Source organism: Miscanthus floridulus, chromosome 3, assembly GCF_019320115.1.
Source record: "Miscanthus floridulus cultivar M001 chromosome 3, ASM1932011v1, whole genome shotgun sequence".
NCBI classification, from domain to species: Eukaryota; Viridiplantae; Streptophyta; class Magnoliopsida; order Poales; family Poaceae; genus Miscanthus; species Miscanthus floridulus.
Window position 1 is genome coordinate 82,141,252 of NC_089582.1, and position 144,179 is coordinate 82,285,430.

Genomic DNA, 144,179 nt, shown 5'->3' on the forward strand with positions numbered 1-144,179 from the left:
TAATTTGGTCCAAATTGCTTCTTACTTATCTTATCTCTTTCTCATCATTCCTTATTTGATTAAAAAGGTTTTGTGTGGTGGAGTAGTAATCTTACTATGCCCTATATAAAAACAAATGTTGTTTATGTGCTTTATAAGCTTTGATGATTTTGTTCGTAAGAACGATTCATGCATCATGATTAATTCACTAGTTACTTCCTTCACCTCTGAGTCTAGAGTTGAGTAGTGAGTCTAGTTTGAGTAATGTAATCCATCCTAGCTGCTCTTTAGACTTTGATCAAGAGGTCTTACTTAGATTAAATTGGCTTCCTACAGTATGGCTCGTACCAAGATGACGCCCCGTAAGTCCACTGGACCCAAAGGAGTTCCTCATCACCAACTTGCCCCTAGGAATAACGGTGCTAGCAGTAGTAGCTCTAGGTCTGATCCCTAGGTAGAGATACAGAGGCTTTCGGCTGAGTTAGCACAGGCTACGAGAGATAGAACTTTGGATGCTATCCAGGTAGGAGAACTATAGGATCAATTGAGGCATCTCACCACCGCGCATAGGAACTATGAGAGTATGTTAGTTCATATGGTGGATGGGAGAAATGAAGCCTGGCATAGAGAAAATGTAGCTAGAGCTAGAACTCATGAGCTAGAATTCTATATAGAAGATTTAGAAGAACATAATACTTATCTGCATGAGGAAGTTCATAGGCTAAGCAATCTACTAGATCTAAATCATGAACCCCAAGCTGATGCCATGGACCCCGGTGTCATCCTTGCCAATGATGACGAATCAGAAGAGGAAGAAGAAGAAGAAGATCCTAAAGAATTAGTAATAATCGATGAAAGTGATAATGAAGGCGGTAATATTTTTGGAATGGATACCGAGCCTGAAGTTTGAAGTAATCGAGGAAAGGAGTAGAGTTGTATAATAGTAGTTCTAGTTAAAATGCATTGTACATGGGGTTTGTATATTCTAGGAACTTCACAAGATGAGAACGGTATTCTAGATCTGCCACCAGTTCCAACAAATTTGGCTGATGCTATAGCCGCACTTGTCAATGTGATGGTCAAAAATTCTCGTTTGCTTCATGAGATAGCTCAGAGTAATCAGAATCAGATGCAAGGAAACCATGGTTGCCATCATAACAGGCAGGAAGCTACATATATTGATTTTACAGACATAAGACCACCGGTGTTCACCAAGGCAAATGAACCATTGGAGGCTGACGATTGGCTTCGAACCATGGAGTAGAAATTTGATCTTATTACATACATGGAGTTTTAGAAACCAGTCTTTGCTGCCTAGCAACATAGAGGTGCAGCCGATGCTTGGTATGCAAATCTTATGGCCATGCAACCTGTAGGTGTTCCGTTAACTTGGACAGAGTTTCGTACTGCTTTCAGAGCCCATTATATCCCGGAGGGAGTGATGGCTATGAAGCTAGATGAATTCCTTGCCTTGAGGCAAGGGGATCAAACAGTTATGCAGTATGTGAGAAGATTCAATCACTTGTCACAATATGCACCTGAACATGTCAATACTGATGCCAAGAAGAAGAGGTGGTTTATGAGAGGTCTGAATACCAAATTGCAGACTATGATGACAACTTGTACCAATGTCACTTATCATGAGGTAGTAAATATTGCAATTGCTTCAGAGGCAAAGTATCGGCAGCATAAGGAGCTCAAGAAGAAAAAGAGTATGCCGTCTAGATCTTTTGGGGGAAATCAAAAGAGGCAGAGGGTGATTTATCATCCAATAAATCATAATCGTCCTCCTTATCATCCGCCATAGTCCCAAGCCGGGCAACAATCAAATGTTCATCCTGCTATAACCTACCCAAATTCTCAACAGACCAATGCTCCTGGTGGCAATGCTCCAATGTCCTAGGGTCACAATTATCCATGTTACAATTGTGGAAGGACCGGTCATTTCTCCAGGGAATGTCCATATCCCAGGCAAGCTAATCAAAATTATTAGAAGGCCCCTGCCAATCAACAACAGGGTCAGGCACCAAATAAGAACCCCAATCAGAATGCTCAGAAGGGCAAAGATGAGAGGAAGACAGGACGGGTGTTCTATATTCAAGCTAGGGAAATTCCAGAAGGGGAGCCAATGATGATGGGTATGTTTCATGTTGCCAATCACCCTGTAGTTATACTTTTTTATTCAGGTGCATCTCATTCATTCATTAATAGAAAATTTGTGGTAAAGCATGAAATTTCAATTGGGGCAACAACGAAAATTTTCTTTATACAGTCGCCCGGGGGACGTCTGTGTACTAAGGAAATGGTATACCAGGTACCCGTAAACCTGGATGGGCATATTTTTTCCACTACCATGATTATCCTTAAGGATCAGGATATAGGTGTAATCTTGGGAATGAATTGGATGTATCAGCATAAGGCTGTTATAGATGCTTTGAATAGAACTATAAGGGTGAGTTTGCCAAATAGTAATTCTCAACTACTCATCCAACTTCCAACCTTAAGAAGATCCATGGGCAAGGTTTGTGCAACTGCTGTCAAAGAGATTAGAGATATCCCGGTAGTGTGTGAAGTTTTGGATGTGTTTCCTAAAGATTTACCCGGTCTATCACCTGATAGGGATGTCCAGTTTAACATAGAATTGCAACCTAGAATAGCTCCGATTTCTTAGAGAGCTTATAGGATTCCACCTAAGGAATTGGCCGAGTTGAAGACTCAGTTACAAGAATTGATTGAGAAGGGGTTTATCCAACCTAGTTTATCACCTTGGGGGTGTCCAGCAATTTTTGTGAAAAAGAAAGATGAGACACTGAGGTTATGTGTCGACTATCGTCCGTTGAATGAAGTAACCATCAAGAATAAGTATCCTTTACCTTGGATAGATTTGCTTTTTGATCAATTGGCTGGAGACAAAGTTTTCTCCAAGATAGATTTGAGGTCAGGATATCACCAAATCAAGATAAAGCCTGAAGATATTCCCAAAACGGCATTTACCACAAGATATGGATTATATGAATACTTAGTAATGTCTTTTGGTTTGACAAATGCTCCAGCTCATTTCATGTATCTGATGAATTCAGTATTTATGCCTGAGCTAGACAAGTTTGTAGTGGTGTTTATTGATGACATTCTAGTATATTCCAAGAATAAGGAAGAACATGCGGAACATCTCAGAATTGTTCTGACCCACTTGAGAGAACATCAACTATATGCTAAGTTTAGCAAGTGTGATTTTTGGCTTAAGGAAGTACAATTTCTTGGACATGTCTTGTCAGCTGAAGGCGTCGTAGTTGATCCAAGCAAAGTGAAGGATGTGCTTGATTGGAAACCGCCAACCACAGTTCATCAAGTTCGGAGTTTTCTAGGATTAGTGGGGTATTACCGTCGGTTTATTCTAAATTTCTATAAAGTGTCAAAGTCCATAACTGAATTGTTGAAGAACCAAGTCAAGTTTGTCTGGTCATCTGATTGTGAAGAGGCTTTCCAGACTTTGAAGAGACTGTTAACTACTACACCAGTGTTAGCCCAACCTAATATCGAGAAGTCGTTTGATGTTTATTGTGATGCTTCAGGTATTGGTATTGGATGTGTGTTGATGCAAGAAGGCCGAGTCATTGCCTATGCATCTAGGCAACTTAAGCAACATGAAGAACACTATCCGACTCATGATCTGGAGTTAGCAGCTATGGTCCATGCTATGAAGATTTGGTGGCATTACCTGCTTGGTAATATGTGCCATATTTATACAGACCACAAGAGCTTAAAGTATATCTTTACTCAGTTAGAGTTAAACATGCAACAAAGAAGATGGTTAGAATTGATTAAAGATTATGACTTGGAAGTACATTATCACCCCGGTAAAGCAAATGTGGTTGCAGATGCCCTCAGTCACAAAAGTTATTGCAATTGTCTGGCAGTGAGAACAATGGGTTTGACTTTATGTCAACAAATGGAGAAGTTGAATATAGAAGTAATTCAACAAGGTAGTTTAACCAACATAATTGTTGAAGCCACTATTCGAGATCAAGTTATTGTTGCTCAGAAAGAAAACAAGGGTATAGCCCATATCAAAGAAAGGGTCAGGAATGGAAAAGCAGAATGCTTCAGCATAGATGATGAAGGTGTGTTATGGTTCAAGGATCACCTGGCGGTACCAAAGGTTCCTGAGTTGCAGTAGTCAATTCTGGAAGAGGCACATGCTACTAGGTTATCTATCCATCCGGGAAGTAACAAGATGTACCATGACTTGAAACAAAGATTTTGGTGGACTAAAATGAAAATAGAGATTGCTAGATACATAGCAAAGTGTGATACTTGTCAAAAGGTGAAAGCTATACATTTGAGGTCTGCTAGTGAATTACAACCATTACCTATTCCATCTTGGAAGTGGGAGGACATAAGTATGGACTTTATTGTTGGTCTACCCAAGACATCAAAGGGATTTGACTCAATATGGGTTATTGTAGATCGACTAACCAAGTCAGCACATTTTCTTCTAGTTCAGAATACATATCCCACTATATGTTATACCAAGATGTATTTAGAGCGAATTGTGAGTCTCCATGGAGTACCCAAGACTATTATGTCCGATAGGGGTACACAGTTTGTCTCTAGCTTTTGGAAACAATTGCATTCTTCATTGGGTAGCAAACTACTATATAGTACAGCTTATCATCCGTGGACTGATGGATAGACTGAAAGAGTCAATCAGGTACTTGAAGATATGTTAAGGTGTTGTGTCCTTAACTATTCCAATAAGTGGGATGAATGCTTACCTTTGGTCGAGTTCTCATACAACAATAGTTATCAGGAAAGCATTAGAATGGCTCCATTTGAAGCGCTCTATGGTCGTAGATGCAGAACATCACTGAGTTGGTCTGAGCCTAGAGAAAGAAGGTTCTTTGGGGTTGACCTTGTGAAAGAAATAGAAGACAAGGTTAAGCAAATACAAAGTAATTTGAAGATAGCTCAATCCCGACAAAAGAGTTATGCGATAGACGACGTAGACCATTGGTGTTTAACAAAGGAGATTTTGTATATCTGAAAGTATCACCAATGAAGGGAGTTACCCATTTTGGTGTTAAAGGCAAGTTGGTACCTCGATATATTGGACCATTTCAAATTTTGGAGAGGTATGGAAAAGTGGCATATCGCTTGAAATTACCAGAACATCTCACAGCTGTACATGATGTGTTCCATGTTTCTCAATTGAAAAAGTGTCTCCGAGTGCCTAAGTAGAATGTTGAGGTTGAAGGAGTGGAACTTGAACCAGATTTGACTTATTCTGAATATCCTATCCGAGTTTTGGATCAGAAAGATCATGTTACTCGAAGAAGGACAATCAAGTTCTACAAGATACAATGGAATCAACATTCAGAAGAAGAAGCTACTTGGGAATCAAAAGATTACTTGCTAGAAAAATTTCTAGAGTTTCTTGCGTCAATATAGAATAGAGTAATGTTAGTTGAGCTAGGTTGTTAAGAATCATGCTTGTAAAGGAACCTCATCTATTTTATGGACAAGTTTTGGATGTTTTTGGACTGACACATTTCTTTTTCCATTACTTACCCTATGGCATCGAATCTCGGGGCAAGATTTCTTTTAGGGGGAAGGATTGTAACACCCCGGGTGTTTAAATATTAAAAACAGGACATGTCATCACATGCATTGTAAGGCATTTGGTCATATTGCAAACTTTGATATGCATCCACTAAAACAAGTTTACATTTATGTGGTATGTGTTGAATTGTATTGTTTGAATCAAGTTAAAATTTTGGTTTGGATTTGAATTTTCAAGAAAACCCTGATTTTCAGTATTTAAATCCTACCCTGAAAACCCATTTCAAAAATCAAAGCACATTTTGGGGTTGAGCCTTAAAGCAAAAGTGTAGAGCTTGACAAGTTATACAAAGTTTGTTCTTGGAGTTTTCAAAGTTGTTATGAAAAATTTGAAGTAATTTGAAAAGGCGTAATTCCTTAAATGTCCCCTATTTGAATTCAAAAGTTCATTTCAAAATGTAGACTGAATTAGGGGTTGGTTATAAAAGCAAAGTTGTAGAACTTGGAATTTTGAACAACTTTTATTTTTGGGGATTTTTAAGTTGTTATAGAAATTTGGGAGTAATTTGAATTTGAAAATGAATGGCAATTCTGTAATTACTGTGAACAGTGTTCACCGCCTAAGCTACATGGCCGGCGATCTTCGGCGTTCCAGGCGCATCATGGCCGTCTTTGGCATCGCGCTGGTGTGGTGAAGGCTTCCGTGTGGCTTCTCCTTGCTTCTAAGCCGCGCTATTTAGCCTAAGCCATCGTCGTTCATCTCCTTTCTTCTTCCTCTGCTTTTGCCGTCGCCACCGCCCAATTCCGTTGAGCTTGTGCCATCATCTTAGTGCTTGCCAGTCATAGCCATAGCCCATCACGGCTCCACTTGCTCCTTGCGCATCCAACCGACCTACTTTTGCTACTTGATTTCGCTGGGAAACTGCTGTGCGCGCTCTTCTTCCTCGTGGCCGGCAGCGTCGCCGTCGCGTTCGCCTCACCGTGGCCAGTGCTCCATGGTGTGTATCCGTCCTTGATTTGTAGCCCTTCTACTTCACCGTGTTACCATGGTCCTCTGTGACCTTTTGATTGAACCATTCCTCCGTTGCAGTCACCAGGAGTCGAGCTTGCCATCGCCGCCGTTGTTGTCACCGTCGTCTGACGCCACCCTTGCTGCTCATCGTCTACTGCATGTTCTAACACGTTTGTGGTGAGCTTCTGTTGCTTCTCGAGTAGTTTTAGAGAACTCTAGCAAGCTCTAGTTGCTTGAACGCTGCTGTGTCCAGCTTGGCAGAGCCGCCATGGCTAGTGTAGTGCTTAGTTCTGGCTGTGTTTGGTCTCAGTTGTGCCACCAATCGTTGCGCCTTGTTGTAGTGATCACCGTGGTGCCTTTGCCTTTGTCGTTGGTCTCATCGGTGGCAAGGAATCACCAGTCAGCGCGCGTGTCACCGAAGTCAAAGTCGGAGGTTGAAGATGACAGGCGGGACCCGATGTCAGTGACTCAGCGTTCAAATGGAATTTTTTTCTATTTTCTGAAATGAATGAATAGTGTATGCTTTTGTTATTTTTGTGTAGAATTATTTAGAGCTCCAAAAATTATGAAAATTTTTGTGTGACCTCTCTGTGATGTATTTTATTTAAAAAAATATGAACTATTGTTTTTCACTACTTTTTGAATGTGATAAAAATTACTCAATTAATTAATAAATGAGTTTCCATGATTTTTCTAGGCTTATTTATGTATCCAAAAATTATGAAAATTGTTTTGCAACTTAGTTATCATGTGATGAACATTTACAAAAATTTTGAGGTCAATTAGAACAAGTTGATTTATTTCATAATTCTTAATTAATTAATTAATTCATAAAAGCAAATAGTAACCTTTAGTGATTTAGGTTTTGTTTAAATTTTTGATTGAGTGATGTCCTTGGGTCATTAGTTGATAATGATCCTTGGCAATTGAATTAGGTGTTATGAAAAGGTTTAGTTAGTTTGACATGTAACTGTACCGTGAAGGAAAGTTGTATTCCAGTTGTTAACTTTTGCATTCATCATCGAGCATTATGTTTCGTATTCCGCATCATGTTAAACATGGCATTGTTACTACATGTAGTGAACGAAGGTGAATACGTGGTAGTTAATCAAGTTGCGAAGGAGGTTAATCCGTCTATTGAGGTCGGATCGAATACTTATGGAACATCGCAGGAACCGGACTTTTCCATCAACGAAGGCAAGCCCCGGATGCATACAACCCTACCTTGTGTTTTACAAATTAATTTTGCTTTTGCTTTTCTATACTGCATTAAGTGATCAGGAGTTAAGTAAAAGTCTAATTGGTGCATTACCAACATTATTTTTCCGTATCTACCTTGTTACCAGTTTTATGTCATAAATGTCTAGTTATGCTTAGCCATGCTTAGACAGATCAAAGTCAAGTGATTACCTGTCACCTGTAGGTTTTAAATGGATCTTTTGTTACTTATGTTATCATGTGATATGAGCACGTGGAGTAATAAATATAGACCGGGCGGATTCGGTGTGTGAGAGCCACAAGACATGGAGGTCTTATGAGCGGCTTCTTTCCGCCTATGTCTATTAAGGTCCATCTATTGTTGAACTATGTGCGGTGAGACTTTGTAGTACTAACCGCATACTCTGGTAAGCCTTAACTTGGCTATTCTGTTACGAGAATGGCTACTCGCGCACTAGAAGTGGAGAGATGGCAGGAATAGTGTGTACCCATGTGGCCATGGGCTAGAATGGTGGAGTATTATATTCTCGGGTGGCGCAGACCTGTTCTTGTTTTAGAAGATCCGAGAGTAGGTTGATATATGTAAGTGGGGGACCTACATATGTCGTGTGGTCTCGAATCCCCAGCTGGGTTAATAATCGGTTCGAATCATCATTGCTCCTCAGTTATGGAGACTCACTTCTCTGTTCATCATCGTAGTTTAATAACTGAAATTTGAGAAGGTGTTGGATATGAAGTTTCATGATCTCAATACGGATCGTGTCATCTTTGTATATGATTTTATGAAGTTTTAAATATCGAATTAAAGAATTTTGTTAAAGAGCTTTTACGCAAAATAACTTTGATTATTGCTAGAGCTATACCTTGAATCCCTAAGCCTGCATTCCTGAGTTTATCAGTTCTTATTTTGGTTAAGTCTTGTTGAGTACTTTTGTACTCAGGGTTCGTTGACCCTTGTTGCAGGTGAGCCTCATGAGCAGATCTGTTTTGGATCGTGCTGCATGACTATTGTTCGATCTGACGATGAGAAGTAAATGTGTGGCCCTTGGGCAAGGCAGTTCTATTGTGTGTTTTGTATTATGTTATAATGCCACTCCACTACTACGTTTTGTATTAACTATCAAACTTAGTTTGTAAGGTTTGAAACCACTGGTTTGTAAACTAAGTTATTGTAAGACTTCCGTTGTTTTTACTCTGATGTATATATTTGAATAAATGTTGTAATACTGTAATGACTCTATAATGTGATCCTGCTCGGAAATCGTGGATGATTCAGGGTTCTCCAAGGACACCCGACAGACTTCTTAAGTTACTAGGAACATAGGCATAGTTGTTAAAGGTCGTTGGACAGTGACAAGTGCATATAGGTCCTATAATTTAGGAGGTTCTACCGCAATTTCAAATCCAAACTCTTAGCACATATGTAGGGGAGCTAATACTACCAATTTGGGTTGATGAAACTTGTCCATAACCTTTACACATGGTAATATGCTTGGACAAGCAACATGAATCCAAAAAGATTTCATAGAATATCTTTGTAAATAAGTTGTCATCAATTACCAAAAAGGGGGAGATTGAAAGCCCTAGTTTGGTTTTGGATAATTGATAAAACCTATGCACTAACCTTTGTCATGAGTTGTGATATGAGCTAGGTTGGTGCAATCCAAGTATAGAGCATGGTGGCACTCAATTGAAGGTGATGATCACATGAAATAATGAGATGGCCACATGTGATGATGATCAAGTGCTCAACTTGGAAAAGAAGAAAGAGAAAAACAAAACCCTATGGTGATCAAGGCATAGGTATAAATAGGGGTTTTGTTTCGGTAATCAAGACACTATAGAGAGTGTGATCACATTTAGGGTAGACGGTCGTACTATTAAGAGGGGTTCTTAACTAGACAAATTGGTCATCTAGTGCCACTAGGTGTTGGACTTCATGCATTGCATTTAGGCCTAGTGCACATCAGAGAGCAAGCAAAAATATTTATCAAAAATGTTTTGAGAAATGCTAACTTAGCTCTAACATGTTTTGAGAAAACACTTTGAGAGTTAGCAATGCTTGCAAAGAAGTGTTAGACTGCTTGTGGTTTGAATTAAGAATAAAAAATGTGGCTAATGGAGGTGTTTGCCTTGGGTTGGTCACCGCCCTGGGTGCGACAGTGCACCGCCCTGGCCTGTCCGGTGACCGGCTAACCGTGGCCGAGAGCAGGAGCTTCAGGGTGGTCACCGCCCCTACTGGTGTACACCGCCACTAGCATGGTGGTGCACCACCGTAGGGCATCTAGTGCCACTGTCACTTTTTGGTAGAGAGCAGAGGCAACGAAGGGGGGCAGCACTATGGTCACTGCCACGGTGATGACGGTGCACTGCGCTATTTTTCAGAGAGGGCCGGTTTTAGGAACTTGGCTGGAATGGTCACCGCCACCCCTAGGGTGGTGCCACCGCCATGCCATGTCCAGTGACAAACAGCTAGTTTTGTAGCCATTGAGAAGTGACCGTTGGGGCACTGCCACCCCAAGGGCGGTGTGCCACCGCCGTGTCCGGTGCCCCCGCGTAGACAGCTCCAAGGGGTATAACGGCTCTATTTGCTTGTGTGGCTATAAATAGAGGGTGTGGTCGGCCTTGGCCACTCTCTTGGCACCTATTACACTTGTGCACACCCTTTGAAAGTTGAGCAACACACTCCACTCACTTGTTCACTTGATTTCATCATCTTGAGTGAGATTGGAGAGCCTCTAATGCATTGCATTGAGTTGCATCATCTTGTGGCACTAGTTGGGTGATCTAGGCTAGTTGTGAGCTTGTTACTCTTGGTGTTTGCTGATACCTAGATGGCCTAGTGATTGGAGGATCATTGAGCAGAGTTGGTGATTATCTCCGGCCTCGATCGGTTGCTTGTGAGGGGTCTTATGCCTTCCCCGACGGAGCACCAAAAGCAACTTGAGTAAATTGCTCATGTCATTGAGCTACCATACTTGTGGGTAGGTTCTTGCAGTGTCCAATTGTGTGGATGAGGTTCGTGCAACACCTCTTAGCCGTCGAACCACCAAGTGTTGGTCGACATAACGGGAACTAGTGTGTCGACAAGCACGTGAACCTCAGGAGAAAAATCTTATGTCTCTTATGTGATTGGATTTCTCCTAGTGATTGGATTGTCTACATCTTGTGATTGGTTCATTCCTTGACACAGCGGTATAATAACCTTACTCACTCCATTACCTTCCCGCAAACTAGTTGTAGCAGGCTCTTTAGTGTAGCTAGATTTGAGAGCTTGCATTGTAGCTTAAGTTCATCTAGTGGAGCTCTTTAGTGTAGCCATGTTGAGAGCTCTTAGTGAGTACCAACTTAGCCTTGTTGTGTGCCTAGTGATCATAGAAACTAGAATTGTTGGGATAGGTGGCTTGCAACCCTTGTAGAGCTAGAGCAAAATTGCATTACGCCATTTGTTGTACTAATCAATTGCTCTAGTGCCTTGTAGATATTTTAAATAGGCTATTCACCCCCCTCTAGCCATATTAGGACCATTCAACCGGTGAGATCCATGGAGCACGAGCGAGATCCTTTGGAGGTGGCGCGACGGTGTTGTAGGGGTGTCGGTGGTGCTCCCTCACCTGAGCAAGATGGCCTCCCCACCCCCCATGGCACCCTCTCTCACCCAGGCGACCATGCTTCCCCCACCCTGGCGGCCATGGTGCTCCCCATGCTAGGCTCTCTCTCTCCCCCCCTATGTTGCATATGTTTGTTTCAAGTGTTTCATGCGTTTCAAATGTATGTTGCCTTTGGTTCATATGGATGTTGCAAAAGTAGATCCGGGGATGTTGCACAAGTTGCATATATTGCAATTGTTTCAGAGGCATGTTGTAAGCGTATGTTTCTAGTGTTTTAGAGGTATGTTTCATCTGTATTTCCTGGACGCATGTTGCAAGTGTGTTTATTTGGATATTGCATATGTTTCACACATACGTTGCATGTGCTTTATTTGGATGTTTGTGTATGGTTGTAATGGTTTTCAAGTGTTTTTTAGGTGTTTTAGAAGCATGTTTCAAGTGTTTGAACTGCCTTTAGATGTATGTTACAACTATTGTATTTGGATATTTCAAAAGTAGATCAGATGCTACATCTTTCCTCCTCACCTTCTATTGCATCGTCTCTCCTAGCGCCGGCATAGGCCCCGTGTGGAGCGCAAAACGCAGTGTAGCGCATGGGCGTCTAGATAAGAGTTGTTTTGTCTAACACTTCAACGACGAATCTCACTAGTGTGGGTGGCGAACACTTTGGCATTCATGATGTATCACCAGGCGAATTACCATGGCTGAGCCTAGGTCCCATGCATGAAAACACCAGGTAGAGGAAGGAACGGCATGCGACATAGGTGAAGGTGTGGGGGGCGATGGGGGAGAACGAATAAAAAGTCACAACACATGGAGGTGAGTGAAAGGTCCTTGTTTGGTTTTGGTAATTGAGTGACAACTTAGGTGGACTAATTGTGTTTATGTGAGATACACAGGTGATTAGTCCACAGGTACATGTGTATGAGCAACATATGCCATGAAGGTGAAAATGGCTTGGAGATGTTACAAAGCTCACACATGTGATGATGAAGGAGCTTAAATGCACATGAGACATGACATTGAGTCATGTGATCAAGGTGGAGAAGATCAAGACAAGACTTGGCTTGATGGACCAGTTGCAAGCGTGAAGGGCAAGTCGAAGGCTTTGGAGTGATGGACCGCGTGGCGGTGAAGCTTGAGCAAGACTTGGCGCCGATGGACAATGGCAACGGTGAAGAGCAAGTAGAGTCAAGATCGATGAACCAATATGATCATGTGATGATATGAAGTGGATCATATCATTGTTGATCATGTTGGTGCATGTGTTGCATCGACATTGAAGGAGATGGAATGGAATGCGCAAGGCAAAGGTATAACCTAGGGCATTTCATTTCATCGGTCATAGGTGTGTAGAGAAGTTTATGACCGGGTTTAGGATAGATGGCCATACTATCAAGAGGGGCAAACTTGTTTGCATATCGGTCATCTAGTGCCACTCGAGTGATCTAACTTTGCATTGTCGCTAGGATCGAGTGGCGTGGCAAGTTGAGTGGCTAACATCCTTTGGGAAATGATTGTGAAAATGCTAACACACATACACATGGTGGTGTACACTTGATGGTGTTGGCACATTTACAAAGGCGATGGTGTTTGCAGGGATGAGATGGGTTTGGGTCCCTCTCTCCCTCCCGCCGAGCTTGCGAGGCGAGATTCGGCGCTTTCGGGAAAATAGAATGTCTATTTTCTATTGCGCCGAATGCAAATTCTTGGTGGTTAGCTCATTGGAGCAAGGGTGAAGAAGTTAGAAGTGAAAACGAGTTGGTCGCGAAGATGCCAACGTCGGTCAACTGACCGGACGCTGGATCTGAATGCACCAGACGCTGGAAGGCTGCGTCCGGTTAGGCTGACGTACGGTGACGCAGTAGCTGGAGAGTGACCGGACGCTGGCTGCGTCCGATCGCGTTCGACCGGACGCGTCCGGTCATGCTCGGGAGCTTACTGGAAACGACCGGACGCTGAGGGTCCAGCGTCCGGTCAGTTGAGTGCTGCTGCGTCCGGTCAGGTCAAGTGACCATTGGAACCGGGACACGTGGTCGTCTGTGGGCGATCGGACGCTGAGGTCCAGCGTCCGGTCAACACGACCGGAGCGTCCGGTCAGCCCGACCGTTGCCCAGTGAAGGGGTAACGGCTAGTTTAGCCTTTGGGGCTATAAATAGAAGTGGCCTTCGGCCATGGCTGGTGTGGAGCACCTCAAGGGACTTAGTGTCCATGCTTGTGAGTGCTTGGGAGCCCTCCATCACACATATACTTGATAGTGATCATTCGATTGTGTGAGTGAGCGATTCTAGTGCGATTGCATTGTGAGGTTGCATCGAGTGGCACTAGGTGATCGAGTTGCAAGCCGGTGGTGCTTGTTACTCTTGGAGGTTGCCACCTCCTAGACGGCTTGGTGGTGGTCTCCGTGGAAGCCCGCAAGAAGCTTGTGCGGCGCTCCGGAGAAGTGCTTGTGAGGGGCATTGTGCTCGCCCCGCGGGAGCCGCGAAGAGCAACTCTAGTAAAGCGTGTCATTGAGCTACCCTCACTCAAGGGGTAGGTTCTTGCGGTGCCCGACGTGCGGGCTTAGCGGGTGATGCTAATTAGCCGCCGAACCACCAAGTGAGCGGTCGACACAACGGGGACTAGCGTGTTGGCAAACACGTGAACCTCGGGAGAAAAATCATCGTGTCAACCTTGTTCTTCCCGTTGGTTTGCATCCCTATTACACAAGCTTGCAATTACTTTTATACATATTAAGCTTGTGTAGTTGCTCTTGTAATTAGATAGCTTGTGTAGCTTGCTAATTACCTTCTTGCTTGTGTAGCATAGAAGTAGCTCTCTTGCGTGGCTAATTTGGTTTTAGTAACCTTGTTAGTCACATTGCTTAGTTTGTGTAGCTAAGTATTTGCGCTCTCTAATTAGGCATTGGTTGCCTTGTTATTGAGCATTGCTAGTGAGCATCATTAGCTTTGTGCTTTTGCTTACTAGCATGTGTAGGAGCTCCCTTGTTGCTTAAAGTACTAGTGGCATAGGTTTGCGTGACCTTGCTCCTAGAATTGTTTAGGAGAGCTCTAGCTAGCCCGGCACCTTAGTTGCATAATTAGTATCTTTGCAAGGTGCTAGTGAACATATATAGAGGGGTATAGTCTTGGCTAGACCGATTGTTTTAATTCCGCATTTATATCGGTTAGCCGACGCGATTAAGTTTTAGAAAAGACTATTCACCCCCTCCCCTCTAGTCGCCATCTCGACCCTTCAGTGAGGACGGGGTCAGAGCAAGAGAGAGATGCCATGGAAAAAACATGGGAGGTGTCTTGTAACACCCTCGGTGTTACACTATACAATCTTTGCTAAAACACTACATGAGCATCATATTTATGTGTAAATGTATGTAATATAGGGTGTAAAGCAATGTACGTAACTTGAAACGTTCATCAAAAATGTGAAACGAATGTTATATTTCATGTCGTGTTATATCACTTAGGGTTCTAAACTAATTTTTATTGAGCAAGAATACTATAGAACGCATATGCGGGACTTTAATAGGGTTTGTAGTACAAGCTTCATAGGTGATGGTGAAATACTTGCGGTCGAGAACGGAATTCACTAGCTACCGTATCGAATAGCTTAGAAATCGAATTCGGCACGAAACCAATCAAGACTTAGTCAAATTTCTTAAGTCGGAAGACGCTGTGATGAAGCTAAGTTCGGCAATTTTTGTAGGAGGATCGGGTTAAGCAGTGGTATGGTCTTAGGGCTTGTTTTAGTAGCCTAACATGCCATCTCGAGTATAGAATTGGTGGTTTAGCAGTTGGATCATCGAGTTGGATTTTGGGGTGCTTTAAAAAGCGTGCGTGGCATGTTTTGGGCTGAGTCCTTTACGTGGTCGCAATAACCGTGCCTGACAATCAGCGTCACTGTGCTGGCCATTGACGCGCATGCATGCACGCACGCGTGCCACCATGCTGGCTGGGACTATCGCTGGTGCCGCGCTACTGGTCACTACCACCCGCTGCCACGCCCAAGCACGCACTCACGCGCACTTGGGATGCTAGGGCCAGCGGGGTCTAGCTACTCTGCTCCACCACTGCCATCTTCCTTGCTGGGTCAGCCGCATGTGCTCTCACCGCTAGTGTCGCTCGTCGTCGTGCCGTCATTTCACCTTTATGATGTCTAAGCCACACGCGCGGGTCTCGCTACCGCCATCGCGTCTGCCTGGCCGCTCTACCATCTCATGCTTGCCTGTGTGGGTCCATGCATGCTTGGCCGCACTTGGCCTACTACGACCAGCACATGGTCCTGCCCGCACCATCGCCTTGCCACACATGGAGTTGCTTCCCCCGCTGCCGCTACTGTGCACGCCCGCTACGCCGTCATGTGGCCTGGCCACCATCATTTTGTGAGTCAATGCACTACGGTCGCTCATCGTCGTGCCAGCCTCGTACGCGTATGTGGAGCCATCATCCATCACAATGTTGTCTTCTCCCACTTAGTGACTGCGCCATGCCATGCTCCTATCGCAGTCGCCTTGATGGTGCCGCGCCGACCGGCTGAGCCACACCAAGGCCAACCTGCATAGCTTGGCCCAACCGTGTAATTGTGTACGCCTAGAGCATGATTTGGAGCCTAGCTTCGTGCCAAGCCTGCCACTGCTGCTACCGTATGATGTTGGGCTTCAATTTGAGTTTTCCCCCCACCGCCGGCCACCATAAGACCGAGCTGAGTCATCCATCTAATTGGCCTTGCATAGTCCACCTTCGTCCAATTAACCATGCACCCAACTAGCTCTGGTAGTTAGCTCGTGATTGGAGTCAAACCGACGAGCTTCCATCCTCTAGTGAGGTAATGCGGGGCATTTTCCTCATGGTGGTCCACCATGGCCGTCGAGGCGGGTGCTCGGCCAGGGCATTGCTCTGTGCTCCGTTGTCTCAATTGTGTAGTGCTTTCGCCTCTCCTTGACTTGGTTGCCTCACCCATGTAGCAGTTTTGTCGACGGAGTAGTAGGTCGTTGGGGATGTCGTCGTCGCGCTTGCTGTGAACTAGAGCACTCCCGTGCACATGGTCAACCACCTTGCTAAGCCTCACGACCGCATCTAGTCTATCCTACACATCTCTGGTGAGGCCCTCTTGCTCCTAGGGTAGGTGGTTGAACCGGTTGGGGTCTAGGTCGCTGGGACGCGTTCGCTACCGCCGGTGAACTGGGTTTGATGCCGTTCCCATGGCCAGCGCATCTAGGTGTAGTAGCGGTTCAAGTAGGGCTTCTATCTTGTTGCTTGTAGTTTATAGATGGATAAAGGGTACCGGTAGAGGTGTTGGGCTAGGTGATTTCATCGACGCCGGTGTGGCCACGGCCAGACCCCGCCACGACGCATGGCCACATCTACGTGCTACACCATTTTTGGTGTTTGATACCTCGATCGGTTGTGCTTCGCTTGTAGAGTGCTAAGGAGGTGATGGTTGAGGTCGGAGAGGTTCGTGCTCACCAGTGTTTGGCCAGAGATGCCGTGGCCTTATTTAGTTCTAGGTGGGGACCTTGAAAAATGGGAATTCAAGTAAGAGTAGGGTGCTAGATGCAAAGGCCATGACTCAGTTAAATAGTGTTGAGTTAGCTTCGCGAATAGGATAGAGAACGAGGGCTCTTTAGCAAAAGAGCTAGCTTGCGCGCGGGTTCCACCATGGGCCACACTGGTGGCTCACGTTTGTGCGCTGTGTGAGCAAGGGCTGAGCCGTGAGTAGTGGGCCGCGCGGTGAATTTTAGTTTCCTTTTTCCAGTGAATTAACAAATGTTTATTCAATTTAGTTTTGAGCTGATCTTGATAAAATTATAGTAAATTTTGTAGGTGTCCAAAAATAATAAAAAAATTGTTAGGTTCACAAAAATGCTATCTATCTATTGGTATAGTTAGTTCATAGTTAGCTATGATAATGATAGATTCATAAATTCAATTTAGAAAGCTTAGTATTATTTAGCTTAATATTTGTAGGAATTTTTGTGGCAAATCGGTGATAGCTTTAGCCATGAAATTTTTACAGTAGGCTCATTAGATTATTATGTATTCACTGTAATTTTTGTAGCCCTAGAGTAGGTTGATAAATAGAGTAGCTAGTATTCCTTGTTTTATCATATATAGAATAAATCGGTATTAAGAGTAAGAATGCCTTTAGTTGCTAGGGTAGTACATGCCTTGTTTCATACTTGTTAGTGGTAACAATAGGTAGTGTAACACCTTAGTCGGTAGAACTAGCTTAGTAGCTTAATAGATGTATTAGTATTTTAAGAGTTGTTGTTGCTGTATTACTAAGTGTTGCATCATCTTTTCATGCATGTAGATCACAAGTTGGTAGAGTTCGTGCCTGTGGATGAACAGGACTGCGAGGAGATTATTGAGGAGTACGAGGAGGAGGTTCTCGTACAGGAGGGAGCCCCGGAGCCGTTCGTTGCTAACTTTGTTGACCCACCGCCTACCCAAGGCAAGCCCCAATGCATAACCCATATTTTTTAATGATTACTGAATATATATATGATGTGCATTTACGTTATAGGTATTTTATGAAAACTACATGCATAGATATACTTATCTATGAGTCCTACTAGTATAGGTCGAGTAGCTGCTATGCTCAGGGTATCAGTAGCGTGAGTAACCTGCCGTTACTCACAATAGGTGAAAATTATGATCACTCATGATAAAATAGTGGAAAGGAAAATGAAGACCGGGCAGGGATATGGTTTGGGTATTGGTGGGTGTAAGAGGTTATGTCCTACAGCCAACAGGGCATAGCTAGGTTATACTTTTTCCCTGTCTATGTCGGTTAAGGATCGGTGGTTGCATTGGTCTCTAGGCAAGTCACAGATTTATTATCCCGAGCACTTACTTGGGTATGGGCGTAGAGAAGACTTGTTGCTCTCTTGTCATAGGTTCTGGCACTTTTTGGACCGACTGATTGGAGGCGGGGATGGTGGAGGTCCTTGCACCGCACTAAGTCTGGGACTTAGGAGCGGGGGCTTAGAGTCCAAGTTTGGACAAGGACATGGACCCCATGACAGGAGGGTGATGGGTTGGTCCTGCTTGTGCCTGGGGTACAAGCGGGGCATGTGTTTTTTGGGTACACAACTAGGAGCATTGATTCGTGAATCGCCGAGCAATCTGGTATGGCTTGTCTACGGTCCAGCACCGTAGTAAGAACTGAAAGATGAAAAGTGGTGAAATAGAACTGATTGCTCAACCCTTGCTTGAAAGTAGAACAGGTGCTTACATAGAATGGCTAGATAAAGAATTAATCATGACTGCTAATAATAACATAAATAAGGCTTCACTATTAGCATTGCTTTCTACAAAAAGAAACACAGCAAACCATAAAGGTTATCATATCCCTTGAAGTCGGAAAATTATTCCTACTAGTCGGATAAGTCTTACGAGTATATTGTGTACTCAGGGTTTATTTACCCTAGTTGTAGGTTCAACTTGAGGAGTACCCATTGTGTGAAGGATTCTTCTGCTGGGCACAGATGGATCCTTGTTTATTATCGATAGATGTTTATTATCATTCCGCTGTTTAATATTCCACACTCTGAATTTGGCAATGTAATAATGAATTTCTAAGAACTCTACATGTATGAAATGGATTAAGTATTGTAACTCGTTCTCATTATTGAATCCTTGGGGGGAAAATGTGGACTATTCGGGCTCTCCCTTAGGGTGTGCCCGACGGAACCCGCCCGCTGTAGCTTGCTTTCGGGGTACTTAGTGTTTGGTGGAAGACGAGCGCCTCCGTAAGTGCGTTATTTCGAACGGTTCTGACATATGTCTTTTCATCAGCTTATATAGTTTCATGTTGAATATAAGTGCTTCCAATAAAGGCCTACAAGAAGTTGGGTGTTTGGGAAGGGTGTTTTACTTACAAAAACAAGAGCTAATAGGTAGTAGTACACTAGTGCAAAACTGGGTCTTTTATGTTCCATGGACCCATGTTAGATCCATGTATAATAGTATTGCATGTAGTGTTTCTTATTAAACTCTAGTTTCTATAGTAGTGAAATAGGATATTTAGAATTGAGTCCGTCTAGATAATAATTGAGTGTTTGGAGAGCATCCGTCACTCAATTTTTTGTTCCCTAGTTCTAAAGTGGAGGGCCTAGATCGAGTCTCCATCTTATATATTCTTCTCCTTTCGTCTTCCTCTACCCGTAGTCCCGCACAGCGCCACTCACCTTCGTCTTCTTGCCCAGCTCTAGCGGCTTCCTACTCTCCCGCTGTCACATCCACCGTCCTCCACCATTGCCTGACCCTAAAATCCATCAAATATGTGCCTCGTCCCCATCGTCTTTGTCATCTCTGGCCAAGCTCCACCGCATCCCGCTTGGCTGGCGCCCTGCCGCCTCTGACTGTCGCCACACTAACCTAGTGGATGTCACGGGGCTATCTCTGCCACGCCCCTGCCCTTGTCCTGCCCAATCGCCTTTCCACACTGCTCGCCCGGCAGCGCATTATTGCCCCGTGCCCGCCACCATCGCCAGAGTGACCTTCTCCACCAGCAATCCCTCTAAGACCATCTGATTCGAGTAAGCACCCAAACCTCCAAATCCTAACCTTGCTAGAGTTGGAGAAGAAAACCATGTGGCATCGTTGGATTGGGTAAATAAAATCGAATGAGAGGAAGCAATGGATGAACTATTCGAGTTTAGCTTATTTTAAGAATTATAAACTAATAATATCTATTTATGAAATTGCAACTTACTTTCCATTTCACAAACAAAAAGTTACCTTCAATGTTCGATTTAGAAGATGAAAATTGTCTAGATAATTATCGAGTTTTACGGCATGTTCGCTCGTTGGTTTCTGAGCTGATAAGACCGGCTGGTGCTGGTTTATTGTGAGAGAAAAACATTGTTGATTGGCTAATAAGCCCTGGCTGAAACCAACAAGCGAACAGACTGTTAGACTGGGCCAACATCGGGCTCTTTCTAGCCCTTGTAGAGATTGGATCCGGCCCAAAATTGTAACCAATTGACCGAACACCCAAGTACTATCAATACGAGCAACTTGTCTCCCTTAATAATAGTTTCTTTGTCCCGGAAAGGTGATGACGTCTGGATCTAGACATGAACATGTGCAAGATAACATTTTGCAAGCATGCGACACAGCAGAAGAGCAGAAAAGAAAAAACCTAAACAATTGGAGAGGAGGCACCCATCGGTCTCTTTTCAGGTTGAGGTTTCACATGTGTCGCCGTCCACTAACTTTTTATATTTTCTGCAAGCACAAAGATCTGATTAATTAATTATTATGTCAGCCCAATTGCCAATTTGGCCGCACCAAACAGACAGGAGAGGGATGAGTGAGAGTGAGAGGAGTGAGAAGCGCAAGTACAAAAAGGCAAAAGGGCGATGAAATTTCCATGCTCCAATGATTGTGCGGTCACCAACAACTCCGGATTTCATTCTACTCCAATCAAGCGAGATTAAGAAACGATTTTATAAAAGGTGGGTTGCTATCTGTCTCTGAGACGATGATGGCTCTACTGACTAACCAGATACAGTATTTATTAAGTCAGGTGTAATTTTCCATCGACGGTGTCAGAAAAGGACATTGCTCTGCACTAACAAATATCATTACGGCAATAATGTAACGCGAGCTTTGCAGCTTCAGCAGCCACCAGAGCTGCTAACACAATTCAAGAGAGAGAGAGAGAGAGAGAGCAGGGCTGAAGAAGCTGAGAGAGGAATCGCTGCCAGTGGAAAGCTGCAGAAGCAAGAACCAGCAAGAAAGGGGAGAGAGAAAGCCGAAGGACTTTTCCTCGGATTGGATCCTTCGCTTTTGGGGGAAGGAGAAGGCCCCTCTCTGTCCTCTCTCAGTCCTTGCGGAGGGCGGCGACAGCAGCAGCAGGAGGAGGAGGAGGAAGAGATGTTCCCGCCTGGCCTGATCCACCACCGCCCTGACGCCTCAGCTCCCGGCGATGGGGCGCCGCGCTCCGGCCCCGGCGGGCCGAGCCTTGTACTGACGGCGGACCCCAAGCCCAGGCTGCGGTGGACGGCCGACCTCCACGAGCGTTTCGTCGACGCCGTGGCCCAGCTCGGCGGACCCGAGAGTGAGCTACTCCCCTCCCTTCCTCTCTAATCTCGCTCCTTTGGCGGTCCTGGTTTTGGCATTGGAGTGAAGAGCAATGCGTGGTTTTTGCATCCATTGGTTGTCCTCCTTGGTCTTCAATAGGCGAGATTTCGTGGCGCGCGCGAGGTTCGGGAGCGGGGAATGCACAGGATTGGGGATGCTTGCGCTGAAATTATTGGAAAGTTCTGATCATTAGTGTAGAAATCCTGGAATTTAGGTTCGAGCTAAGCGCAAGTCGTTTGGACAAGTGCACTGTGCATTTGCGGTCAGATCTAGCGTGCCCGAGGCAAGATGGTATTGCGGGCGTGCATGAATGAAATTTACCTGCTTTCTTGCTGTGGACCATGTTGACATATATGGCATGGATTTCTGCTGCATGTAGAAAAGATGGGTCCTTTTGTTGATCACGTTCGGTCTTTGTATTATGATGGCCTGTATTGATGAAGTTTGATTGTTGAGGACAATGCTATGAGGTTGGTTAGTGTGGATTTTTTTAACGTAATGCTGGTCGCTGGAAGTTGATCCGTTGGGCCTAGCAAAAAGTTGGTAATGTTTTCTCTGAGGTACTTATTAGCATACGCAAGCTTGGCTCTTGCATATTTGTAGCTCTATACGTTTTTTTCTTGTTCAAATTTCAGGCTCCAAGCATTTTTATTTTTGTTGATTTGTTTCTGGCATCATTGGCCAGTAAATCTAGCTATAGATGGTAAACATTCAAAGCTAAGGTAGCATATGTTTCTTTGTATGATTTTGTAGTTCCACCATGATTTTTTATGTGAACTCAGGCAGAGTAGTCACCACTGTCACCAAATCCATTTGGATATCGCATTGTCACTCTAATTAGTAGTATGCCATTAGTTACTTGTTATCACTAAACTAGGAGAGTACTATTTTAAATTCTAGTTCCATTTGTTTTGATATTATTTTTAATGAATAAATAATTATGCAGAAGCAACACCCAAAACTATCTTGAGGACAATGGGTGTTAAGGGTCTTACTCTTTTCCACTTAAAGAGCCATCTTCAGGTACTTTGGCGTGTGCTTGCATGTTCCTCAAAACTCTTAAAAAAATTGGTTCTAAAAGTTTCCCATGTGACCAGAAATACAGATTAGGGAAACAATCCGGTAAAGAGGGGTCAGAGCAATCAAAAGATGGTAAGTAAGTTATATTAATCAATGTACTGATCTTTTTATTTTCTTCAATTAATATTCAATTCTTTGTGTCAAAGTTCAATTAATATTCAATTCTTTGTATGCATGTTTATTATTATTCTGATTAATTAATGGTCTTTCTATGTTAGCTTCATCATTTTTTTCATAATTATGAATTGATATATCATTTGTGTGAGTACATATTGTATGTAGTCTTTTTATGGCAGATGAAAACCGATGGTAAGTGTTCGAGAAAAAAACCCGACAGTAATAAGTTTGTAAAGGAAAATGGTATTTTTTCCTACTTATAAAATAGGCATCTATTATGAATCAACAGCCTCTGAACTTAAGATGCAGAATGAGTCTAATGAGGAAGACTACAAGAGGGTAAGAGTAGTTTGTTCTTATGGTTAATGGGGATACCAGGGCAGAATGGAACTGCTGAAATTGCTGCAGGGGCGGATTTAGGCCTAGGGCCACTGGGGCTGTGGCCCTAGGCTTAGCCCAAAAAGTTCAGGTATGACTTTAAAAATCCTGTGGCCTAATCCCGCACTGCTATGGGCCGGCCCTAGTCATCCACCCATGGCAGGCCTAGGCAGCCACAAACCTCCTTGGCCCCCCTCCTGATCCATCAAATCCATTGGATGTAGTGCCGCCTGTGTGTCTATCGCCTCTCCCATCGCATCTCCAGCTCCCTGCCTCTGCCCCTCATTCCAGACCGCCAAACCCTAGCTTGGTAGCTCCTACAATCCCCCAAACACGACTCCATAGTCCAGTTGCATGCGGCCAAATTGATTCATGGCCGACGACAGGCCCGTGTGGCCGGTGTTGGGGCGCTGCTTGTATGCAGGCAGACGGGTCAGAGGAGCACGAGGCCAGTGGTTATGCGTGCATTATCAGTATGAAGGCACTGAAAGTAGCAGTACTGGCCAACAATGGTCGCCACATAGATGCTTGCAAATTGCAATGAACATAGGTTCTCTATATTTCCAATTGCAGTTTTTTTGCAAGTATAGAAATTGAATTCTCATGTCTCGTTTAAAAAAAGTTGCCTCAATTACTACAAACTAGTGCAAGTTGACTTGTTTCATTCTTGAATCATGATTGTAACTTTTTCATTAATTTTTTAAAAAAATCACGGATTACCTCAAACTAGAACATGACCTGGTATGAATGGTCTAGGAGCTTAGATGGTGGTGTAGACATGGCGATTCACCAGCTCCGCCGCTGAATTGCTGCATCATGGGAGTTAGAAGAGAGAGGTGTTCAGGTGGTCCTTCCCTAGTAAAATGTCATGATCTCATGGCACGGACATTGTTAGTTGACAAGGATGTATTGATACTATATTTTGTAAACCGATTTAGTTATATGCGTTCAAAATGCCCTATCAAACAAAAACTGAACTTGCCTCATATACACCTCCCAGGAGGTTACACACATGTGCTACTAATAATGATACAATGTTGATGCATATTGTCATTCTTTGCCAAGGCCTCGAAGATTTTGTTCTCATTTGTGATTTCAAATCATTTTCCCCAGTGCAAATCAAGTTTAAGGCGTGGATTTAGCACTTGACGGCTTGACCTCAGTTAAGTGAATGCAGGTGCCAGGCATCACCGTTTTCGTGCGATAGAGTAACAAACCATGCAGCGCTTGCATGTGTAGCTGGAGGGGCTGATGATGTGCTAGCAAACCTTGAGACCCAAGGGGTAGTACAGGGCTACAGGCATAGTAAAACTGACTACAGATGTAGCAGATTTTAGTTAGATCTGGATTATTTGTGACTCATGAATATGATAAATTTAGCCCTTTCATAATCCATCCACTTCGAATAATGTTCGCCCTTCTGTGTTTTAATATTCGAATTTTTTTTAAGGAGCACCTGACCACCTTTCACTAGAAGAATCTGTATAGGAAGAAGCATGTTACCGTTAGTCAGTGAATATTTTTTCTTTCTCAAATATGCAGAACTGCATACCATTGCATTAAGAAGAAGAATTTAAATATTTACAATAACCCCAGACACCAAACAAACTTCAGGTTGCATACTCCGCAGAGACAAAAGATAAACCTGACTAAAGCTAGCTAAATGACCTTAAATGGCAGCAACCTCAAGTTGCACCGAACCCCAGCTCCTGCTAAACACAAAAGGTGTCCTTCCTCAGTTATCTGTCTGAGGATTGACTGCATGTCTGCATGCTTATTTGCTCACAAATTTTCACATGTATTGTAGCAGAAAACTGTGGATTACTATTATGGATTTGAATGTTTTGAGATCTTCCATGTGGGCACATCCCTTCTAATTTAAGAGGCCTTGGCTATAAATTGGGGGGGAAAAGGAGAGCAGCTCATGTTAACTCTTTATAAATTCAGTCTACAGTCATGCTTCTGATAGGATCACCACACTGCCGACATGCATAATCGTATCCAGATGGAGATGGAGGCCTCCAATTGCATCCGCATATATGCAATAATGATTTTAAAAAAAGGAACAAATTTAAAACCATATGTTTGTTTTTTTGGCACTACAGTGTTTGTTTATATTATTACTAAATTAAACGGTGTTGTCTTTTTTCTTGAAAACGCAGGAGAGCTGCACTTCATTATATTAAGAAGAAAATGGGACAAGAATCCAGTTACAACACACACCACAAACACCACCCTTAATTAAACGGTGTTGTCATTGCGTACCACCTTTCCTCTGCAGTTATCGTGTCTTTGCCAGATCTTTAGCATGGCCTGTCTTTAGGGATTTTTCTTTTTAAAAGAGCAGTATTAATCTCATAAGGTCTAATTGTATGATACTGCATGGTTTAGTACTATCAATCATCAGTAACGAAATAAAATAGAGGAATATCTAGTGAAAACCCGTGTATGTATGTGACTTGTATATAACTTCTTACCATATGGCATATGCTCAAAGCTCAAGTTATCCATTTTTCTTAGTCTAAAGTTTGAAAGCAGTGAAAGAGTTCTTTTGGTTCTTGTACTAATTTCTGACCTCTGTTTTGCACTTACCTTTCCCCAAACTGCAGCATCCTATCTTCTAGATGCTCAAAGTGGAATGAGTGTGTCCCCTAGAGTTCCTGCCCAGGAGATGAAAGAGTATGGTTCATCAAATATTCCTTGTCCAGCATATTAGTTTATTCTTCTTCGTTTTCGGCAGATTGAATACTCTTAGACTATTTACTGTGGTTATGCTATTCGAAAGAGTTAATGTCAAGATTACTTGCTGCAGAAGCCAAGAAGTTAAAGAAGCACTGAGAGCGCAGATGGAAGTGCAACGAAGACTGCATGAACAAGTGGAGGTAATTCTGATTATTTGTTCTATTATGCTCTTAAATTAGTTTCCTGGATTGTGGAAAGCAAGAAAATGCCAACTCTTGTATTTTCTGCAATAGTTTTGCTTTTGACACACTCATTGAGTTGAGAAGTGAAGCTTGGACTAGAATTTGTTAATATATCCTTTATATGTGAATGATGCAGAATCCTTAGGTTTCACTTATCCATATATTCACTTAACTAGTGAACTGCATTTGGATTCTAGTTGAAAGGACAGTCTCATTAATGGAATATGAGTCAATTCTTCCGAAGGAATTATGAATCCACCAGCAAAATTTTCCATAATCTGTGTGTTCTTGCTTGAAAGTAGTATTATTAAAGGGTGCTTTCAGGTTTGCAAAAAGTGCGATGATTAAATGTTTTCTTAATAAAAGTAAAAACAAAATCTCAGGAAACAAATGATTAGTTTAGGGGCTGAGCTTAACTGAAACATTGTGGACAACAGGACCTTCAGGATATCTGCTCTCTAATGGAGCATATCTGAACCCGATGCGGGATGCATCTATTTGTAACAGTCACGACAGTTTGTGCTTGTGAAGAAATTTGCAGTGTCAACTTGAACAGCTGCATACAAGGCCTGCTCATTACAATCCTTGGCTGCTTTTACTATTACCAGGTCCAAAAGCGTGTGCAGATCAGAATGGAAGCGCTTCAGAAGTACATCGACAGTATCCTAGCGAGTGCATGCAAGATGGTCACTGAACAGTTCGCTTCAAGTGGCTTCAGTATCTCCGACCCTGATCTCCCGGAGATATCCCCTGGAGGGATCATGTGTGGCCCCACGGACACATTGAGCTCCTCAGTGTTCAACCAGCTTTCTGTTAGTTCCATCGACTCGCACAGTCCAGGAGGCAAACCTTCTCCATCAGGCATGGAAGGTCCGCCATTGCTCCTCCAGAAGTCGCCTGAGCTCAAGCGGAGGTCCTCTTGAACTGTGACAGCAAATTCTGAGGGTGGTAATGGCTGTCTTTGGTAGTGATGTCCAATATGGTGGTGACAAGGAAATGGTGGTCCAGTCTTGTGGTAGCTGACTTTCTCCAGGTAGCAGGATGTGCTGTGTTTGTCATGGGGTTATGATTCCAGCATCCTTAGCGCACTTGAAATATTGACTCGTGTCCTACTGTCGTTTGTGTTAATCCATGTATGCACAATGATTCATGTTGGGACATGTTAACAGCTGATGTTTAAAGCTTCGTATTTGTCTCAGTTGTCCATGCAGGCTTCCCAACACTTCCTGCAATTTAACTTATTTAGCTCTGAAAGATTCATACTGAGTCTGTAATCCACAAATTGCTAGTTGCAACATAGAAAACTGCTTGCGCATCCTTTCTTTCTTAACGAACTTAGTTATTGAAACTTTGAACTGTATTTTCTTTTCTTCTTTTGAAAGATCGAACTACTTATTCAGCACAAGATACAGGTTCTCCGCATTAAGCTTAAAATAATGAAATTTCGAATTTTTCCATGTTGAATATTTTCAGAGAAACTGTCACAATAGCTTTCAGAGTAACCTTGAGAATGCTTATGCCAGATCACTGGTACATAACAGCGACGTATGAAACAGAACTCCAGCAGCTAGTTTTCATGCCTCTAATAATTTGAAGTTGTTAGTGAAGTCTTCAACTCTGCATTTGCACAATTTTCCTAAGTTGTCGAAAATCCCTGGCCCACTGTCGGATAAATTTTCATCCAAAATTTTGATGATTGATTAATCAACATTCAATTTGCTCCAAATTTCATTTCCCAGCATAAATTTGCAGGATCATACCACACCACCATTGAACTAAAAAACGGTAGGATCAGTTCGTTTTCGTTCACAAGTAGTACAGTACATGTCACTTTTGTGGGATGTCACTGTTAGTCGTTGAATTCTCACTCTTGGTAGTAGCAGAATTCTTACTCTCATCGAGAGAGGATGACACTAGGAGTTGGAATAATTTTCTGGTTTATTTCTCAATGTCATACCAACCCGAGGGGTTGGGGATACATATTTATAGGCTGCTAGCCAGCCAAGCATATGCCAAGATGCTAGTCTAAGATGTTGTCCTAGATGCTAAGATGTTGTCCTCTAGATGCTAGTCTAAGATGTTGTCCTCTAGTCTAAGATGTTGTCCTATGCTGTCCTAAAAACACAAAGACCATAACAGCCCCATAAAGACCACAGCAGCCAGACTTATCCATCATTCTCTCCCTAAGTCTTGTGGGTCGTCTTGTGGGAAAGTTGAACCATCCCGGTCTTGGAGCAGAGCTCAAGGAACTTGATCCTCCCAAGGGGCTTGGTGAGCAGGTCCGCAAGCTGGTCCTTTGTGTTGATGTAGCTCGCCTTGATGCTCCCTTCCTCAAGACAGCCTCGGATGAAGTGGTACCTCACCCGGATGTGCTTGCTGCGTTCATGGAAGACGGGGTTCTTTGCCAGGGCTAGAGCGGACTTGCTGTCCACCCTAAGCTCCACCGCTCTAGTGTCTCTGCCGAGGAGATCACCAAGCAGTCGAGCGAGCCAGAGCGCCTAAGTCGAAGCGGTGGAGGCCGCTATGTACTCGGCCTCGCAGCTGGACAGGGCCACCACCTGCTGCTTGACCGACCGCCAGCTAACGAGGCACTTGCCGAGGAAGAAGAGGATCCCGCTCGTGCTCTTGCTGGTGTCGATGTCGCTGGCGTGGTCGCTGTCACTGTACCCGACGAAGTGTGCCGCCCCAGAGCACCTAGGGTAGTAGAGGCTGTGGTCGAGAGTCCCCGCAACGTAGCGGATGATCCTCTTCACAGCCTGCTGGTGCTCTGTTGTCGGTCGCTGCATGAACCGACTAACGTAGCCGACGGAGAATGCCAGGTCCGACCGTGTGTGGGCAAGGTAGCGAAGGCTCCCCATAAGACGCTGGTACTGCGTAGCGTCCACCTCCTCCGTCGTGCTGTCGCGGCTCAACTTCAGCCTCTCCTCCATCGGAGTGAGGGCTGGGTTGCAGTCAGTGAGCCCAGCTAGCTCAACGACGCGCTTGGCGTAGGTGGTCTGTCGAAGCATGATCCCAGAGTCATCCTAGTGCACCTCGATTCCCGGGTAGAATGAGAGAGGCCCCAGGTCACTCATCTGGAAGGTGGCCTTCATCTCTTCCTTGAATGCCGCCACCTCCGCATCCTTAGTGCCGGTGATCACCAAGTCATCGACGTAGACACCCATCAGCAGAGCATTACCTCCACTGCCCCGTCGGTAGATGGATGCCTCGTGCGGGCTTTACTCGAAGCCCATCCCCTTTAGCGTGGAATCCAACTTGGCATTCCACGCCCTCGGTGCCTGCCGCAAGCCATAGAGGGCCTTGCGTAGACGGAGCACCTTGCCCTCCTTGTCGGGGATCGCAAATCCCGGCGGCTGGTGCACGTAGACCTCCTCCTTCAAGTCGCCGTTAAGGAACGCCGACTTGACGTCCATGTGATGAACACGCCAGCCCTCCTAGGCAGCTAGTGCAAGAAGGAGTCGCACGGACTCCATCCATGCCATGGGAGCAAAGGCGTCGTCGAAGTCGACCCTCTCCTGCTGCACGAAACCTTGTGCCACCAAGCGAGCCTTGTGCTTGACGAAGGCACCGGCTTCATCCCTCTTCAGCTTGTACACCCACTTAAGGGTGATCGCGCGGTGACCACGAGAAAGGTCAGCAAGCTCCTAGGTGAGGTTCTTCTCAACCGCATCCATCTCCAACTGCATCGCGGCGCGCCATGCCGTGTGTCTCTCGGCCTCTGCGAACGATCGAGGCTCGCCGTCGTCACATGCAAGGTGCAACTATGCCTCTAGGTCCTCCAGGTCATGAGGCACCAGTCCCGGCACCAACTGGTCACTGAGAAGGTTCTCCATCGTATGGTACCACAATAGCTCGCCGTCGTGGTACGCATTGATGCGCTCCTCGTCGTGAGAGAGCGGAGTAGCGAGCTCAACCGGGCTATGCTCGACACGAGCTGGTGTTGGAGTAGACGTGCCTGGAGAGGTGCCTGTCGGTGCTGGAGCGCGTGGCGTTGCCGGCTATGGTGAAGCCGACGAAGAACTCATCGCAGTCGAGGTCTTGGCTGGAGAGCATGGTGCTCTCGGAGTAGCAGGCGCCGGGGTCGGTGGAGGCTCGGGGACTAGGGTAGACGCGCTCGCTGAAGAAGAGCCGCCTACTCCCCCAGCTCCCTCAAAGTGGACGTACTCGACAGTGAAGTCGTCGTACGTCGAAGCCAAGCCGTCGTCCACCACCTTGTCCCACGCCCATCCTCGTCCTTCGTCGAACACAACGTCGTGCACCATGCACACACGCTGTGTCTTCAGGTCGAGGATGCGGTAGGCCTTCGAGCCCTCCGCGTAGCCGATGAACACTTCCGGAGTACTCCTATCGTCGAACTTGCTGATGTGGCCAAGCTCCTTGGCGAACGCGAGGCAGCCGAAGACCCACAAGTGAGAGACCGCCGGCTTACGCCCATGCCAAGCCTCGTACGGCGTCCTGCCGTCGAGCGCCTTGGTAGGCGAGCGGTTGAGGATGTAGACGGCCGTCACCGCCGCCTCTCCCCAAAAGACAGCCGGCATTCCCCTTTGCTTGAGGAGGGCTCGAGCCATCCCCACAACCGTCTAGTTGTGCCGCTCGACGACGCCGTTCTGCTGCAGGCTGTACGGCACGGAGTAGTGGCGCTGAATGCCCTCGTCAGCGCAGTACGACGTGAATTTAGCCATCGTGAATTCGCCGCTGTTGTCGGTGCGCAGCACGTGCAGCTTACGGCCATACTCCGCCTCCGCAGCAGCCTACGCGAGCCTGATGGCGTCCGCAGCCTCTCCCTTGCTGCCGAGGACCATCACCCACATGTAGCGGGAGAGGTCGTCGACGAGCAGTAGGAAGTAGCGTCGTCCTCCCGGTGTGGCCGATGTCACTGGGCCACACAAGTCCCCGTGCACAAGCTCGAGCCTCTCCTTGGCTCGAAAGCTAGCCCGCTGTGGAAAGGGGAGACGCCTCTACTTCGTCAATACGCAGACATCGCAGAGCTGCTCCACATAGTCAAGGCACGGTAGGCCTCGCACCATTTCCATGGCACTGAGCCGCTTTAGGGCCTCAAAGTGAAGGTGCCCGAAACGCTCGTGCCATTGCCACGCCTCGTCGTCCTGACGAGCAGCGAGACAGAGGGGTTGTGCCACCTGCACGTTAAGGATGTAGAGTCAATTTGCGCTTCTGGATACCTTGGCAAGAAGGCGACGACGACGATCCCAAATCCTCATGACTCCGTCCTCAACCACCACGCGCGAATCGTTCTCATCCAGCTGTCCCAAGCTAATGATGGAGTTCCTCAACGCGGGGATGTAGTAGACTCCGGTGAGCAGCCTGTGCTCACTAGACACGGTGGTGAAGATGACAGAGCCGACGCCCTTGATCTCCACGCTAGAGGCATCCCCAAACTTGACGAAGCCTCGGACGCTAGAGTCAAGCTCAGTGAAGAACTCCCGTCGACCGGTCATGTGATGGGTGGCGCCGGTGTCGAGGCACCACCCGTCAGTCTTGTCGTTGCCGGAGCTGTCGTCGAGGAGGGTGTGTGTTTTGGCTCATCGAGGTGGAGGAGAGCCGCTGCGGCCGGTGCCGCTGGAGGTAGCTCAATGCTTGCATGTGCCATGAACAGAGCCGGCTCCTCCTTCTCTGCCTGTGTGACGTGGGCCTGGCCGTGTCGTGGCTGTCGGCAGTCCTTAGCCCAATGGCCGAGCTGGCCGCAGTTGCGGCAGGCGTCGTCTTGTGCCGGTGGCGCTGCCCTGGGCGCCTCCACAGGCATCACCCTCGGCACGTCCTCGTGCCCTGGCCTAGGCGTCTCTGCGCGCCTTGCATGGCTTGCCACGCTTGCGGCCACCTGTCGTGGAAGAAGGCTCCCCCTTCTTCCGATCACCTTGGCTAGCAAGCCACTGCTCCCGAGTGAGAAGGAGCTTTCCGCCAGTGGTGATGGGCCCTGAAAGAGACTGTGGCTCATCGCTATCGACGACCTTGAGGCGACATATCGCCTCCTCGATCGACATCGTGGAGAGATCCAGCAGGGACTCGATCGAGCGAACCATCTGCTTGTACTTCTCGGGGACGCAGCGAAAGAGCTTTTCGACAGCTCTCTCCTCGCTGTAGGTGTCATCGTCGAACTGCACCATCTTCTGCAACAGAGTGTTGAGACGGAGAGCAAAGTCATCAACGTCCTCACCTGGCTTGAAGGCCAGGTTCTCCCACTCCTTGCGAAGTGCCTGCAGTGTGGATTTGCGGACGCGGTCGCTGCCGATGCGTGCCGCAGCGATGGCGTCCCAAGCCTCCTTGGCAGTCTGCTTGTTGGTAAGCAAGAACTGCATCTCGGGCGGGACTACAACGATGAGTGCATCCAGCGCCCGTCGATCTAGGTCGTAGTCGACGTCGCTGTATAGGACTGCCTCCCACATGTGCCGCACCTGGAGCTTTACCCTCATCACTACAGCCCACTCGACGTAGTTGGTTTTGGTGAGGGTAGGCCACCCACCGCCGGGACCGATGTCCCTGACAACAGCCTGGAGCCCGTGGTAACCACGGTACCGATCCGGGGAGGGAGAGCCACGCTGCCTGTGAAGGCCGCGCTCTCCATTGACCCGTCGGTACCGATTCAGGGAGATAGAGCCACGCTGTCTGTAAAGGCCGCGCTCTCCATCGACCCGTCCGCCACAGTTGCCGTGCGTGCCTCCTCTAGGAGCGCCGCCGCCGTGCGCGCCTCCTCTAGGAGCGTCAGCGTGTCCGTGCCTGTCTGGGCTACCGCCACGCTCGTGGCGTGCGCGGCTGCCCACTGCGCCGCCCGCGCTCGCGCTGTCTCCCTCTCTAGCAGCTCGAGGTCCGCGTCGGCGGTGTCGTCAACAGAAATAGAGCTGCCGATGCTGCCGCGCAGAGCCTCGACCTCCGCTGCCACCGCACGCGCTGCTTTTCGCCGTCGCCGCTGCTTCCGCCTCTGCTCTGGCTGCTGCCAGCTCCGCCGCTGTCAGCCTCGACGCCCTTGCCGCCGCCGCAGTGGTCTCTGCTGCCGCTCGCTCGCGTTCCTCTGTTGTGGCAAGTTCGACCTCCTGCCGACGACACGTGCTCGAGGCGACCGAGCGCTGAGACTGCCCTGCGGACATGACGCACTACCAGGGGGCTGCTGCGTGGGGAGAGGGCTGCTTCAGACGAGCTGGCTGGGGCTGTTGTGTGGCTGGGAGAGGAGATGAGCAGGTGATGCTTAGGCTATAGGATAATACGGCTCCGATACCAGTTGTTAGTCGCTGAATTCTTACTCTTGGTAGTAGCAGAATTCTTACTCTCATCGAGAGAGGATGACACTAGGAGTTGGGATAATTTTCTGGTTTATTTCTCAATGCCATACCAACCCGAGGGGTTGGGGATACATATTTATAGGCTGCTAGCCAGCCAAGCATTTGTCAAGATGCTAGTCTAAGATGTTGTCCTAGATGCTAAGATACTGTCCTCTAGATGCTAGTCTAAGATGCTGTCCTAGATGCTGTCCTCTAGTCTAAGATGTTGTCCTATGTTGTCCTAAAAACACAAAGACCACAACAGCCCCACAAAGACCACAACAGCCAGACTTATCTATCAGTCACTGTCGTAATCTTAACATTAACCCCAATTTGCCATGGCCAATTAACCATCTCCGACACACAAGGGTTCCAAGGGGAAAAGAACATGGCTCACATCAGTGACTTGTCCAAAGGACTGAAAACGAATATTTGCAGCATCGTCCTGAAGATGCCCCCGATACAAGAATCCAAAACCAGAGCAAAATGCAAAGTTCGCTGATCGGTTTCTAGGCTAATAAACTTGGCTGATGCTGGTTTATTACAAGAGGAAAACACTATTGGCTACCTGAAACCAATAAATAAACAAGCTGAATAAGCCTGGGGTTAGTGTCGACAACGATCGGCTCGGTTCCAACTATAGTACACTGTATTAAGAATAATTTACTATCTCAAGATGAAATCAAGGCCTGGCACTGACAGCAGATGTGATAGTTTCCAACAAGGATGGTAATTCTGAGAAAAAGGCCTGTGCTGTGTGCTTAGACGCACATGTAATGATGTAACAAACTGAGCTGCAGACACAGCCTTGCCTTGTAGTACTAGCAAGTTTAGCAACAGGCTTGGACCGTTACGCATTTGGGCAAATAAGCATTCGCCAGCTGGACATGTCACACACAGCTAGCTTTGTTAGTCCTACGTGGCGTGCAGGCCGAGCGGCGGTGTCCACACCGAAACTGAGAGCTGTACTTCTCGTCGCCTGGGCATTACGCTGCAGCTGATGCCATATGGTTTGGTTAATGACGTCTAGGTTCATGGAGGCCTCTACTAATAACAAGAGTCCAGGTTCGTAGACGGCTAATGATTTTGCTTTGTGGGAGTCGATAGCTGTAATGTACTACTAGTACTAGTGTTTCTTTACATTATCAATCATTTGCATTGTATACATCATATATTTGTTGTATTAGGCTACTAGCATACAAGCGTGTCCAGAATTTATAAATCTTGACCACATTCGCTTCGCTGAAAAACAAGTCGAAACACTGTTCCGACTGATTTGTTGTGAAAAAAAACTATTCCAGCTGAAAAAATAAGTTAAAAAAGACGGATTATAAGATAAGCGAACATGACCTTTGTATTACTATATTTTCATTGGTTCCTCCTATCATGTTCAAAGTAGACAACTAGTAGGATGTATCTGGATGACTACCAAGCATGGTCAAATCTCTTACCAAATTTTGCTAAAAGTGAGGTGGACAAATTGTTGGATACACCTAACACCTTAGACAAACTTTGGCCAAGTTTTGTGTCATAGTGCGGCGAACAAATTCGTTGCCATATCTTAGGGAAAATTTGGCAAGGTTTTGAGTCTATAACATATGATTTTGCAGTCTGAAAATATATGATGTAGTGAAAGTGAGGAATCAATCAAACTGCCATAGAAAATCTAGTAAAGTATGGTAACGACGAATCAAACAATTTAAGTTTAGACTTTTATAAATGATACTCTCTCAATTCCAAATTATAAGTCGCTTTGACTTTTTGGGTATATTCATTTTACTATGCATCTAGATATAATAATATGTCTATATACATAGCAAGATAGATAAACCAAAAAAGTTAAAGCGTCTTGTAATTTAGAACGGAGAAAGTGGGTGGGAATAGGTCTAGCGGTTTTTCCCCTATTGTACAAATATGTAATGTGGTACAATGCTATGCCACATGCCCATATCTACAAGGAGATAATGCTTTTTGGTAACTAAATTTTTACCAAACAAATTTAGCATCCATGCAAAGACAGCCACGCTAACTTTTGACTCCCGTAAAAAAGCACCAGCATAAAACACATGGTATCAGCTACCAAAGTTATCCTCTCCACCTCTGAACGAATGGATCTAATAAAGCCTCATTGTTGATAATACTGTTGTTTTTATTCGCTCACAAACTCAAATAAAAGTTGTTCTATTTCACCGTTCTTGTGGTCCGAATTCCACAACCTTATTTCAAGTGTGGATTTTTTTTTTCCTTTTTTGCCAGGAACGATGATATTTCCTCTTGTGTGTGCTATAAACATCAAAACAAAAGTGGCGCGGAAAAAGCACCCGTTTCCATTGGAAAACATCTCCCGCGTTCAAACGGAAATCGAAACTTCGTCAAAATTATAATACTAGTAAGAATAATCTTTTTGGCCCAACCCTAAAGTAGGCTTTGGGTGTGTGAATGTTGATCTAATCTATGTACAAACCGTGTCATCATACTGACGACGTCTTCCTTCCTTGCTTAGACTGTCTCCAATAAGAAATTTATATGGGTATCCAAATCTAAAATAGGTAGTAAGAGACATAAAATCAGTCTCTAACAGAGTATCTATATATAAGATATATTTTGGGTTGTCTGAGAGACAGAACTCAAATATGGACATCCTCTCTTCTGAAAATTTATTTGTAAAAATAATTCTCTTTTAGATCTTGTTATTGGAGAAGATATTGAATAAATATTAAATCTTTTATTTGTAGTGCTATTTAAAGAACGAATGAATCTTGTATTTTGGTTGCTTGTATTTTGGTTGCTGTGGCCGGAGATAACCTTGTAAACCAAACCGATGGCCATGGGGATATATTGGCCAACAAACTCATTTCCCGTTTCCACTTGTTCCTCCTGTGTCGCCTTCCCTTCTTTCCTCCACCGGCCTCCTCCCCCAACTCCATACCCCATTACCGTCAGCGCCTTAACGTCAGCGGCGGGCGGCGCCACCGCCGGCGACGGGGCCCGCGTCGAGCCAGGCCTCCCCCCTCAAGGCCCGTCCTCCCTCGTCGGGAGGCGTCGCCGTTGCCCCGTCCTCTGGGCTGGCGCGGCGTGGAGGGGACGGACAACTGGAGATCCGCCCGTCTCTGCTTGGATTGCGTCCTTCTCTCGCCGGTAAGCCACCCACCCTGCCTCGCTCATACAGTATTCCACGGATTCCCTTGCTTCTTGTGCCAGGTCGCGCTCGTTGGTTTTATTAGTTCCCGACCAAATCCAAATCTTTATCTCTCTCTCTCTGTCTCGATTCCGTTAGCTTTCATACGCTTTCTACATGGTCACTGGTAATCTAGTCTATCCTAGCATCCAAGCACGGCCCGACTAGCCTAGTTCCCCATTCTCCCTTGCTCAGCACACACAAGAGCGATTGGTCGATCTCATTTCACGCCACACCATAGGACTTGGCATCAGCCCCAAAATTGAGGTTGAAGTTTGATTCCCAATTTAATTATGTCTTTCTTTCTTAAAAAAATTGGGGACTTCAGCTGAAGGAATCATTTAGTGCCCCTCTTTTTTTAAATAACAATTTCAGGCCCCTCTTTAGTACTAGCGTACCTGTATAACTGTAAATGGAGAATAGGAGCAATTGACCTTCACTGCTGCTAGAGTGTCTGACTAATCTACTGTTAGATATCGGCTGCACCTGCGTTCTTGTGTTTTTTTTTCCGTTTTAGGGCGGGATTAGTCTCCTCTCAATTACTTTGCTCCACGTGAAAGTTGTATCTCCGTTACTCCTACTTCTGATTGCCATGTCTTAATGAGGAGCATATGCCATGCATGATACATCTCTTGAACCTTTCATCTCTCTCACAAGATGGATACAAAAGCAATACTTTTGTGCCATCTCCTCTATGTTTTCTTTACTTGTGCTGTTGTGCATAACTTTATAGCACTCAGAAAGAATCGTTTTTTGTCACCATAAATGAAAATGACCCTTTTCTTTAAATATTATCTAACATTTGGCTCTTCATGTCTCTCTGTTTCTTCTCCCTGCAGAGGGTATGAGCAATGTACTCACCAAAACCAGAATCTAGTTTTGGCCCAAATCCCAACTCAGGCACGCACCAGCAGCAAATGGAATTACCTGGAGCCAACATGGGTCCTAGTAATGGAGCAAATAACAATACCAACATGGCTGCGAGGCAACGCTTACGCTGGACAAATGAACTGCATGAAAGATTTGTTGAGGCTGTTACTCAACTTGGTGGTCCTGATAGTATGTGCTCATACTACTGCTCTTCTGCATCCAGTTCTTTAATTTGATTTTACTGAACATTTAAGCAGGATTTTATTCTTGTATAATTATACTTCTCTCTCTCTCTCTCTCTCTCTCTCTCTCTCTAGATGTCATGAAATCATATTCTATCAATCAAACTTTCCTTTTTAATACTCCCTCCGTTTTTTTACATGTCGTATTAGGTAGGTTTGTCCTAAGTCAAACATTTGTATCTTTCACCATTGATTTCAAAAGAATTTATGTTAGGTTCATGACATAAGATTTATGTTTTTAGATTCCCTATGAGAAATACTTTCATAATATATAATTCATATGTTGTGAAACTATAAGGATTTTTTTGAAATATATGGTCAAAGATAATAATGTTTGACTTAGGACAGCTAATGTGACATGTAAAAAAGAACAGAGTATTATTGAAAATATGATTGCTCTGTGGGGGAATAAGATGTACGCGACTCTGGACTTAAATACAAATGTGGATGAGTTGCAAAAGCTACCAATCTAAGATGCCTTAGCCTGGGGATTTATGAGTTGCCCACTGAGAACCCAGTTTGAAGTTAGCTACAAGAACTAGCATCTGAGTCCTCCTATTGCTTGGTGTTGAATTTGTTATATTTTTCATAGGGATGCAATCTGCTTGAAGTTTTGGTTCATCAATTTCAAATATTCTTTTTGGGCCCAATTCTTGTCAAACTCTTAGTCATAAAGGCTATTTTTCAAGAATGGAATTAGTTGACCTATCCATAAAGAAGCAAAATTTGCAACTTAGTTTGGTAGGAATTTTGATGCCAAAGAAAACCTACTTGTTTTTATGTGTGTTATTGTTCTACTTATCTGGGTGTTGGGTAAAAAGATCACGCAAGCATCAAAGTTCGAACACAAGTCAAAGTTGTATTCATTTCGTGATCGTACTGTACATGTCAGAGGGGGTATTTATAGAGGTCCCAATCTTCGTATTTTATACACAAATGACCATTTTACCCCCAATTCAAATCATTACGACCCTTTTCAACTACAAGGGTGAAGTGGTCTTTTTCTCCATCTAAGCCTTCATTCTTCAACTTTTGTTCATCAATCTTCTTAATGCCTTCGTCTTTTGGACTCAGTCGACTTTGCTCCGTCATCTTCTGTCTTCAATTGTTAAGCGAAGTCAAACTCTTGCCTTCGCTCAGTCTTGTTTCAGTCTTCTCTTCTCTTTCGGCGAAAACGAAGTTTTCCTCAGCGAAGACGAACTCTTCTCAGCGAAGTCGAATTTTCATCTTCGCTTTGTTTCTTTCCCTGCAGGCAAACTTTGTTATGTAAATTGCATTTTTTAACTCCGAAGTTTCAAGGCCTGAGTTTTCTTGGCGAAGTCAAAACCCCAACACTGGGCTTATGGCCCTTTGAATTTTACTTGTACTATGTGGACATGTAATTTTCTGCTTCTGCTAACACTTAGTTGATCAAATAAAACAGGAGCAACTCCAAAAGGAGTTCTAAGAATTATGGGTGTACAAGGATTAACAATATACCATGTAAAAAGTCACTTGCAGGTATATTTTTTCAGTGTGAGACTTGCCTTTTAACAGTTGTTATTTGTCACTTTCATTGTTTACTTCTTTAACTCCTCTGTTCATGTTTCAGAAATACAGGCTAGCAAAGTATATTCCTGATGCTTCAACTGATGGTAGGTGTCTAAATTCATCACCATATGTGTGATACTACAGTATTGTTTTAGTTCTTCCTAATTTGTATCTCATGTAGGGAACAAGGCCGATAACAAAGACCCAGGGGATTTGCTTGCTGGACTTGAGGGATCCTCGTATGAACACAATTCTAATTCCTTTTAATTTTACTGAAGGACAATTCAAAATCTAGTTACTTATTCCCTTATGAGTCATTTTTAGTGGAATTTTACTGGCCTTGTGGCATGTCATAAGATGGAAGTATGATAATCTATGCTAGATTTTACAATTTACTAAGAAAAATACATGTACTATAATGAATGCACTTGACTTTATGTGATTAGTTACTGTTATAATAATAATGCTGAAGCTGTAAAGTTAGGTGTGAACTTATTGAAATTGTAGTCGCTCCTATTTTAGAGTGATTTCTGCAAAAATGAAATTGACTACTTTATTGCATCCAGATGTTACTTTCACCGCTTCACAAAAAAATGTTGATTCCATCTGCTCATTAGTTTTGACCTTTAATATCGTAAGGTGCATAACTGTTAGACAGGAAATACAGAAAGGTCAAAATAACTTCAAAACTGAACAATAACATTTTTTATTTCTAATGAAAATAGATTTTCCATTTTAGTCCCTTTTATTTCTTTTATACTAGACTAGATATCTTTTTTACGTAAGGACCTTCCATCATATAAGTTTTTGTTCACAGTGGATTGCCGATATCTGAAGCCCTCAAGCTGCAGATGGAGGTCCAAAAGCGGCTGCACGAACAGTTAGAAGTAAGTTTTTCCTGGATGTTCTACCCTTTAGCTTTTGTTGTCTTCATAATGTAGATCTGAGACACATACAAGGATACAGATATTTCTTCTAAAGGAATTTATTTATTGAACATATTTGTGGTACCATAGGGGTAGGCGGTAGGCCCTTAGTTGCATACTGCAACTGAGCCTCTCTTGTTACTAAGGGTGTGTTTGGTTGCTAAATGGGGCTTGCGTCGTATATCCGGATGAGTGGATGCACGCTAAGTGGAACCGTATTTCAGAAAAAAGATGGTGTTTGGTCAGGTTGCATGAGCGGATGCAAAAAAAACTAGGAAGCTGTTTGGTTACCTATATGAGCGGACGCAACTTGTATGACCCGTTGAGACTGACGCGTAGACCCCGCACCTCATCCCTGCATCCATCGGGCTTGGCTGGCCATTAAGCTCGATTTGGGCTGCTCCCCAGAGCCAGGATCCCACCGTATATTGCATGAGTGGAGCAGAGTTGGAACAGTGGAAACAAGAATCCAAACAGCTTTCTCTTGAAGCTTATACGGCTGAGCGCATGTAGGGATGGTGGGAGCTGGGTAACCAAACACACCCTAAATGTTTGTACTAGAAATTTGTTTGTAGCTATCCTCTTCCACAGTATCTAAGATAGGCAAATCCTGCACTAAATGAATTGTGCATCCAATGTTGTTGTTTTCTCATACATTCTTTGTTTATTTATAGCTGATCTTGTTTTTGTGCTGCAAAAATAGTAAAATCGTTTTCATCATCTTATTTGCTAGTGAACAAAATCAATTTGTTCTTGATATTTGTGACCTCAATGGTTCTATTCTATTATTAGTAGCTGCAAGTCTGCAATACACATACTGTTCACATTTTAATTTATAATCTTATTCGTGTTACCAAATTTGCAAAGTTTATTGGTTGAACAATTAGATACTTAGATATTAGATCAATGGACTTAGAATGCTGAGATGGTCTGATTTCACATTTTTTTAGGTACAAAGGCAGCTGCAGTTGCGAATTGAGGCTCAGGGAAAGTACCTCCAGAAGATCATCGAAGAGCAGCAGCGCTTAACAGGTGTGAAATCTGAAACTCCAGCTGGAGGTGCTTCTGTCACAGTATCAAGTGATCAATTCCCAGATTCCGAGCGGACTGAGCCCTCGACCCCTGCACCGACATCCGAGTCTCCAACTCAAGTAGGCGCTTCCAATAGGGACACTGGAGATCGAACTGAAGCAACCAAGAGCACCTGTCATGGTGATTCTCTTTCCCGCCATGAGCCACTAACCCCTGATTCCAACTGCCAGAATGGCTCTCCTGCCGCTAGTCCAAACCATGAAAGGGCAGCAAAGAGGCAGCGAGGCAGTGGCACTGAATTCTTAGATTCCGAGGCTGAGTTTTCCCTTCCGCGCCACATCTTTGAGTCAAGCTCGGGCTCAGAGTTCCAACAATACTCAATGTCCTACTCAGGACAGTAGCTTGTGATGCTCACATAATCGCTGCATCGTTGCTAGCTTGTTCAGCGCGATGGATAGGCTGATATTTCAAGGAGTGTGTTGTTGGTAGACAAAGCTGTAGGTGTTCAGTGATTGTTTACATGGTATACGTGACAGCTATTTACGTTCCTAGGTTTGTAACATGTATGTCCGTCTGCAGTTCAGTTGAGATGCTTGAAGGCTAAGGTTCTGTTGTGTGTGACCTGTAGACACGAGGCTGTCAGCTTGTATTCTCTTGGTAATCTGTGTCAGCAGCGCGTTAGCATTCAGTCAGTTAATTGAACAGTGCTGTTATCTGTAACGTCTGAGTTTGGTCAGAAACTTCAGTTAATTGTGGAAGCGGAACCCAATCACTCCAAGCACGCCAAGAGGCATCGCGACGAGCTCGCCGCCAGGATGGTTTACCTGGTGGCGGCGCTCCAGGCTGAGCAGCAGCAGTAGCCGGAATACTTCGTCTCATTGCTGAAATCTGGTGGCGGCGCTCCAGGCTGAGCAGCAGCAGTAGCCGGAATTTCAAAACCTATTTTCAATTTTGCACATGTGACTACAGCTTTGTACTATGTTGACTGAAATCTGGTCACATTTGAAAAAGTTTATGTCCACAGTGGCCTCGTTCGCGTGACTTTAAACCCGCCTTGATTCGCTTCTTTTTTCATCCGGAAGTGTTTTCTTCTTACAAATTCTTTCAGATTCATCCAGATTTCTCCATATTCCTCCAGAATTCCTCCAAACGAATGTGGCTAATATTGTCCCATACTATCTTCTTATCATGGAAAACTGATCAGCTAATGAGCTGCGCATCTTTTCCGGCTAAGCTACCACCTTTCTGGATGGATTTTGTTCTCACTTTTCCGAAACCATACGAAACAAAAGTTGGACATTACTGATCTCATTGGTTCTTTGGATATTGAAGAGAAGGCGAGAGCAAAAGACTTTGTGACAAAATGTTTGAGAAGTTCTGACGCCCATGTGTCACAAAAGAAAAATCCTCAAAATATCTACAATGCAGACAAGAAGAAAAACAAGCAATAGCTCAAACAAAGAATATGACTTCTTTAAGAAGGGCAACTACATGCTACATTTGTAGTAAGTCTAGTGATCATGTATATATAGGTGGAAGATTAAGATTATGTATACACGTTAAGCATGTTTATGTTAAGGCTGTGTTTAGTTCGCGAAATTTGGGAATTTGGCTACTGTAGGCTCAAAACGTTCGTCTCGCGATTTCTAACCAAACTGTGTAATTAGTTTTTTTTTCGTTTACATTTAATGTTCCATGCACGTATCGCAAGATTCGATGTGACGACTACTGTAACACTTTTTGGGAAACTTTTTGAGAATTAAACACAGCATAAGTTAGTTTCAACAACCTCATGTGCCAGTGGAACCGGGCATCAAATGTCCCTTTTGCTTTCCTAAAAGTAAAGTAGAAGACAATGGCGCACTCGCTAAAGTTTGTTGTGCTCATCAAGCTTCTCAGATTCTATCCGGCACGGTATTGATAGTGTTTTGTGCCATTGCCCATTGCTCACATCACATCTCTCTGTTAAGCAGTGGTTTTGAGCATCTCTCTCGCCAGCTTCAAGTTTGCATTGCCTTCATCGTTGCTGCTGCCTGTTGAGTTGAAGAACCTTTGCTTCATCTGGTTGGTAACCTGCGCATCCATCCATCCTCTCCGAGCTGATGATGTCTTACAGTCTCGTCTTTCAAAGTTGAAACTAACACAAAGACCTAATCTTTACCTTCGATCTGTTTCAGTGTTGGATCTCGTGCCTACGCTGTTGCCTGGGCGTCCATGGAGCTGGGCGTGGAGGCAGCACGATGGATGATCGACAAGGTGTTGGGCCCTCTCTCGGGCGGGGTGCTGGAGGCGTGGGCGGCCAGCGCCTAGCTGGGTCGCAACATCGAGGCTCTCAGGATGGAGCTGTTGTATGCGGAGGGCATGCTCAAGTTGCTCAACAATGACCGAGGCCATGGCCTAGGGATGAAGAATCCGGCGCTGTCCGAGCTGCTACAGAAGCTACGAGCCTTGGCGTGCAGGGCCGACGACGCGCTCGATGAGGTCAACTACTTCCGCATCCAGGACGAGCTCGAAGGAACCTACCACGCGGCTGAGGAGCATGAGGGAGGTTGCCTTCGCAACCACGCCCTTAATTCTCGCCACGCCGCCAGAGCCATTGCAAAGATGCTTGGCTTCTCCAAGTGCTCCGCCTGCTTTGCTGATGCTACCCACGACGAGCCATGTGAAGATACAACAAGCGCAAGAGTCCTCCCGTGTGGTGGACATTGGCCATGTCCATGTGGAAGTGGAACCCATCAACTGGTTAACAACTGCTGCATGAGTAGGATCACCTCTGCTGTCCTTAGCACCATTCATACTGTTGGTAAACAAATTCCACTTCCATGCTACTCGTCAGTTTCATCTGCACAAAGTGCTGCAAACTCCAATGCTACATCCACTGGGCGTCGATTGCTCTCTTGTGCCCAAACCAATAAGACACGACAAAGAGAGCGCGTCTCACAAACACCGAAGCTGAAGTTTGATAGGGTTGAGATGTCTCGAAAGATGAAGGATATTATAGAGCAGTTAAAGCCTCTATGCGCCACGGTATCCACAATTCTTAATCTAGAATTTCTGGCAGCCAACCTAAACAATAATGGGCAGTACATGGCTACGGGTCGGCCCATAACCACCTCAGAGTCTATAGAGCCTGAACTTTATGGTAGGAAGGACGTCACATGTACGCTTATCAATGACATTACCAAGGGAAAATACCGTCATATGGACGACCTAGCGGTACTCCCAATTGTTGCTCCAGGAGGCATAGGGAAGACGACTTTCACACGACACATATATAAGAAAAACTACATGATCATTTTGAGGTAAAATTGTGGGTTTGTGTATCCGTCAACTTCAATGTGTCAAGATTGCTACAAGAGATTGCAGATAAAATCAAAAAGGAAGGAAATGCTAGTCCAGAAAACCGGATTGAAGAAGGATTAAAATATAAAAGGTTTTTGCTTGTCTTGGATGATATGAGGAGTTGTAGTAATGAGGATGAGTGGAATAGGTTCCTAGTACCCTTTAAGAAAGGACAAACAAAAGACAGTGTTATTCTAGTCACAACTCGGTTTCCTGCAGTAGCACAAACGGTTGGAACAACAAATAATTTGATAGACATGAAAGGTATAGACGAGGAAGAATTTGAGAAGTTATTCTCTACATATGTGTTTGGCAACAAGAAACCACCAGAGGTTCATATTGAACTATTTGGTATTGGACATGAGATAATTGAAAAACTAAAGGGCTCACCTCTTGCTGCAAAAACTGTTGGAAGATTGCTGAGAAACCACCTTGATTCGGGTCATTGGACTAGAGTTTTAGAAAGTAGAGAATGGGAATCACAGAGTGGAGATCATGACATCATGCCACTTCATGCAACAATGTTTTACCTATTGTTCATTGTTTCCAGAAGATTACAAAAATTCAGTGAAGAAGAGATAATTCACTTTTGGATTGGACTAGATGTTTTGGATTCACGAGGTGAAAATAAAAAGATTGAAGATATAGGACTAAGTTATTTGACAGAGTTGATTAATCATGGATTTTTTAAAAAGGAAGAAGATGATAATGGGCACACTTATTATGTTATTCATGATCTAATGCGTGAATTAGGGCTAAAGGTTTCAGCAAATGAATGCCTTAGTGTATATAGTTCAAATATGAGATACATACAAATCCTTCCATCGGTCCGCCACTTGTCCATCAACATATATAGATGATTCAAGTGTCAACGACAGGAAGGCTTTTGATATTTGTAAAGAAGATTTTAGTGTACTAGGAGAAAGAATAAAAGTTGAGAACCTGCACTCGTTGATGCTATTTGGAAAAAACCAAGGTAGCTTTGCGAAGACTTTCCATGGTTTGTTCAGTAAGGCAAAAGCCCTTCGTGTTATTTTGATATCTGGAGACTGCTTCTATAGCTTCCAAGAGTTATTGCACAACTTTTCGGAATGTATCCATGTTCGGTATCTTCGGGTGAATGACAATCGATTGTATCCAGAAAGGAGTAAACTGGTAGCCTCCAACAATATTTCAAGATTTTATCACATGAGGGTCCTAGATCTGCGAGGATGCAAAGATTGCAACAATTTGCCAAGATATATAACTAACCTTGTAAAACTGCGCCATTTTCTTGTTGAGGACGGTAAAGTGCACTCAGGGATTTCGGAGGTGGGGAAACTGAAGTCATTACACGAGCTAAAAAGATTTGAGGTTGGAAAAAAAGTCAGGGTTTTGAAATGAACCAAATAGGACATCTGCTAGAGCTTTGCGGATCATTGAGGATTGATAATCTTGAAAATGTTGAAGGAAGGGAAGGAGCAGATGAAGCAAAGTTAATGCATAAGAGAATCCTGAATGAGTTAGAATTAAACTGGAGTTCAAAACGGTCTAACATGGGTCCTGCACGTGAAGAACAAGTTCTTGAAGGTCTCAAGCCACCTTGCAATCTTAAGAAACTAAGCATTAGACGGCATGGAGGTTGTACTTTTCCTTCTTGGCTAGGTCTGAACCTGTCGGATCAAAATCTGGAATCTCTTGGTCTAGATGGCGTGGACTGGGAAACATTTCCACCTATAGGTGATGAGTTGCAGCTAGTTAATAAGGGCGCTAAATTTTTTTTGAGTAATAGCCCTAGCCAACACTTCATGAATTTGAAAAGAATAGAGCTTGCTAATTTAAAAAGGCTGGAAAGATGGGTTGCTGTTGTTGGTAGCAGTGGTCAATTGTTATTCCATTTGGAAGTACTTATCATTAAACATTGCCCTGAACTCGTTGAGTTGGCATTTTCAGACAGCCAACAAGATGGAAAAGCATGGCCTCCAAATCTACAAGAGCTCGTGATCCAAGCTTGCCGAAAGATGTTGTCCTTGCCACCTGTTCCTTGGAGAAGCACTCCGTGCTCTGTTGAGATATCAGAAGTTGGTTTAGGCTTTGAGTTGAGACACGGAAAGCTTTTTTTTTGGATCTACATCATTAGTCTTGGAAATTGTCATTCTGGATAGTAGTGCGTCGTTCTGGAGAAGCTTGGACTTTGATAACCTAACCGAAGTAAAGGAATGCAGGATGGAGGCACGCCGTCCACCGCTTGATGTTGATGGCCTCCTGAGCTACCAGTTTGCAGTTGAGAGTATGATGAAGCCTCGTGCTACTAGTGGGAAGGAATTAACACAAGTTCTCTCTTACATGCCCAAGCTCTCAGTTTTGACAGTTAGTGAATGTGACAAGATAACAGGGTTAGGTGTGTTGGGGCAGGAAGAGGCGACGGCGACAGCATCTTCCTCTAGTAGGAGTAGAGAAGAAGGGGAGGAAATAGAAGCAACTGCAGCACTAGTAGAGGAGGGTTTGCTGCTCTTGCCTCCCCAACTACATGAGCTGTGGATTTACTCCTGCCCAGAGCTAAGCCTCCCCAGCTACTCGGTGCTCCAGACTCTGCTCTGCTCTCTATCTCCGTTCCTTGACGATTTTTGAGTGCCCCAAGTTTCTCAGCTGCTATGTAGATAAAGCCTCGTCGTCCTCTTCTAGTTTCCCCTTCCCATCCTCACTGCAACAACTGACCTCCGGCTTGATGGTGTGGATCTAAGAGGCGTGAGCTTGGGGCCACAAGGCTGCCTCCCGGAATTAACCGTCATAAGAACCACCAATTTCTTCTCCATTGGTCCCGACTCAATCCTTTCCTCCAGACTGCTGTCGTCGCTCAAGACAGATGAAGTCGCAGGAGCCCTTGCTGCACCCATCTGCAGGCTGCTCTCTTCCTCCCTCACCAAGTTACAATTTTATCGGAACAAGGAGATGGAGCGCTTCACGGTGGAGCAGGACGAGGCCCTGCAGCTCCTAACCTCCCTACAACACCTCCAATTCGATAGTTGCTGGAAGCTGCAGAGCCTCCCGGTGGGGCTACATAGATGGACAAGCCTCAAGACATTAGAGATCGAGTTCTGTCAATCCATCCGCGTGCCGCACAAGGACGGCCTCCCTGATTCCCTGCAACAATTAGACCCTGTTTGCTTTCTACTGACGCTACTAAAATTTCTGTTACATCGAATGTTTAGACATATGTATAGAGTATTAAATATAGACTAATTACGAAACTAATTATCCAACTTGCGACTAATTTGCGAGACGATTTTTTTAAGTCTAATTAGTCCATGATTTGACAACGTGGTGTTACAGTAAACATATACTAATGACAGATTAATTAGGCTTAAAAAATTCATCTCGCAAATTAGCCTTTATCTATGTAATTGGTTTTATAATTAATCTATATTTAATACTCTTTATTAATATCTAAACATTCGATGTGACGTGAATTTTAGGAGTTCTAAACCCGGGCTCCCAACTTCACTGAAGCTATTAGAAGTCAGCGATGGCAGCGAGGACCTAACAAGGCAGTGCCGCAACCTGATAGGAACCATTCCGATAGTCAAGCTTGACTAATCAAGGTAACATCAACTTTCCTGTTTCGATTCCTGCGTACTACTAAGTTCACTTGCTCTAATTTTCCTAACCTCTTAACAGTCCTAGTCATTCTCCTGCTGTTTGTTTCAACAAAGTCACTGCTTCAACTAATCCACTTGTGTTTACCTACTCTGCAGGTCTTTTGTTCTAAATGTACATTCTTCTAACCTCATAGAATTCGCTCTCTATCGCTTCGTACTCCTGTTGTTGTCAAGCACCAACATCTTCTCTCTGCAAGTGCCTTCCATGACATAAACTGGTTAGTATATACACTGTTTAGGAGTTTAATCCTAGATGTTTACCAGCTCCGCCCCTTGTTCTGGTTATCTGTGCTACCTTTCCCTTTTCTGATATTTTAAATTCAAGTTAAAATTATTTTCTTCTAACTGTTTGTTACTGCTACTTACAGGTTTGGGTCTCCATTACAATGATCGTGCCATGACTGAAAGTGCATATAATGTTATCAACTGCATTTCTCCTCCACCTTCTCACTGGTCCAAGTAGAGCATGCTGTAAGGATCAGAACTGATATGAGCTACATAGTGTCAACCTTATCATGTTTTTGTAAGTACAAAATTACTTGCTGTCTTTATAATGTGTTTCATAGACTTATCACCTTTCTTATGAGTGTCATAGCTGTATGAGCTAGCAAAGTGGCGGTTGCTTGATCATGTGTGACTTACCATTGTTTTCTTCTAACTGTTTGTCACTGCTACTTACAGGTTTGGGTTTCCATTACAATGATCATGCCATGACTGAATGTGCATACTTTACTTTATGTTATCAACTGCATTTCTCCTCCACCTTGTAACTGGTCCAAGCAGAGCATGCTGTATTCCTGATACTAGTAAAGGATCGGAGCTGATATGAGCATCATAGTGTCAACCTTATCACGTTTTTGTAAGTGTGAATTTGCTTGTTGTCTTTATAATGTGTCTCATAGATTTATCACCTTTTTTAACGAGTTCTAGCTGTATGAGCTGGGCAGCTAGCAGAGTAGCAGTTGCTTGATAATGTGTAACTAACTGACAATAAGCCAACTACCAATGCTTAACAAACATTTTTCACATTAGACATGGTATTAGTCAAATTGATGCTCATGTTTTTTCCATCCACGTTTGATGATCTAGACCAACAATAGATATGATTTTAAATCAGATTCATGCTCTATTTATTTCCCCAATGGACATCCTATCTGCATAGTACATGATTCTGTGGAACACAGTGTTGACAAAATAAAAATAATTATATATCGTGCAACTTTAGCCAGCAGTACTAATAATGTCCCCGTTTTCCTTTCTCCGATTGGCGCCATGACCCTTCTTTGAATTGTACATTCTTGTAGCCTTGTAGGAATCTCTCTATATCATGGACGATTTTGTGTTGTCTGGCACAAGCATCTCAACAAGTATCTCCGACATTGAAAATAAAACTGGTTAGTAATTTTCAGCTCTAATCATGCATTCTCCTGTCATTTAGAATTTAAATTCACATTCTGCCCTTTCTTTCGGTTACTGTGCTCTTTTCTCTTGTAAATCTTTGAGTAGTTCAATCTAGTACTAGAGTTGATGCAAGTATTGATAGTTAGGAATTTTGTCACAATACTCAGTTGAATGAGTAGCAGTTCCATAGCGTTTCTTAACTTGTAAAACCTGCAGAAACAAGATGCATTATCAGTACTTTCTGCTTGGGTGCTTACATTCCTGATTTACTTATTCTGCAGACACTCTAGTGATTCCAAGGTGGCTGTATTGACTGGATGTAAATGTAAATTTCTTGATTTCAATAAAATATTCCCTTAAAAAATGAGTTTGGAATATCTTCTCAACTCGTAGAGCTTTCTTGAACTACTTTCTTGTTTCCTCGAGGTATTGCTGCAGAACATAATTTGCACCCTTACATTTTCAACTCAGAAACTACTTTATAATTCTGAACTCTGATGTTGCATTTTTTGGCCCAACGTAGGATGGATATATTCTGCTCATATGTCAACATGTTGGACTAATGGGGCATAATTTAGCATATATCGGTATGTATTCCTAGGTACTTGGACTCATTCTTGATTTGATTACAGAGTGAGGGGCTAATGTTGAATATTTTCAACTGGGATTTGTTCTCTAGGCAAGCATAGGATTCTCAGAATTAACATAACAATTTTTTTTGAAGACTTCACCGGAGGGCCCCTGAATAATTTTCCATTGATACCGGGCAAGCCGGGGGATGGAGGGTGCCAAGCACCTAATACATGAATGACCCTCGAAGGTCAGAGAAGTAAATGAGAGGGAGAGAGAAGGATTACAACACTTAACACAACAACAACAAGAACAAAAAACATGATTCAGCTACCAACTTAGCCTACCAGCCAAAGCGAGCGCACGCACCACTTCCTAATTTGTGCCACCACCAATGACAGACTTCCAACAGACGACAGCTAGGAAGCTGTAGAGCGTTGCGTCGGAGCCAACATGCGGCAGCCGTGAGAGCATCGCCTAAAAGCGTATCTGGGCTCCAACCGACGCCCACCAACGCCATTTTGGTGAAGGAAGCCTCAAAGGGGGAGGACCGCCAGGAGGAGAACAAGGAGATCCAGAGAAGATCAAGGTCCCCATAACCTAGCATATGATGAGGTGGAGCACTCAAGTGATCTAGAGAACGACAGAGCGAGCCGTTGATGGTGAGCACCTGACAACAAGTAATGTTTGCAGAAGCCAAGGGGATGGAGGGTAGCCAGACCAATAACAAGATGGAGGAGAGCAATCGGGGAAAGCACAAGGCCACGCCAGGCATGGACGAAAGCAGGTGTGCTTGCATCGATGCCTTCAAGAAGGGAGTGACGTCCACAGACGCCACCATGGACGATGGAGCACCAGGCTCGTAAGGGCTTTCGCCCCGAGACCTGCCCAGCAGATGCAGAGAGCTTGGATTGGTTTTCGCGATAGCAGGGGCTGGAATCTACAATGACGCCTCTAGGGAGGGAAACGACGCTTGCTGCGCCATCGTCGCTGGTCTGGAGCAAAGCCAGAGAGGGTTTTCACCCAGATTCCATATAGCTATGTAAGCCTACCCAGAGCGCAGCGCTGCAAACTGCAATTGGCGAGGACGAGAAGTAGCCGGAGGGGACCAACGATGCCGGAGCATTTGGACGAGCCACGGGCCAGTCACCATTGTTACCGCTACTGCCGCCACTGGCAGCAGCCGGCGGGAGCGGGAGGTACAGCAGCAGGGCTGCCGCATCCGCTCCTCAAGGCTGCAGCAGAGCTTCTGGAGTTCGTCGACCGTGAGACCCCGCACCGTCCCACCGCGTCGTCGCCGTCTGCGAGCACGACGGGCTTCAGGTCCCACCGCGCAGGCCAGCACGCACAGGGACGAGGACGTCTGGCTGCTATGGGCAGGCACAGGCCGAGTCCGCCAAGCCACCGGCCGCAACTCTAGACGCGAGTACAGGCCCGCCAAAGCGGTAGACCCGGCGACCCGCACCTGAGCACGCCGCGCCCGTACAGGCCCCTAGCCATGGGCTGCCGCGTGGGCCGCCCCTTTCACTGCCGCACGGGCCTCCTCACCCACGCCTAAGCACGCCGTGGCCGCCCGCTTGCGCCGCGCCGTAGCTCGCGCCTCCACAAGCCACCTCGCTCGACCGCGCCGTAGCTCGCACCGCCGCCACGCGCAGGGGCTTGCGTCGCCATCGCACCGGAGAACGTGCGTCGCCCACACACCGGACCTCGCGGCACCACCGCACCACCACACGCTCACGCGCGCACCGCCGCCGCCGTCCCCGTCCCCGGAGGTATCCCCGCCAGAGCCGGATCAGGGCGGTTCACCAGAACCGGACGCGAAGGACGTAGATCCGGTGCTGCACCGGCCATCTTGCCGCCATTAGACATCCTTGTGCCGGAGTTTCAAAAGTCGCCAAGAGGAAGAGGATGGAGGAGATGGAGGGGCTACGGATCCATAGCGGGAGATGCCGGATCCAGGCCTAGGGAGCTCGGATTCAGAGGAGCTAGCTCGCCGCCGGCAATCCATGCGTCGGAAAAAATGGAGTTTTAGTTACAAGGTGGAGGGGAGGAGAGGAAGAGGGAGCAGAGAGCAGCTGCGGTGGAGCCTTTTTGGGCGCCGCAGCAGGCCATCGCAACCGCTAGCCGGAGAGCGGCGGCGACGGCCGGGGAACTAGTGTGGCAGGGAGCGCTCTAGCGGCGGTGGCGGGATCGCCCCCCCCCCCCCCCCGAGTCGCCCCTGTACGGACGACGCAGGTTGTTTTTCGACATTGCTCGAATTAGACTATTAGTAATGCAAGGGAGAAAATTGAATATTTGACACCCAATCTGGGCGCCTATGAACATTTGACATTCAATTCGCGTGTCGTTGGAAATTTAACACTCTGGCTGCGAATTCGTTGAAAACAGGTGTTTTCTCCTCCTTTTCTCTATTTAACATTTTTTTCTTTTTTCTTTTGCTTTCCAAGGCAACGTACCTTGGCCTTATCCATCCATTTCTTCTAAGAAACGAACGCATCTCTCTCTCCCGTACTCATTTTTCTTTGGCTCTGATTGTCACGCCGCCACCGCTGGGTGCCGAAAGAGGCACTGCCGCTAGCTAGGCGCGCACGGGGCCAGGCTGGGCGTGGGGCCGGTCGCCGGTGCTGGACGAGCCAGCCATGCGTGCGCGCGGACGGTCGCCGGTGCTAGCCAAAGCCCGTCGTCTTCGGCTCCGCCGCTGATGGAGGCCGTCGGTGCAGGCCAGAGGCGCCGCAATGGTCGAGCAACAGCAGGCCAAGGTACTTTGGTCATTCAGCGTTGCCTTGGTGAAAGTGCATTTGCCCCCTATGTGGGTTTTGGTGTATTGATGACATCCAAATTAGGGACTAATGTGATCTTAATGAGATATGTTGCAGCTATTAGTCCCATGAAAGATTTAAAGAGTTGATAAAGATGAAATGGTATCCCTCAATTCTTGAAGTTGTAAAGGCGGACGAATTCAAAATGATCTCCAAAGGTTTTAATTTTGTTTTTGAGTTTAGAATCTGCCGCACTATAAAGAGGGATGCAAGTTTAGTTGGTCTGAGGAAGATAGAGTGCTCAAGCATTTAAATAAAATCAAAAGGAGTCACTCTAGCACTTCACGAGCACATAGAATAATTTTCTGTGACTTTCGGTGTCGGAAGTCCCGACCTAAGCCAGGAGTCCCGGCACCTATGCTTCTGACTGCTCGCTGTCTGTGCACGTCGGAAGTCCCGACGCTCGTCGGGAGTTCCGACCATCGGAAGTCCCGACGTTCGCTGGGAGTTCTGACACTGACCTGACCCAAGCCGGGAGTCCCAGCCTCAGCAGTGCTGGCTGTTTGATTAACTGTGCATGTCGGAAGTCCCGACGATCGTCGGGAGTTCCGACCGTCGGAAGTCCCGACGTTTGCCGGGAGTTCCGACACTGACTTTCACCCGTGGACTTCTGACCCATTGGGAACAGTATTTTATGCTAACGTCGGAAGTCCCAGGAGATCTGAACGGTTGGATTTTCACTTAGAGTATAAATACTCCTCTCTTCACTTCTAACCGTTACGGACTCATTTCATAGTCGACTCACTTCGTGCTGAACAGCTCCCAAGCAGCCAAAGCACCCCTCTCCTTCCCCCTTTGCTCCAATCTTCGATTCCCTTAGTTTTTGAGTAAAAGGAGAGTGGATTAAGTGAGAGCATCACTTTGGAAAGCTTGAGCACTTGATTTCTTCATCAAGCCGGTTGTGTTTGCATCTATTACTCTTGGGGCTTTGCCCCTAGCCGGCTAGGCATTGCCCAAGAGCTTCCATCTTATGGAAGAGCCTTGGGAAGTTTGTATCACCCTTCGATTTCTTAGTGGAAAGCTCAAGTGACCTTTGTGGTCGCTTTGAGAGAGGCAAGGAGGTGGAAAAGACTCCGACCTTAGTGGTCACCTCAACAACAAGGACGTAGGAGCTCCTTTGTGGGGTTGCCAAACCTCGAGATAAATCCTTGTGTCCCGCGTGCTTATTGTTGTTGTGATTGCTTGAGATTACTTGTATGTGTTTGTCTCTTTGTCTCCAAAATCTCCATTTTAGGGTTTGGACTCGATCTACGGTTTGGAGGCTTTACGGCGTCAAGGGAGTGATCCAACATCTTCACCAAACCACTAGGAAGTGAGGTTGTAAGTTTATTTATTCGCAAAGTTAAATTTGGCACTGCTTTTGTAGTTCACGTAGGCGTCGGAATTGCTGATGTTTGCGCCGGAACTTCTGACAACGTCAGGAGTTCCAACCCAAACGTCGGGACTTTCGACAGTGGCTGACAGATTTGAACTTAGCATTTGTAGTAAATTTTTAGATACGCCTATTCACCCCCCCTCTAGGCATTGTTAGATCCTTTCAATTGGTATCAGAGCAAGGTCTTCTCTTTGCGTTTCACCACGTGAGAAGAAACAATGTCGGAGACCGACAAGATGCAAGCCGTTGCCGTCGAAATGGCCAAGAAAATAGCTGAAGAGTTGATGAGTACTCAAGTCAAGCTATTTCAAGATGAAATGAAAAAGATGCAAGATGAGATGAGCAAGTTGAAGGAAGAATTGAGCAAGAAGGTTGATGATGCAATAAGTGGCAAGAATGATATTAGTGACAAGAATGAAGTAAACAAAGATGCCGCTAGTGATATTGGAGCCGGTGAGCATGCTCATGGAAAAGGAGTATATTCACACATGAGTTTTGACTATGGACAAATAATGAAGGGTTCAACACTACATACTCCGTCCGTCAATATTGGCAAGCCACCTCACTTTGATGGAACAAGATACACCGATTGGTCTTACAAGATGAAGATGCATCTAATAGCCGCAAGACTATGGGAAGTTGTGGATGTTGGTGTGATGATTCCTATCGATGAAGATAGAGAGATAACTCCGGAAGAAGTGCACAACCTCCATCAAAATGCACAAGCTGTAGCATTGCTTGTGTCAAGCCTAGCTCCGGATGAGTTTAGAAAAGTGAATGGAATGGAAAGTGCAAAGCAAATTTGGGATACTTTGAAAGTATCATTTGAAGGAGATAAAAGTGTAAGAAAAGGCAACATAGAGTTACTTCATAGTGAATTGGAAAGATTTGTATTCTTGCAAAATGAAACAACACAATCCATGTTTGATAGGCTCATGGCATTGGTCAACCGCATAAGAGCTCTTGGTAGCAACGAATGGGATGACAACAAAGTTGCTAGAAAGATGTTGAGAACCTATAGAGCCAAGAACAACATGCTAGCGTCCGTGATCATGGAAAGGCCCGGTTATGATGAGATGACACCTCAAGAAGTTCTTTCAAAGCTCAAGCATCATGAGTGTCTAGATGAAGATGCAATCAATGCTCACAATCAAAATCCTAATGCAATGGGATTCAACAAGAGTGCCGCCCTTAAAGCAACTCAACAACATGAAGGTCAAGTTTCAAGTCAAGAAAAGAAGAAGAAAGTGAAGGATGATTCCTCAAGTGGAGAAGAAGATTCTGATACGGAGGTTGCATTTGTGATTAGAAATCTTAGAAAGTTTATGAAGAAGAAAAGCAACCGTAAGACCTATGGTGATGGTAAGAGAAGGTTCAAAAAGAGATTTTGCTATGGATGTGGTCAAGTTGGTCACTTCATAGCTGATTGTCCTAATGAGAAAAAGAAGCACAAGCATGACAAGGATGAAGATAAGAAGAACAAAGGCAAGAAGAGAGGTGAAGCTCATCTTGGGAAAGAATGGGAGTCAAGTGATAGTAACTCAAGTGATGATGAGAAGAAGAAGAAGGGAGCCGCAAACATCACCATCCACCACTCTTCTTCACCAACCATGATCTTCCCCGACTCAACTTCACCACCAAAGCTCTTCTCCAACCTACCTTCATCACCGAGGCTCTTCTCCAACCTCATCGACAATGACTACTATACCCCAACTTGTCTCATGGCAAAAGGGGAGAAGGTACATACTACACCCGTTTCCTCTAGTGATGAGTATGATAGTTGTGATGATAACATAGAAGAAATTAAAGCAAACATGATAAAGAAATTTGGTAAAAAGACCTTCACTAAAATAAAAATGCTAATAAAGAAACTAGAAAAGAGGAATAGATGCTTAGAGTTGCAAGGAGATATAATTACTCAAGAGAGAGAGAAAAACCTTACACTTGAAGCATCTATCGCCGAGGAAAAGATGAAGGTTGAGAAATTAACCATTGAATTGTCTTTAGCTAATGACTCAATTGGGAAATTGACTAAGGAACATTCCTCGGTTAACGATTAAATAGCTAGCCTTAAGAATGAAAAGAGTATAGCTCAAGAAAGCCTCACAAGCTTGAAAGAAAAATATCAAAATCTTGAGCTAAACTATAGTACTCTTTGGGCTAGCACTTCAACTTCTCCTAAGGCAACCGAAGTCTCTAATGTCTCCACTAGTGATGGTTGTAAAAGATGCTATAAAATTGATGTAAATGCATATGCAACTAACCTTGTTGAGTTAGAGAAGAAAAACAAGGAGATTCATAGGTTGGAGATGATATTGAAGAATGGGTGTAAGTGTCAAGAGCAATCTAACAAGACTATATACAAGTCATCAAGGCACCCATCAATCAAGGAAGGCATTGGCTACAATAGGTATGATGGAAAGGCAAATGGAAGGAATATAATAAATGGTGTGCCTTGTGTGAAGTTCAACAAGGGCGTTGCTCTTGATGAGCTTATATGCAAGGCAAACAACAAGGTATACATTCCAAAGATCCAACCTACAAATATCAAGACAATCAAGACAAAGCAATCCGATGTCCTCAAGCCACAAGCACCACTTCCATGGTGCTATGCTAGTGACTACATGTGTTGTTGGGGCAAGGATGGCAAGATTGTGGTTAAGTATGTTGGTGCCCAAAAGAGAAAGGAAATTATGAGGAGTGTTTGGGTGCCCAAGTTTTATGTGACTAACCCTCTAGGACCCAAATCTCTTTGGGTACCTAAAACAAAAGCTTAATTTGTTTTTTTGTAGGAATATTCCTCCGATGGAACAAGTTGGGTGTTGGATAGTGGATGCACCAATCATATGACCGGAGAGAAGGACATGTTCACATTATTCCAACCAAGTCATGATCAAAGTGGAAATATTGTGTTTGGTGACAATGGAAAAGGTGAAGTACTCGGTTTGGGTAAAATTGTAATATCAAATGATAATTCCATTTCCAATGTCTTACTTGTGAATTCGTTGAGATACAATTTGTTATCTGTTTTACAACTTTGTGAGATGAGTTACAATTGTCTCTTTACGGATAAGGGTGTGGAAGTCTATAGAAGGGAGGATTCCTGTAATACCCTAAAATTTTGCACTTTTGAAAATACAGTTAAAATAATAGTTATCGGTTTTTGTGCTCATGAAATATAGGAAAAGTAATATTTTTTTAATTAAAATTCATCATAGGAGTAGCAACATGCGGGATTGTGCATTCATGCTGGTTGCATTTGGTGTTTATGAGTGCAAATGGTTTTGAAATATGATAGAGCGATGTTTCTTTCTCTCCTTTCCGACCTTTTCTGGAATTAAATTCCTTTTTCCTTGGGCTTAATATTTTTCCTTGATCTTTGCAACAATCTTTTCGTGAGCTCTAAAAACTTTATTTGGGTTCATTATGTTCAAAAGTGTCTTCGAGAATTTTCCTAGAATTTTTGGAGCCATCGGAGTATTTTTCGTGGGCTAAAAATCAATTTTGGACTTTTCTGGAATTATTTTAATCCCGGAATTAATTAAATCCGAAAATAATAAAATATCTCGTTTTTCCACCGACCTCAAAACCCTACACTATATATATGCCGGCGTAGCCCTCGATGCCAGGATTCTAGAAGTACAGCCCGTTTTTCGAGCCGCCACTCGTAGCCCCGCAGATCGGACGCCGAAGTTCTCCACAGCTAGGTTTCCGGCGAACCTTCGGCGAGCTTTTCCGGCCACCTCGGACGTCTCCGGCAAAAACCATCACCACCACGAGGTAGATCTCATCGTTCTCTACGCCGTCTTGTCATCCTTTTCGCAAATCCGTGCCCGTTCGTCGTTTCCCTAACCTCTCTTTTTCTTCTCCGGCAAGGAACCACCATGGCTGACGGAGGTTCTTCGTTTTTCGTTGATCCGCGTTGCAGCACCGTCTCCGGAACTTAGCCGCACCCCTGTGCTACCTGCCATCCGCCTAGACCGGCTGCGCTCACCCCAGCCCGGTCACCTCCTCGCGGCCCCTCTCCGAGCAGGCCACCGACGCCGTGCTGGTGCCGCTCGGGCTTGCCGTGTAGGCAACCGCGGCACCCGCGGGCCACCACCGCGGGAAGGAGCCACGGCGCCGCCGTCCAGCAGGCCCCGTGGCCGAGGTCCCTGCCCTACTGCCAGCCATCCTCGACTTCCCCTCCGCGAGCAACAGCAGCACCTTCCATGGTCATTGAATGTCTGTGTACATACAAACAGACAGGAAGAAGATGAGAGAGCAAGGTAGATGATGCAATAATTACAGTTTTGCCACCCAACATGTTTAGCCGCAGTTTAATCGTCTTAACTCCGTTTCGAGCGATTCTAGTTGCGTTAGCTTTGTAATTTTGTGCTCTACGCAGTAGCAGTAAAGTTTGTCATGTCAGTTAATTATGAATTTATTAATCTAATACTAATTACATTAATAATTAGTTAGTGGTTTTCCAATTAAAAACAATCAGTTTAATTTCGTTCTTGTTCTTTTACGATCGTGCTGATCATGAGGTACACATTAGTAGGAAAATTTATCATGTTTCACATCTTTGAATTTTATAAGTAAATATTAATTTGATTTGTGCTTATGCAATTGAGTTTCTAATTAAAAGTAACATAGGCATATACTTCGGTCATTTATAAATTATTGTAAATCTAATTAATGTTACCCTTAATCTCTCTTGATTTATAAGTGATTTAGTTTAATCCTGAAACATAAGTGCTTTCGTTTAGTTATTATATGTTCTTTATCTTTTCGTGTTAAATGTTTAAATGACTTAAAGCATATGTATAATCCTTCATAATTATAAAATATGACTTATGCCAGCATTAATGTCTTTTTAATTATGACTTGCTTAGATCAATTATGAGACATAATATAAATGCTCTATTAGTTGCTCTCACATGTTTTATATTTCTAAAGTAAAGTTTAAATACTTTATATAATATGAGATATGTTGATTAATAAAAGATGATTAATTAGTGACATAAACATGTATGTCTTTAAATTGTAATTTGCCAAGTTTAAATGTGACATATATACTTTGAATATATATAGTCTCATTTGTTATTATATTTCAATTTAATTTGCATAAATGATATCAAGATATTTATAATTAAGATATGATTAATTTATCTTAGTTTTCTAAATCTAATAACTCAAGTATAAAATGACTTAACTCAATTTTAGATATTCCCCTGAGATATCTTATACACGTTTTATGATCATTAAAATAGATAAAGCATATAGTTTTCTTTCCAATGCAAATCCTTTGATAGATGTTTCTGTTTTACCGTAGCTCCGATTAGTGTGTCTTTCGCGTGTGTGTGATCGTAGCAATGCGTAGATTAGATTTCGAATCTTTTTCATTGATTGGTGTATTGTTCTAATCTAGTATGTTCGCTATGCATGCTTGTTCGGATGCTTGTGTGGTGCTTTTCGGTCTTGTCCAGTCGATGAGTTTTGCGTTGGTAATCTATAAGAAGTTGGAGATCAAGAAGAAGAAGAAAAAAAACGTTGAAGATTAAAGCTTACCGAAGGATCGGTGTTTAAGGCAAGTATAGCTTGGGTTTTCTTTCTGTGACCATGATCTTGGGCTTGTTTAATGAAATGTGATATAAACATAAATGATGAATATTATCCTTTGGCAAAAGCTAGGACTTATAGTACAGCTGTGAGGGCTATATGACTCTGGCTCTAGTTGCTTGAGAAACCCTTTTCTAGCTGGTTAGAGGTCTGCGAGTTGGGTATAGGACAGCCTCTATCCTGTTGAGCCTAGCTTTGGAAGCGGCCTTTTTACTTTATTTTTGGAAGGGGGGTTCCTATATCTGATGACCCTGCGGCCCTGGCCGGTTAGACGAGCTCTTGGGTGGCTTTATATGGTTTCCGATGTTTTGGACCTTGCAAACCCATACATTTGGAAATAATGACTCACAGTGAAAGTGTACAACCTCTGCAGAGTGTAAAACTGTTATAATAGCCGTGCCCACGGATACGGGCGGCCCGGAAAACTGAGGGAATTGTTGTATGTTCATTTAAATTATTTATGTGCAATTCATTATTCAATTACACTTGATCATGTGGTTATGGAATACACTACCTTGTTGCTATATTTGCGGAGTTCGACATGGACTCACTCTTGCAATTTCCCCTACACCTCAGGCTTGATATCAGTTTGCTAGAGTCTGAAGGAGTTAGGCTTGTGATCAACCAGTCAGTTGGATCCAGTGGAGTGAAGTCTACACCCAGAGATTGGAGTTGCCTACTCAATGATTGTTTCTAAGGTTAATTCTTTTTACTAAGTACGCTATGTATTTAAGCGTTGTTATTTGATATCGCCCCTCAATTGTAGCTATATGTGAGATTTGATTCTAAAAACTCACATATGGTGTGCATCAGGTTTTGTCCTTAAAACTGGGTGTTACAAGTGGTATCAGAGCAATGCTGACTATAGGACGTAAGCCTAGTAGAAGCTGGTCGTTCTAAGGTTTACAAGTTACAGCAAAAATCCTTATTCTATAAACCTTGATATTTTTCCCTACTACATTCTTACCCTTGATATTCGTCCCCTCCTTGATGCTTCTTTAAAAGTTTTTTTGTTCCCATCTACTCCTTGCTTTGATATGCTTTTAGAATCTTGTCTTACCACCTTCTCGCGCAATTTGAAGTTAAGCTATAGGATCTTTACCCATAATATTAAGAAGACGATAGCATCGCAAGTTTAAGTCAATGATTGAATTGTGCACCCTAATTGCTTGTTGGCTTATCATTATGATTATGTTTTGTTTTGAATCTTTGTAATGAGTGCAATGATTTTGTGGGATTTTCCACAAATTCATTTAGTTTATAGGCATAAGACATAAGGATTAATGAATAGATAGTTGGGTTTTGGTTTTCTCCTGTTTTCCTATCCTATCTTTCTGGAGCAACCTATCATCTTTGGTTTATATCTCTGTTTTCGGGCAATCAAAAATCATGGTAAACTTTTAGAGAATACTAGACTTCAACATGTTTCTCTGACCTCAAGAATCACCCTGATAGCTATTATGGTTATGAAGTTATGAAAATCTAAGAGGATGTATCTATGCTGTCAGAAATCTAGAGCAGTCTGTGGTCTTCTGGTCAGAACACAATTTTGGCTCATGCAAAGTCTATGAAATATTTCTGGGAACAACTAGACTTATGTACCTTTCATGTGCCTCTGGAATCACCCCCATAGCTAATATATTTTGGGAGATATAAACATCACAAGCCGAAGTTTCTGTGCAGTCTGTAATCTGGGACAGTTTCTGTTGTGTGCTGTTTTTGACCAAATTAACTGCCGAATCTGGAAAAGTGTTCTAAAATAAAGTTGTGGAAGATTTCATAAGGTTTCCAACGGTATAAAGTACAACTTTATTGGATTTACATAACAAAAGTTATACCAGTTTTACTACGCTGCTGTTTTTAAGCTCGCGAGGAACTGCAGGTTCTGGTTTTTGCCAATGCACATGAGTCACTTCAGGATAATAGGACGACATGATGATAACTATCTCATTTAGAAGAAGATGCAAGCTATTCTTTGGTGCCCCTAGTTGATGTGTTCTTAAGGGGGATAGCCAAGGCATAAAGGAATCACAAGATGGAGGTCTCATATAATCTAGAGCTTCACTTGGAAGTATCGGTTATTCCTACGGTTGAGGAATCACTATCAGACACAAGGATCTTTGTTCAAGATTGTTAACAGGTTGGATCATCTACAAGGAGCTCAAATATTTTGTCAAGATTGGTCTTCGCTTCAAGCTATCATCACTTGGGAGTTCAATCTTCAACTCAGGACAAGTTGGCACTGATGGCATACGAAAATATGATGATTGGACTCCTCTACAGTTGGTTCTTTGGCAACTTAAGTGAGTTTAGTTTGGATGGAGTTCTCTTTTTGGTTGTGGGATGTCTCTAATGATAGAATTATACGGATAATCGCTCAAGAGAGATGTGTTGAGCTGGAACCCACTTAAGTATGCAAGAGGGATTCAGAGTTCCTCGGAATGGTAAGATTCTATCACACGTTCATTAGAGGTATTATAGTGTTGAACACAAGAGTTTCTTTTATAAAGTGGTTGGCAAGGATATGGATGTGCTCTATGTAAGAAAAGCAGTGAATTATGCATCAAGTCAACTATGGAGGCTTGAGATGGACTATTTGACATATGAGATCTGGAGTTATCCATTATGGAGCATAGTGGTATTATTTGCTTGGACATGAAGAGTGATATCTACGTGAACCATAAGAATCTAAGGGACATTTTCAGTAAGTTGGTTTGAGATTGTGACATCAGTGTTGGGTTCAATTAACTAAATGTTTTTGGTTTAGAAGTATGTGTTATCTTTAGAAGAAATAAAAGTCATTGCCAATGCCGTTAGCAAATTGGAAGAGCTATGCTAAGAAGATTGAACGACACCATGGATTAAGTTTTGTGTTTAAGAGTCACAACTCAACCTGAGCATATATATAGTTAATAGTGTTTTGAAGTTGGAATCTATTTTGGACCAAGAGAGAGTAATACATGAGGATCAATTGGAATATGGATGTATGAAGAAGTCGATTTGATATCTTGGACTAAAAAAAAATCTAGCAAGACATGTTGAGAAGTATTGTGTTACATTTTGGAATTAGTGAGGACAAGAGTTTGTCACCCAATGGATTCCAAAGTGGTCTTTGTGAGAAGCATATGGAGTGTCAGTGTGAAGAATAAGCTAGCACCCAGCTGCAACAGTTCATTGAGGTTGTTAAAAAGGAAAAGAGAAGAGGCCTAACAATTGGAAGAGTACCAGAGAGTTGGTTGGTGGATACTTGAGAGTTAATTAGAGGGCCTATCAACATCTTGGGGATCAACGAGTGTGCTATTTGGAGTAAAAGTTAACAGGTGTGCAAAGTCAAGAGGAATCTTTGTCAAGATGGTGGAACTACTCGAGAAAGTGGAGAAGATCCAATGATAGTGTGCATTCCAGTGTCTTGATCATCATCTTCCGAATCTCGAGGATGAGATTCATTTTAAGGGGGTAGAATTGTAATACCCTAAAATTTTGCACTTTTGAAAATACAGTTAAAATAATAGTTATCGGTTTTTGTGCTCATGAAATATAGGAAAAGTAATATTTTTTTTAATTAAAATTCATCATAGGAGTAGCAACATGCGGGATTGTGCATTCATGCTGGTTGCATTTGGTGTTGATGAGTGCAAATGGTTTTGAAATATGATAGAGCGATGTTTCTTTCTCTCCTTTCCGACCTTTTCTGGAATTAAATTCCTTTTTCCTTGGGCTTAATATTTTTCCTTGATCTTTGCAACAATCTTTTCATGAGCTCTAAAAACTTTATTTGGGTTCATTATGTTCAAAAGTGTCTTCGAGAATTTTCCTAGAATTTTTGGAGCCATCGGAGTATTTTTCGTGGGCTAAAAATCAATTCTGGACTTTTCTGGAATTATTTTAATCCCGGAATTAATTAAATCCGAAAATAATAAAATATCTCGTTTTTCCACCGACCTCAAAACCCTACACTATATATATGCCGGCGTAGCCCTCGATGCCAGGATTCTAGAAGTATAGCCCGTTTTTCGAGCCGCCACTCATAGCCCCGCAGATCGGACGCCGAAGTTCTCCACAGCTAGGTTTCCGGCGAACCTTCGGCGAGCTTTTCCGGCCACCTCGGACGTCTCTGGCGAAAACCGTCACCACCACAAGGTAGATCTCGTCGTTCTCTACGCCGTCTTGTCATCCTTTTCGCAAATCCGTGCCTATTCGTCGTTTCCCTAACCTCTCTTTTTCTTCTCCGGCAAGGAACCACCATGGCTGACGGAGGTTCTTCGTTTTTCGTTGATCCGCGTTGCAGCACCGTCTCTGGAACTTAGCCGCACCCCTACGCTACCTGCCATCCGCCTGGACCGGCTGCACTCACCCCAGCCCGGTCACCTCCTCGCGGCCCCTCTCCGAGCAGGCCACCGGCGCCGTGCTGGTGCCGCTCGGGCTTGCCGTGCAGGCAACCGCGGCACCCGCGGGCCACCACCGCGGGAAGGAGCCACGGCGCCGCCGTCCAGCAGGCCCCGTGGCCGAGGTCCCTGCCCTACTGCCGGCCGTCCTCGACTTCCCCTCCGCGAGCAACAGCAGCACCTTCCATGGTCATTGAATGTCTGTCTACGTACAAACAGACAGGAAGAAGATGAGAGAGCAAGGTAGATGATGCAATAATTACAGTTTTGCCACCCAACGTGTTTAGCCGCAGTTTAATCGTCTTAACTCCGTTTCGAGCGATTCTAGTTGCGTTAGCTTTGTAATTTTGTGCTCTACGCAGTAGCAGTAAAGTTTGTCATGTCAGTTAATTATGAATTTATTAATCTAATACTAATTACATTAATAATTAGTTAGTGGGTTTCCAATTAAAAACAATCAGTTTAATTTCGTTCTTGTTCTTTTACGATCGTGCTGATCATGAGGTACACATTAGTAGGAAAATTTATCATGTTTCACATCTTTGAATTTTATAAGTAAATATTAATTTGATTTGTGCTTATGCAATTGAGTTTCTAATTAAAAGTAACATAGGCATATACTTCGGTCATTTATAAATTATTGTAAATCTAATTAATGTTACCCTTAATCTCTCTTGATTTATAAGTGATTTAGTTTAATCCTGAAACATAAGTGCTTTCGTTTAGTTATTATATGTTCTTTATCTTTTCGTGTTAAATGTTTAAATGACTTAAAGCATATGTATAATCCTTCATAATTATAAAATATGACTTATGCCAGCATTAATGTCTTTTTAATTATGACTTGCTTAGATCAATTATGAGACATAATATAAATGCTCTATTAGTTGCTCTCACATGTTTTATATTTCTAAAGTAAAGTTTAAATACTTTATATAATATGAGATATGTTGATTAATAAAAGATGATTAATTAGTGACATAAACATGTATGTCTTTAAATTGTAATTTGCCAAGTTTAAATGTGACATATATACTTTGAATATATATACTCTCATTTGTTATTATATTTCAATTTAATTTGCATAAATGATATCAAGATATTTATAATTAAGATATGATTAATTTATCTTAGTTTTCTAAATCTAATAACTCAAGTATAAAATGACTTAACTCAATTTTAGATATTCCCCTGAGATATCTTATACACGTTTTATGATCATTAAAATAGATAAAGCATATAGTTTTCTTTCCAATGCAAATCCTTTGATAGATGTTTCTGTTTTACCGTAGCTCCGATTAGTGTGTCTTTCGCGTGTGTGTGATCGTAGCAATGCGTAGATTAGATTTCGAATCTTTTTCATTGATTGGTGTATTGTTCTAATCTAGTATGTTCGCTATGCATGCTTGTTCGGATGCTTGTGTGGTGCTTTTCGGTCTTGTCCAGTCGATGAGTTTTGCGTTGGTAATCTATAAGAAGTTGGAGATCAAGAAGAAGAAGAAAAAAAACGTTGAAGATTAAAGCTTACCGAAGGATCGGTGTTTAAGGCAAGTATAGCTTGGGTTTTCTTTCTGTGACCATGATCTTGGGCTTGTTTAATGAAATGTGATATAAACATAAATGATGAATATTATCCTTTGGCAAAAGCTGGGACTTATAGTACAGCTGTGAGGGCTATATGACTCTGGCTCTAGTTGCTTGAGAAACCCTTTTCTAGCTGGTTAGAGGTCTGCGAGTTAGGTATAGGACAGCCTCTATCCTGTTGAGCCTAGCTTTGGAAGCGGCCTTTTTACTTTATTTTTGGAAGGGGGGTTCCTATATCTGATGACCCTGCGGCCCTGGCCGGTTAGACGAGCTCTTGGGTGGCTTTATATGGTTTCCGATGTTTTGGACCTTGCAAACCCATACATTTGGAAATAATGACTCACAGTGAAAGTGTACAACCTCTGTAGAGTGTAAAACTGTTATAATAGCCGTGCCCACGGATACGGGCGGCCCGGAAAACTGAGGGAATTGTTGTATGTTCATTTAAATTGTTTATGTGCAATTCATTATTCAATTACACTTGATCATGTGGTTATGGAATACACTACCTTGTTGCTATATTTGCGGAGTTCGACATGGACTCACTCTTGCAATTTCCCCTACACCTCAGGCTTGATATCAGTTTGCTAGAGTCTGAAGGAGTTAGGCTTGTGATCAACCAGTCAGTTGGATCTAGTGGAGTGAAGTCTATACCCGGAGATTGGAGTTGCCTACTCAATGATTGTTTCTAAGGTTAATTCTTTTTACTAAGTACGCTATGTATTTAAGCGTTGTTATTTGATATCGCCCCTCAATTGTAGCTATATGTGAGATTTGATTCTAAAAACTCACATATGGTGTGCATCAGGTTTTGTCCTTAAAACCGGGTGTTACAATTCCTCTATTGCATTTACGGGTCATTTAAAGGGGAAACTCTATCTAGTTGATTTCACATCAAATAGAGTAAATCCCAAGACTTGTTTAATGGCAAAATCTAGCATGGGTTGGTTATGGCATCGCCGACTTGCCCATGTTGGGATGAGGAACTTGGCCAAACTTCAAAAAGGCGAACACATCCTTGGACTAACAAATGTTTCTTTTGAGAAAGATAGGATTTGTAGCGCATGCCAAGCGGGAAAACAAGTTGGAGCTAAACATCCCGCCAAGAATGTTGTGACAACCGAAAGGCCATTGGAGTTGCTTCACATGGACATATTTGGACCCGTCGCTTATATAAGCATTGGTGGTTACAAATATGGTTTTGTAATTGTTGATGATTATTCGTGTTTCACTTGGGTATTCTTTTTGCGTGAAAAGAGTGAAGTCCAAGGAATCTTCAAGAAGTTTGCAAAAAGAGGCCAAAATGAGTTTGATGTCAAAATCAAAAGAGTTAGAAGTGACAATGGGACGGAGTTCAAGAACACCAACATTGAAGAGTTTCTTGATGAAGAAGGAATCAAGCATGAGTTTTCGGTTCCATACACTCCACAACAAAATGGTGTTGTGGAGAGGAAGAACCAAACGCTCATAGAAGCCGCAAGAGCAATGTTGGATGAGTACAAGACTCCAACCAACTATTGGGCATAAGCGGTCAACACAGCATGTCATGCCATCAACCGCTTATATCTTCACAAGATAAGAGAAAAGACCACCTACGAACTTCTAACCGGTAAAAAGCCTAAGGTGCACTACTTTAGAGTTTTTGGATCCAAGTGTTTCATACTTAACAAGAAATCCAAAAGTTCTAAGTTTGCACCAAAGGTTGATGAAGGTTTCATGCTTGGTTATGGTACTAACGAACATGGATATTATGTTTTCAATAAAACCACCGGTTTGATTGAAATTGCGGTAGACGTGACTTTTGATGAAACCGACGGCTCTCAAAAAGAGCAAGTCAATGTTGAGAATGTAGGTAATGAGGAAGCCCCACATGAAGCAATCAAGAAGCTTGCTATTGGTGAAGTAAAGCCCGTTGAAGACGAAGATGAAGACCATGTTGTGCATGATGATCTTGATCCAACCATTCATCATGTTTCATCAAATGAACATGGTGAAGCTTCCGCAACAAGAGATAGTCAAGATGGGAGATCACATGAAGCACAAGGTCATTCTCATGAAGATGGTGTCAACAATGAGCGAGCTCAACCACAACTCAACAATGGAGAAAGTAGTGAGGTCAACCCTCCACAAGCTCATGATTGTGATCTTCCAATCGATCATGACCATGATGATGATGATGATGATGGCCCTATCCAAAGATCAACTCAAGTGCCGCATCCTAGAGTGCATCAATCCATTCAACGGGATCATCCCGTTGATAACATATTGGGGAGCATTCGACGAGGGGTAACTACACATTCCCATTTAGTAAGTTTTTGTGAATATTACTCGTTTGTTTCTCCTTTGGAACCTCATAGGGTGGAAGAGGCACTTGATGATCCGGATTGGATGATAGCCATGCAAGAGGAGTTGAATAACTTCACTCAGAATGAAGTCTGGTCCTTGGTGGAAAGACCCAAGCAAAATGTGATTGGAACCAAGTGGGTCTTCCACAACAAGCAAGATGAGCATGGCGTGGTAACAAGGAACAAGGCAAGGTTGGTGGCTCAAGGATTCACTCAAATTGAAGGCTTGGATTTTGGGGAGACCTAAGCACCAGTGGCTAGGCTAGAATCAATTCGTATTCTACTTGCCTATGCCGCCCATCATGATTTCAAGTTATATCAAATGGACGTGAAGAGTGCATTTCTCAATGGCCCCCTATCCGAGTTGGTGTATGTAGAGCAACCACCAGGCTTTGAAGACCCCAAGTATCCAAACCACGTCTACAAGCTCGACAAGGCGCTCTATGGGCTCAAACAAGCCCTTAGAGCTTGGTATGATTGTTTAAAGGATTTCCTACTCAAACAAGGTTTTGAGATAGGAAAGGCCGATGCTACTTTGTTTACTCGCAAAGTCAATAATGATATCTTTGTTTGCCAAATATATGTCGATGACATAATATTTGGTAGTACTAATGTGGCTTTTTGTGAGGAATTTAGTAGGATTATGACAAATAGGTTCGAGATGTCCATGATGGGAGAGTTGAAGTTCTTTCTTGGATTTTAAATCAAGCAACTCAAGGATGGCACGTTCATAAGTCAAACCAAGTACACAAATGACATGTTGAACAAGTTTAACTTGGACAAGGCCAAGCCCATCAAGACACCCATGCCAACCAATGGACATCTTGATCTTGATCAAGGAGGAAAGGATGTCGATCAAAAGGTATATCACTCCATGATTGGATCACTCCTTTATCTTTGTGCATCTAGACCCGATATTATGCTTAGCGTGTGCATGTGTGTAAGATTTCAAGCTAATCCGAAAGAATGTCATTTGATGGCCGTTAAGAGAATTTTTCGGTATTTAGTGCACACTCCTAATCTTGGCTTGTCGTATCCTAAGGGCTCCACTTTTGAGTTACTTGGCTATTCCGATTCGGATTATGCCAGTTGCAAAGTAACCCGAAAGAGTACTACCGGAACTTGCCAATTTATTGGTCGTTCCTTGGTGTCTTGGAGCTCTAAGAAGCAAAATTCTGTTGCTTTGTCCACTGCCGAAGCTGAGTATGTGGCGGCCGGCGCTTGTTGTGCCCAACTACTTTGGATGAAGCAAACACTAAAGGACTTTGGATGTGAGTTAACCAAGATTCCACTTTTGTGTGACAATGAGAGTGCCATTAAGTTGGCAAACAACCCCGTAAACCACTCTCGAACAAAGCACATAGACATCCGGCATCATTTTTTGAGAGACCACGAAGCCAAAGGAGATATCGCCATTCATCATGTGAGCACCGACAAACAATTAGCCGATATCTTCACAAAGCCCCTAGATGAGTCAAGATTTTGTGCTTTGAGGAGTGAACTAAATATCATTGATTCTCGTAACGTGGCTTGATCCCTTGCACACACATTTTGTTTGATCTAGTTAGGAGAAAAGAATTGTGAAAACATTGTGTGTCACTTTCAAAATCTATTTTGTAATTTTCATGAGTGACTATTGTTTTGTATTGGATGAATGAAATCTAGTCACCTGTGAAAATCTTAGTGTCCATCATATTTTTGCCCCACATGGCAGAGCGAGTGCAGGTTAAGGTGTTTTTCTATTTCCCTGCGTCGGAAGTCCCAACATTCGTCGGAAGTCCCGACGGCCGGGAGTCCCGGCTCGCGCCGGAAGTCCCGACGCAGATCTGACTATGCCGATTTGTTACCCGACTCCCTTTTAACCGGCCCCGTCCTATTTGTTTTACTGTGGTTTCTCTTCCTCTACCAACGCCAACGCCGCCTTGGCTCCTCCTCGTGCCGCCCCATCGCGCCCTCCCCTCCCACCGCCGCCCTACCTCGTCCTCCGGCCTCCTTCTTTCTTCCACCGCCACCGAAGGTCTTGCCGGTAGTGCCGACTGCCCTCCCTCCCTCCCTCCCTGCTTCCACCGCCCGTGCCCTCATTTTCTTCGGATTGGGGTGTTCTTGTCGTTGGTGTGGAGGAGATTCCATTGGTGGAGGAGATTGTGCCCGTGGATTTGTTCATCGATGACTGCGATTTGGTTCTCTACATCTCTTCCGTTCTCGTTTCAAGGTACTACCATGGTGTTCTAACCCTAAATCCAATGTACCTTTTGTTTTGCCTCTATTCTTTCTTCCTCTCTACTCCTATATCTCCCTTGTTTGGATGTGTGTCGTGATTTGAAGCCCCATGAATGGGATGGTCACCGTGTGCGCCGGAAGTCCCGGTGACCGTCGGGAGTTCCGACCATCGGAAGTCCCGACGTACACCGGAACTCTCGGCTGTCGGAAGTCCCGACTTTGGCCGGGACTACCGACCCTATGGTGACCACTCCATTCCTGTTTCTTCACTTCTTGATGTTCGTTCACCTCTCCTTGTATTGTTTCTTAGTTCCATTTTGTGTTCTACGCAGTCATGGAAGGTGGTAGTAGTCCCTCGTGCCATCGGGAAAAGCGTTCCAAGAAGACTCAAGATCGTGCCGCTATTCCCAAGCCTCCTGGCCGCACCAAGGCGTCTTACTCGCGTGGTGCTGGTGGTTCCCGTGGCCGTGGCCATGGTGACCAGGGGTCATCGGCTGCCGCTCCTCCTCCTGCCCCTCCTGCTCCTGTTTGGGCTGAGCTGATGGTTGATGAAGAAGAAGAAGCGTTGGACCGTGTCGGACGCACCCTTGCTGTTCCACCACCTCGCACCCCGTCTCGTGGTCCATCGGGGACTTGTTAGCTCGTTCCATTCACCGAGGTGTCGCCGATCATGAGGGAGCCCTCCATGGCTCCGAATCCGGCTGGTGGATGGACTCCTCCCCTTCCAGTGGATTATCAGCACCGAGTCAAGGACATCCGGTACAACAGAGGAAGGAACCTATATGTAGAGGATGAGAAAGATCTCCGCCTTGAGTATCGTTTCTGGCACCCCTTCCATTATGATTTCTATGATTCCATTCTTTATCGGAAGTTTTTGAAGAAGGAGCCACCGGTCCTTCAGATGAAGTGCATTGATGCATATTCTCTTAGCAAGTACAAGGAACCCGAGCTGGAGCAGATGGTTCGGGATATAAAATCAGTGGGGCTGTACTACCTGCTACAGTTCGGAAGAATTGGAACAACGAGCTGATTTGTCAGTTTTATGCTTCTTATCATCATGAGAGAGACCAGACCGGTGCTGTGGACATTATTCACTGGACCACTGAAGGCAAGCACTATAAGGTGGACTTCATCAATTTCTCTCGCCTTCTAGGTTTGGGTCACAACGACCGGAATGCCAATGAGTTGACTGAGTATGAGGATCTTGCTTTGGAGGAATATCAACACATGTATCTTGAGGGCCACAGAGCTGATGGACAGACCACATTTCTAAAGCCATATTATTATGTTCTGAACAACATCCTGAGACAGATATTGTATCCAAAGGTAGGTGACTCCACCTTCCTTCGTGATGATTCACAAAAGGTGCTTCAGAGATTTGGAGATGAGTTTGAGAAGTTCTCCATCAGTCGATACATTTGGAACAAGATCCATGATGCTACTGAGGATCTGGTAAAGCATCTTCCCTATGCTCCGTACATCATGCATATCATAGAGCAAGTATCTAGCATCCGTTTTCCCTATGACTCTCAGCATAAGCTCCTCAAGATATCCAACAAGACCTCTACCGTTGCCGCTAGAGAACTCAAAGAACAAGCTAAGGCAGCCCAAGCTAGAGGGAAAGGTCCTTCCGGTTCTCGCTCTCGCCATGGTGCTGCCACCACTGCTGCTGCTGCTGCTCGCTCATCCAGCGATGAGCCCCTATCTTCGTCCTCCTCCGGAAAGAAGCCCAACAAGTTCAAGTTTCTAATGACCTACATGTTTGGACAGTGTTGTGCTAGTGCTCAGTGTGAGAACGACATGCAAGAGAGGCTATATCGGTTGGAACAGCAAGCAGGCATTGTATCTTCCCCTCCGCCACCATTTGTGCCTCCTCGTGATCCATTGGCTTTATATGATGAGGCTTGTGCGGCGTACGAAGATGATGCTTCTTCTCGCCCGCATGGCAAGGGGAAAGCAACTGAAGAGGATGAGGAATATCAAGAGGAAGAAGATGATGAAGACGACGACGATCGTGAGGAAGGTGACCAAGGAGAAGATGATGACTCCAATGATGAGTAGTTGATTTATCATGTGGCCTACCCCTTTTGGCACTTGTTGACAAAGGGGGAGTGTTAGGCTTTGATTTATTATAATAAGTTAGTTGGTCTCTATGTTTTGGAACTTTAAAACCTTTAGCGTGTATGAACTATGTCGTGTGGTGGCAACCGTGTGATGGACAACTATCTATTTATATGTGTGTAATGGATGATTGTAGGATAAGTAATGTTTTAATCTATCTTATTTGCTTGTGCTTATCTCTACTTGTCATGATGAATGTTTTTTATATGGCCATGTAGTGCTTCAAGTTTCTACTTTGAAATCTTGGCCATCATATTTACTTGTTGTGTGAAATAACATGTCATATTGCATCTCTTTTCACGTCTATATACTTGTTCACACACACTTGTTGCACCCCACGGATTACAAAATTGAGGGGGAGCTTTTGTCTTGGTGTATGCAAAGCATGTATACATGATTCCAATTGAAATTCAAATTCATGCATACATCAAGGGGGAGCTCTCCATAAATTTTGGGGTTCAAAAAGCTTTAGATTCTTTCATTCCTATAAAAGCCTAAGTTGGTTGTCATCAATTACCAAAAAGGGGGAGATTGAAAGTGCATTTGCCCCCTATGTGGGTTTTGGTGTATTGATGACATCCAAATTAGGGACTAATGTGATCTTAATGAGATATGTTGCAGCTATTAGTCCCATGAAAGATTCAAAGAGTTGATAAAGATGAAATGGTATCCCTCAATTCTTGAAGTTGTAAAGGCGGACGAATTCAAAACGATCTCCAAAGGTTTTAATTTTGTTTTTGAGTTTAGGATCTGCTGCACTATAAAGAGGGATGCAAGTTTAGTTGGTCTGAGGAAGATAGAGTGCTCAAGCATTTAAATAAAATCAAAAGGAGTCACTCTAGCACTTCACGAGCACATAGAATAATTTTCTGTGACTTTCGGTGTCGGAAGTCCCGACGTAAGTCAGAACTCCCGACAGTCAGAAGTCCCGACCTAAGCCAGGAGTCCCGGCACCTGTGCTTCTGACTGCTCACTATCTGTGCACGTCGGAAGTCCCAACGCTCGTTGGGAGTTCCGACACTGACCTGACCCAAGCTGGGAGTCCCGGCCTCAGCAGTGCTGGCTGTTTGATTAACTATGCACGTCGGAAGTCCCGACGATCGTCGGGAGTTCCGACCATCGGAAGTCCCGACGTTTGTCGGGAGTTCCGACACTGACTTTCACCCGTGGACTTCTGACCCATTAGGAACAGTATTTTATGCTAACGTCAGAAGTCCCGGGATCTGCGTCGGGACTCCCGACGTAGATCTAAACGGTTGGATTTTCACTTGGAGTATAAATACTCCTCTCTTCACTTCTAACCATTACGGACTCATTTCACAGTCGACTCACTTCGTGCTGAACAGCTCCCAAGCAACCAAAGCACCCCTCTCCATCCCCCTTTGCTCCGATCTTCGATTCCCTTAGTTTTTGAGTAAAAGGAGAGTGGATTAACTGAGAGCATCACTTTGGAAAGCTTGAGCACTTGATTTCTTCGTCAAGCCGGTTGTGTTTGCATCTATTACTCTTGGTGCTTTGCCCCTAGCTGGCTAGGCGTTGCCCAAGAGCTTCCATCTTGTGGAAGAGCCTTGGGAAGTTTGTATCACCCTTCGATTTCTTAGTGGAAAGCTCAAGTGACCTTTGTGGTCGCTTTGAGAGAGGCAAGGAGGTGGAAAAGACTCTGACCTTAGTGGTCACCTCAACAACGAGGACGTAGGAGCTCCTTTGTGGGGTTGCCGAACCTCGGGAGAAATCCTTGTGTCCCGCGTGCTTGTTGTTGTTGTGATTGCTTGAGATTACTTGTATGTGTTTGTCTCTTTGTCTCCAAAATCTCCATTTTAGGGTTTGGACTCGATCTACAGTTTGGAGGCTTTACGGCGTCAAGGGAGTGACCCAACATCTTCACCAAACCACTAGGAAGTGAGGTTGTAAGTTTATTTATCCGCAAAGTTAAATTTGGCACTGCTTTTGTAGTTCACGTAGGCGTCGGAACTACTGACATTTGCGCCGGAACTTCTGACAACGTCAGGAGTTCCGACCCAAACGTCGGGACTTCCGACAGTGGCTGACAGATTTGAACTTAGCATTTGCAGTAAATTTTTAGATACGCCTATTCACCCCCCTCTAGGCATTGTTAGATCCTTTCACTTGGAAAGCAAAAGAAAAAAGAAAAAAATGTTAAATGGAGAAAAGAGGAGAAAACACCTGTTTTCAACGAATTCGCAGCCAGAGTGTCAAATTTTCAACGACACGCGAATTGGATGTCAAATGTTCACAGGCGTCCAGATTGGGTGTCAAATATTCAATTTTCTCAATGCAAGGTCATTGCCCTTTTCTGTTTCAAGCTTGCAATATCTGATCAGAATTAGCCAAATACCAAAAAGTCATGCTTGCTAATGATTTATATGCTTTCAACTGCTTGTTTTTTACTGTATAAGCTCTATGGATACTGTTAGAACTAAAGCACGGGGTTTGAGCTAGATTTTGGTTTCATTAGCCTTACCACAAGCATGGCAGGTTGGAGATACATATATGGTAGCATATTTGATCCTTAAGAAAGGATTACAACATATTCTAAAGCAAGATAAGAAGATAAGGTGCTGACATATGCACCAACTACTCTTAAGATAAGCATTCTAGATAGATAACAACAAGACTTATGCTTTCATTATCCCCTTAAGTCTTGTGTGGAGCCTTCTTGGGAATTTGAATCATCCCAATCCTGGCACGAAGCTCCTGTAACTTGACCCGCCCATGGAAGACGGGGTTCTTCGCCAAGGCCAAGGCAGACTTGCTGTCCACCCTAAGCTCCACTGCTTCTGCATCTCTGCCTAGGAGATTGCCCAGCAGCCGAGCCAACTAGAGAGCCTAAGTCGAAGCGGTAGTGGCAGTGATGTACTTTGCCTCGCAACTGGATAGAGCCACCAGCTGTTGCTTGACCGACTATAGCTGATAAGACACTTGGCGAGGAAGAACAGCATTCCGCTGGTGCTCTTGCTTGTGTCGATGTCACTGACGAGGTCGCTGTCACTATTGAAGGTTCCTGTGTGGTTTTAGTAATTGAGTGACAACCTAGGTGGACTAATTGTGTTTATATAAGATACACATGTGATTAGTCCATAGGTACATGTGTGTGAGCAACATGTGCCATGAAGGTGAAAATGGCTCGGAGATGTTGCAAAGCTCACACATGTGATGATGAAGGAGTTCATTGCACATGAGACATGACATTGAGTCATGTGATCAAGGTGAAGAAGATCAATACATGACTTGGCTTGATGGACCGGTTGCAAGCGTGAAGGGCAAGTTGAAGGCTTTGGAGCGATGGACCATGTGACGGTAAAGCTTGAGCAAGACTTGGCGCCGATGGACGAAAGCAACGGTAAAAAGCAAGTGAAGTCAAGATCGATGAACCAACAAGGTCATGTGATGATATGAAGTGGATCATATCATTTGGTGATTGGTTGGTGCATGTGTTGCATCAACAATGGAGGAGATGGAATGGAATGCATAAGGCAAAGGTATAACCTAGGCATTTCATTTCACCGGTCATAGGTATATAGAGAAGTTGATGACCGGGTTTATGATAGATGGTCGTACTATCAAGAGGGGCAAACTTGTTTGCATATTGGTCATCCAGTGCCACTCGAGTGATCTAACTTTGCATCATCGCTAGGATCGAGTGGCGTGTCAAGTTGAGTGGCTAATCATTTGAAAAATAATTGTAAAAAAGCTAACACACTACACATGGTGATGTACACTTGGTGTTATTGGCACATTTGCAAAGAAGAAGAAGTTGGAGTTGATGTGGATCAACTCGGTGAAGAAACGGAGGTGAAAAGAGGTCATTGTGAGTTACCGGACGCTGCCCTTGGTAGGACCGGCGCGTCTAGTCAGTAGTAGTAGAGAACGCACAGGCGTCGGTCTTTGATCGAACACTGGCGTTGAAAGTGACCGGACGCGTAGGGCCTGCGTCCGGTCGCATGTGACGTACAGTGACGTAGGCGGCGCTGGAGTTGGTGCGTGGGCGCAGAATTGATCGGACGCTGGCGTGCGTCTGGTCGTACTTCACCGGACGCGTCTGGTCGTGAAATAGAGGCTCGAGGAGCTCTCTGAAAATGACTGGACTCAGGCGATGGCGCATCTAGTCTTGACACTATGCTGCATCCGGTCGTCATGTGACCGTTGGCGCGCGAAGTTACCGTTGAAATCAGATGGCTCTAGGTTAACGCAAAGCGACACGTGGACAACATAGCGTGACCGGACAATGGCATGGTGCGTCCGATCAATACGACCGGTGCATCCGGTCATCCCGAGTTTTACCTAGTGAAGGGGTAACGACTAGTTTAGCCCATGGGGCTATAAATAGATGGTGGTCTCAGCCATGGCTGGGGTTGAGCACCTTGGGGACTTTGATTCCATGCTTGAGAGTGCTTGGGAGCCCTCTAACTCACTCTAGCTTGATAGTGTTCATCCGATTGAGTGAGTGAGCGATTCTAGTGCGATTGCATCATGAGGTTGCATCGAGTGGCACTAGATGGTCGTCTTGCTAGGCAGTGGTGCTTGTTACTCTTGGAGGTTGTCACCTTCTAGACGGCTTGGTGGTGGTCTCCGTCAAAGCCCACAGGAAGCTTGTGCAGTGCTCCGGAGAAGAGCTTTGTGAGGGGCATTGTGCTCGTCCTACGGGAGCCGCGAAGAGCAACTCTAGTAGAGCGTGTCACTGAGCTACCATCACTTTTGGGGTAGGTTCTTGTGGTGCCCGACGTGCGGGCTTGATGGGTAATGCCAATTAGCCACCGAAGCACCTAGTGAGTGTCGACACAATGAGGACTAGCGTGTTGGCAAGCATGTGAACCTTGGGAAAAAAATCATCGTGTTATCCTTGTATTCCCGTTGGTTTGCATCCTCGTTACACAAGCTTGTAATTACTTTCATATACATTATGCTTGTGTAGTTACTTTTGTAATTAGTTAACTTGTGTAGCTCACTAGTTACCCTTTTGCTTGTGTAGCATAGAAGTAGCTCCTTTGAGTGGCTAATTTGGTTTGTGTAACTTTATTAGTCACATTGGGCGGTCCTTGTGCTTGATCACTACCTCGGCCTCATCCTTCTTGAGCCTAAAGACCCACTTAAAGGTGATGGCGCGGTGGCTGGCAGGAAGATCCACCAACTCCCACGTCCGGTTCCACTCGACCGTGTCCATCTCTTGCTGCATCACGGCATGCCATGCTGCGTCTCCCTCCACCTCAGCGATGGAGTGGGGCTCGCCGTCCTTGTGCACTAGGTGCAGCTCCGCCTCGAAGTCGTGCATCGCCAGTCTAGGGACGAGCTGATTGCCAAAGATGTTGTCCAAGGTGCGGTTGCGTAGAGGCTCATCGTCATGATAGGCATCGATGTGGTCCTCATTGTTGGATAGCTGAGTAGCGAACTCCAGCGTGCGCTGCTCATCACGGACCGAAGCTGCTGGTGCCAATCTCGAAGCTGTGGGCGCTAGTGTAGGAGAGTGGGGAGCCAATGTAGGAGAGCGCGGCATAGCCGGTGGTGCAGGTGGTGGACTCACTGGTGGTGGAGGCGATGGAGGACTCACCGGAGCTGATGGCGAGCCGAGTGTTGAGGTAGACGAGCTCGGTGAAGATGAGCTGCTAGCTCCCCCCGCTCCCTCGAAGTGGATGTAGTCAATGACAAAGTCTTTAAGAGTCGAAGTCGAGCTATCATACACCGCCTTGTCCTAGGTCTAGCCTCGTCCTTCGTCGAACACGACATCATGGGAGATGCGGATGCATGTGTCGTAGGGTTGAGGATGCGGTAGGCCTTGGTGCCCTTCGCATAGCCGATGAAGACCCCCGGCATGCTTCGGTCGTCGAGCTTGATGACATGGTTGGGCTCCTTGGCGAATGCAAAACAGCCGAAGACGCGGAGGTGGCTCACCACTGGCTTGCACCCATGCCAGGCCTCATATGGTGTCTTGCCATTGAGGTCCTTGGTGGGTGAGCGGTTGATGAGATGGACGTCGGTCATCACCGCCTCCCCCAGTAGATTGCCGACATCCCTCTCTGCTTGAGGAGGGCATGGGCGGTGGCCACCACCGTCTGGTTGCGGCGCTCGACGATGCCATTCTGCTGCGAGTTGTATGGGCGGAGAAGTGGCGCTGGATCCCCTCGTCTGTGCAGTATGCCGCGAACTTAGCCGCCTTGAACTCGCCACCATAGTCCGTGCACAGCACCCGAAGCTTGCGATCGCAATCCTTCTCCGCAGCAGCATGATGGCGCTTGATGGCGTCTGCCGTTGCTGCCTTGGTGTCGAGCAGGACCGCCCACATTTAGTGGTGAAAGGATCAAGATGCCCAAGAGGGGGTGAATTGGGCTAATTCGAAATTTCTTTGCAATAATTAAGTCCTACGGTTAGCCCAATTAACCCTTTGTGCCTAGAAAGTGTTTCTATTGATCTACCGCACAAAAGTTTAGCAATCAATGTTCCAATCCTACTCTAGCATGGCAATTCTATGAATGTAAATGACAAAAATTGAATTGCTCAAAGTAAATACACAAAGTAAAGAGAGGAGGAACATAGCAATGTTTTGCCAAGGTATCGAAGAGTCGCCACTCTCCACTAGTCCTCGTTGGAGCACCCACGCAAGGGTGTAGCTCCCGCTTGATCCGCACAAGGATCAAGTGCTCTCTACGGGTTGATTCTTTGACACTCCGTCGCGGTGAATCACCAACAACCGCTCACAACTTGAGTTGGGTTATCCTCAAGCTCCGCTCGACGATCATCAAGCTCTCAATCACCACCAAGCCGTCTAGATGATGGCGATCACCAAGAGTAACAAGCACGAACTCTCACTTGACCACGACAAGCCTAATGAGAAGGGTGGATGCACACTTTGCTACTCTTGCTTTTACTAATGAGGGCTCTATTTGGGATTCTCAAATCTCAATCACCTCACTAGGACCTTGCTCTTCTTGGCACTCTCAAAGGTGTTTCTCAGCTGTTGGAATGAGCAAAAGTACCCCTCATACGAATGGAGGAAGTATTTATAACATTGGTTGAAAAATGAACCGTTATGTGCCTCTGCGGGGTGACCGAACGCTCCGGTCAGTTCTCTCTAAACTCCAGTGTTTAAGTTGTGACCGGACGCTGGACAGCGTCCAGTCATGATTTTCCCTCTCTGGAACCTTATTGGAGTCGATCGGACGCTGGCACCCAGTGTCCGGTCACCCACATCTCAGCGTCCGGTCGTGTTCAGACGATTTCACCTTGATCAAATGAACTGATCGGACTCTATGCTAGCATCTAGTCACATCAGAACCAGCGTCCGGTCAATATTTGACCCTCCATTCACTTCCAACTCTCGATCATACGTGAATGAAGTTTGCTTCAATGGATCTAAGGGCTTTTTAGGAGCTACCTAATGCTAGATTTAGAAAGTGTGCACCACACCTAACTCACTAGACTCACCTAGGTCAAGTTACCCGTCCATACCCTCCTTAATAGTACGGCCAAAGGAAAAACAAAGTCCTAAACTACTCTAAGTGTCTCCTCAACACCAAACGACACTTAGAACTAGTTCATCATTTGAAAACCAAAACGATTTCCATTGTAGGGGCATGACCACCATGATAGCCCAATCGATCTCCATTACCGTGACCTAACTTAATTACCTCTGTAAAACACACGTTAGTCACAGTAATCATGTATTGTCATTAATCACCGAAACCTAACTAGGGGCCTAGATGCTTTCAATCTCCCCCTTTTTGATGATTGATGACAATACCACCTCGAGTATGTGAAAGAGATGAGGTTTTTAACATGCTTTATTCTTATAAGCTTTTGACAATAAGAACAAAAAGAGTTAGGCAAGCTTATATGTCCTAAGCCAACAAAATGTACTCCAAAGATATGAAATAAGCATGAGTACAAGTAATAAAGCTCATTTGCATCGGAGTAAAACATGGAAGCAAAACAAATGATCATAACACAAGTGATATGCCATATAAAATATTTAAAGTAGAGAGCACACATGTCAAATATCATGATCACGTAGATATCACTATCACATAAATATAGTTTGATGCATGAAAGTAAACACACAAATGCATAATAGTGTTTCACACATAAAAACCAAATATAATAGATAAACTAAGCTCCCCCTAGATAAGTTGCTCTCCCTAAGTCAAACATACTCGATCCCTCTCCCCTTTGGCATCAAACACCAAAACCTAAGGGTCGGTCGGCGGGGCTGCAGCGGACGAGTTGGGCGCTGAGGTGCGAGGAGCGAGCTGGAATTGTGTGCCATCATCATCTGATCCTGAGCTCTAAGCAGTCTGACCCTCTGTAGCTGGAAGCAATGCTGAAGCGGTCTAGGTCGGATCTATAACTGGCGCTGCCTGCTTTGATGATGCAACTGAGAAAGGGAGCATCTCTATAGTCTCGGTAATATGTGCAACTGTGGAAGGACCTAGGACATGTAGCTCTAGCGATGTAGGCTGCCCTGTCAACTCACTGAATGAAGCATCAAGACTCCTAGAAACTAGGGTGAGCACTGACAAACTCTAAGGCAGAGTAAAGCCCATATGAAGAGGAGTGAACTGCGGGACTGGCACTGGCGAAGCAAACCACTAGGACACCTGCTCTATAGGTGAAGGAAACTATGGCGCTGGCGGTCCCTAACTCTGAAGCCTACTGGGCTATACAACTAGAGTCATAGAAGTGGTGGCAAGCTGACCAAGCTAGGGTGAAAGCTGTGGCGGTGGAGCCCTAATAGCTATCACTACATGCTGCATAAACCCAAGTAGCTGCTGCTGCATGAGAAACTACTGCTGATACATGGCCTACTGCTGCTGCTACTGGATCAGCTGCTACTGTCGCTGGAACTCATCCTGTCGAGTCTAAAACTGTGTAAATATAGCAGTGGTCTCCTGAGCCTAGCGAGCCTAATCCTGCCTTATCCGCTCAAATATGGCAAGTTGAGCGGGGTCTGTTTGCGGTGCAAGTGGAGCTAAACTAGAGCTACCGGCCTCATGGTCATGTCGTTGTGAAAGCATCTGAGGGATATCGCGGTAGTCATCATCTGAGCTGTCACTAAGGTCGCTCTCGACCATCCCCTCCTACTGAGCATCAAGTTGTTTCTCCTGGTGGGCTGCAGTCTCTGACACCTCTGGACGACGGCGTGGCTGGCTAGGTGTCCTCACTGCACTATAGCGGATCATCTGAGTCATGTTGTATGCAGGGAACCCTGTAGTAGCACCACCAGCATCTCAGGTGGCCTCACAGTAACTGCCCTATGGATTAAGAATGTAATCCAGTAAGCATACGGCAGCTGTCTGTGACCCCTGAGCCCCTCTGTAACAGTATCCTCCATCTCTGATAGAAGGAGATCCCAAATGTCAAACATAGTCTACTGCATCAGAGAGTTCAGTAGCCATAACTGTATGTGTATCAAGCCCTCGTGATACCCCATCCTCGAAAGCAGAGTCCTCCTTATAATAGCATCAAGCACTCTAGCAGTAGGAGTGAGATCACTGGGTGTCCTGCTCGACCCCTCACCAAAAGGCTCTATGAAGTAATAGCGGGCCAAATCTGTAGGAGGCACCATACCACCATAAGGGCATCTAGGAGGTGCTGTCTATCCATAGCAAACCTCATGTAGCCAATGGGTTGCTCCTAAAGCCTGAGTATCTCTCTGACCCTAGAGCTCATCGGCCTGTAATCTCTACCTCTAAAAGCAAAGTGAATGAATCTGTGCTGCAGGTCAATCCAAAGTGTCGCATAGAACGACAGACCCAAGATAGAACATATAAGTCTGTCCGTCCAAGTAAATCTGTCAGCCCTAGTAGGTAAGATAGGTAAGGGCGAATATGCTCTCTAGCTGCTGCTACAATGGACTTAATGTTGCACACCCTCTGAGATCTGAATATAGCCCCACTGTTAAGATATGCATTATAAAAATCTTCCTATAGTGGTGTGTAGAAACCCTCTGAAGCTCGGTTATCTCTCCTCGGCGGGAACCACTGCTCAAAGTCCACAAATCTGAGCTGCTACACCTGCTTTGCTGTGGCGGCCCTCAAATCCAAGTGAGTCACTAGAGGCGGACCCTGTGGTCTAGGCGATGGACGAGAACCCCTCCGCTGTGTCTCTAACCTCGGTGTGACTGGAGCACGGGTACGACCAAAGCGGCGAAGCTGTGGCTAAGGTGCCTGCTCTGTCTCCTCGGCCTGCTCTCCCTCCTGAGTCTGCTCTACTGACTGTGGCTGCTGCTGTGACTCTCCATGAGGCTGACTCTCATCAATAGTCACACGCCGTTCTCCAACCATGACAGTCCTAGCTGGACCACCATGACGGCGCTCAACCTGCTCAAGTGCAGCCCTTGTAGATGGAGAAAGCTGATCTGCAATAACAACACTACTCTGAGTACCTCCTCTCTCTATGCGCTCTGTGGCCTCTGCAACTACGACTGTTCTCGCTATATCTGCATCAGGGTACTTGCGCTTTCTCGTTGCTAGCTTCTTCGTCGCCTTGCCTTTTGTATCTGCAGACTGGCGAGGTGGGGGCCTCGAATCCTCATCGTTGAGACCTCCTCCAACATTCTTGACACGAGCCATCTGATGGATCTAAAAAGAATAACTGCCACTGACAAAGATCAACTGCCAACTGTCACTTTCGAGGCTTGGCCTTGATCCATACTCGCGAGCCTGGCCCCGAGTTAACTGACAACTGCCAATGGGACCACAACGGCATCGACTCGCTGCACGATAGAATAGATAGGATATATAAATAAATACAATATATCTAGAGATACGAAACCCTAAGAAAGCAAGCAATAGATACAAAATTGGAAACGAGGGCTTGCTACCTTACGAACCGATGAATCGACGAGAAGAGGAATGAATCGGGGAACCACCGGATTGGCAATGCGAGGCAAGGGTTTGACGAGACAATGTTGCGCTGGATTGGGCATGGATCAGCGGCTAGGGTTCCGACAGGGCTCTAGATGCGACGCTGAAGCAGGGCAGGGGCACGACAGCGCTAGGGCATGGCGTGGGCGGCGGCGCTGGAGCACGGCGCGGGCGTGGACGGCGGGGGTAGGGCGCGGCGGCGTGGGGCTATGCAGCACGGCGGCGCGGGGAGTGGCACGGGCACAGCGAAGTTGGTGCGATGCGGGGCTAGGTCAAGGCGGCGCTGCGGTTATATGAGGTGGCCCACCGTGACATATAAGGAAACGAGGAAGAAGTCCTGAAACCGCATGTTGCCTATTGACCGAACGCTCCGGTGGCAGCGACCGGACGCTGCCACCCAGCGTCCGGTCGATTCCAAAGAGGTCCAAAACCCCTAGAATCACGACCGGACGCATCCGATCACAACTGACCGGACGCAGTCAGAGTCTGGTCCATCCTATCTCCATCGCCTTCGCTCAACCGGATGCAGGAACATCATCTGACCGAATGCTAAACAATAGAGTCCGGTCACTCCATCGCAGCAGGTTCACCTCCTGTGAACTGACCGAACGCTGGACTTCAGAGTCCGGTGCAACGTCCGGTCACTCTTTTTCCAGCAAATCTTCAAAGTCCTTCGTGCTGCCTGTTCCCAATCAAGTCCCAACTTTAATAAGATCCAAATAAACACCAATTGGGACTAATGTGAGTGACATCTCTCAAACCCTCAAAATTTTTAAAATATTTTATCTTAGGCTATAATTTTTTAAGAAAATAGGCAATAAGAGGGCAATTGAAGATAAACGACAAAGCAATATTTATGCATATGCAATGCAATACTTGAAAGTAAATCTAGTTGCTTGTCAAGTTTGATCCAAGGTTAAGCTTCTTCACACGCTTTACGACAGTTATCTTAACCATGTTAGACAAGCCCTAAGTGCATTACCATAAAGTAAACATGTTGTATATTACAATGCAATGCAAGGGACAACACAAGCTCATTTTTTAGTGAAGTTACTAAAATCAAGAACATTGAGCTCATTCCGCAATTGATAAAAAGTCACATCATCTAACGGTTTAGTGATGATATCCACCAATTAATCCTCGGTCCTTACACCTTCTAATGAAATATCATTATTTGCAACATGATCTCTAAGAAAGTGATGGCGCATATCTATGTGCTTAGTGCGAGAGTGTTGAACTAGATTATTTGCAAGTTTTACCGCGCTTTCATTGTCGCAAAGTGGTACGTTTTCTAGAACTACACCATAGTCTAGCAAAGTTTATTTCATGTAAAGAATTTATGCACAACAAGCACCCGTGGCAATGTATTCCGCATCGACGGTGGATAAAGCCACACTATTTTGTTTCTTGGAGGACCAAGACACAAGTGATCTACCAAGCAAATGGCATCCTCCGGATGTGCTTTTTCTATCAATTTTGCAACTAGCATAATCCAAATCGGAATATCCAACTAATTCAAATATAGCTCATTTGGGATATCAACGGCCAATGCTTGGTGTGTGCTTAAGATACCTAAGGATTCTTTTAACCGCAATCAAATGAGTTTCCTTAGGATTAGCTTAAAATCTAGCATACATACACACACTAAATATGATGTCGGACTTAGATGCGGTTAAATATAACAAGCTACCAATCATAAAGCGGTAGAGAGTTTGATCAACCATGTTACCTCCCTCATCTAGGTCGAGATATCCATTAGTTGGCATTGGTGTCTTGATTGACTTACATTCATCTATCTTGAATCTCTTGAGAAGATCATTTGTATATTTCTCTTGAGAGATGAAAATCCCTTCTCTTATTTGTTTGACTTGAAAACGAAGAAAGAATATAAGCTCTTCAATCATTGACATCTCAAACTCTTTCGACATCAAATCACCAAACTCTTTACAAGAATCTTCATGTGATGATCCAAAGATGATATCATCAACATATACTTAACAAATAAAGATATATTCATCAAGCTTCTTGGTGAATAGTGTGGTGTCGACCTTCCTAATGGTGAAGCCCTTCTCAATGAGGAAGTCCCGAAGACGCTCATAACAAGCTCTAGGGGCTTGCTTGAGCCCATTTAACATCTTGGACAACCTATAAATATGATTAGGATATCTAGGGTCTTTAAACCCGAGAGGTTGATCAACATAAACTAGTTCATTAATAAAGCTATTTAAAAATGCACTTTTCATATTCATTTAATATAGTTTCATTTTATGATGTGATGCATATACAAGGAGGATATGAATGGCTTCTAATCTTACAAACAGTGCAAAGGTCTCTTCAAAATCCAAACCTTCAACTTGAGAGAACCCCTTTGCAACTAGTCTTGTCTCGTTCCTCACAACAATGCCTTGATCATCTTGCTTGTTGTGGAACACTCATTTTGTTCCAATGACTCTTGCACCTTATGGTCGCTCTTCAAGAGTCCAAACTTCATTTTGGGTGAAGTTGTTCAACTCTTAATGCATGACATTTATCCAATCCGGATCTTGAAGAGTTTTTTCTACCTTATTAGGCTCAAAGCAAGAGACAAAAGAGTAATGTTCAATAAATGAAACAAACTTTGAGATTGAGTCATTACTCTCTTTGATGGACTCCCTATGATGAGATCTTGTGGATGAACTTGTAGTAGAGGTAAATTTCTTCTATCAACCATTTGAGGGGGAGGTTGCGGAGCATCAATATATTGTGCTTGTACCACTATTTGCTCATGGGAGATAAGAGTATCTTCATTTTCTACCATCCCATCTTTTTCACCATCTTGTGGCACACTTGATGAAGAATGAGGATTGATCACTTGTACATCATCTTCATCATCATTAGGCTTAATGTCTTCAACCGAAATGTTCTTCGTAACCTCCCTCAATGGTTCATCACCTACATCATCAAGATTCTCATGTGTTCCTTGGGGGCCATTAGATTCATCAAATTCCACATCATATGTTTCTTCAAACAAGCCGGTGGCATGATTAAATACTCTATATGCTTTGGACTTTAATGAGTAACCAACAAGAAAACTAATATCACAACGTCTTTGGAACTTTCCTAGGTATTGCCGCTTCTTATAGATGTAGCATTTGCAAACAAACACCCTAAAGAATGAGACGTCCAGCTAAGAAACTTTTGAAAGAATAGGCGGTTGGATGCATAGTATGTGGTGTTGATAGCTTCCGCCCATAGAGCTTCGAGAGTGTTGTACTCATCAAGCATTGTTCTTGCAAGAGTGATCAATGTCCGGTTCTTCCTCTCAACTACACCATTTTGTTGAGGAGTATATGTTGCGGAGACCTCATGCTTGATCTCAACTTCATCACAATAGGCTTCTATGTTTGTGTTGTCAAATTCTTTGCCACTGTCACTTCTAATCTTCTTGAGCTTCACTTCAAATTCATTTTGTGCTCTCTTGGCAAACTTCTTGAAGCATGATACAACTTCGGATTTGTCATGAAGAAAGAATACTCATGTGTATCTTGAATAGTCATCAACAATCATAAGACAATAAAGATTTCCTCTCAAATTCTTGTATGTTGTTGGTCCAAATAAGTCCATGTGAAGGAGTTCTAACACTCTTGTGGTTGACATGAAAGCTTTTGTTAGATGAGTATTTGCAACTTGCTTGCTGGTTTGACATGCACTACAAAGCTTGTCCTTCTCAAACTTCACATCTTTCAACCCTCTCACCAAATCATTCTTCATTAGCTTCTTGAGTGAGCTCATCCCAACATGACCAAGTCTTCTATGCCATAGTCACCCAAGTGTTGTTTTGGTGAATAGACAAGTCTTTAAATTATCATCTTCGGAGGTGAAGTCCACTAAATATAGGTTGTTGTATCTAAATCCTTTGAATGTCACTTTATCATCATTCTTCTTAGATACAACAACTTTCTTCTCGGTAAACAAGCAATGGAAGCCAAGATCACATAATTGTCCAACGGATAGCAAGTTGAAGTTCAATGAAGCAACATATAGCACATTTTAGATAGAATGATCATTTGATATTACCACTTTGCCCAATCCTTTAACCTTGCCCTTTGAATTATCTTTAAATGTGATTCTTTCTTGTCCATCTACTTCTTCATCTAGTGAGGTGAACATACGAGGATCACCGATCATATGTTGTGTGCAACCACTATCAATAACCCAATGACTTCCCCTAGTCTTGTAGTTCACCTACACACAATAGATCAAGCTTTAGGAACCCAAACTTGTTGAGGGTCCTTCACCTTTTCAACAAGTGACTTTGCTACCCAAATTTTCTTAGACCTATTCTTGTTGGGAGGTCCTAAGAATATGACTTTCATCTTCCCACTAGAATCCTTTCTAAGCATGTAATGAGCATTGAAGGCAAAAGGTCTAGCATGCTTGGGCAAGGGTTGTGGTGGTGGAGTTTGGCACTCATGAGCAAAGTGACCTTCTTGTCCACACTCAAAACATCCCTTTGGCTTTGACTTTGACTTGTGTTGTTGTTGAGCTAGAGCCTTCTTCTCTTGGTTTGCCAAGTACCCAATGTCACTTCTATCCATCTTCATAACGGTGTTCATTAGTAGCTCACTTTGAAGATGCTTGTCTCTTGTGAACTTGCTTAATCCAATCTTGAGATGCTCTTTCTCCAATTTAAGCTTCTTGTTCTCTTTCTTGAGTACATCATTATTTTTCTCTTCCTTGAGCTTCTTGTTCTCTTCTTTTAACTTATCATTCTCAAAAATCAAATCACCATCATGATCAAGAGTTTTTAATACTATGGTGTTGGTGGATTTGAGCTCTTCAAGATCTTTCTTTAGCTTTTCATTGTCATTCTTGAGCTTGACAAAATCATCATAATCTTCAGTCTCAACCACTTGCTTGCCCTTACTATTAGAACTTTGCTCAATGCTCTCAATGATCAAATCATCACATGATGTGGCTATATCAATCTTAACATCATTGTTAGTAGCATCATGTGGCTCATTGGATAAATATTCTTGAGCAATGATAAGATTATCATGATTAATCTTAAAAGTATTATATTCTTCTTTTAGCATGTTGTGGCTAGTGATGAGCTCATTGTGTATCCCCTCAAGTTTATCATGTTTTTCTTTAAGCTCTTTCTTAGAAGATTTGAACTCCTTGAGTTTGGATGATATAACATCATTTGCTTCTCTAAGCTCAACACTAGCCTTTTCGGCTACATCACATTTAGCTAAAAGAGAATCATTCTTAGCTTCTAGTTTTTCATTCTTAACTCTACTCTTTCTAATGATCTTCTTGTATTGATTTAGCAATTTAACAAGATCATCATAAGAAGGCGATTCAAATTCATCATCATCATTGCTAGTACGTTCATCACCACTACTATCATCATTTGATACCTTGCGATCATCCTTGGCCATAAGGCATAGGTGTGTAGAGGATGATGGCGGTGGTGGTGGTGAAGATGATGAAGAGTCAATAATAATGACAGTCACCTTCTCGTTGTCACTATCATCATCGGATGAGCCACTAGATGAATCAATGTCTATGAGCCAATCACCGACGATGTATGCATTTCTACTTTTCTTCTTCTTGTGAAAATCCTTTTTCTTGCCATCTCTCTTCTTGTATGGTTTGTTTTTCTTCTTTTCATCTTCTTCTTCATTGCTTGAGTCATCTTTCTTGCCCTTGTACTTGTTCTTAAACTTGTCTTTCTTGGGCTTGGTGCATTGGTGTGCTAGATGACCAAGTTCTCCACAATTGTAGCAATTCATCTCAGAGTTTGGCTTCCTTCTAGAGCTAGTGAAGAACTTCTTTTTGCCATCAAACTTAATGCCACTCTTGTTGAGCTTCTTTAGCATCTTGGCGGTTCTTCTCACCATGAGAGCAAGACTTGCATCATCAATTTCATCATCACTTGAGCTCTCATACTCAAGCCTTGCTTTGTCCTTCTCTTGACTAGCTTTGAATGCTAAGTCTTTTTCTTTCTTCTTAGTAGAGGATGAGCCATCTTGTGGTGTGATGTGCATGTACATCTCATGAGCATTGATCTTTCCTAAGATTTGTATTGGTGTAGTGGTGGAAAGATCACCTTGATGAAGTGCGGTCACAATATATCTATATTTATCAATATGGAGAACACTCAAGATTTTTCTTACAACATCGGATGGTTGCATTTGAGTGAGTCCAAACCCATTGACTTTCTCTACAAGAACATTCAAACGTGCGTACATCTCATTAGCACATTCTTTAGGAAGCATCGCAAAAGAGTTAAGCTTTTTCATGACAAGATGATAGTGTTCCTCACGCTCACTCTTTGTTCCCTCATGGAGCACACAAACGTCCAACCATAGTGCATGGGCGTCCTTGTGGTTCCTCACCCGGTTAAACACATCTTTACAAAGGCCTCTAAAGATGGTGTTTCGAGTCTTTGCATTCTATTTCTCATAATTTACCTCATCGCCTTGTAGGTGTGTAGCATCCCGAGGTTTTGAGAAGCCTTGTGAGGCGGCTCTAAGTATTCCAACATCTAGAGCTTCTAAATACGTCTCCATGCGGATTTTCCAATATGAAAAATCATCCCCCTTAAAGATTGGAGGAGGTCCATCCCAATAAGACATCTTTCTCTAGACGGTTAAGCATAATTCGTGAGAATGAGGCTCTGATACCAATTGAAAGGATCAAGATGCCTAAGAGGGGGGATGAATTGGGTTAATTCGAAATTTCTTTGTAATAATTAAGTCCTACGGTTAGCTCAATTAACCCCTTATGCCTAGAAAGTATTTCTATTTATTTACTACACAAAAGTTTAGCAACCAATGTTCTAATCCTACTCTAGCATGGCAATTCTATGAATGTAAATGACAAGAATTGAATTGCTCAAAGTAAATGCACAAAGTAAAGAGAGAAGGAGGAACACGACGATGTTTTGTCGAGGTATCGGAGAGTCGCCACTCCCCACTAGTCCTTGTTGGAGCACCCGCGCAAGGGTGTAGCTCCCCCTTGATCCACGCAAGGATCAAGTGCTCTCTATGGGTTGATTCTTTGACACTCCGTCGTGGTGAATCACCCACAACCGCTCACAACTTGAGTTGGGTCATCCACAAGCTCTGCCGGATGATCACCAAGCTCCCAATCAGCACCAAGCCGTCTAGGTGATGGCGATCACCAAGAGTAACAAGCACAAATTCTCACTTGACCACGATAAGCCCAATGAGAAGGGTGGATGCACACTTTGCTACTCTTGCTTTCACTAATGAGGGCTCTCTTTGGGTTTCTCAAATCTTAATCACCTTACTAGGACATTGCTCTTCTTGGCACTCTCAAAGATGTTTCTTAGCTGTTGGAATGAGCAAAAGTACCCCCTCATACTAATGGAGGAAGTATTTATAACCTTGGTTGAAAAACGAACCGTTATATGCCTCTACGGGGTGACCGGACGCTCTGATCTGTTCTCCCCGAACTCTAGTGTTTAAGTTGTGATCGGACGCTGGACAGCGTCCGATCAGCACTGACCGGACGCGTCCGATCATGATTTTCCCTCTCTGGAACTTTACTGGAGTCGACCAGACGCTGGCACCCAGCGTCCGGTCACCCACATCTCAGCGTCCGGTCGCGTCCAGACGATTTCACCTTGATCAAATGAACTGATCGGACTCTGCACCAGCGTCCGGTCACACCAGAATGAGCGTCTAGTTAGTATTTGATTCTCCATTCACTTTCAACTCACGATCATATGTGAATGAAGTTTGCTCCAATGGATCTAAGGGCTTTTTAGGAGCTACCTAGTGCTAGATTTAGCAAGTGTGCACCACACCTAACTCATTAGACTCACCTAGGTCAAGCTATCTGTTCATACCCCCCTTAATAGTATGGCCAAAGGAAAAACAAAGTCTTAAACTACTCTAAGTGTCTCCTCAATACCAAACGACACTTAGAACTAGTCCATCCTTAACCTTGTCATCCATCCTTTGAAAACCGAAACGATTTCCATCGTAGGGGCATGACCACCATGATAGCCCAATCGATCTCCATTACCGTGACCTAACTTAATTGCCTCTGCAAAACACACGTTAGTCACAGTAATCACGTATTGTTATTAATCACCGAAACCCAACTAGGAGCCTAGATGCTTTCAAGTGGGACACGTCGTCGACAAGGAGGAAGAATTGTCGGCCTCTAGGTGTAGCCAGTGTCAAGGGGCCATAGAGGTTGCCATGCACAAGCTTTAGCTTCTCCTTGGTGCGAAAGCTCGCCTGGCGGGGGAAAGGGAGCCGCTGCTGCTTGGTGAGGACGCAAGTGTCGCAGAACTGCTCCACATGCTCGACTCGCGGCATGCCCTGCACCATCTCCTTGTTGCCGAGCTACTTCAGGGCCTCGAACTTGAGGTGCCCAAAGTGCTCGTGCCATTGCCAGGCATCATCGTTGCGACGAGCTGCAAGACAGAGGGGTTGCGCCACCTACACGTGAAGGACATAGAGGCGGTTGCTCCCCCTAGAAGGCGGCGATGGCGATCCTAGATGCGTAGGACCCTGTGCTCGATCTCCACAGGTGAGCCGTTCTCATCCAGCTGTCCCAAGCAGATGATGGAGTTCGTCAGCGTGGGGATGTAGTAGACGCCGGTGCTCGTCGGTCTTGGCGGTGAAGACGACGGAGCCGACGCCCTTGATCTCCATAGCGGAGGCATCCCCGAACTTGAGGAGCCTCGCACGCTGGAGTCCAAGTCGGAGAAGTACTCCCGCCGCCCGGTCGTGTGGTGGGTGGCGTCGGTGTCGAGGTACCAATCGTCGATCTTGTCGCCACCGGACTCGTTGCCGAGGAAGACGTGGGCCTATGGCTCGTCGAGGTGGAGGAGCACGGTGGTGGCCAGCGCGGGAGCGGAGTGCAGCCCGATGCTCTCGTGTACGAGGAACACAGCCGGCTCATCACCCTCCTGCGCTTGCATGACGTGTGACTGACCGCCACGCTTCGCCTGGCGGTAGTCCTTGGCCCAGTGGCCGGTCCTGCCGCAGTTCTTGCACGTGTCGTCGTGGGTAGCCTTGCGTTTGCCATCAACGCCATCAGGAGCACGACCACGTGCCTTGTCTTGCTTGCACGGTCGACGCTTGCAGCTGCTCGACGAACCCGAGGCCTCCCCCTTCTTCCGCTCCCGCTGGCGGGTGAGCCATTGCTCCTCGATGAAGAGAAGCTTGCCACCGATGGTGACCGACTCTGAGGGAGGTAGCTGCTCGCGGACTCACGGTTGTCGATGGCCTTAAGGCGACCCATGACCTCGATCGATAGCTCGGAGAAGTCTAGTAGCATCTCGATCACTATACGCGACCTGCGAGTACTTCTTGGGGACGACGCGGAGGAACTTCTCGATGGCTCTGTCCTCATCGATGTCATCGTCGTTGTACCGCGCCAACTGCTGCATCTAGGTGGTACCATACCGCGTCCCACATGTGTCGTGCCTGCATCTTCATTTTCATCAGCATGGAGCACTCGGCTTAGTTGGTCTTGGTGAGCATGGGCCATCCGTCGCCGGCGTCCTTGAAGATGGTCTGGACGACGGGAGGGGAGTTACACCGGTCACGGCGACCACGGCGCTGGTCCGAGGAAGGGAAGACGCGCCGCCTGCGAGGGCTCCACGTGCCAGCTTTTCATCCACACTGCTCCTGGTCGAAGTCTTGCTCCACTTCCAGCCGCGCTGCCTGCTCCCGCAGTAACTGCGCCTCCAGTGCACGGTCGACTCACGGCTCCCACCAGTGGTCGCGTCCACCGAGCCCGTCCAGGTGGCCCGTGTCTCGTCCGCCTGCGTCCGCTCGTGCTGCCCATGCACCAGCGTCCGCGTCGGCCCGCACGCCTGCGTTTCGTGGCTTCCGTGCTGTCCGCGCGTGTCGAAGCCACGCCGGTCCGCGCCCCGTAGCTCGTGGCCGTCCGCCTCGCCGCGCAGGGCAGCAGCAGCGTATGCCGTTGCTCAGGTAGCCGCCACCACCTGGGCAGCCATCGCAGCAGCCGCGAGCTGCTCCACCCGAGCAGCTGCCGCTCTCTGCCTCCTCTAGTGTGGCGATGCGGCCTGCAAGCGCACGCGCCTCTGCGTCGCGCTCGCGGTCTGCCTCCGCATCCGCTAGCCGCTGCGCGCGCTCCCGTGCTGCTGCCGCCCGCTCACGCTCTGCCTCCGCACGCCGCTCGCGCGCAGCCGCCTACCGGCGTCGCCCTGCAGAGGTTGAGCTCTCGACGGAGGAGTGGGAAGAGTGGGAGCGGGAGTGGCTGGCCATGGCCGGATTATGATGGGTAGGGGTAGGGTAGAACCCGGATGAACTTAGGCTCTAGATAACATTTGTTAGAACCAAAGCACAGATTTGGGGCTAGATTTTGATTTCATTAGCCTTACCACAAACATGGTAGGTTGGGGATACATATAGGGTAGCATACTTGGTCCTTAAGAAAGGATTACAACATATTCTAAGTAGATGCTAAAGCAAGATAAGAAGATAAGGCGCTGACATATGCACCAACTAGTCCTAAGATAAGCATCCTAGATAGATAACAATAAGACTTATGCTTTCAGAGACAACCACCCAAGTGGGGGAGCCAGGATTTCATGGCTGGGTATTCCAAGCACAAAAAATTTCCGATGCTTATGCAATAGTAATAATGGACAAAACTAGTATAAAATTGATTCTAGTGCACAGCTCAAGTAGTATATATATAATTTTCTTAAAATATATGCTAGGTAAATTATTTATTTACCCTGGTAACAAGACACCAGGCAAACTAATCCTGGTGTCACCCCTGGTAATAATCAAAGTATAAATTCTTTATCTACGTTACAAGAAAAACAATGCAACATTTCTTAAAAAAAAGAACACAATGCAACAACAACAAAAAAAGAAAACAAAACCTTCAATTCTTACTCTGAAGAATCAAGAATGGATCTGGGGTCTTTTGTGTTCGTCGTGCTGTTGCTTCAAGCCGCAGATGAGAGAGGTGCCGAGGGGGAGGGTCGGACACTTGGACGCCGGAGCCGAGGGGAGCCTGCAAAGACCATTGACCGCCGCCGCCGCCGCCAGAGTAGTGCTGGGCGCAAGGCGCTGCCGCGTTCCCGACTGCCAGAGGGCCAATGGGCGAGGGGCCGACCGGGCGAGGGCTGAAGGGCCGAGGGGGAGAGCCGACCTGCCGTGCCGCCGCCCGCCGGTGCAGCCGCCGCCCTTCCGATCGATGCGAGTGACGGACAAGAGCAAGAGACAGAAGAGACAGGGACAGGAGTACGGTCGATGGGTTTCTGTCTTTCTGAGTTCATAGGCTGCTGCTATTAGTTGTTCTACTGGGCTTATGGGCTACATATTTGTAACATTCAACAAACTAACATGCTATATCATTATACATGTATACATATATTTATGTTTATCACAAAAATCATGGGTATTCCATGGAATACAGGGGCATACCCCTGGCGCCGCCCGTGCGACCCATGACGGCCCCTCATTCCCTGTCCCCCACTAGCTGCAGATGAACTTTTGTATTGTTCTGATTAATTTGAGAATATAATGGTCATGTTCGGCTTATCCCATATTCGGCTTCTTTTTTCAGCCGGAAGAATGTTTTTGTCTCACAACAATTCAGCCGGAACAGTGTTTTTCAGCAAGTTTCAGACCAGCGAACGGGGTCAATTCATGCAGTTAATATGATTTTTTTTGGTTCCTTTAGTTTTGCGGGTCATCTCATCGGAAGGCACGTGTTGGCACAGGACACAGAACCTATATAATTTTATTCCTCTGTTCCAAGTCTTCAACTGTTCGTGGGTGGCTGGATTCCTTCTTATCCTAGATGAATTGGCAGCATTCTCTGTACATAAATTGGTTAGTGTATAGATTGTTTATTTAGGAGTTTAATCCTAGTTATTTGTTTATCAGCTCTGCTCCTTGTTCTGTTTATTTTTGTGCTACTTTTACCTTTTTCTGATATTTAAAATAGAAGTTACCATTCTTTTCTTCTAACTGTTTGTCACTGCTACTTACAGGTTTGGGTTTCCATTAAAATGATCACACCATGACTGAATGTGCATAGTTTACTTTATCTTCTTAACTGCATTTCTCCTCAACCTTGTAACTGGTCCAAGTAGAGCATGCTATATTCCTGGTACTAACTGGTAAACAATCACAGCTGATATGAGCATCATGGTGTCAACCTTATCATGTTTCTGTAAGTGCGAAACTGCTTGTTGTCTTTATAATGTGTCTCATAGACTCATCGCCTTTTTTATGAGTATCTTAGCTGCATGAGCTAGCAGAATAGCAGTTGCTTCATTATGTATAGCTAAGTATATGTCAACCACCAATGCTTAAAAAACATTTCTGACATTAGATATGGTATTAATCAAACTCATTCTCACCTTTTTTCTCTCGACGCTTGATGATCTAGACCAACAATAGATATGATTGTAAATAAGATTCATTGTCTATTTATTTACCCAATGAATATCCTATCTGCACTGTACATGATTTTGTGGAAACACTGTTTACAAAGTAAAAATAATTATATATATCGTGATACTTTAGCCGACAGTACTAATAATATTCCTGTTTCTCTTTATCGGCATAGCTCTTCTGCGAATTGTACATTCTTGTAGCCTTGTAGGAATCTCTCTATATCGTGGATTTTGTGTTGTCTGGGACAAGCATCTCAATATGTGTCTCCGACATTGTAAATAAAATTGGTTAGTACATTTTATCTCTACCATGCATTCACCTGTCATTGAGAATTTAAATTCACATTCTTCCCCTTGATATTCGGTTACTATGTGCTTTTCTCTTGTTAATCTTTGAGTAGTTCAATCTAGTACTAGAGTTGATGCAACTATTGATAGGCAGAAATTTTGTCACAGTGCCCTGTTGAGTGAGTAGCAGTTTCATAGCGCTTCTTCACTTGTAAACCTGCAGAAACAAGCTGCATTCTCAGCACTTTCTGCTTCGATACTTACATTCCTAATTTACTTGTTCTTCAGATACCATAGTGATCCCAAGGTGGCTGCATCGACTGGATGTAAATGTCATTGTCTTGTTCAAGAAAATATACCCTAAAATGAGTTTAGAATATCTTCTCAGCTCGTAGAGCTTTCTTGAATTACTTGCCTGTTGCCTTGAGGTATTGCTGCAGAATATAATTTGCATCCATACATTTTCAATTCAGAAACTACTTATAGTTCTGATGTTTGATGTTGCATTTTTGGCTCAACATAGGATGGATATGTTCTTCGTTGATGGTAAAGTATATTCTGCTCTTCTGTCAACTTGGTTGACTAATGGAGCACAATGTAGCATATATTGGTATGTATTCCACAGTACTCGAACTCATTCATGTTTTGATTAGACAGAGATAGGAGCTAACGTTGAATAGTTTTGAACTAGGATTTGTTCTCTAGGTAAGCTCCGTGGGATTCTCGTAATTAACATAACAGAACATTGCTCGAATTAGACTGCTCTTTTCAGTATCAAGCTTCCTATGTCTGATCAGAATTAGACAAAAGGATACCAAAAAGTCATGCTTGCTGATGATTTATATCATTTCAACTGCCGAACTGTACATTTGCAAATGTCTATTTGTTTTAGATTATATGTAGGGTTATGGAGACAACCACACATGATGGTTTCTCATCCCCTGTCCCCCAGTAGCTGCAGATGAACTTTCGTATTCATTCTGATTAATTTGAAGCAGCTAATATGATATATTTTTTTTATGTTCCTTAAGTTTTGCGGGTCATCTCAACGGAAGATGTGTGGGCTCATAGAACCTATATAATTTTATTCCTCTGTTCCAAGTCTTCAACTGTTCCTGGGTGGCTGGATTCTTTCTTAGACTGTCTCCAACAAGTAACTCATATGGGCACCCAAACCCAAAATGGGTAGCAAGAGATCAAAAATCAGCCTCCAACAGAGTACCTATACGGGAGACCTATTTTGGGTTGCCTGAGAGGCACAACCCAAATATGGGCATCCTCTCTCCTGAAAACCCATTTGCAGAAAGGATTCTCTTTTGGGTCTTATTGTTGGAGAAGATGCCGAATATGTATTGAACCTTTTGCCTGTAGCGCTACCCAAAGGACGAATGAGTCTTGTATTTTGGGTGTTGTCGTTGGAGATAGCCTTCGAAGCTGACAGCCCACAGCAGCTTTTCCACAGCTTTCAGTTTTTCTACAGCTTTCAGTTTTTCTACAGCTCACAGCCCACAGCAGCTTTTCCACAGCTCACAGCCCACAGCAGCTTTTTCCCACAGCCACAGCTCAACCAAACAGGGCCTAAGTCACCCTCAAAGCTGAAAGCATGCTCAAATGCGTATGAATGTCCCTTGCGCTCCAATCTCCAGACAATTTTGTCAGAGCAATCAAAGAAACTGACAACTGTTTGCTATATGAGGAGAGCAGATTATGTTCCTTGTAATGTATTTCTGGGAAATTATGCGAAATGTTTCAGAATGTATGTTTGCAACCTTTTTTATCTATGCAAGATATCGTTTGTGTTCTAGTATGATGAGTTGCTGACCTCGGTCAAAGGAAAACTGAATGATCAAAGGTAAAGAATTTGTCATTCACAGTCACCACCTTTAGTGATAACAATTAACAAGAGACATCTTTGCCAAATGGCATGCGTCACCTTGCAAGCACTGTGTATATATTTCCTTGAATTCTGCAGAGTTTCTGTTTTATTGGTATATTCTGCAGAACAGTTTCGTCTAATGCCGTATTAACAAATTCCACTTGCACTGAACTAGTATAAGAGAGGCCTGTACATGGGCTGGTTTATGCGGTTTTTGCGTAAAAACCGACCCAGAACAAAATGATGCTGGTACGACGGTTTCGAACCCACGGTCTGGACTCTGGAGTTGGAAGTCGTTGCGCTGTTCATGGGCGCCGTCCGCCGGCGAGCCTCCGATGCTGCGGTTGAACTCAACCACGCTCCCCTCACCATCCGTTGAGTAATTTGGAACGGAGGGACTACCGAATAGCATTATATTTTCCTTGTACAAATTATATAGGAAAATAGTTTTTTGTCATACGTCATCGTTGCACGAGATCTTGTGTTTGCATATTATCATCAAATGCATATCTCAACCTAATAATAATCTATATCTATATCTATAACTATATCTATATCTAATAATAAAGAAGCAAAATTTTCGCTGTTTTTTTGTACCCATTTTCTTTTTGGTATGGCCTTCTTCAACTAACTCCGTAAATGTGAAAACTATTTTTGTTTGTCTCTCTACGACTCTCTTATTTTATATATATATATATATATATATATATATATATATATATATATATATATATATATATATATATAATAACATACGTAACCGTACGAATCAAAATCCTAATCCAACATGAGTTCTTAAGGTAACATAGATAGTTGAAATCCTAATCCAAATATGATTGATTGTTGCTCGAAATATTGCCGGCCAAGCGCTCTCACACGTCCGTGTTTTTTTTTTCTCTGAGAGTCCTTATGTTGTTGCTCGTATAATATTATTGCCAAATACGATTTTAATTTTGTTTGACCGTGTGTCTCCGACCAGGACTCGTGCCATGGCGGGATTGTTCTTCATCACTGATTCTTTCCATATATTAATATATCTCCTTTTTTTAGATTTGTCTTCTTCATTGTAATTGTATGCCTCATTCGCTTCGTTGAAAAAACAAATCGAAACACTGTTTCGGTTGATTTGTTGTGAGAGAAAAAAAACTGTTACGACTGAAAAAACAAGCTGAAAAGTACGGATTATAAGACAAACAAACAGGGCCTATGACGACAGTACAACTTCAAACGGCACCGGGTAGCTAGCGATTTCGCGTCGTGTATCTAGCTCACGAAAGGCAGGTTCTACGAGCCTTGCCGGTGTTCGGTGGACGTGTTTCAGTCGATCAACAAAAGGGCCGGAGGATGGTGTACAACGTCTGGTGCCCCGTGAACTCCGACGTTGTGCTAGCACGTGACCTGCGGCAGCCGTCAGTGTCGGCGTCCGAGAATCTCCGTGATCTGCTCATCCGAAAGGCGAACGAGGGCATCAGCGTCACCATGCCAGACGCCCATCTTGGCAAGGACTCCCGCCACGGAAAGCCAGGTCATGTGATGGCGGAGCGATGACTGAAGAGCGACGTCTATATGAAGACTGAAGACCGACGACCTGCGATCGGCGACCGAGTGAAGAGCGACGTCTATGTGTTGTTTTAAGGCTCGGCATCCATGCTCACTTGGCTCGCCGTGTGCCACGCTGTGGGGCTCTGCATTGAGGCCGCCAACCCACTCGCTGGCACGGAGTGGGCGCCCACCCCAATCTCATATCAGAACGTCGGAGCAAACAGGCGTGGAAAGGAACGCTAGCACAATGCAGGTAACCCCTTTTCTCCCCTCCCTATCACGGCAACGAAGTGGGTGTGTGACACAGAGCTGGATGACGGCTCCAAGCAGTGCGCTTGTCGTAAGCACCGTTGCAGTACGGTGCTGACGGCTGCCTAGCCGTTGCTCTCACATCACCGTGTAGACGTAGCAACTGTATGTGAAGGGGACTCTGACGTTTAAGAGGAGGTGAATTAGGCAACTTAAAATTCTAACTCTAAACTATGGTTTTTTTTTCTAACCTTAGCAAAACCTATACAAAAGATAAATTATCTAGATGTGCAACTACAGTTTTACTAGTGTGTTTCTATCTCTACCGCAATAGGAGTAATACAATTAATATAAATGCGGAAGCTAAAAAGCAAGGCAGAGATATGCAAACTCCCGTCGATGACTCCGGTATTTTTACCGAGGTATCGAGAAGCGCGCAAGCTTCTCCCTAGTCCTCGTTGGAGCCCCTCACAAGAAATTCCTCGCAAGGGCTAAGCTCCCGGTCGGGTAACTCCGTGGATAGCCTCAGGCCTTCCCCACGCGCAAGTGGGTCTTCGATGTGCTTTCCGGCAAGCCTCTCCCGGATGCTCCTCGCCGTCTTCACTATCAAGCTTTCGGCCGAAACGCCGCGGGCTTTGTTCCCTCCGAAACACGGTGATGGACACACCACAAACGCGGTTGGTGTGATCTCGCAAGACTACAAGCCCCTCCGATGTACAACAATGGTGCGCGTAAGCACCGAGTGGTAAGAGGTATGCAAACATCACTAAACACTAGGCCTAAACCTAGAGCAAGCGCATAAGCGGTGGTCTAATCAACCTAAGCACTTCGCAAAGCACCTACGCTAATCATCGAATGAAACACTAAGCACTATGCATGTGAAGATCACTAAAATAGTGTATCAACACCCTTGGTATGTTTTCTTAGCTCCACACATGTCATTTGGCCGGTTGGAGGTTGTATTATAAGACCCACTGAGAAAGTAGCCGTTGGGGATGAGGTCCCGCTTTTCTGCTACTGACCGGACGCTGGAGTCGTCCCGACCGTTGGAGCCACGAACAACTGATCGGACGCTGCTGTCTTGTGTCCAGTCGGTTTGCCGCTAGCGTCCGGTCACTTGCTGAGTGTGTTGTTGGACTGATGAACAGTGCCTTCGATGCGTCCGGTCGATTCACTTGTTCAGCGTATGATCACTGCTGTTGATGCCGGGACACTGATCGGAGCGTCCGATCACTTTTCTCCAGCGTTCGGTCCAGCGTCCGATCACTTCTGTGAGCTCATTTCTTCGTGATTGAAAGCTCTAGTTTGATTTTGATGAATTGATGAAACCCTAAGTGCTAACCTAGTTTATCAAGTGGCCATGAGATAGGTAGCACACTCCAAGTGACAAAGCAAATAAAGATCATAGCATGACAATGATGATGCCATTGTGATGATCAAGTGCTTGGACTTGGAAAGAAGAAAGAGAAAAATAAAAAGCTCAAGGCAAAGGTATAAATCATAGGAGCTATTTTGTTTTGGTGATCAAGACACTTAGAGAGTGTAATCACATTTAGGTTTGATAGCCGTACTATTAAGAGGGGTGAAACTCGTATCGGAATGCGGTTATCAAAGTGCCACTAGATGCTCTAACTTATTGCATATGCATTTAGGATCTAGTGGAATGCTTACACCCTTGAAAATGTTTGTGAAAATATGCTAACACATATGCACAAGGTGATATACTTGGTGGTTGGCACATTTGAACAAGGGTGAAGAAGTTAGAAGTGAAAAGTAGTTAGACTCGCTGGTCACAAGGTGACCAGACGCTGGTCTCAGGTAGACCAGCGCGTCCGGTCAGTTGTTATAGCAGAGAAGCTAGCGTCGGTTAAATGGCTGGACGCCGGGTCTTGAATGACCGGACGCTGGCGAGGTGTGTTCGGTCCTGTTGTCGGGCAGCACACAGAAGCTAGGGTTTCTGACCGGACGCTGGCAGGGTCCGGTCATGCATGACCGGACGTGTCCGGTGGGCAAAAGGCGTTTCTAGAAGCTTACTGGAAACGACCGGACGCTAGTGGCTAGTGTCCGGTCAGTATTGTGTGCAGTGTCTGGTCAACTCAAGTGACCGTTGAAGTCAGGGCACGTGGCTATCGTTGGGCGACCAGACACTGAGGTCGAGCGTCCGGTCAACTTGATCGGAGCGTCTGGTCAGCCCGAGTTGTGCCTAGTGAAGGGGTACAATGGCTCTATTTCGTGGGGGCATCTATTTAAGCCCCATGGCCGGTTGAAGCTCATACCTTTGGCTATTTTCATTGACATAGCAACTTTGTGAGCTTAGCCAAAGCCCTCCCACTCATCTCCATCATTGATTCATCATCTTTGTGAGATTGGGAGAGAATCCAAGTGCATTACTTGAGTGTTTGCATCTAGAGGCACTTAGTGTTCGTGTTTCACTGTAGATTTCGCTTGTTACTCTTGGTGGTTGCCGCCACCTAGACGGCTTGGAGCAGCGAGGATCGTTGAGCGGAGAGTGATGATTGTCTCCGGCTCTGATCATGGTGATTGTGAGGGGTTCTTGATCTTTCCCCGACGGAGAGCCAAAAGGTACTCTAGTGGATTGCTTGTGGCTTGTGTGATCCTCATCTTATGTTGGTTGTGCGGCACCCTATTGAGGGTTTGGCGTGTGAAGCCAATTAGCCGTGAACCTCCAAGTGAGTGAATCGCCACAACGAGGACTAGCTTACCGGCAAGCAAGTGAACCTCGGTAAAAATCATCGTGTTTATCATTGATTCTGAGGTGAATGGTCTTCATTGTTATTCATCCTTGCGATTGATTGGTTCCTTCATCTACATAGTGGTATAACCTTCTTGATTACTCTCCTTACATTACCGCAAACTAGTTGTCAAGCTCTTTAGTGTAACTAGTTGTAAGAGCTTGCTTGCTTGGTTGATGTGGCTATTTAGTTAGCCTTTGAGAGCACACTAACATAGGATAGTGTCATAACTATTGTGTGAATAGATTCTATCTAAACTAGAATTGTGGTAAGTGGCTTGCATTTTGAGTAGGCTAGCGCAACATTTGCTTCGCCTCATAATTGTCTAACCATTTTGTTAAGTGTTGTTGTAGAAGTTTTTATTAGGCTATTCACCCCCTCTAGCCATTAGGACCTTTCAAGTGGTTCTATTATATTAGGCTCATTCATGAAAATCAAATGGTTTTTATGTTTATATGGTATCACTATTGCTTCTATGCTTGACTTGATCTAGTGATAGCATATGACATGTTTGTGGGCTTCTAAACCTAGTGTTTGATCTAGAAAATGAGCTCTAAGTATTTAACTCAGCATGGTACAAGATAACCCTTATTTGAAGGTGTGAAGAAGCTTGTCCTTGGATCAAACCGAGTTAAATATCTTTGGTAAATGATTTAGATTAGATCAAATTTGGGAACATGATCCTCACCCCATTGATAATCTCGACCCTACAAGTGGAACTATCTCTAGTTTTAAACCTTTATGGTCATTAGTGACAAAGGGGGAGAAATAGTGCACAAATATAATGAAAGGGGAGAGAAATAAAGATACAAGTGATAGGGGGAGAGTTTGACATAAGGGGAGAAATATGACAAAGAAAAGGGATCAATTAAAATTTTGAGCACACAAGTAGGGGGAGCAAGCTCATGAACTTGTATGGTGCATTTCATATGTTTGTTTGCATAGCACAAGTTTTTAAATTTCAATATCCATGCTTGTGTGATGTATGCTTGAATGATAAAATGAAAAACTAGCATGCATAGGATATCTAATGATTTCGTTTCCAAGTATTTCCAAGTGGTATCAAGCTAACCATGGTGCTAAGGATGGTATAATAGTGCACTCCGATTCGTATCACGCTTCAAAGGTCCATCTTTTATACCTTAGCATCATTTGGTAGACATTGTCTCCTATGTTTCCTATCTAAGCATATGTGCAAGCTACAATCCAAACTCTTAGCACATATGTAGGGGGAGCAATTGCTACCGTTTAGGGTTCATGAAACTTGTCCATATTCTTTTACACATGGTAAATATGCTTGGACAAGCAACATGAATTCAATTATATTTTAATTCATATCTTTGTGAAAGGGTTGTCATCAATTACCAAAAAGGTGGTGATTGAAAGCTCTAGTTTGGTTTTGGTGAATTGATGAAACCCTAAGTGCTAACCTAGTTTATCAAGTGACCATGAGATAGGTAGCACACTCCGAGTGGTGAAGCAAATGAAGATCATAGCATGACAATGATGATGCCATTGTGATGATCAAGTGCTTGGACTTGGAAAGAAGAAAGAGAAAAACAAAAAGCTCAAGGCAAATGTATAAACCATAGGAGCTATTTTGTTTTGGTGATCAAGACACTTAGAGAGTGTGATCACATTTAGGTTTGATAGCCGTACTATTAAGAGGGGTGAAACTCGTATCGGAATGCGGTTATCAAAGTGCCACTAGATGCTCTAACTTATTGCATATGCATTTAGGATCTAGTGGAATGCTTACACCCTTGAAAATGTTTGTGAAAATATGCTAACACATATGCACAAGGTGATACACTTGGTGGTTGGCACATTTGAACAAGGGTGAAGAAGTTAGAAGTGAAAAGTAGTTAGACTCGCTGGTCACAAGGTGACCGGATGCTGGTCTTAGGTAGACCGGCGCGTCCGGTCAGTTGTTATAGCAGAGAAGCTAGCGTCGGTTAAACGGCTGGACGCTGGGTCTTGAATGACCGGACGCTGGCGAGGTGTGTTCGGTCCTGTTGTCGGGCAGCACACAGAAGCTAGGGTTTCTGACCGGACGCTGGCAGGGTCCGGTCATGCATGACCGGACGTGTCCGGTGGGCAAAAGGCGTTTCTAGAAGCTTACTGGAAATGACCGGACGCTAGTGGCTAGCGTCCGGTCAGTATTGTGTGCAGTGTCTGGTCAACTCAAGTGACCGTTGAAGTCAGGGCACGTGGCTATCGTTGGGCGACCAGACGCTGAGGTCGAGCGTCCGGTCAACTTGATCGAAGCGTCCGGTCAGCCCGAGTTGTGCCTAGTGAAGGGGTACAATGGCTCTATTTCGTGGGAGCATCTATTTAAGCCCCATGGCCGGTTGAAGCTCATACCTTTGGCTATTTTCATTGACATAGCAACTTTGTGAGCTTAGCCAAAGCCCTCCCACTCATCTCCATCATTGATTCATCATCTTTGTGAGATTGGAAGAGAATCCAAGTGCATTACTTGAGTGTTTGCATCTAGAGGCACTTAGTGTTCATGTTTCACTGTGGATTTCGCTTGTTACTCTTGGTGGTTGCCGCCACCTAGACGGCTTGGAGCAGCGAGGATCGTTGAGCGGAGAGTGATGATTGTCTCCGGCTCCGATCATGGTGATTGTGAGGGGTTCTTGATCTTTCCCCGACGGAGAGCCAAAAGGTACTCTAGTGGATTGCTTGTGGCTTGTGTGATCCTCATCTTATGTTGGTTGTGCGGCACCCTATTGAGGGTTTGGCGTGTGAAGCCAATTAGCCGTGAACCTCCAAGTGAGTGAATCACCACAACGAGGACTAGCTTACCGGCAAGCAAGTGAACCTCGGTAAAAATCATCGTGTTTATCATTGATTCTGAGGTGAATGGTCTTCATTGTTATTCATCCTTGCGATTGATTGGTTCCTTCATCTACATAGTGGTATAACCTTCTTGATTACTCTCCTTACATTACCGCAAACTAGTTGTCAAGCTCTTTAGTGTAACTAGTTGTAGGAGCTTGCTTGCTTGGTTGGTGTGGCTATTTAGTTAGCCTTTGAGAGCACACTAACATAGGGTAGTGTCATAACTATTGTGTGAATAGATTCTATCTAAACTAGAATTGTGGTAAGTGGCTTGCATTTTGAGTAGGCTAGCGCAACACTTGCTTCGTCTCATAATTGTCTAACCATTTTGTTAAGTGTTGTTGTAGAAATTTTTATTAGGCTATTCACCCCCTCTAGCCATTAGGACCTTTCAAGTGGTTCTATTATATTAGGCTCATTCATGAAAATCAAATGGTTTTTATGTTTATATGGTATCACTATTGCTTCTATGCTTGACTTGATCTAGTGATAGCATATGACATGTTTGTGGGCTTCTAAACCTAGTGTTTGATCTAGAAAATGAGCTCTAAGTATTTAACTCAGCATGGTACAAGATAACCCTTATTTGAAGGTGTGAAGAAGCTTGTCCTTGGATCAAACCGAGTTAAATATCTTTGGTAAATGATTTAGATTAGATCAAATTTGGGAACATGATCCTCACCCCATTGATAATCTCGACCCTACAAGTGGAACTATCTCTAGTTTTAAACCTTTATGGTCATTAGTGACAAAGGGGGAGAAATAGTGCACAAATATAATGAAAGGGGAGAGAAATAAAGATACAAGTGATAGGGGGAGAGTTTGACATAAGGGGAGAAATATGACAAAGAAAAGGGATCAATTAAAATTTTGAGCACACAAGTAGGGGGAGCAAGCTCATGAACTTGTATGGTGCATTTCATATGTTTGTTTGCATAGCACAAGTTTTTAAATTTCAATATCCATGCTTGTGTGATGTATGCTTGAATGATAAAATGAAAAACTAGCATGCATAGGATATCTAATGATTTCGTTTCCAAGTATTTCCAAGTGGTATCAAGCTAACCATGGTGCTAAGGATGGTATAATAGTGCACTCCGATTCGTATCACGCTTCAAAGGTCCATCTTTTATACCTTAGCATCATTTGGTAGACATTGTCTCCTATGTTTCCTATCTAAGCATATGTGCAAGCTACAATCCAAACTCTTAGCACATATGTAGGGGGAGCAATTGCTACCGTTTAGGGTTCATGAAACTTGTCCATATTCTTTTACACATGGTAAATATGCTTGGACAAGCAACATGAATTCAATTATATTTTAATTCATATCTTTGTGAAAGGGTTGTCATCAATTACCAAAAAGGTGGTGATTGAAAGCTCTAGTTTGGTTTTGGTGAATTGATGAAACCCTAAGTGCTAACCTAGTTTATCAAGTGACCATGAGATAGGTAGCACACTCCGAGTGGTGAAGCAAATGAAGATCATAGCATGACAATGATGATGCCATTGTGATGATCAAGTGCTTGGACTTGGAAAGAAGAAAGAGAAAAACAAAAAGCTCAAGGCAAATGTATAAACCATAGGAGCTATTTTGTTTTGGTGATCAAGACACTTAGAGAGTGTGATCACATTTAGGTTTGATAGCCGTACTATTAAGAGGGGTGAAACTCGTATCGGAATGCGGTTATCAAAGTGCCACTAGATGTTCTAACTCATTGCATATGCATTTAGGATCTAGTGGAATGCTTACACCCTTGAAAATGTTTGTGAAAATATGCTAACACATGTGCATAAGGTGATACACTTGGTGGTTGGCACATTTGAACAAGGGTGAAGAAGTTAGAAGTGAAAAGTAGTTAGACTCGCTGGTCACAAGGTGACCGGACGCTGGTCTCAGGCAGACCAGCGCGTCCGGTCAGTTGTTACAGCAGAGAAGCTAGCGTCGGTCAAATGACCAGACGTTGGGTCTTGAATGACCGGACGCTGGCGAGGTGTGTTCGGTCCTGTTGTCGAGCAGCACATAGAAGCTAGGGTTTCTGATCGGACGCTGGCAGGGTCCGATCATGCATGACCGGACGCGTTCGATGGACAAAAGGCATTTCTGGAAGCTTACTAGAAACGACCGAATGCTGGTGGCTCAGCGTCCAGTCAATATTGTATGCAGTGTCTGGTCAACTCAAGTGACCGTTGAAGTCAGGGCATGTGGCTGTCGTTGGGCGACCAGACGTTGAGGTCGAGCGTCCGGTCAACTTGACCGGAGCGTCCAGTCAGCCCGAGTTGTGCCCAGTGAAGGGGTACAACGGCTCTATTTCGTGGGGGCGTCTATTTAAGCCCCATGGCCAGTTGAAGCTCATACCTTTGGCTATTTTCATTGACATAGCAACCTTGTGAGCTTAGCCAAAGCCCTCCCACTCATCTCCATCATTGATTCATCATCTTTGTGAGATTGGGAGAGAATCCAAGTGCATTGCTTGAGTGTTTGCATCTAGAGGCACTTAGTGTTCATGTTTCACTGTGGATTTTGCTTGTTACTCTTGGTGGTTGCCGCCACATAGATGGCTTGGAGCAGCGAGGATCGTTGAGCGGAGAGTGGTGATTGTCTCTGGCTCTGATCACGGTGATTGTGAGGGGTTCTTGACCTTTCCCCGATAGAGAGCTAAAAGGTACTCTAGTGGATTGCTTGTGGCTTGTGTGATCCTCATCTTGTGTTGGTTGTGCGGCACCCTATTGAGGGTTTGGCGTGTGAAGCCAATTAGCGCGTGAACCTCCAAGTGAGTGAATCGCCACAACGAGAACTAGCTTGCCAGCAAGCAAGTGAACCTCGGTAAAAATCATTGTGTTCATCATTGATTCCGAGGTGAATGGTCTTCATTGTTATTCATCCTTGCGATTGATTGGTTTCTTCATCTACACGGTGGTATAACCTTCTTGATTACTCTTCTTATATTACCGCAAACTAGTTGTCAAGCTCTTTAGTGTAACTAGTTGTGAGAGCTTGCTTGGTTGGCTGGTATGGCTCTTTAGTTAGCCTTTGAGAGCATACTAACATAGGGTAGTGTCATAGCTATTGTGTGAATAGATTCTATCTAAACTAGAATTGTGGTAAGTGGCTTGCATTTTGAGTAGGCTAGCACAACACTTGCTTCACCTCATAATTGTCTAACCATTTTGTTAAGTGTTGTTGTAGAAATTTTTATTAGGTTATTCACCCCCCTCTAGCCATTAGGACCTTTCAAGTGGTATCGAAGCTGAGGTCACCGTAATTTGAGGCTTAACAACCTTCGATGTAAAAATGGCTCAAATCAACAACACAAAGAAGCCACCCTAATTTGATGGCTCAAATTATCCTTATTGGAAGGCTAAGATGACAACATATATCAAGTCAATCAATAGGAAGATTTGGAAAGTGGTAGAAACAAAGATTGAGATAGAAGATGAAGAGGCTCCCACCGCCGCCGAAGAAATACTTCTCCAAAACAATGATATTGCTCTTAGTGTCATCCATGATGCTTTGGATGAGAGAACCTTTGAGCAAATCAAGAACATTGAGAGAGCTCATGAGGCATGGAAGAAGTTGGAAGAGTCATTTGAGGGCACTCAAGCCGTGAAGGGTGCAAAGGCATATATTCTCAAAGAAAAGTTTGCAAGCTTCAAGATGAAGGAAGATGAGAGTGTGCCGGACATGTTCCATCAAATGGAAGTGATTGTCAATGATCTCAAAGCACTTGGTGAGAAGATAGAGGACAAGGACTTCTCAAATAAATTTTTGAGATGTTTACCCATAAGATTTGGCATGTTGGTCACCTTGCTAGTAAGGACCGGTTTGAACACAATGACACCAAACCAAATCTTGGGAGATATTATGACCGATGATGCTTATAGAGATGAAGATGAGAAGGAAGAAAAGGAGAAGAAAGATGAGAATAAGGATGACAAGAAGAAGAGCATGGCATTCAAAGCCTCATCATCCAAGGGCAAAGCTAAGCAAGAGACATCAAGTGAAGAAGATAAATCTTGGGATGATGATGATGATGAGAAGATGGCTCTCTTTGTCAAGAGATTTGGCAAGTTCATGGTGAAGAAGGGCTACCGTGCTAGAAGAAGGAAGCCTTCATCCAAGAACAAAGAAGAGTCAAAAAGTTGCTTCAAGTGTGGAAGCAAAGATCATCTTGTTGCTCAATGCCCATACAATAGCAACAATGATGATGACAACAAGAATAATAAGAAGAAGGACAAGAAGGAAATGAAAGAGAAGAAGGACAAGATGGCATTCAAGAAGAAGAAGGGCGGTTCATATGTAGTCACTTGGGATAGTGATGCTTCCTCAAGTGATGATGATGATGATAGTGATGATAACAAGACCACCAAGAAGAAGGTTCTTGCAAGCATTGCTATAAATGAGAAGCCTTCTCTCTTTGAATCTTCATCATGCTTCATGGCTAAGGCCACTAAGGTACAATCTTGTGATGATGAAAGTGATGAAGAACATGATGATGAAAATGAACATGAAAATGAAAATGATAGTGATAGTGATAATGATGAATCTACTAAAAAGGAATTATTTGACATGCTAGAGGATGCTAGAGAACACTTTGACATCAAGAGAAGGGAATACAAAAGCTTGCATAAGGAACTAAAAGACCTTAAGCAAGCCTTTGATGAGCTCAATGCATCTCATGAGAGGCTAAAGAAAGCCCATGAGAAGCTTGGCAAAGCTCACAAAAAGCTTGAAAAGGCTCATTCATCTTTGCTTGATGACCAAAATAAAAAGAAGCATGTTGAAACTTGCAATGTAGGTTTAACTTGTGATATAATTGATGAATCACTATCTATGCCTATCATTGTTGCTCCCACTAACCCTTCTTGTAGCACTTCCACTTCTACCTCATCTAGTAGTGATGGTCTCACTTGTGACACCTCACTAGTGGTTGAGAATGAGAACCTCAAGAAGGAGGTCAACAAGCTCACTCACACCTTAGCTAAAGCTTATGGTGGTGAGGACCACTTGCTTATGTGCTTGGGTAGCCAAAGAGCTTCTCTCTAAAAAGAGGGATTGGGCTATACCCCCAAGAAAGGCAAGGCGGTCTTTGCTCCTCACAAGACTAGTTTTGTGAAGAACAATGGTCAGTTTTGCACTAGTTGCAAGCAAGTTGGTCATAAAGAGCATAAATGCAAAAACAAGAGCAAAAATGCTAATGTATCCTCAACTAAGATTAATTCTTTCTATGTGCTTACTAAGGGTACAAATGGTGTAAAGGCTAAGTTTATTGGTAAATCATGGATGGGCTCAAAGAAGAAAGCTATTTGGGTACCAAAGAGCTTAGTAACTAACCTTCAAGAACCCAAGCAAGTTTGGGTATCTAAAAAGAATTAATCTTCTTTTGTAGGTCAATTACAAAGCCGGAGGAAGGCATTGGGTTCTTGATAGTGGGTGCACTCAACACATGACCGGTGATGCAAAAATGTTCAACTCAATCAATACCAATGACAATGATGGTTATGATAGTATCACATTTGGTGATAATGGCAAAGGCAAGGTCAAAGGGCTTGGTAAGATTGCAATATCCAATGACATAAACATATCCGATGTGTTGCTAGTAGAGAGCTTGAACTTCAATTTGCTATCCGTGGCTTAATTATGTGATCTTGGATTCAAATGCATATTTGGGGTAGATGATGTAGAGATCATAAGTGTAGATGGCTCTAACTTGATCTTCAAAGGCTTTAGATATGAGAATCTATACTTGGTTGATTTCAATGCTAGTGAAGCTAAATTATCTACATGCTTGTTCACTTGGTTATGGAATAGAAGACGGTCATGTTGGAATGAAACAATTGAATAGATTGGTTAAGCATGACTTAGTTAGAGGCTTGAAAGATGTTGTGTTTGAAAAAGATAAGCTTTGTAGCTCTTGTCAAGCCAAAAAACAAGTTGGAAACACCCATCCTAAGAAAAGCATGATGAGCACTAGTAAAGCATTTGAGTTATTGCACATGTATTTGTTTGGGCCAACACAATACACTAGTATCGGTGGAAACAAATATGGCTTTGTGATAGTGGATGACTACACTAGATACACTTGGGTATTCTTTCTAGTGACAAAAGTGATGTATTTACAACATTCAAATCATTTGTCAAAGGCATTCACAATGAGTTTGAAACAACCATCAAGAGAGTTAGAAGTGACAATGGTAGTGAGTTCAAGAACACTAGAATTGATGAGTTATGTGATGAATTTGGAATTAGACATCAATTCTCGGCCAAGTACACACTTCAATCAAATGGCCTTGTTGAGAGAAAGAAAAGAACACTCATTGATATGGCAAGGTCTATGCTTAGTGAATACAATGTGAGTCAATCTTTTTGGACCAAAGCTATCAACACGGCTTGCTATTATAGCAACCGCCTCTATTGTCACCGATTAAAAGAGAAGACACCATATGAGCTCTTGAATGGTAGAAAATCCAACATTGCATATTTTTGGGTCTTTGGTTGCAAATGCTATATCTTGAAGAAAGGCACAAGATTGGGCAAGTTTGACAAGAAATGTGATGAAGGATTCCTACTTGGTTATTCCACTACAAGCAAAGCATATAGAGTTTGGAATTTGAATAATGGTACTCTTGAGGAAGTTCATGATGTTGAATTTGATGAAACCAAGGGTTCACAAGTAGAGAATGAGAACTTGGAAGATGCTAGAGGCATTCAACTTTCAAATGCCATGAAGAACATGGATATTGGTGAATTGAGGCCTAGGCAAGTGAATGATGATGAAGATGATCAAGTGCAAGTGCTCCCTAACTCAATTGTGCAAGATGATACAAATCAAGTTAGTGCAAGTAGATCTCATGATAATGAACAAGATCAAGTGGCTAGTACATCATCTCAACCCAATGATCAAGCAAATGCAAGCAATCAAGTTCCAATCCTCCAACCAACAAATATTGTAAGGGATTATCCATTGGACACTATCATTGGTGATATTTCTAGAGGTGTACAAACAAGATCAAGATTGGCATCATTTTATGAACACTTCTCATTTGTATCATCCATTGAACCAAAGAAGATAGATGAAGCATTGAAGGATGTTGATTGGGTGAATGCTATGCATGAAGAATTGAACAACTTCACAAGAAATCAAGTATGGGAGTTGGTGGTAAGACCAAAGGGACACAATGTGATTGGAACCAAATGGGTCTTTAGAAACAAGCAAGATCAAGATGGGATAGTAGTAAGGAACAAAGCAAGATTGGTAGCACAAGGCTATACACAAGTTGAAGGTCTTGACTTTGGAGAAACATATGCCCCAGTTGCTAGATTGGAAGCAATTAGAATCTTGCTAGCCTATGCTTGTGCCCACAACATAAAGCTCTATCAAATAGATGTTAAGAGTGTATTTCTCAATGGCTACATCAATGAAGAAGTATATGTTGAGCAACCTCCCGACTTTGAAGATGATAAGAAGCCAAACTATGTGTACAAGTTGAAGAAGGCATTGTATGGCTTGAAGCAAGCACCTAGAGCATGGTATGAGAGATTGAGAGACTTCCTACTCTCTAAAGGGTTCACAATGGGCAAGGTTGACACCATTCTTTTCATCAAGAAGATTGGAAAAGATCTATTTATATTGCAAATCTATGTTGATGATATCATATTCGGATCAACTAATAAAGAATTTTGTGATGAGTTTGGAAAGATGATGACTAATGAGTTTGAGATGTCCATGATTAGAGAGTTGAGTTACTTCCTTGGTCTTCAAATCAAGCAATTGAAGAATGGTACTTTTGTGAGTTAAGACAAGTACATCAAGGACATGATCAAGAAGTTTGGCATGATTGATAGCAAAGTCATTAGCACAGAAATGGGAACCAATGGCAACTTGGATAGTGATGCAAGTGGAAACATGGTGGATCAAAAGTTGTATCAGTCTATGATTGGAAGCCTACTCTATGTGATTGCATCAAGACCAGATGTCATGTTTAGTGTATGCATGTGTGCAAGATTTTAAGCCTCACCAAGAGAAAGTCATTTAAAGGCTACTAAGAGAATATTGAGGTACTTGAAGCATACACCAAATGTTGGTTTATGGTATCCCAAAGGAGCAAAGTTTGAGCTAGTTGGTTACTCCAACTCGGATTATGCGGGATGCAAGGTTGAAAGGAAGATCACATCAGGCACGTGTCAATTGTTGGGAAGATCACTTGTCTCATGGTCATCAAAGAAGCAAAATAGTGTTGCATTATCAACCGCCGAAGCCGAATACATATCCGCCGGTAGTTGCTGTGCACAAGTACTTTGGATGAAGGCCACTTTGAGTGACTTTGGAATCAAGTTCAAGAAAGTGCCATTGCTATGTGACAATGAGAGTGCAATCAAGTTGACCAACAATCTGGTTCAACATGCAAGAACAAAGCATATAGATGTCCGCCACCATTTCATAAGAGATCACCAACAAAAAGGGGACATTTGCATTGAGAGTGTTGACACCGAAGATCAACTTGCCGATATATTCACCAAGCCATTGGATGAGAAAAGGTTTTGCAAGCTAAGGAATGAGTTGAACATATTGGATTTCTCAAATATGTGTTGATGCACCACCCCCCACTTATATGACATGCCTCTCCTTCGAGCTATTCAAGGTAAAAGTTGATTGGCATGACATACATCCTTGCTAAGGACATGGTTAGTGCATCTAGTCACATTTTCAATTTTTAGGACCTTTCAAGTGGTTCTATTATATTGGGCTCATTCATGAAAATCAAATGGTTTTGATGTTTATATGGTATCACTATTGCTTATATGCTTGACTTGATCTAGTGATAGCATATGACATGTTTGTGGGCTTGTAAACCTAGTGTTTGATCTAGAAAATGAGCTCTAAGTATTTAACTCAACATGGTACAAGATAACCCTTATTTGAAGGTGTGAAGAAGCTTGTCCTTGGATCAAACCGAGTTAAATATCTTTTGTAAATGATTTAGATTAGACCAAATTTGGGAAAATGATCCTCACCCCATTGATTGACATTGAGAATCTCGACCCTACAAGTGGTACTATCTCTAGTTTTAAACCTTTATGGTCATTAATGATAAAGGGAGAGAAATAGTGCACAAAGATAGTGAAAGGGGAGAGAAATAAAGATACAAGTGATAGGGGGAGAGTTTGACATAAGGGGAGAAATATGACAAAGGAAAGGGATCAATTAAAATTTTGAGCACACGAGTAGGGGGAGCAAGCTCATGAACTTGTATGGTGCATTTGAATGTGCATTTCATATGTTTGTTTGCATAGCACAAGTTTTAAATTTCAATATCCATGCTTGTGTGATGTATGCTTGAATGATAAAATGAAAAACTAGCATGCATAGGATATCTAATGATTTCGTTTCTAAGTATTTCCAAGTGGTATCAAGCTAACCATGGTGCTAAGGATGGTATAATAGCGCACTCTAATTGGTATCACACTTCAAAGGTCCATCTTTTATACCTTAGCATCATTTGGTAGACATTGTCTCCTATGTTTCCTATCTAAGCATATGTGCAAGCTTCAATCCAAACTCTTAGCACATATTTAGGGGGAGCAATTGCTACCATTTAGGGTTCATGAAACTTGTCCATATTTTTTGCATGTGGTAAATATGCTTGGACAAGAAACATGAATTCAATTAAATTTTAATTCATATCTTTGTGAAAGGGTTGTCATCAATTACCAAAAAGGGGGAGATTGAAAGCTCTAGTTTAGTTTTGGTGAATTGATGAAACCCTAAGTGCTAACCTAGTTTATCAAGTGACCATGAGATAGGTAGCACACTCCAAGTGGCAAAGTAAATGAAGATCATAGCATGACAATGATGATGCCATTGTGATGATCAAGTGCTTGGACTTGGAAAGAAGAAAGAGAAAAACAAAAAGCTCAAGGCAAATGTATAAACCATAGGAGCTATTTTGTTTTGGTGATCAAGACACTTAGAGAGTGTGATCACATTTAGGTTTGATAGCCGTACTATTAAGAGGGGTGACACTCGTATCAGAATGCGGTTATCAAAGTGCCACTAGATGCTCTAACTCATTGCATATGCATTTAGGATCTAGTGGAATGCTTACACCCTTGAAAATGTTTGTGAAAATATGCTAACACATGTGCACAAGGTGATACACTTGGTGGTTGGCACATTTGAACAAGGGTGAAAAAGTTAGAAGTGAAAAGTAGTTAGACTCGCTGGTCACAAGGTGACCAGACGCTGGTCTCAGGTAGACCAGCGCATCCGATCAGTTGTTATAGCAGAGAAGCTAGCGTCGGTCAAATGACCAGATGCTGGGTCTTGAATGACCGGACGTTGGCGAGGTGTGTTCGGTCCTATTCTCGGGCAGCACACAAAAGCTAGGGTTTTTGACCATACGTTGGCAGGGTCCGGTCATGCATGACCGGACGCGTCCAGTGGGCAAAAGGCATTTCTAGAAGCTTACTGAAAATGACCAGACGCTAGTGGCTAGCGTCCAGTCAGTATTGTGCATAGTGTCTAGTCAACTCAAGTGACCATTGAACTCAGGGCACATGGCTGTCATTGGGCGACCAGACGCTGAGGTCGAGCGTCCGGTCAACTTGATCGGAGCGTCCGGTCAGCCCGAGTTGTGCCTAGTGAAGGGGTACAACGGCTCTATTTCATGGGGGCTTCTATTTAAGCCCCATGGCCGGTTGAAGCTCATACCTTTGGCCATTTTCATTGACATAGCAACCTTGTGAGCTTAGCCAAAGCCCTCACACTCATCTCCATCATTGATTCATCATCTTTGTGAGATTGGGAGAGAATCCAAGTGCATTGCTTGAGTGTTTACATCTAGAGGCACTTAGTGTTCGTGTTTCACTATGGATTTCACTTGTTACTCTTGGTGGTTGCTGCCACCTAGACGGCTTGGAGCAGTGAGGATCATTGAGCGGAGAGTGGTGATTGTCTCCGGCTCCGATCATGGTGATTGTGAGGGGTTCTTGACCTTTTCCCGACGGAGAGCCAAAAGGTACTCTAGTGGATTGCTTGTGGCTTGTGTGATCCTCATCTTGTGTTGGTTGTGTGGCACCCTATTGAGGGTTTGGCATGTAAAGCCAATTAGCGCATGAACCTCCAAGTGAGTGAATCGCCACAACGAGGACTAGCTTACTGGCAAGCAAGTGAACCTTGGTAAAAATCATCGTGTTCATCATTGATTCTGAGGTGAATGGTCTTCATTGTTATTCATCCTTGCGATTGATTGGTTCCTTCATCTACACGGTGGTATAACCTTCTTGATTACTCTCCTTATATTACCGCAAACTAGTTGTCAAGCTCTTTAGTGTAACTAGTTGTAAGAGCTTGGTTGGTTGGTTGGTGTAGCTCTTTAGTTAGCCTTTGAGAGCACACTAACATAGGGTAGTGTCATAGCTATTGTGTGAATAGATTCTATCTAAACTAGAATTGCGGTAAGTGGCTTGCATTTTGAGTAGGCTAGCGCAACACTTGCTTCGCCTCATAATTGTCTAACCATTTTGTTAAGTGTTGTTGTAGAAATTTTTATTAGGCTATTCACCCCCTCTAGCCATTAGGACCTTTCAGTGATCTTGCTTGCGGCATGGTTCCTATCTTTGTGCTTGGACTTTGCTTGATATCTTGGGTCTTCTCTTGTGCTCCTAAGGTCCTGCTTGTGGTGTTAATTATCGGATCATCACGTCGCCTTCATCCAAGTCACGTCTTGCATTCTATTGAACTACAAAACAATCACTTACAAATTTATTAGTCCAATTTAGTTGTGTTAGTCATCAAACACCAAAATCCAAAGTAACTGGGCCTAGGGTCCATTTTCCATACAATCTTCTCCTTTTTGGTGATTGATGACAACACGACCAAAGCAAGCAAATAATAAAAAAATTGAATTTAAAACCTATCTACTTGCTAGGATGTAATGCAAGGGGCAAGATTATATGATGCTAAAAGATACTACTTGTAAGACTACATAAAAACTTGTCTTGCCCTTGCAAAATGTCCCCATGTGGTATTATGGATTCAAGCCTTGCTTTCTATAAATTCTTCCCATTACATAGGCTATTCCATAATCCACTATCCTCCCTTTCTTGGACCATTACTATAAATTAATACTTGCTTTTGGTCCACTAAATTCTCCCCCTTTGGAATCAAACACCAAAAAGGAAGACATTAGTAGCACAAGGGAGGGTTAAACTTTATGATCCTTTGTGTGTAGAGTGAAATAGATCATGAAATTTGACTCTCACATTATATAGATTAAGCTCCCCCTAAATATATGCATACATATAGTAGAAAGCAAGGCATATGCATATATGGCAAAGTATTGCACAAGAGAATTTAATCTATATAATGCACGAAGAAAACATATAAATATAAAAAATGAAATCAACAAGATGATATTGGTTTAGAAATACCACATGTTGATTTCTACCACTTGCAATCGGTGGTGGATATTTGAAGTATGATGCTTAACTCCAGGGACTCTATTTTCCTTGCAATGAGACTACTACACACATGATAAGCTTGAAAAGGTGTTAGTCTCAAAGCATCCAACTTGTAGAGTAACCTCCCCCTAAATTTGTGCAAACAAGTATGGAATACTTGTAGGAAACATGCACATTGATTTTAGAATAAAAAATACCACTTGAAAGATGACATCACATGAATGTGAGAGTCATTTTCGAAGGTGATATTTAGGAGAAATTATCTACAATTTGGACTTTGGCACATATTAGATGAACAATTGAAGGACAAGCTATGTGTCGTGCTCCTAAATAATTTTAAACCATGTAGGTTTGCTCCAAGGGTTAAGAATGAAACCGAGCAAGCCTACCATATGAAATACCTAGTGTATGCATGACAAAATATATAAGAATGCAAATGCAAACCTAGGCATGAAGAGTAACTAGATGCTAAAAGATACCAATTGTAGGAAAATTTAAATCTAATACAAATTGAAGTAAATTGAATCTAGTTATCTAACATGGGAAGGGGAATTTGGGTTCATAGTATTCACTAACCCACTTGGCAATGATTTTGTCCATCTTGATGCACCCCATGAAATGCACCCATACTTTGTCAAGTCTCCAAATTCCCCGAAGTCCATTGGACTTCTCACTTCCCTTTCGGGATCCAAACCTTCTTGGTGCTCTTCATGCTGGAAATGATTTCCTTTGGCACCCAAACGCGTTTGACCCCATTGTTGGCTTGCTTGTTCACCTTGATGACCACCACCTTGTCATTTTTCTTCTTCTTCAAAAGATAAGGTGTGGAGGCCTTCTTGTCCACCTTGTTGGTGTAGGTGTTAGAGAGCTTGCTTGTTTGCTTCTTCTCTTTCTTCTTTGCTCCTCCCCATTTTTCACCTTGCACTCATAGGACTTATGATCTTCCTTGTGGCACATGTAGCAAACCATGGTTTGTACTTCATCAAGCTTCTTCACTCCCTTGACGGTGTTATCTTGATGAAGTTGGGCTTGCTTTGCCTTGCCTTTTACTTGAGTCAAGTCCTTGGTGAGGCGAGCTACTTCTTGCTTGAGTTGCTCATTCTCCTTTGCAACCTCTTGGGTATATGTGTCTACAACAACTTTCTCAACACAAACTTGGTTGAACAAAGATGAGTCTAAACCTAAATCATTATAAGAAGTAGAGGCATCCTTTTTAGACATGTTAAAGATAGAACTTTTCTTTTTAGATGCCTTGGTGGGGGTTGTACTAACGGCTTCAAGTTTAGCAACTTTATTAGTTAGCTCATCACAATGTTTGCACATGGTTTCCATTTTAGCAAGCAAACTTTTATAAGCATCTTGTGAGCTTGCTAATTTTTCTTTTAATTTTTCATTTTTCTTAACAAGTTGCTCATCATTAATTGTGCATGCATTTGTTGTTGCACTAGCCTAAAGTTGCTCAATTTTAGTAGATAGTTCAACATTGAGATTAGCAAAATTCTCATATTGTTCAAGCAAAGTTTTATATGCTTCTTGTGAACTATCTAGCTTTTCTTTTATTTTTCCGAGCTTCTTTGTTGACTAGTGCAAACTTTAGCATAATTGAGATTTTGTTGCACAATTTCTTCATAAGAAGGCATTTCATCATCACTATCACTCTCACTAGAGGATGAGCTTTCGTTACCTCGTGCCATAAGGCACGCACGAGAAGAGCTTGATGATGAGTGCTTGCACCCTCGCCTCTTGTGATGGTGTTCTTCTTCACTTTAAGAATCATCCCATGTCATTATTGATGTGAGGGCTTGTTTCTTGCATGCCTTCTTCTTTGTCTTCGATGTGGGCTTATTTGGACAAACTTCCACAAAGTGCCCCAATTCACCACATCCATAGCATCCTCTCTTTCTTTGCTCATTTCTTTGATTGGTAAAAATGAGATCTTGGATTTGGATGGGCACACCCTTGACATTGAGCCTTTGGATCATCTTCTCCACCTTGTTGATTAGTTTGATTGATTCTTCATCAAGGTCAGAGGTGGAGGAGGAAGATTCATCATCTTCACTTGAATCTTCATCATCATCATCATCCTCATCTTCTTCTTCATCTTCACTTGAGGAGCTTGAGCTTGAGCTTGTCTCAACTTGCTTGCCCTTCATCTTATTTTTCTCACTACATGCGAGAGCTTTGCCTTTGCTCGATGAAGAGGCTTCGCCTTGACCCATCTTATGTGACATTTCAAATGCCACTATCTTGCCAATGACTATGCCCAGAGTCATGGTGCTCAAGTTCTCCATATAGTGAAGGATGGTGATGATGCTTGCATATTTCTTTTATGGTAGCATGGAGATTATCTTCCTTACAATGTCCGCATCATCTAGCTTTGTTAATCCTATTGAATGGAGCTCATTGATAATTAGATTCAAACGAGAATACATATCATGAACGAGCTCATCATCATTCATTGTAAAGGAATCATAATTTTGTTTAGCTAAACAATATTTTTGCTCACGGACATTACTTATGCCGTCATGGAGCTCTTGAAGTTTTATCCAAATTTCATGTGCTGTATTTAAAGTGAACACTTAGTTAAACACATCAATGCTAAATGATTCAAACAAACAATTCTTAGCTCTAGCATTGAAATGAATTTCCTTTTTTCACTCTTTGTGGGTTTATCGGGATTCTTAATAGGTTTTATCCCGTCATGAGTGACTCTCCAAACTCCCAAATCAATTGCCTCAAGGTAGCAAGCCATTCTAGCTTTATAATAGGGGAAGTTAGTGCCATCAAAGTGCGGAGGCCTAGAGGTATCCATCCCAACCACTGTAAATAGCGTCGGCTCAATGGCGGTTAAGGCAAAGGTCCAAATTGAGCCAACCTAGATCCGATACCAATTGAAGGGGACCATAATGCCTAAGAGGGGGGTGAATTAGGCAATTAAAAATTCTAACTCTAAACTATGGCCTCTTTTTCTAACCTTAGCAAAACATATGCAAAAGATAAACTATCTAGATGTGCAACTATGGTTTTGCTAGTGTGTTGGTATCTCTACCGCAAAAGGAGTAATACAATCAATGTAAATGCGGAAGCTAAAAAGCAAGGCAGAGATATGCAAACTCCCATTGATGACTCTAGTATTTTTACCGAGGTATCAAGAAGCGTGCAAGCTTCCCCCTAGTCCTCGCTAGAACCCCTCACAAGGAATCCCTCGCAAGGGCCAAGCTCCCAGTCGGGTAACTCCATGGATAGCCTTAGGCCTTCCCCACGCGTAAGTGGGTCTCCGACGTGCCTTCCAGCAAGCCTTTCCTGGATGCTCCCCGCCGTCTTCACTATCAAACTTTTGACCGAAATGCCGCGGGCCTTGTTCCCTCCGGTACATGGTGGCAGCCACACCACAAACGCAGTTGGTGTGATCTCACAAGACTACAAGCCCCTCCTATGTACAACAATGGTGCACGCAAGCACCGAGTTGTTAGAGTTATGCAAACCTCACTAAACACTAGGCCAAAACCTAGAGCAAACGCATAAATGGTGGTCTAATCAACCTAAGCACTTCGTAAAGCACCTACGCTAATCACCTAATGAAACACTAAGCATTATGCATGTGGATATCACTAAAATGGTGTATCAACACCCTTGGTATGTTTCCTCAGCTCCACACATGTCATTTTGGCTGGTTGGAGGTTGTATTTATAAGCCCCACTAAGAAAGTAGCCATTGGGGACGAAGTCCTGCTTTTCTGCTACCGATCGGACACTGGAGTCGTCCTGATCGGATGCATCCAGTCGTCCCGATAGTTGGAGCCGTGAACAACTGATCGAACGCTACCAACGTCCAGTCACTTGCCACCGAACGCGTCTGGTCACAAGTTCGCTGCTCTGGAACCTCTCTATACTTGATCGAACGCTGCTGTCCCACGTCCAGTCAGTTTGCCGCCAGTGTCCGATCACTTACTGAGTGTGTTGTCAAACTGATGAACAGTGCCTTCGGTGCATGAAAGCTCTAGTTTGGTTTTGGTTAATTGATGAAACCCTAAGTGCTAACCTAGTTTATCAAGATGATTATGAGATAGGTAGCACTACTCCAAGTGGTGAAGCAATGACGAAGATCATGACAATGGTGATGGCATGGTGATGGTCAAATGCTTAAACTTAGAAAAGAAGAAAGAGAAAAACAAAAGGCTCAAGGCAAAGGTATAAAATGTAGGAGCCATTTTGTTTTGGTGATCATGACACTTAGCGAGTGTGATCACATTTAGGATAGATAGCCATACTATTAAGAGGAGTGAAACTCGTATCAAAATGCGGTTATCAAAGTGCCACTAGATGCTCTAACTCATTGCATATGCATTTAGGATCTAGTGGAGTGCTAACACCCTTGAAAATGTTTGTGAAAATATGCTAACACTTATGCACAAGGTGATACACTTGGTGGTGTTTGCACATCTACAAAGGAGGTGGTGTTTGCACATCTACAAAGGAGGTGGTGTTTGCAAGCTCGGCGGGATTCTGCACTTTCGGGAAAATGGAATGCCTATTTTCTATTGCGCCGGATGCAAATTCTTGTGGTTGGCACATTGGAGCAAGGATGAAGAAGTTAGAAGTGAAAACGAGTTGACCGCGAAGACGCTGGCGTCGGTCAACTGACCGGACACTGGGTCTGAAAGCACCAGACCCTGGCAGCGTGCGTCCGGTCAAACTGACGGGTCTACACAGTACCAAGGGTATTGCACCGAATGCTGGTCTGTGTCTGGTCAAGGTGGACCGGATGCGTTCGATCGAAGAAATATGCCTTGGGGAGCTTACTGGAAATGACCGGACACTGAGGCTTCTGCGTCCGATCAGTTTTGCTAGAGCGTCTGGTCAACTTCGTAGCCGTTGAAATCTAACAAATAGTGTTTGAAGCCGATGACACGTGGTGCACATCGCACGACCGGACGCTGAGGTCCAGCGTCTGGTCAATTGACCGGAGCGTCCGATCGGCCCGTGTTCAGTGTAGTGAAGGGGTACAACAGCTCTATTTTGTGGGGGCTTCTATTTAAGCCCCATGGCCGGCTCAAGCTCACTCTCTTGCACATTTTCATTGACATAGCAACCTTGTGAGCTTAGCCAAAGTCCTCCCACTCATCTCCATCATTGATTCATCATATTTGTGAGATTGGGAGAGAATCCAAGTGCATTGCTTGAGTGATTGCATCTAGAGGCACTTGGTATTCATGTAGCGCTGCGGATTTCGCTTATTACTCTTGGTGGTTGCCACCACCTAGACAGATTGGTGCAGCGGTGGAGGATCGGCACGAGTTGGTGATTGTTCATGGCCATCTCCGGTGATTGTGAAGGGAGTTGTACCTTCCCCGGTGGAGCGCCGAAAGGTAACTCTAGTAAATTGCTCGTGTCATTGAGTTACCTCACTTGTGGGTCGGTTCTTGCGGTGTCTGTAACAACCCAAAAATCCACACACTAAAAAAAATACCAACCACAAAATTTTTCTTAGAAACTCCCATGTGATGATGAGTGTCATGTATAGTAACCCAACCTAAGAGATGCATTAGGACTAACCCCCAACCCAAGTTAACACATAAGCATGGCATGTCATTAGTTAATTGTGTTCATATAAAATTCTAACAGATAAAGTGTTGCATACATTGATTATTCAAAATGTGATTTGGAATTTCCATTTGAGTTATGATATGCTTAACAACTCCAATAAATTAGGTGCACCAATTTGGAATTCAAATTCTAGAACCAAATTCGAATTCAAATCAAGGAAGAAGAAAAAGAAAACAGAAAAAGGAAATGAGGAAGAAGGCCTCGTCGCCCAGGCTCCTTGGCTTCGTGGCCCATGAGCCAGCCTAGTGCATCGCCCGCACACCTATCTGCCTCGCTCACAGCCGTTACCTACTAGACCCTACATGTCAGCCACCCCCATCTACAGTGTCGTCTTCCTCACCCAAGCCTCAACCGCCTACGCGACCAGCGCCCGACAGCTGTGGCAGGGGTGGGCCAGGGGGTCACGCCCGGGGCATGACCCTATCCCCTTGCGCCACGCCCATGCAACCTCGCACCACCGTCTAATGCGATGCACACGCCTCCACCACACGATGCCATCCGCCATGGGACGCATGGCGCTCGGCTATAAAGCCAGCCCACACGCCGCTCACGCTCGGCGCCCTAGTTTCTCCCTCAGCCTCCGCCGCCGCTTGGTGGCCCAGTAGCCACACCACACCGAGAGAAGAGGGCTGTGAAGGGATCGTGAGAGGAGGATCAGAGCCCCTGTGCACTGCTGAAGTCATCGGAGCTGAGGGCGACGCTGTTGTCGTCATCACGGTCGCGGGTCGGCACTGCACGGCACTGCTTCCGGAGCTACACGGCTAGAACTCGTCACTGCACCGCCATCCTTTCTTCCACAGCACCCACGGTGAGCCCCCAATTTTTCCCCTGCTCGCCATCGGATCTTGCTACTCCGGCCATGGCACTCCATACCATGAGCATGTAGGCCAAGGCCATTCCCGACCTCTAGGCACACCAGCACAGCACACTCACGTTGACCATGACCATCCCTGAGCCCTTGGACGCTGTAGACCTCTCCAAGTTCCCCGGACGCCGTAGCCGAGCACGCATGCTATGCTCATGATGTCGCCGCCATGGCGCAGCCACCACCGGAGCACTAGACCACCTCCGAGCACCAGACCACCGTGCCGAGCACCAGACCACCGGTCCGAGCACCCGACCACCAGTCCGAGCACCAGACCACCGTGCCGAGCACCAGACCACCGGTCCGAGCACCCAACCACCGTTTAGAGTATCGACCACCATGGCTAGTACTGCTAGGCGCACCTGGCGCCTCCTTGACTCGCCCATCCTATTCGCTAAAGCCACGGGTAACTCACGCGCATGCCGTGACCACCCCGCTGGAGCCCCGTGGTTCACCCGCGTGCCTCACCGTCGTCACTACGTCGCCGTGGCCACCGGGACATCCCTACTAGCCACCTGGGGGTCCAAAATCCTGCCTCGAGCTTGGGACACCCTCGCCATGACCACACAAAGCCATAGAAGCCTCATCTGCCCAGCACTAGCCACTAGAGGGCCTGCATGTGCGGCCTCGCCACCGGTGAGCACTGCCGGGCCGCCGTTCACCGTGGCCAGCGCCTCGGTGAGCCCCAGCCGCCACCTAGACCCCACCATCGTAGTCGTCGTAGCTTGGGGAAGCCTTTCCCCTCCCCAATTGGGCACCAGCACCGCGACGAAGGCTCACAGCCAGCTCGCCGCCAGCAGGAGCACCATTGTAGGAGAAAAACAGGGGAACACCCCCTCACTGGCCACCCATGCGTGAGCTCGGTGCATGTGAGCCGAGCCAAGGAGAAGAGATGGTGGACTTGGTCCACCATGCGCCCTGCCTTAAGTCCATGCACCATGAGCGCTAGTCCACCGTGAGCCACACGGTGTGAGCCGCGCTGTGGACGAAGCCCAATAAGAGCCCACGGCCGTGATGTGGCAGCGTCACAGCATGCCATGTGCTCGGCCTAGCCCAGACCGGCCCAATCTGAAGCCCGTTTGAGACCCGGCCGTGTTGACCATTGACTGGTCAATGTTGACCATTGACCTGGACCCACATGTTAGTGACCCTGACTGTTGACCATTGACCGTTGACCTAGACCCACATGTTAGTGACACAGACACATTAGACCCACACGACAGACGCTGACATCATGCTGACATCACATGGGACCCACATGTCAGTAGCCTAGGCCCCACATGTCAGTGACCCTGACTGTTGACTATTGACCGTTGACTCGTCGTTGACCGACGTTGACTTTGACCGGACCCACCTGTTAGTGACCTAATAGCCTTTGGCCCCACCTGTCAGCTCGGAACTGTGATGCTGATGTCATGCTGATGTTAGCAAGCCACGTGGACCAACCACAGCATGACACGTGTCAGCCCAGGATTAATTCAGCCTTTTTCCATTTTCAGAAATAGATTTAAACTTCGAAAATTCATAACTAATTCATATGACCTCAGAAAAATATGAAACTAGGACCAAAATTCATCTAAAATCAAGCTCTACGCAATGAACCCATGTTTGAGTGCATTTGGCTCTTTTGAATTTTCATTGCTTCTTTGTGCTATTCTATAGACGTCGCTAACGTGACTATAATGCGATCGTTTGCAGACTCAGAGGAGAAATAGACAGACGAGGATCATGAGTACCGTGAGGAGTACGAAGACGACTACACTAAAGGTGCCACATCCCACCCAATCTCATAGCACCTATTATGCATGGCTAATGTAGAACTGCTATTGCGTTACTTTACTGTTACAATCATACTATGATAGGACTTGCATGATAGTATGCTTTCTTGATGGCCTTTACCTTGATGCAACCTTACCCCTGCATACCCTGCTATTAGGTTAGACACACACTTACTACTATATTTTATTTGCTTGTACTTCTACTACGCTTATACTACATTAATGCGTGGTGTATTCTGGACTACGGGGAGAGTGCTGCGTGTGTGACTTGGGTGTGTGGAGGGTGAGGGTTGTGTCGACCAAGTTGGAGTATACGATGAGCCTGGGGCAAGTCATGCCATGTGGTGCTACCTAGGCACCCTTGAAATGGATACCTATGGTGGGTAAATGGTATATGAGGTGGTCCTAGGTGTGAACCTGTGATGGGAGGAGCCCGGGATGGAGGTGCTATGGTGGCACAATAAATGGAACCCTGATGAAGACATTCTGGCTTGGTCACCCCTAAGGACTTACTAGTACTCAGATTCACCGGGAAGCCTTACGTACCACTCACCCTATATGGTGTGGGACGACTGGACTACTTGGTAGGATATTGCCACTACTGCTAGGTTGATAGTAGACAGTGCGAGGGAGGTACGGGGTGCGGAGGATTTCCCCCACACCCTTTTGAGACTTCATGGAGACCTTGTGGACCTAGCTCATGACTCACAGTTTTAGTCACCCTAGACTAGACTTGGGGTGTACCAGGGCTGAATGGTAGGGTGGCATTATCCTAGGCTAGCAAGCGGCCGGAATCAGCCCAGTTGACGACGGTCAGCGAGGAAGGCAGATCTTGTGGTTATGTAAAACCTCTGCAGAGTGTATGGTTGATCGATCGATACATGTGCCGACTTGTCGGCTATGGACCTTTCCTGGGTTTCGCTTAAACTAGATAGTGATATGAGTCCTTCTCTTCTCCCCCCTAGAAGTGAGTGTTCGGTCGTAGCCAGGGGCTACGAGCCTTGAGACAGTGCTGAGAGGGAGTTGGCCTATCGACTGAGCGATGGTATGGTATGGTATGGTGATAGTGTGGGGATGGTGTTAAAACTTGACTATACTGTTATATACTTGATATGCTAAAATACATAGGAAACCCCAGCCTTATAGATTCCTTTTGCATATATCCAACTTGCATCCAATTTCCATAAAGCAATGCTCATAGGGTTGGGAGTGGCCAGTACAAATCGTACTGATAAATTTTGGCATACAGGTTCTGCTGAGGAGTATAGCTCCGAGGAGTTTGACGGTTGAGGGGTTCGTGCCTATGCTCAAGTTTGGCGATCTTATCTTCAAGCTGTTCTGAATGAATGCTACTTTTGATTCCGCTAATGCGGCGATGTAATAATTTATGTAATTCCACACTATTTGTACTCTGATATTATCATTGTATGGATGTGATATACGACTAGGATTTGGGTAATATGATCTACTACGGTCTTATTACACTTCAACTCTATGGATTTCCCTTTGCGGAAATTGGAGTTGTTTCAGTTGGTATCAGAGCCATACTTAACCATAGGACGAAACCCTTAGAAATGGACGATAGAATAGGACGTGGACAACCCTTCTTTCGGTTATATATTGACCCTACATTTACTTTTATGCAAGGCTTATCTATTTATTGACCTGCTAACACCTGTCCCCTTGAAACATGCAGATGGCAACAAACATTGACTAGCCGCCTCTAGGACCACTACCTCTAGACCACGTCAAGCTTACCTTTGACCTACGTGAGCTCGGGGGTTTTGCACAGACCCTCTACCGAGTTCTCGTCATGTTAGGTGTCCCCGACAAGCTTGTCAAGGTCACCTGCACTGGGAAGCCAGCTCAGGAAGGAGAAATTGAAGGACCAGTCATCACCTCAGTCGAGTTCCTAGCTAGCACCACCCTACCTTCTATTCCAGCTTCCACCGAGATGACCATAGAGGACACAGTTGAGGAGGGACTGTGAGCTATCTCCCACAAGGCACTTCGCAGAGTGATGAGGGACCACTATGAGCACCTGAAGACAATAGAGTTCTGTCTACTTCCCTAGGCCCTTGACCTCAGCCTTACCCTAAGTGAGCAGAGTTTTGCAGCCGGCAGAGTTATCCTTGCCAAGGAGGATAGATGCCTTCGTGTCTCAGCTATCCACCTACTGGAGCAGGATAGGTACATGACCTAGCTAGAGCAGAGGAGACGTTAGGACCAGGCCCTCCGGTGGGAGTACCAGGAGCAAGACTCGTAGGGAGCATAGGAGCGAGCTAGTCTACTAGAGATAGTTGCCAAGCTATAGGACGAGCTCAACCGTCGTGAGGAGGTCCACAGAGCTAAGGTCGTGGACTTATAGGACAAAGCAGCCGACCTAGGCAACAAGAACTGCTACCTTGATAGCAAGATCTTGGAGTTGTAGAGAGAGTTGGATGACAAGAAGGCCGAGTTCAACTGTAGAGGAGACAGAGAGAGATCCAAGGGGATTAACATGCTGAAGATCCAATCTCAGAACAAGACCCTAACTCAGGAGCTAGAGGAGTTTAGGAAGAAGGCCGTTCGCAACTAGGGTCACCTAATCGAGGCACTCAGGCAGACCAAGTACCTACAGGACAAGTGTGAGAGGACATGGTAGGCTTGGCAGAAGTCTAACAGGAAGCACCTCAGGGAGATGAAGGGTATGTGGGATCAGCTACTCAAGGAGGTTCGCAGCAAGACGAAGCCTAGGATAGAGGAGTTTGAGTTAGCCCCGACTCACCTCAACCTAGACGCCTATCCTAACCTACCTAGAGCCAAGCCTACTGAGGAGCTCGCCGAGGCCTTAAAGTACGTGTCCTGACTTCACAAGTCTGACGAGGAGATCGAGATCGAGAACAGTCATATCCCAGCTACGCTATACGAGTTAGAGTAGAATGACCCTACATGGTCATGAGTCATGTTAGTAGCTTCTGTAAGTTGCACCCCATGATGTACCCCTTATGAGATGTATTATGAGACATTATGCGTAGTATGATTCTCGCATGTCTTTAAGTGTAGCTACTGGAGATGATGCTATGTAATAAAACCCATGTAATGAATGTTTTGGATCTTATTGCATCTTATGGATCTTATTGCTTTTTGTAATGAGTGTTGGATAGTGTAAATGTTTTTCTTTAAATCATCAAAAATCATGTAATCATATTGAATTATAAGCACTTTTGGCACAAACACTAAATTCTCTATGATCCGTGTTGTAGATGCCGAACCGCCGATCTAATCGCCTAATGAACCATGGACGTGCGCCCACCCCTGAACCAGTTGAACCAAATGGGGGACGTGGTGGCAACAACCATGGCCGTGGCCGTGGACGTGGAGGGATACCCTTCCACCTGGAGAATACTCCGCCGCCTGAGGAGAACATTCCTCCACCACCACCACCAAACCTGGCAGAAGTGATGGCACAGCAGACCCAGCTTCTTGCAGCTCTTATTGAAGGAGCAAACCATCGCTAGGGAGGTCAGCAGAATGACTTCCAAAGAAAGCTGGAGGGATTCCTGAAGCTAAGGCCACCTACCTATGATGGCATCGACCCTGACCTGCTTATAGCCGATGACTGGCTCAAGGAGATGGAGAAGAAGCTTGACCTCACTACTTTCACCGACGATGAGTGTGTTGGAGCAGCCACACCACCAGCTCATAGGTGCAGCACGCGCCTAGTGGGACAGTTTTAGTGATTCTCATGAGGACCCTGCCAACATCTCGTGGGATGAGTTCGCCAAAGCATTCACTGAGTATCACATTCCCAAGGGTGTCATGGAGGCCAAAGCTGAGGAGTTCCACAACATCAACATAGGAAAGGATAGGGTGGTTGAGTACACTACTCGTTTCACCAATCTTCTTCGCTATGCACCTCCGTATGTTGTGAACTCTGAGAAGGAGAAGTTGTACTATTACCGCAAAGGACTTAACCCACACATCAAGCTGAAGTTTGGCGGTATTGAGAGCAACACATTGCGTGCTCTGGTGGATCGCTGCATCCAGATTGAGAAGGACCGTGCTGAAGCTAGAGAAGAGTACAGGGAGAGGAAGCGTAAGCCTGAGGAGTCTCTCTGTGGTCGTGATCGTAAGAGGTTCTGTAGAGATGCACCATCTAGGGAACGCTCTCGCCACAACAGGGATGACCCCCCTAGATCGAGTAGGGGAAGTGGAGGCTACACCACCAAATACTCTCGCCCTGCTCAGGATCGTTACACCCAGGATTGCTACACTCAGGACCGTTTCAACCATCCCCGCTCAGCAAGTGAACGCCCAGCATAGAATTGCTCCGCACCAAGCATAGGAAACTGGAAGGCACCCGTGCCAACCCCTACAGGCGGTATGCCCTTCACCTACTTTGCTTGTGGCCAACAAGGTCACAAAGCCGCTGAGTGCCCTCAGAACTCAGCTGCTCAGAAGTCTCAGCTCAAGGGATCTGCTACTCGTGGACATCTCAACCATCTGGACGTCGAGTAAGCACAAGCTGCCCCTGACGTGGTGTATGGTATGTTTTTAGTTAATGGCAACACTGCATCAGTTCTATTTGACTCTAGAGCAACTTGTTCATACATGTCATCCAAGTTTGCATGAGAGCATAACCTGCTTGTAACCCCACATGAAAAGCCTATCATCACTAGTTCACCATTAGGAGACCTAAAATGCACCCACATCTGTAAGGGAGTGAGTCTTACCGTTGAGGGTCTTGTCTTTAAAACCGACCTAACCCTTTTACCTTCCACTAACCTAGATGTCATCTTAGGTATGGATTGGTTAACCATTCACCGAGGTATCATATCATGTTCACCTAGATATGTCCAAGTGACCCACCCATCAGGCCAAGTCATTAGATGTGAACCCTAGTCTAGAAAGTCCACCTCTATCATGTGTGCCCTTAAAGCCAGTTTAGAATCATAGAAAGAGGAGAAGATAGTTTATGATGTGCCAGTAGTCACAGACTATCTCGATGTATTCCCTAAAGAATTACCAGGTATGCCGCCAGACCGTGATGTAGAGTTCATCATTGATCTGTTGCTAGGAACGGGACCCATTGCCAAGAGACCCTATCACATGTTAGTTGATGAATTGGCTGAGCTCAAGAAACAGCTTGATGGGCTCATCTCAAAGGGATATATCAGACCTAGTGCTTCACCCTGGGGATCCCCTGTTCTGTTTGTCAAGAAGAAGGATGGCTTAATGAGAACTACGCTCGAGAAATTAGCCCAACATTAGCTCTACGCAAAGTTCAGCAAATGTGAGTTTTGGCTATAGGAAGTTGCCTTCCTAGGCCATGTACTATCAGCTGAAGGTGTCATAGTTGACCCAGCCAAGATTGAAGCTGTGAAAGAGTGGGATCAACCCTGTAATGTGACAGAAGTCAGAAGTTTCTTGGGATTGGCTGGATATTATCACCGATTCATTGAGAATTTCTCCAAGATAGCCCGTCCAATGACCAACCTTCTGAAGAAGACAAAGGGGTTTGAATGGACGCTTGAGTGCGAACAAAGCTTCTAGGAATTAAAACAGAAGCTTACCACAACTCCTGTGCTAGCATTGCCTAATATCAGCAAAGAATTCGTGGTCTATTGTGATGCATCCCATCAAGGACTTGGTTGTGTATTGATGCAAGATGGAAGAGTGATAGCTTATGCTTCTCGATAGTTGAAAGAACACGAGAACCGTTACCCTACTCATGATCTTGAGTTAGCAGCAGTTGTACATGCCTTGAAAATCTAGAGGCACTACTTGATAGGCAACAAGTGCGATATCTACACCGATCACAAAAGCTTGAAGTACTTTTTCACTCAAGAAGATCTGAATATGAGGCAACACCGTTGGCTAGAGTTGATCAAGGACTATGACCTAGAAATTCACTATCATCCGGGAAAAGCTAATGTAGTCATAGATGCTCTTAGCCATAAGAGCTACTATCACACTTTGATCACTGAATTCATACCACCTGAGCTCAAGGAAGAGATTGATGATTGCCAACTTGAGATACTACCGCACGGCTTATTGAATGAGCTCTGCATATAGTATGATCTCACAGAACGCATCCGTCAAGCTCAGAAAGATTATGAAGAAATCGAATATCTCCGTGGTCTGATGAAACTAGGCTATAAGACCAACCACCACAAAGATGAACAAGGAACCATCTGGTTCAAGAACAGAATCTATGTTCCATCTGACCTAGTGCTACGAGAGGAAATTCTGTCAGAAGCTCACGACTCTAAGTACTGTATTCACCCTAGAGGTTCAAAAATGTATCAAGATTTGAAGAAACACTTTTGGTGGAAAGGCATGAAGACAGACATTGCAGGACATGTGGCACGATGTGACACCTATAATAGAGTCAAGGCTAAACATCAAAGGCCTGCAGGTTTGCTAAAGCCTCTTGACGTCCCCGAGTGGAAGTGGGAGAGCATATCCATGGATTTCAGAGTTGGATTGCCCCATTCACAGAAAGGCAATGATTCCATCTGGGTAATTGTTGATCGCTTGACCAAGATTGCTCACTTTGTACTAGTAAAGACCAAGACCAATGCCGAAAAACTAGTAGATCTATACATTGAACATATTCTCAGACTGCATGGAGCTCCCTCTAGTATTGTGTCTGATCGTGGCCCTTAGTTTGTGTCTCGATTTTGGGAAGCCCTACATAAGTCCATTGGAACCAAACTTGACTTCAGTACCGCTTTTCATCCATAGACAGATGGACAAACTGAACGAGTAAATTAGATCTTAGAAGACATGCTTCACGCTAGTGTGCTGAATTATGGCTCTGATTGGGAGAGATGCTTACCCTATGCTGAGTTCTCTTACAACAATAGCTACCAAGCCAATATTAAGATGTCACCATTTGAAGCTCTATATGGCAGACCTTGTAAGACACCTTTGATGTGGTCCCAACCAGGAGAAAGATTGTTCTTTGACTCCGCTAAGATTCAAGATGCAGAAGAAGGAGTTGCTCAAGTAAGAGAGAATTTGAGAATTGCTCAAAGTCGATACAAGAGCTATGCTGACAAAAGGAGAAGAGAACTTGAGTTCAATGTGGGAGATTTCACCTATCTCAAGGTATCCCCGCTACGTGGAATTGTCAGATTCCATGTGAAAGGAAAGCTTGCCCCTAGATTTGTTGGCACATACAAGATTTGCAAGAGGATTGGAAAGCTTGCCTACGAACTAGAGCTACCCGAGGAATTGATGGGTGTACACTCCGTATTCCATGTCTCACAGCTATGCAAGTGTTTGAGAGTGCCCGATGAAGTAGTTCCAACTGATACACTTGACATTCAAGACACACTCGAGTATAAAGAACATCCTATCAGAATTCTAGGCAGAGATACCAAAGAGACCCGAAGCAAGACTATCCCTATGTGCAAGATCCAATGGAGCAATCACACAGAGAGAGAAGCAACATGGGAAAAAGAGTCTGACCTCCGGCTATGATATCCTTACCTCTTCGAAGAGTACATTATGCTTAAATCTCGGGGATGAGATTCTGTTAAGGGGGTAGGACTGTAACAACCCAAAAATCCACACACTAAAAAAAATACCAACCACAAAATTTTTCTTAGAAACTCCCATGTGATGATGAGTGTCATGTATAGTAACCCAACCTAAGAGATGCATTAGGACTAACCCCCAACCCAAGTTAACACATAAGCATGGCATGTCATTAGTTAATTGTGTTCATATAAAATTCTAATAGATAAAGTGTTGCATACATTGATTATTCAAAATGTGATTTGGAATTTCCATTTGAGTTATGATATGCTTAACAACTCCAATAAATTAGGTGCACCAATTTGGAATTCAAATTCTAGAACCAAATTCGAATTCAAATCAAGGAAGAAGAAAAAGAAAACAGAAAAAGGAACTGAGGAAGAAGGCCTCGCAGCTTAGGTTGCTCGGCTTCGCGGCCCACGAGCCAGCCCAGCGCATCACCCACACACCCATCTGCCTCGCTCGTAGCCACTGCCTGCTAGACCCTGCATGTTAGCCACCCCCGTCTATAGTGTCGTCTTCCTTACCCACGCCTCAACTGCCTACGCGACCGGTGCCCGACAGCTGTGGCAGGGGCGGGCTAGGGGGTCATGCCCGGGGCATGACCCTGTCCCCTTGTGCCGTGCCCATGCAACCTCACACCACCGTCTGATGCAATGCACATGCCTCCACCACACGATGCCATCCGCCATGGGAGGCATGGCGCTCGGCTATAAAGCCAGCCCTCACGCCGCTCATGCCCGGCGCCCTAGTTTCTCCCTCAGCCTCCGCCGCTGCTTGGTGGCCCAGCAGCCGCACCACACCGAGAGAAGAGGGCCATGAAGGGATCGTGAGAGGAGGATCAGAGCCCCCACACACTACTGAAGTCACCGGAGCCGAGGGCGAAGCCGTCGTCATCATCACGGTCGCGGGTCGGCACTGCACGGCACTGCTTCTGGAGCTAGACGGCCACTACTCGTCACTGCACCGCTGTCCTTTCTTCCACAGCACCCACGGTGAGCCCCCGATTTTTCCCCTGCTCACTGCCAGATCTTGCTACTCTGGCCATGGCGCTCCATACCATAAGTGCATAGGCCAAGGCCATTCCCGGCCTCTAGGCACACCAGCACAGCACACTCACATTGACCATGACCATCCCCGAGCCCTTGGACGTTGTAGACCTCTCTATGTTCCCTGAACGCCATAGCCAAGCACGCATGCTACGCTCACGATGCCGCCGCCATGGCGCAGCCACCACCAGAGCACCAGACCACCTTCGAGCACCAGACCACCGTGCCGAGCACCAGACCACCGGTCTGAGCACCCGACCACCAGTGTGAGCACCAGACCACCATGCCGAGCACCAGACCACCGGTTCGAGCACCCGACCACTGGTCAGAGCACCGACCACCATGGCCAGTACTACTGGGAGCGCCTGGCGCCTCCTTGACTCGCCCATCCTGTTCGCTGAAGCCATGGGTAACTCACGCGCACGCCGTGACCACCCCGCTAGAGCCCTGTGGTTCACCCGCGTGCCTCACCATCGTCACTATGTCACTGTGGCCGCCGGGACATCCCTACCGGCCACCTGGGGGTCCGAAACCCCGCCTCGAGCTCGGGACGCCCTTGTCGCGACCACACGAAGTCGTAGAAGCCTCATCTGCCCAGCACTAGCCACTGGAGGGCCTGCATGCGTGGCCTTGCCACCAGCGAGCACTGCTGGGCCGCCGTTCGCCATGGCCAGCACCTCAGTGAGCCCCGACCACCACCTAGACCCCACCATCATAGTCGCCATAGCCCGGGGAAGCCTTTCCCCTCCCCAATTGGGCACCAGCACCACCACGAAGGCTCACAGCCAGCTCGCTGCCGGTAGGAGCACCACCGCGGGAGAAAAATAGGGGAACACCCCCTCACCGGCCACCCACACGTGAGCTTGGTGCATGTGAGCCGAGCCAAGGAGAAGAGACGGTGGACTTGGTCCACCATGCGCCCTGCCATAAGTCCATGGACCATGAGCGTTGGTCCACCGTGAGCCACACGGTGTGAGCCGCGTTGTGGACGAAGCCCAATAAGAGCCCACGGCCGTGACGTGGTAGTGTCACAGCGTGCCACATGCCCGACCCAACCTAGACGAGCCTAATCCAAAGCCCGTTTGAGACCCGGCCATGTTGACCGTTGACTGGTCAACATTGACCGTTGACCTAGACCCACATGTTAGTGAACCTGACTGTTGACCGTTGACCTGGACCCACATGTCAGTGACACGGACACATTGGACCCACACGACAGACGCTAACATCATGCTGACATCACATGAGACCCACATGTCAGCAGCCTAGGCCCCACATGTCAGTGACCCTGACTGTTGACCGTTGACTCACCGTTGACCGACGTTGACTTTGACCGGACCCACCTATTAGTGACCCAATAGCCTTTGGCCCCACCTGTCAGCTCAAAACCGTGATGCTAATGTCATGCTGACATCAGCAAGCCACGTGGACCAACCACAGCATGACACGTGTCAGCCCAGGATTAATTCAGCCTTTTTCCATTTTTAGAAATAGATTTAAACTTCGGAAATTCATAACTAATTCATATGACCTCAGAAAAATACGAAACCAGGACCAAAATTCATCTAAAATCAAGCTCTACGCAATGAACCCATGTTTGAGTGCATTTGGCTCTTTTGAATTTTCATTGCTTCTTTGTGCTATTCTATAGACGTCGCTAACACAACTATAATACGATCGTTTGCAGACTCGGAGGAGAAACAGACAGACGAGGATTGTGAGTACCATGAGGAGTACAGAGATGACTACACTAAAGGTGCCACATCCCACCCAATCTCATAGCACCTATTACGCATGGCTAATGTAGAACTGCTATTGCGTTACTTTACTGTTATAATCATACTATGATAGGACTTGCATGGTAGTATGCTTTCTTGATGGCCTTTACCTTGATGCAACCTTACCCTTGCATACCCTACTATTAGGTTAGACACACGCTTACTGCTATATTTTATTTGCTTGTACTTCTACTAGGCTTATACTACATTAATGCGTGGTGTATTCTAGACTACGGGGAGAGTGCTGCGTGTGTGACTTGGGTGTGTGGAGGGTGAGGGTTGTGTCGACCAAGTTGGAGTATATGATGAGCCTAGGGCAAGTCATGCCTTGTGGTGCTACCTAGGCACCCTTGGAATGGATACCTGTGGTGGGTAAATGGTATATGAGGTGGTCCTGGGTGTGAACCTGTGATGGGAGGAGCCCGGGATGGAGGTGCTGTGGTGGCACGATAAATGGAACCCTGATGAAGACATTCTAGCTTGGTCACCCCTAAGGACTTACTAGTACTCATATTTACCATGAAGCCTTACATACCACTTGCCCTATATGGTGTGGGACGGCCGGACTACTTGGTAGGATATTGCCACTACTGCTAGGTTGATAGCAAACAGTGCGAGGGAGGTATGGGGTGTGGAGGATTTCCCCCACACCCTTCTAAGACTTCATGGAGACCTTGTGGACTCGGCTCATGACTCACAGTTTTAGCCACCCTAGACTAGACTTGGGGTGTACCAGGGCTGAATGGTAGGGTGGCATTATCCTAGGCTAGCAAGCGGCCAGAATCAGCCCAGTTGACGACGATCAGCGAGGAAGGCAGATCTTGTGGTTATGTAAAACCTCTGCAGAGTGTATGGTTGATCTATCGATACATGTGCCGACTTGTCGGCTATGGACCTTTCCTGGGTTTTGCTTAAACTAGATAGTGATATGAGTCCTTCTCTTCTCCCCCTGAAAGTGAGTGTTCGGTCGTAGCCAGGGGCTACGGGCCTTGAGACTGTGCCAAGAGGGAGTTGGCCTGTCGATTGAGCGATGGTATGGTATGGTATGGTATGGTATGGTATGGTATGGTATGGTATGGTATGGTATGGTATGGTATGGTATGGTATGGTATGGTATGGTATGGTATGGTATGGTATGGTATGGTATGGTATGGTATGGTATGGTATGGTATGGTATGGTATGGTATGGTATGGTATGGTATGGTGATAGTGTGGGGATGGTGTTTAAACTTGACTATACTGTTATATACTTGATATGCTAAAATACATAGGAAACCCCAGCCTTATAGATTCCTTTTGCATATATCCAACTTGCATCTAATTTCCACAAAGCAATGCTCATAGGGTTGGGAGTAGCCAGTACAAATTGTACTGATAAATTTTGGCATACAGGTTCTGCTGAGGAGTATAGCTCTGAGGAGTTTGACGATTGAGGGGTTCATGCCTACGCTCAAGTTTGGCAATCTTATCTTCAAGCTGTTCTAAATGAATGCTACTTTTGATTCCGCCAATGCGGCGATGTAATAATTTATGTAATTCCGCACTATTTGTACTCTGATATTATCGTTGTATGGATGTGATATACGATTGGGATTTGGGTAATATGATCTACTACGGTCTTATTACAACTCTATGGCAACAAACGTTGACTGGCTACCTCTAGGACCGCTACCTCTAGACCACGCCAAGCTTACCTTTGACCTACATGAGCTCGGGGGTTTTGCATAGACCCTCTACCGAGTTCTCGTCATGTTAGGTGTCTCCGACGAGCTTCTCAAGGTCACCTTCACCGGGAAGCCAGCTTAGGAAGGAGGAATCGAAGGACCAGTCATCACCTCAATTGAGTTCCCAGCTAGCACCACCCTACCTTCTGTTCCAACTTCCACCAAGATGACCATAGAGGACATAGTTGAGGAGGGACTGCGAGCTGTCTCCCACAAGGCACTTCGCAGAGTGATGAGGGACCACTACAAGCACCTGAAGACGATAGAGTTTCGTCTACTTCCCTAGTCCCTCGACCTCAGCCTTACCCCTAGTGAGCAGAGTTTCGTAGCCGGCAGAGTTATCCTTGCTAAGGAGGATAGATACCTTCGTGTCTTAGCTATCCACCTACTAGAGCAGGACAGGTACGTGACCCAGCTGGAGCAGAGGAGACATCAGGACCAGGCCCTCCGGTGGGAGTACTAGGAGCAAGACTCATAGGGAGCATAGGAGCAAGCTAGTCTACTGGAGACAATTGCCAAGCTATAGGACGAGCTCAACCGTCGTGAGGAGGTCCATAGAGCCAAGGTCGCTGACTTACAGGACAAAGCAGCCAACCTAGGCAACAAGAACTGCTACCTTGATAGCAAGATCTTAGAGTTGTAGAGAGAGTTGGATGACAAGAAGGCCAAGTTCAACCACAGAGGAGACAGAGAGAGATCCAAGGGGATTGACATGCTGAAGATCCAATCTCGAAACAAGACCCTAACTCAGGAGCTAGAGGAGTTTAGGAAGAAGGCCATTCACAACCAGGGTCACCTAATCGAGGCACTCAGGCAGACCAAGTACCTATAGGACAAGTGTGAGAGGACATGGCAGGCTTGGCAGAAGTCTGACAGGAAGCACCTTAGGGAGATGAAGGGTATGTGGGATCAGCTACCCAAGGAGGTTTGCAGCAAGACAAAGCCTAGGATAGAGGAGTTTGAGTTAGCCCCGACTTGCCTCAACCTAGACACCTATCCTACCCTACCTGGAGCCAAGCCTACTGAGGAGCTCACTGAGGCCTTAAAGTATATGTCCTGACTTCACAAGTCTGACGAGGAGATCGAGATCGAGAACAGTCATATCCTAGCTGCGGTATATGAGTTAGAGTAGAATGACCCTGCGTGGTCATGAGTCATGTCAGTAGCTTCCGTAAGTTGTACCCCATGATGTACCCCTTATGAGATGTATTATGAGACATTATGTGTAGTATGATTCTCGCACGTCTTTAAGTGTAGCTACTGGAGATGATGCTATGTAATAAAACCCATGTAATGAATGTTTTGGATCTTATTGCATCTTATGGATCTTATTGCTTCTTTGTAATGAGTGTTGGATAGTGTAAATGTTTTTCTCTAAATCGTCAAAAATCATGTAATCATATTGAATTATAAGCACTTTTGGCACAAGCACTAAATTCTCTATGATCCGTGTTGTAAATGCCGAACCGCTGATCTAATCGCCTAATGAACTATGGACGTGCGCCCACCCCTGAACCAGTTGAACCAAATGGGGGACGTGGTGGCAACAACCATGGCCGTGGCCGTGGCCATGGATGTGGAGGGATACCCTTCCACCTGGAGAATACTCCACCGCCTAAGGAGAACATTCCTATACCACCACTACCAAACCTAGCAGAAGTGATGGCATAGCAGACCCAGCTTCTTGTAGCTCTTGTTGAAGGAGCAAACCATCGCTAGGGAGGTCAGCAGAATGACTTCCAAAGGAAGCTGGAGGGATTCCTGAAGCTAAGGCCACCTACCTATGATGGCACCGACCCTGACCCGCTTGTAGCCAATGACTGGCTCAAGGAGATGGAGAAGAAGCTTGACCTCACTACTTTCACTGACGATGAGTGTGTTGGAGCAACCACACACTAGCTCATAGGTGCAGCACATGCCTGGTGGGATAGTTTTAGTGATTCCCATGAGGACCCTGCCAACATCTCATGGGATGAGTTCGCCGAAGCATTCACTGAGTATCACATTCCCAAGGGTGTCATGGAGGCCAAAGCTGAGGAGTTCTACAACATCAAGATGGGAAAGGATAGGGTGACTAAGTACACTACTCGTTTCATCAATCTTCTTCGCTATGCACCTCTGTATGTTGTGAACTCTGAGAAGGAGAAGTTGTACTATTACCGCAAAGGACTTAACTCGCACATCAAGCTGAAGTTTGGCGGTATTGAGAGCAACACATTGCGTGCTCTGGTGGATCGCTGCATCTAGATTAAGAAGGACCATGCTAAAGCTGGAGAAGAGTACAGGAAGAGGAAGCATAAGCCTGAGGAGTCTCTCCGTGGTCGTGATCGCAAGAGGTTCTGCAGAGATGCACCATCCAGGGAACGCTCTCGCCACAATAGGGATGACCCCCCTGGATCGAGTAGGGGAAGTGGAGGCTACACCGCCAAATACTCCCGCCCTACTCAGGATCGTTACACCTAGGACCGCTACACTCAGGACCGTTTCAACTGTCCCTGCTCAGCAAGTGAACGCCCAGCACAGAATCGCTCTGCACCAAGCATAGGAAACTGGAAGGCACCCACACCAACCCCTATAGGCGGTAGGCCCTTCACCTGCTTTGCTTGTGGCCAACCAGGTCACAAAGCCACTGAGTGCTATCAGAACTTAGCTGCTCAGAAGTCTCAGCTCAAGGGATCTGCTACTCATGGACATCTCAACCATCTAGACGCCGAGGAAGCACAAGCTGCCCCTGACATGGTGTATGGTATGTTTTTAGTTAATGGCAACATTGCATCAGTTCTATTCGACTCTGGAGCAACTTGTTCATACATGTCATCCAAGTTTGCACGAGAGCATAACCTACCTATAACCCCACGTGAAAAGCCTATCATCACCAGTTCACCGTTAGGAGACCTAAAATGCACCCACATTTGTAAGGGAGTGAGTCTTACCATTGAGGGTCTTGTCTTTAAAACTGACCTAACCCTTTTACCTTCCACTAACCTAGATGTCATCTTAGGTATGGATTGGTTAACCATTCACCGAGGTATCATATCATGTTCACCTAGATATGTCCAAGTGACCCACCCATCAGGCCAAGTCATTAGATGTGAACCCTAGTCTGGAAAGTCCACCTCTATCATGTGTGCCCTTAAAGCCAGTTCAGAATCACAGAAAGAGGAGAAGATAGTTTATGATGTGCCAGTAGTCAGAGACTATCCCGATGTATTCCCTGAAGAATTACCGGGTATGTCGCCAGACCATGATGTAGAGTTCATCATTGATCTGTTGCCAGGAACGGGACCCATTGCCAAGAGACCCTATCACATGTCAGTTGATGAACTAGCTGAGCTCAAGAAACAGCTTGATGAGCTCATCTCAAAGGGATATATCAGACCTAGTGCTTCACCCTGGGGATCCCCTGTTCTATTTATCAAGAAGAAGGATAGCTCAATGAGAATGTGCATTGATTACCGGAACTTGAACGCAGTCACCATCAAGAACAAGTACCCCCCTACCAAGAATTGATGATCTGCTTGATCAGCTTTGAGGTGCCAAGTATTTCTCCAAGATTGATCTCAGATCTGGCTATCATCAGATGAAGATTTGAGAAAGTGATATCCCGAAGACAGCTTTTGTGACTAGGTATGGGCAGTTTGAGTTCACTGTGGTGTCCTTTGGACTCACGAATGCTCCCACATACTTTATGAACATGATGAATAAGGTTTTCATGGATGAACTAGATAAGTTTGTGGTGGTATTCATTGATGACATCCTTGTCTATTCACCCACCACTGAAGAACACGAATATCATATGAGAACTATGCTCGAGAAATTAGCCCAACATTAGCTCTACACAAAGTTCAGCAAATGTGAGTTTTGGCTACAAGAAGTTGCCTTCCTAGGCCATGTACTATCAGCTGAAGGTGTCGCAGTTGACCTAGCCAAGATTGAAGCTGTGAAAGAGTGGGATCAACCCCGTAATGTGACAGAAGTCAGAAGTTTCTTGGGATTGGCTGGATATTATCGCCGATTCATTGAGAATTTCTCCAAGATAGCCCATCCAATGACCAACCTTCTGAAGAAGACCAAGGGGTTTGAATGGACGCCCGAGTGTGAACAAAGCTTCTAGGAATTAAACAGAAGCTTACCACAACTCCTGTGCTTGCATTGCCTGATATCAGCAAAGAATTCATGGTCTATTGTGATGCATCCCATCAAGGACTTGGTTGTGTATTGATGCAAGATGGAAGAGTGATAGCTTATGCTTCTCGATAGTTGAAAGAACACGAGAACCGTTACCCTACTCATGATCTTGAGTTAGCAGCAGTTGTACATGCCTTGAAAATCTTGAGGCACTACTTGATAGGCAACAAGTGCGATATCTACACCGATCACAAAAGCTTGAAGTACTTTTTCACTCAAGAAGATCTAAATATGAGGCAACGCCGTTGGCTAGAGTTGATCAAGGACTATGACCTAGAAATTCACTATCATCCGGGAAAAGCTAATGTAGTCGCAGATGCTCTTAGCCGTTAGAGCTACTGTCACACTTTGTTCACTGAATCCATACCACCTAAGCTCCAGGAAGAGATTGATGATTTCCAACTTGAGATACTACCGCACGGCTTGTTGAATGAGCTCTGCATACAGTGTAACACCCTGGGTGTTTAAATACTAAAACGGCCATGTCATCATATGCATTGCAAGGCAATTGGTCATATTAAACACTTTGTATGCATTCACTAAATAAGTTTACATTTATGTTATAAGCATTGCTTGGTATTGTTTGAATCAAGTTTAAAATCTTTGTATTGGTTTGAAACTCTGAAAACCCTGATTTTTCAATATTTAAATCCTACCCTAAAAATCCATTTTAAAATCTAAGCATATTTTGGGGTTGAGCCTTAAAGCAAAAGTGTAGAGCTTGACAAGTTATACAAAGTTTATTTTTGGAGTTTTTCAAGTTTAGAAAAATTTGGAGTAATTCAAAAAGGCGTAATTCGTTAAATATCCCCTATTTGAATTTAAAATATCATTTCAAAATCTAGACTGAATTAGGGATTGGTTATAAAAGCAAAGTTGTAGAACTTTTGATTTTGAACAACTTTTGTTTTTGGAGATTTTTGAGTTGTTATGAAAATTTGAGAGTAATTTGTGAAATTTGGCGAATGGCAAATCTGCAATTTTTGTGAACAGTGTCCACCGCCGAAGCTACATTGCCGACGTTTCCTTCTTTGGCGTTCCAGGTGCGGTCGTGGCCGTTTTGGTGTCACGCTGGCGCGGTGAAGGCCACAGCGTAGCTTCCTCAAGCTTCTTGGCCCCCTTTATATCCTAAGCCGCCGTCGTCTTTGCCTTTTCTTCTTGCTCTATTTTTCCCGTCGCCTTGCTCATCTCCGGCGAGCCCGCGCCGTCGTTGTTGTGCTCCACCATCGCTGATAAGCTAGTTCCAGCTTCACTTACTCCTTGCGCATCCAGCTGACCCACCAATTCGGCTTGTCTTTGTTGGGAACTCGAGTTGCATCGTCTTCTTCCTCGTGGTCGGCAACTCCTCCGCCGAGCACGATTCGTCGCGGCTAGAGCTCCACGGTGCATCTCTGTCCCTGGTTTTGGTTGATTCCATTTCATCTCGATGACGTGGTACTTAATCCATAGTTGGTTGCTCATTTTGACCACTGCAGTCGCTGGTTCTTCCTCACCGACGATCTTTGCTCCGCCGTGATCACCGTGATCGTCGTCACGCCTCTCCATTGCTTCTTCGACCTCGCTACTTGCTTCAAAGCATTTGGGGTGAGCCATCGGTGCTTCCTAGATCCTTTGTTTGAGCTCTACCGGTTGCACACCGCTGGCGTAGCGCTGCCGTGCCACCGCGTCCGCCATGGCCGACGACGAGCTAGTATAGGGCCGTAATCGGTGCTGATAGGGACGTCAATCGATGCGCATAGTCTTGGTGATCATTTTGGTACTTTGGCCGTCGCCGTTGGACTCACCATCGATGAGTTTACGTTGGTCAGCGCCGTCGCCATCGTGGTCAAACGCGCGAGGTTAGGGATGACAGGTGGGACCCATTGTCAGTGACTCAGCGTTCAAATGATTTTTTCTATTTTCAGATTTGAATGAATAGTGATACAATTTGTTATTTTT

At 44.7% G+C, this 144,179-nt stretch overlaps 3 protein-coding genes and 1 pseudogene across 12 annotated transcripts; all 4 read left to right on the top strand.

Annotated features, from left to right (window-relative positions):
- The first annotated feature begins 20,966 nt into the window (after positions 1–20,966).
- On the top strand, positions 20,967–27,158 carry LOC136541831 (protein PHR1-LIKE 2-like). The gene is made up of 6 exons (XM_066533953.1): positions 20,967–21,444; positions 22,414–22,490; positions 22,565–22,619; positions 25,652–25,721; positions 25,855–25,924; positions 26,575–27,158. Exons 1-6 carry the CDS (start codon positions 21,261–21,263, stop codon positions 26,887–26,889), a joined length of 771 nt encoding a protein of 256 aa, XP_066390050.1. The 5' UTR covers positions 20,967–21,260; the 3' UTR covers positions 26,890–27,158.
- An 8,954-nt stretch (positions 27,159–36,112) lies between these two features.
- On the top strand, positions 36,113–41,774 carry LOC136541832 (myb family transcription factor PHL7-like). The gene is made up of 7 exons (XM_066533954.1): positions 36,113–36,375; positions 37,255–37,474; positions 38,951–39,027; positions 39,119–39,161; positions 39,239–39,296; positions 39,875–39,944; positions 40,934–41,774. The coding sequence occupies exons 2-7, from the start codon at positions 37,267–37,269 to the stop codon at positions 41,414–41,416; spliced, it is 939 nt and encodes a 312-aa protein (XP_066390051.1). The 5' UTR covers positions 36,113–36,375; positions 37,255–37,266; the 3' UTR covers positions 41,417–41,774.
- Positions 41,775–42,792: 1,018 nt separating this feature from the next.
- Positions 42,793–47,879, top strand: LOC136541833 (disease resistance protein RGA2-like; annotated as a pseudogene).
- Positions 47,880–48,089: 210 nt separating this feature from the next.
- On the top strand, positions 48,090–97,800 carry LOC136541834 (uncharacterized). 10 transcript variants are annotated; one of them, XR_010780497.1, is made up of 11 exons: positions 48,090–48,213; positions 48,364–48,518; positions 48,677–48,854; positions 49,300–49,389; positions 49,678–49,822; positions 49,920–49,983; positions 94,871–95,139; positions 95,301–95,482; positions 96,285–96,424; positions 96,520–96,606; positions 97,028–97,800. XR_010780497.1 is itself a non-coding variant. In XM_066533956.1 (6 exons), exons 1-2 carry the CDS (start codon positions 54,379–54,381, stop codon positions 95,331–95,333), a joined length of 1,554 nt encoding a protein of 517 aa, XP_066390053.1. In that variant the 5' UTR covers positions 54,117–54,378; the 3' UTR covers positions 95,334–95,482; positions 95,882–95,996; positions 96,285–96,424; positions 96,520–96,606; positions 97,028–97,800. The 10 variants fall into 10 exon arrangements, 3 of the variants coding, with proteins under 3 accessions (XP_066390053.1, XP_066390054.1, XP_066390052.1); XR_010780498.1 differs by lacking the exon at positions 49,678–49,822; XR_010780499.1 differs by lacking the exons at positions 94,871–95,139; positions 95,301–95,482; positions 96,285–96,424; positions 96,520–96,606; positions 97,028–97,800 and adding an exon at positions 56,953–57,127.
- Positions 97,801–144,179: the final 46,379 nt, after the last annotated feature.

Excerpts from the sequence above, each read along its gene's own strand:
- LOC136541831 (XM_066533953.1), top strand. The coding sequence starts at position 21,261 with ATGTTCCCGCCTGGCCTGATCCACCACCGCCCTGACGCCTCAGCTCCC. Across the intron at positions 25,722-25,854 it reads CCTGCCCAGGAGATGAAAGA|AAGCCAAGAAGTTAAAGAAG; the intron begins GTATGGTTCATC and ends TACTTGCTGCAG. Across the intron at positions 25,925-26,574 it reads GACTGCATGAACAAGTGGAG|GTCCAAAAGCGTGTGCAGAT; the intron begins GTAATTCTGATT and ends TACTATTACCAG.
- LOC136541832 (XM_066533954.1), top strand. The coding sequence starts at position 37,267 with ATGTACTCACCAAAACCAGAATCTAGTTTTGGCCCAAATCCCAACTCA. Across the intron at positions 37,475-38,950 it reads TCAACTTGGTGGTCCTGATA|GAGCAACTCCAAAAGGAGTT; the intron begins GTATGTGCTCAT and ends CAAATAAAACAG. Across the intron at positions 39,945-40,933 it reads GGCTGCACGAACAGTTAGAA|GTACAAAGGCAGCTGCAGTT; the intron begins GTAAGTTTTTCC and ends ACATTTTTTTAG.
- LOC136541834 (XM_066533956.1), top strand. The coding sequence starts at position 54,379 with ATGTCGGAGACCGACAAGATGCAAGCCGTTGCCGTCGAAATGGCCAAG. Across the intron at positions 55,900-95,300 it reads TCATGGCAAAAGGGGAGAAG|GTTTGGGTTTCCATTAAAAT; the intron begins GTACATACTACA and ends TGCTACTTACAG.